The 144,179-nt window shown below is 36.9% G+C and overlaps 1 long non-coding RNA gene across 5 annotated transcripts; it reads right to left on the bottom strand.

The window, feature by feature from the left end:
* Positions 1–59,603: 59,603 nt before the first annotated feature.
* LOC102160880 (uncharacterized) lies at positions 59,604–143,116 on the bottom strand. Of its 5 annotated transcripts, none has more exons than XR_014843668.1 (4): positions 143,038–143,116; positions 136,446–136,500; positions 104,181–104,257; positions 59,604–61,955 (listed from the first exon to the last, which is right to left on the bottom strand). It is a non-coding gene; the product is annotated as an uncharacterized LOC102160880 (long non-coding RNA). The 5 variants fall into 5 exon arrangements; XR_014843669.1 differs by lacking the exon at positions 59,604–61,955 and adding an exon at positions 68,853–71,215; XR_014843670.1 differs by lacking the exon at positions 59,604–61,955 and adding an exon at positions 75,338–78,544.
* Positions 143,117–144,179: the final 1,063 nt, after the last annotated feature.

Raw genomic sequence — 144,179 nt, 5'->3', positions numbered from 1 at the left:
AACCTGAGCAAAGCCAGAGATCGAATCCGTGTCCTCATGGATACTAGTCAGGTTCATTAACCACTGAGCCATGACAGGAACTCCTATTCATAATCTCATTTATTTCTTTCCCCTATGAAGTTTTTGGGGCAGATATTGCCAGTCCTTTTGGACAGATAGGAAACTGTGCCTTAGTGATATTTAGAGTCTTGCCTCAGTGATCAAAACCACTTTTAAATGTGTTTTACCAATTCTCTGGGATTTTGTTATGTTTTCTTTTTAACAGTGGGAAGTGGTTAGTCTTTGGGGATGTCAGAACATTATTATGTGCCAGAGGAACCCAGGTAAAATGCGACCATATGACATTTCAATTCCTTACAAAGCAATTTTTGAAGTTGAGTATTTCTGTTCAGAAGCCTGATTATAGCCCCTTGGTTAGTGCTTTTTTTTTTTTTTTTGTCTTTTGTCTTTTGTTGTTGTTGTTGTTGTTGTTGTTGCTATTTCTTGGGCCGCTCCCGCGGCATATGGAGGTTCCCAGGCTAGGAGTTGAATCGGAGCTGTAGCCACCAGCCTACGCCAGAGCCACAGCAACGCGGGATCCGAGCCGTGTCTGCAACCTACACCACAGCTCACGGCAACGCCGGATCGTTAACCCACTGAGCAAGGGCAGGGACCGAACCCGCAACCTCATGGTTCCTAGTCGGATTCGTTAACCACTGCGCCACGACGGGAACTCCGGTTAGTGCTTCTGATTGCCATTTGTGTCCTGTTATTTCACAGTCGCAAATCAGTTTCGGTCTCCAAAGATGTTCTAGCTATAGACTTGCTGCTTCTTTACAATGAACCACCCATTACTTAAGGTAAACTTTCCACTGCACAGCCCAATTTCCACAGAGGTCCTAAGTGACTTCACTTTCTTTTTTTATTTTTGGTATTTACTTATTTATTTTTTATGGCTGCACATGTGGCATATGGAAGTTCCCAGGTTAGGGGTTGAATCAGAGCTGCAGCTGAGGCCTACACACCACTGCCATGGCAATGCCCCATCGAGCTGCATCTGCCATCTTCACCAAAGCTTATGGCCACACCACATCCTTAATCCACTGAGCGAAGCAAGGGTTGAATCCACATCCCCGTGGAGACAATGTCGGGTCCTTCACCTGCTGAGCTATGAGAACCTCTGACTTCACTGTCTTAAGCAAAGGGAAGCCAAGATGGCAAACAAACAGTGTTACACTGACCTGTGAATAGATAGGAACTGTTGGCTAGTGGGTTTTTCCCATAGCACATGGTCAAGCAGATCATGGCAGAAAGTAAGAATCGGTGCTAACAGTGCGGAGAGGGAAGGTCCAGGTGAGAGGATCTGAGAGGGTTTTTTGTTTGTCTCTAAACTCTCAGTATGTGCAGGTACAAGAACTCATCCAGGGACAAGGTATCATCTGTGCATCTTAAGAGAGGCAAGTACTGTGTCTCTTAGAAAGAAGACAGTCAACTGCAGAAGAATTCTAGAAAAAGTGGGATGTAAACAGTCGTGGGTACCAGGCCTCCCATGTCATGTGAAAAATGCAGTGACTGGAAATAAGTGGGAAGTCTCAAAGTTCCTCCTCAGACTCTGCTTACAGCTGTCTACTTTAACTTATTTTGAACATATCTACCTTAAAACATATTAAATTTGTCCTCAGAGTTTCAGAAAAGAAATGAAAAACATTTCCATATTATCTGGGAAATTATGTACAATATGGTGTTGGAGGTGATGTGCCAGTGATCCATAAATATAATATTTTTGTAATTATAACACAAATAGAAAATGATGGACAGACTTTATGAGAAATACTATTTTTCACTATCTTCACAATAATGGTGTTAAAAAGTGTTTACTTTGATAGGTTCTGGGCCTCCTACATCTTTTATTATAGAACTTAAAATTTGTTTCTCCTAAGTCTTTTGTAACAACTTCCTCTATTTAAATGAGAGAGAAATGGAATTCTGGCAGTGGCTCAGTGATTAACAAACCTGACTAGCAACCATGAGGATGCAGGTTTGATCCCTGGCCTCGCTCAGTAGGTTAAGGATCCGGCGTTGCCGTGAGCTGTGGTGTAGACGCAGACATAGCTCAGATCTGGCGTTGCTGTGGCTCCAATTCAACTCCTAGCCTGGTAACCTCCATATGCCACGGGTGCAGCCCTTACATAAATAGAGAGAAATGACTGAATGTTAGAACCACGAGGGACATACTAATCTATTTAGGCTCAATTCCTGTTTTTTTAGAGTGCAAACTGTGGGTCAGAGAAGTTACGTGATTTGCCCAAAGTCGCATATCTAGTTCGAGGGAGACCCAGGACTTAAACCAAGGAAAATATGCAGCAGATTCTTATTCCTGTTTTTTTCTTTTTTTGTTGAGAATTTCCAAATAAACATGTTGAGTGGAAACCATTCATAAAACAGGCAAAAAATAAAACAGCAAATGGTATTTGCAGTACAGGGTTTTCTCAGAATGGAACACTCAAAATCAGTAATGGCCACCTTTGGCTGACCTTGGTTTTCTCTAAATTTTCCTTTGGACAACTTTTATCATCCTGGCTGACATCTCCCTAATTTTTTGGTGTATTTTAATTGCTATTTTACAAATTTATGGGGTATCAATATTTAATCACACATTCTTTTCCAGTAAAATTAAAACAGGAAAAATAGGGATTTAAAAATTCTGTTATGCTTGTTTGTGTCTCGACTATTGTGTAAAGCTTCCTGAAGACAGAGTGAATTATTTTGTTCACTGTTGTAGGCCTGGTTCTTGGCACACAATAAGTGCTCAATAGATGTTGGTGCACTTTGCAGGACTTTAACTGCCTGCCTTGAAAGCCAGTGAATTCTTAGGCATGCGTTTAAAATATCTGACCACATAAAATGTTTTTCAGGTCTAGAATAAATATACTTTTAATAATCTCCCTAGAGAGGCTAGCAAAATAATTTCCTTTCCACATTTGTGTTAACAATTTGGGAGCAACTTTTTTAGTGGTGAGAAAAATGTTACTTGTAGGCATGGTTTCACCTAGGACATAGTTGTGTTTTTGCAATCATTCAGTAAACAATCGTTGGTTATGTTTTCCAAAGTGATTTTGCATATAACCTCTTTTGATTTTTATAAAATCCCTATGAAATAGGTGATACTGGTATTATTATCATCATTGTTAGTTTATGTAGGTGGGAGGCACAATGGCAGACCATTTCCTGCCTACGAAGATTAAAAAACAACAAAAAAACAAAGTCATTGGGACTGTGGATGTACACCTTCTGACTCTAAATCCCATATACTTCCCCAAACCCCACGCTTCCTTCCAGAGAGAAACTGTGGCTTACGGCTTTGATCAATTATACATGATAACGTGCCCTCTTATACATTCATTGGGGATTATGGCCCAACTTCTGTGCTTCTCAATAAAGAAGGTCAAGTTAGAGGCCTCACAGGAGTTTTGTCCTTCTCTATGCAATCTACTCCTTTAGCATAAAATTCGGTGGTCTCCATTATATGTCCTCATGTCAGTCTACTCATCCAAAATTTCAAAATCCTAAAAAGCGCTAGATAACAAGCTATCCATTGGTTTTGTGAAAAATTTGTTACAACCAAGTACTGAGATAACAAGAGAGTATGGACTCTTCCTTTGAGTTTAGAGTCATAAGATGTCAATTTAACAAATAACTGCTGAGTACTGCCTATGATTAAGGTAGATCTTGTGTTTACAAATATAAGTAAGGCACACTTTGTGTCTTTAGGAAAGATGCAATTTCATGGAAAAGAATGGCCTAAGTAACTAACTGTACAATTCAACACAGGTTAAATGGCAAAGGTAACCAAAGCACTGTGAGGTATAGAGAAGGGATTAATTTTACTTGGTCTAATTAGGTTCGTTTTATAGGTGACACATTATCTAGCCTTTAAAAGATGAACTGAATTTTGTCAAACAACAACCACCATCCCAGGTGAAGGATATAGTATGAGCAAAGGCCCAGTGGCATAATAATGCAAGATGGAAATGGTAGAAAGCTGTCATAGTTAGATTATAAAACTCTCAGGAGGAAATAATGGGAAATGAACAGGATAAAGCACACTGGAAGTGAGTTTGAGTCCTTGAATATCAGATTCTGTTTGTGCTTATGGCTCTTTTTTGGGAAGGGCTCGGGAGAAGGAAATCTGGTAGGCAGATGTAGGTGGTAGGACTAAAGCAGTTCACAAGCAATGATTATAAATTGCAGTTTCAGGCTTGTGGACCAAGTATGATTGAGATACACCCATGTCATATTGATAATGTGATTTTAGCAGACATCTGCAGGAGACCAATCTATGACACAACAACCAAGAGGACGCTTATTAAGCAGTATGTTTTGGGTATGGTCATACAAATGGTGTTCTGAAAGGTGTCATGAGTTGAATGTACATGCAAATCACCTGGGGAGCTTGGTAAAAATGCAGATTCTGATTCAGTAAGTCTGGGCTGAGCCTGAGGTTCTGCATTTCTAATAAGCCCCCAAGTCAAGTTTCTGGTCCATGGACTATGTTTTAAGTACCAAGGGTCTTCTGCGCTGAACAAAGGCCTAAGCTTTTATAAGTTTGCATTTGAGTCCTAAGGCTTTTTGAATTTTTTTGATACAGGGAAAATTATTTTACCTTACTGAATATCCTAGATTTTAGGCAATGTCATTTTAAGAACATTGACATTAGTACAAAAAGCTTCCTTAACTTTAGATGACTACGAAAACTAACTCTACCAAGATTTTCCAACAAATGATTATAAAGCACCAGATGAAATGTGAGACGAGTGACATCACTTAAAATTTGCTATTTTCTTTGGAAGTAAACTTTCAGACCCTAAAACAATGAAGGAACTTTGTTTTTAAGCTACGTCTTATGTAGACTGAGGCTACCTGCCTAGGTCTCATAAAGAGTCTGAAAATGGACACTTTCAGTCTAAGATATTTAGATATTGCCTGGGAAACCAGAGTGTTAATTTTATAATGGCTTTTAATTGTGTCATTATTGGAAAAAGGTGTGGAACATCCCAATCTGATCACATCACTTCAGTGTCTGTAAACACCTCACATTCTCTAGTATCACCAGCCAGCGAGTGTCCTCATACTCCCTGGATGTGTCCAACATATGTTCCCTAAATTAATTACAGGACAATGACTGGCTTTACTTATCCACACCGCCACAGTGCTTTGCTGTCCCACTTTTTGTTCTCTTCAAAGGGGTACACAATATTGCATTGTGGACTGAATGACTCAGAAAGATTGAGACTTTTGGAAATTCAAAAACAAGTCAAAGTTTTGTATCTGAAAAAAATACTTCTGGAAAAAAGATTCTCCATTGAATCTCACAAAAACAAGATAATTCTATCTTTAAGTATTTTCTTGCCACAGGATATCTGCTGGAGAAGATAGCTCCCTTTTGATTCTAATCACTGAACTAAGACTTTAAGGCCAGGTCATTTTGTTGTACTGTTGAAATTAATTTCTACTTTTTAACAGCTGTTATTTGGTTAGGCTGCCTCCTCCTAATGGATACTCTAAAAAGACCATAAAAAACAAAAACAAAACCCTAAAACAAAGCCTCCAGGTTATTTAGATCCTTTAAGGAATTTCAAGAAATAAAAAGACTGGTTATTTTCTCTAAAGAAAACTGTGTGTGTGTGTGTGAGATACAGATTAGGACAGAGTTTATATGATTAAGAGAGCAAGTATGAGATGACCTGGAAGTCAAATGATCATACAGACAAGATTAGAACTTGATTTAACCTTCCACAACATGAAAAATAAATACTAGTTTCCATTTTTTATTTTAGAAACACATCCTATATGTGCCAAGAACTTTATTATGGGTAAGGATTAGTCAGGAAATAAAACACTTCCAAGATTTTCCAACAACAACAACAAAAACGTAGAAAGTAATCATTTTAACCATAGAATACTTATTCCCAATTCAAGATCTTGATATTTCAGGAAGTTGGCAAATTTTATAAGGGTTTTGAGATATTTTTAAATTGTCCTAAAATTGTCCATGGGGGAATCATTCAATACTACTTACATAGGATAAGAACCACAAACATAGAAGTTTGCATGTGGAAAAACAGTGGATGGTTAAGTAAGGTCTGGACGAAAAATCATAATATGAAGATTAGATTCCAAGTTTGCCATTAACTGAATGATTGACTCCCTACCTACCCACCTCCCTACTTATGTATTGAAGTTATCCATTAATGTTTTTTCAACTTTTCTGATCTTCAATATCTTACGTTCAATATGGGAGTGAGACTATAGGCCCTGCCTTCTACCAAGGGTTGTTTGAGAGACCACACAGGAACATGAAAATGCTTTGAGGATGTTGAAATGCCATACAAAAACAAGATAAGATGGTGTTTATGCTACTGTTGTGCAATCTAGGGAATATGCAGCAGTTTTTACTTGCAAAAGTCAAGTACATTTATTTTGAGAGTTGTTGCAGGTTGGGCTCCAGGAGAGGCACATTCTTAGGGGATTAGAATGCAGGAATTTTGTTAGGGAGTGCTCTTGGATCCATACCTCAGGAGGGAAGGAAGCAGGATTGGGCTGAGAGAGGACCTGACCTGTGAATCAGCCTCCATGGAGGCCTCAGCTGACAAGATGAGAAGCTCTGAAGCTGGGGTGATCCTTTAGCATTGACTAAAGTGGGGCATAGGACTCCGTGTCAGTCATTGGATGTGGGCTCTCCTGGTAAAGAGGCATGACCTTGAACCAGGTGAACCAACAATGGAAGGCCACCTGCCAGCTGCATTTCCAATGAGGATCTAAGTTTATCAGTCCTAGCAGGGATTGTGTGTGTAAAATGTGCTTTGGCTAAAATACTAGAGCAATCAAATGTTCTTTTATTTAGCTGCATCATATTAATGTCTCAGAGTGTTTTGCCAGGTTTCTACTTAAATAGTTAGAATCATATTAAATTTTTCTCTCCTCACAAATATAGTTAGAATAACATTTCTTGGTAACTGATCTTCGTAATTCCAGTGTACAACTTTTTGTTCTAAATTTTATGATAAAAATTTATAAAAGTACTATTTTTGTCTAGCATTCATTTAGCATATTATGGTAGAAATATTTGAATTGATGATTTCAGAATCTTGCAGGACCCACAGCTGTTTTTCTGAAGAAAGGGTGAGCACACACATCACTGTATTATACAGGTCATGACAACACTGTCACCTTCCACACTTGGAGCATCTCACTTGATGTCCAGAATAAGCCATGATGTACCCAGGGCACTGCTGCCCTTCCCATTTTACAGGTAATGAAATATAGGGCTCAGAGAGCAGACATGATTTGTACAAAGGCACAATGATAGAAAGTGGCAAAAGCAGTGCAAAACACTCAGTTTTTTGACTCGAGAGGCAATAAGACCAATTATCTTTTCACTATCATACATTCTCTGATTAGGAGATATGCCTCCACATGCATGGATTTCACATGAGTTCTGAGCATGGCTTTATCTCACCAGGTTGGTGATGTTAGGCTATTTATCCTCCCCCAAATCTGAATTAAAGTGCAGTAATATTTATCTATCTGCTCAGTCATAAATATTTCCTGAGTATTCATAAGGGGGCAGGCTATGTAATAGGCCCTGGGGTATAAACATCGACGAGGTATAGCCCCTGGTCTTGAGAAGCTTAACATTTACTAATTCTGGTCTAACACATGTCTAGGGGAGTTTTTGGACATTGACAGAGTTCTCTTTTCATTTCATTGACAGACAGGGTTCTCTTTTCAAAGAGACACGGTTCTCTTTTCAAACGATTTTTGCTTTGAAATCTCAGATACACTTTCATTTGAGAATTGTGATAATGCATATACTATACAAACTGTCAGAGTACATAAACCTGGAGCCCCATCTTGCCAGGCTCTCTTAAGACATGGAAGACAGGAGAAAATAAAGATTTCTAGAATGTTCTAGTTTTTTCCCTGAAACTTAACCCCCCCCCAATAGCTACCTGCATATCTATTGTAATTCAGAGAGTGAATGTCTTCCATATTATTATCTTGAGAACATTTCTGCTTTTAAGTTTCAATGCATAGTTTAGGAAACTTTCTAACTTCTAGTACACTTCTGGTTGATGGAATGATGATCACATAAACCAAAATACAGGAAGTCTCTGGAGAGTGCCAAAATGTTGTTATTGATTAACTGAAATACTATCTCTAAATGGTTGTAAAAGTGAACACGTTCTCAATGTTTATTTATTTTGGAATTATATTTAGAAGTTGCCAAAAAAAAAAAAAAAACATGCCAAGTACAGCCACCTGTGCCAACTGTCATAGTTAGAGCTGGACAAGACTTTGACTAAGGTACAGATTGATGAGGGAGCCAGGCCTTCTAATAATTGAAATTCTGTCACCTTCATAGTGACAGAGCCCAGACACTGAAATATATTCATTTTCCTATTTGCTGCTTATACATCAGTAATCAGGAATTGGCTCTTCTGCTCCAGGGCTTTACATCAACCAGACCACCTAAGTGGTCTTACTTTGATCTAATGTTTTTATATTTGGCAGAACTGGCTTTGGACTGCTAACACATGGGGTATTAGTTTGTTTTTTTTAAGGACCAAGTATATTATTCATTAAAGATGTCACCCCCTTTTTTTTCTTTTCTTTTTTTTTTTTTTTTTTTTTTTGTCTTTTTGCCATTTCTTGGGCTGCTTTCGCAGCATATGAAGGTTCCCAGGCTAGGGGTCGAATCGGAGCCGTAGCTGCCAGCCACAGCCACAGCAATGCAGGATCTGAGCCACGTCTGCGACCTACACCACAGCTCATGGCAATGTCAGATCCTTAACCTACTGAGCAAGGGCAGGGATTGAACCTGCAACCTCATGGTTCCCAGTCGGATTCGTTAACCACTGCGCCACGACGGGAACTCCCCCTTTTTCTTTACTGCTTTTATTTTGATTGAATATACTTAGATGTCTTAAATTTTTGAGGTGAATAATAAAAGGCATACAGAAGATGCAAATATTTCCCAGATACAACTTGATTATCAGAATGAAGTTTAATACCACTTCATGTTCTAAAGTTATTACAAGATGATCTCATAAATTAAACAGTGTGATGGCTTCTAGTTTCAGGAGTAATCAGTAGATCTAAAATTACAGAAATCAATAAGCACTTTTTCTCATCAAATCTCTAAAAGCAGGTCGCATTGACTGAGCCACAGTTTATCACTTACATGCACAACTTCCTTTACGGTGACAATAGTTCTATTTGGAATAAAATTAACTTCTGTTATTATTGGCTTGAGTAACTCAGGCCTCAGACTAGTAAGTTACACTGATGTGACTATTTTAGTATGTGGATATGTACTGTTGGAGGAAAAAATAATGTTGAATGTATCTATCAAAAATATTATATTATTTAAAACTTTTCAAGTCCCTGAAATTAGATTTTAGATTATAGACAAATTCTACATTTGCTGGCTGTAAGTAAGCTTATATCTTAAACGTTCAGAAAAGATAGTATTAAGAAGAGTAAAACAATACTTTTCTTTTTTTGCAAGCAAATCTTTTGGAAGTTATTACTATTGGACTCCCTTATGGAGAAATTAGGTCATTTTTGGCCTATTTGGTTGTATTAAGAGAATACCCTGTTCTAGTTTTGTTTCTTCAAGGGGCTAGGTTTTCTCCAAAGAAGATTACACACTGTAAACAAGAAGCATAATTCTACCTGTTACACTAGCTTCAGATGTACGGAAAGATGATGAGGCCAGAGTTTGTATAAAATCTTTGAAGTTATTATTTAATTAACAACTTTTAAAAACATTTTGTGTTTTTAGAATAAATCTTTTTTTGAACACTACCATTACTCTCAAACTAAAATAATGTCAATTAGTCAACAGCTTAAAAATTAACTGATTATTTGATTAATAATGAACAAATAACTTATTATTAATTTTTTTGTCTTTTTAGGGCCACACCCACAGCATATGGAGGTTCCCAAGCTAGGGGTCAAATCGGGGCTGAAGCTGCTGGCCTACGCCACAGCCACAGCAATGCCAGATCTGAGCTGCGTCTGTGACCTATACCACAGCTCATGGCAATGCTGGATCCTTAACCCACTGAGTGAGGCCAGGGATCGAACCCACAACCTCATGGTTATTAGTCGGATTTGTTTCCACTGCACCACGATGGGAACTCCAAGAACTTATTTTCAGAGTCAAAGGAAATATCATGGGCTTCAATTTAAGTAAGCTGATTAAATAAATTTCTGCACTTCCCCTTTTATATTAGTCCCATGTTCCTGATAAGTATTTGCGAATTTATTTAACAGAATGAGATAATTGTAGATAATAGCACTAGCAAAAAGATAGTTTGGTTGCTCTATCCACCAACATTCATGACTGTAGATTGAACAGAGGTTCAAAATCAGGATGCTGGGTGGTGTTCAGAGTATTGGGTATGAGATCTTATTGCCTTCTGGGCTGATATAGCAGGGCAAAGAAACCAAATATCAGGGAGTTTTCAATGAAATATGCTAATTAATTTTATATTAGCAAAACGCTTGTATAAAATTCTTCAGTTATGTATGATGGGGGTGGGTAGGAAGAAGGGATGCAAAATCAATGCCCCTGGATCAAGAATTGGGTAGGGAGATGTTTTCTGATGCTAACTGGAATTGTTAAACCATAACTTCATGAGGCTAGGTTCATATATTCTTCTATTTTTTAACCAAGCCATCACCCCATACGATGCCTGACTCCTAGGCACTCAATAGATATTTACTGAGATATCATATATATGGAAGATATTAGGAAGAAAGAAAGGGAGAGAATGAAAGAAACAACATACTTTCTGAAGAGCCTGAAACCCATAGTTCTTAATTTCTCTGAATCAGCTGTCAAATAGGGTTGATAAGATCTATATCATAGGACAGTCATTAGGAATAATAAGATAATATGTAGCAAAGTTCTTTGCAAAACAGAAAGTGCTATTCAGACATAAGATATAATTGGTGTTACAAAAGTAATGGAAATTGGGAAAATCTCGGTAGATGCTTCCTTTCATAACACGCCTGAGAAAGAGCTGTTTTGGAGGATTTTTCAAAAACACTATTTAATGTAAATATCATATCAGACTGTATCAATTATGAATCTAGTTCTCTTAGGAAGAAATGTTCTCTGTATATTACCTCATTCACTTAAGCCAAGTTAGGTTGAACGAGATGTTTCTGCTAAACATTGGAGACTGTTTATTTGGTTTGCTGCCTACATGGATTAAATTCACTGTGTTCAGCTTCATTTTGATCTGTGCCAACCCCAAAACAATTCTGCTTTTCTCCCTGCTCCCAAATTTGGCTTATTTAGATAATAGATTATTAACTTGAGGTAATTCTTTGCCTTTTTATCTTCAGCTGGGTATCAAGAAATCCCCAAGACAGTAAACCCTGGACCGTACGAGCTGGTGGGGAGTTTGTAAGTGAACTAACCTTCCCTCTTGTTATGTGGATGAGAAAGCTCATTGTCGAGATGTCAAGTTACTTACACACATTTACATAGTTACTCAAGAGAGTTTGGAATAGAATCCAGGTGTACAGACTCCTAATTTATCATTTCATTAAACCAAGTTAATTCCCAAAAGGATAGAAACCTTGAAATCCTGTACTGGAAAAAATTAGGTAGTTTTTAGATATTTGGAAGAATGTAAGAGTATCACATTGATCCTTTTTTTGTTGTTGTTGTTTCAAAATGAGTGATGAAGCCCACACACATACACACAAAACCCCAAGACTTAACTATGCTTCCCTGGAAAGAGATGATGTACTAGCACCTTGATTTTATTTTGTATTATAAACATAATTTTACTCCTCTTTTACTACTAATTGTGGAACTAAATCTAAACCTGAAAGGTCCCCCCTGCCACTTAAGAGGGTAAGCATTAAGGTAATTGGGTATTTGGTTGATGCTGACACATAGTATATGCTCAAACTGCATTTTATTCTGTACTTTTCACCTAGAAGATTAAATACTTGTTTAACTTTGGGGTTTGAGGTCATCCATTGCCCTGATGTTAAAGTGTTTATCCAGTTAACAGATAAGCCAGACAACAGTATATTAGAAATAACTGGCAAGCAGATTGGGCACTGGGAACAGCAGAAAAAGAGTTGGAATTTGCTGGGGAAAGTATGTGCAAAGATCTAGCATCATGGTCTTGGCATCTATCGCTGGCCCAACATTTTGTGCTAGGTTGGGTTCTGCTATGAGAAAATCACTAGCAGGGTCCTCACTCCTTTTTTGAAAAGCTACTCCAGTCTGGAAAACATTAAAGAAGTAAGGTAATTCTGAGACCTGATCTTTATAAGCACGTTATAAAACATCAAAGCTAAAAGTGAATAAATGGTTATAGAAAAACTTTTCACATACGTGTAATGATATTCAACTATTGCTCTTTTTTGTAATAACTAATGTTATAATAAAATTAAGATTTTTATCAGTAGTCAAAATTAAGAAATAAATCCTGAATGATTTATAGGAAAAATCATTTATACAAGGTTGAAATTAATATATGGAATCATGTTATTTGATGTTTTAAGATGTTTGATCTGATCTAAGCAGAAGAAACCTATTTTTCTCTGGAAGGTAAGTTTAATGAGGATATAATGGTTTCGATTTCCCAATTAGGAAATCTGAGACTGATGTTGGATAGTTATTTAAGGAACTAGCAATTTATCATATCTTTTCAAAAGTGATAGATTTTTCAATTTGTACATTGTCTTATCTAATCCTCTTATAAGAATAAAGTTAGGCATCATTAGCATTTTTATATGAGGAAACTGAGTTTTGTAAAATGGCAAAACTTACAACTGGCAAAATCAAGATTCAAATCCAAGATCCCAAACTTTGGGTTTTCTCTTTTACTCCATTGTACAAATTCAATATAAACTTTCCTATGCAGAAAGTTATTATTTCTGTAATTTTTTTGAAATACAGCATCTTTGAATCTTATAGATGTGTTTACCAAAACCAAACTTCCACCTAGTACCTGACTTCCTTTCACAGTAGAGCTAAATGCATAACAATCTCAGTCAAGTTGTTTGCATGATAACCTATTCTATTAAACAGCTTTGCTTTTTAGAAAATTTTTTAATAATTCAATTTTTATTTACTTATTTTTTACTTAAAAATTTTTTTAGTTTTTATTTTTTGGCTGCCTGTGGCATATAGACTTCCCAGGCAGGGGGGCCAGGGGTTAGATCTGAGCTGGAAATGCAACCTACACCACAGCTGTGGCAATACTGGATCCTTAACCCACTGTGCCGAACCAGGGATCGAACATATGTCCCAGCACTCCAGAGACACTGCTGATCCCATTGTGCCATAGTGGGAACGGCTAGAAAGTTTTTCTCCAACAGAATAAATTGTACCTCTTAGTAATTCCTGCTAATTGCTTCTAGTTTTGCTTTCTGGGTCAATTTGAGCAAAGTTTATTTACTTTTCCACATTAACATCCTTAAAATCCTTTAAGACAATATTAAGTTCCTTACCCCTTTGAACCTTTTCTGGGCAAATATCCTCAGTTCTCTAACTCTTTTTAAATATGATATAGTTTTTCACACTCTTCATCCTTCTTGCTATTCTCTTTATATTGCTAATTTGCCAGTTTCCCTTTAAAATCTAATATCTAATACCTAAAATTCAGTAAACTACTCAGAAGTGTCCTGACCAGCAAAAAAGTATGATGGATTTTTTTCTGCCAAGATTTTGAAATTTAGCTTTCATAAATGTGGCCCAGGTTAACACATTGGCTTTTATTAAATTTAGGGTTCAATGAAAAACTCAGGTCTGTTTTCCATATGAAATATTCCCAAACCAACTTTCCAAACATTTATCATTTAACAATATCTCTTGGGCTTTTGTAATTTTCATTGTTTGAGATAATTTTGTTTTTTTAATTAAAAATTTTTTTTTGGTATTTTATCTTTTTAGGGCCACACCTGCAACTTATGGAGGTTCCCAGGCTAGGGGTCGAATCAGAGCTGCAGCTGCTGGACTACACTACAGCAATGCGGGATCTGAGCCATATCTGCAACCTATACCACAGCTCACAGCAATGCTGGATCCTTAACTCACCAAGTGAGGCCAGGGATCGAACCCACGTCCTCATGGATACTACTCAGGTTTGTTACTGCTGAGTCATGACGGGAACTCCATTTGAGATAATTTTGAATTCTGATTTTTTCAGCCCTATCACCCTACCAAACTAAGAAACTCCATATTTGTTCCATATTCACTAATTTGTTATCAGTACCTTTATCCTAGGCACTGAAAACAAAGCTGAACAGAAGGGAGTAGGGTTAGGGCATCTTGACACCAAGAGAAGACTGGACACTTAAGTAACACTGAGCCCTTCTCTGTTCTCTGGTACTTTTGTTCTCCAGATTTCCTTATGAAGATACCAATAATGATACAAATAAATGTTCATTCCTCTCAGCTCTCACCATCACCTTTAACAAGTATCATAAACATCAGCTTGTGTTAGTACCTAACAGAGGACAGACCATAGGGTAGGCATTAAACACTTGCAGCTTTGATTTTTCTTATTTTTCCTTATCTCCTACTGGAATAGGAGACGGTATACTAGTGAATCACTTAGCCTGTATCATACTATTTGTTTATTTACTTATTTATTTTTTATGTCTTTTTAGGGCTGCACCAGTGACATATGGAAATTCCCAGGCTAGGGGTCAAATTGAAGCTGTAGCTGCTGGTCTACAACACAGCCATAGCAATGTAAGATCTGAGCCACATCTGCAACCTCCTCCATAGCTCATGGCGATGCCAGATCCTTAACCCACTGAGCAAGGCCAAGGATCAAACCTGTATCCTCACAGATACTAATCAGGTTTGTTACTGCTGAGCCACAGTGGGAATTCCAGTCTTCATACTTTAAAATAAGAGTGTTCAAAACTGAACTCATTATTTTCCTTTTGATTCCTTTCTTCTGGGTCATGCTAGTTCATGGCTTCACATTATTCTAACCCTTGCTGTCATTTTAGGATACTTTCTATTTTCTCACATTTAACTAGCAGCTGAATTCCTCAAATTTATTTCTAAACATCTCCCATGCTAAACCCTTATTCTTTACTCTTACTGCCTTTATCCTGCTCAGGTCTTCACCTCCCTTCTCCTGGATCCTGGCAAAACTAACTCTTATCTACACCTGACATCTCTTCTACCTTATTCCCTATGGCCTTGTCCTGAAAGACTCTTCTGATAATGTCATATTATAATCACTACCCATGGTAATTGCCTACTGATATATTATACTCCCATGGCCCTTGTGATCTAAGTAGAATCTGCCTTTCTGGTGTCTTTCTCTATCATTCCCTCCATCTGCCTTTGTTCTGGTTATTATCTGTCATCTCTAGTGCATTCTCAGTTCTTTATTTGGCTTTTTCTTCTCTTCCTTCAGTGAATTTTCACTTTCATAAGGATTCATGCAGGACATGATATTTCATTTTGAAAATGAATTTGTGCAAGTGAAGATTTAATTTATATTAATCATGGCTTGAGGCAATGTGGCATAGGGCTTGAGAGCATGACCTGCAGTTATACCTGACTCCACTCAGGCAGGGAAACTAATTTGTAGTTCTGCCCATGAACAGGGAAACTAATTTGTGGTTCTGCCCTGAACAGGGAACTTAATCAGAGTACATGGAAACCTGTGTGTGCCCAATCCTACAGTCCCACAGTGTCACTGGGGCAGAGAAAAATTAAATGGCTCCCCCCATTTGCAGAACAAAAGTGGTGGCCCCATCAGGACAGGAAATTGAATGTGTTTTCAGTGTGCAGCTGTACCTGATTTGAGTTCACAAACATGAGCTCTTCTGGACCTGGGATGGTTCTACTGTTCATTCAGGAATAGCCATGCCTACTTCTGAGTATAATACCAGGCTTGATCATCTGTGAAGCCTGACCAGAGAATTTGGACAACTCTTGGGCCCTTCCCACAGCCTTGGTTAGGCAGAAAACTAAGCCAACAGTTCTGTACAACTGTTTTTGGCTAGTGGCACCTCATCCCATTTTAGAGCTCAGTCAGAGGCCTCACTCAAAAACAGACCCTGATAGGAGTTCCTCTTGTTGAAGGTTACTACCTACTGACTTTTAGAACCCTAAGCTTAAATGACTGGTAAAGGACTATCTCTGCCAAAGCAAGCCTGCAAGGTCTGGAAGAGGAAAGTGCTTGCTCAAATGCACAGATACCAATGTAAGGAATCAAGGATTATGAAAAATCAAGTAAACATGACACCACCAAAAAAACCAAAAAAAAAAAACAAAAAAAACCCACTAATAAATCTTTGATAATTGGCATTAAAGACATGGAGATATGTGAAATTTTAGGCAGATAATTCAGAATAATCATCTTAAAGAAGTTTAGTAAACTATAAGAACACACAGACAACAAAACAAAATTAGGAAAGCAATGAAGAATAAAACGAGAAGTTTAATAAAGAAATAGAAACCATCAAAAACAAACAGAGTTGGGAATCCTAAAGCTGAAGAATACAATGATCAAACTGAAGGATTCAGTAGATAATTTTAACAGCAGACTTGACCATTCAGAAAAAAAAAGAAATACATTAGTGATCTAGAAGACAAGAATTGAAGTTAACTAGTCAAAGGAGGAAAAAGAAAAAATGAATGAAAAACAGTGAATAAAGACTAGATATATGAGATGCCATCAAAGAATCATTATACAAATAATGGGACTACCAGAAAGCAAAGAGAAAGAGAAAAGGGCAGAAAGTCTATTTAGAGCAATAATGGCTAGAAACTTTCTAAGCCTGGGAAGGTAAATGGACATTCAGATCCATGAGACCAAATAAGGGTATACTGAGACACAAAATAATTGAGGTGTCAAAAGTCAAAGACAAGGAAACAATTTTGAAAGTAGCCAGTGAAAAGTAATATGCTACATATAAGGGAAACCTGCCCTCCCCCGTAAGACTATAGGCAGATTACCCAACAAAAAATTTTTAAGTCAAGAGAGAATGAAAAAACATATTGAAAGAAAAATCTAACAACCAAGAATACCACAGCCAGCAAAGCTGTTTTTCACTAATGATGGAGAGATAAGTACTTTCTTGAATAAATAATACCTGACATCAAAGCCACTGGACTTCCTTTACAGGCTGTGTGAAAGGGAGTTCTTCAAGCAGAAGTAAAAGGAAGCTAATTAACATAAAACATATGGAGGTAATATAAAAGTACCTAACATAAAAGTATAGTCAAAGTCAAATCCTCCTATATGGTAATGATTGTGTGTAATTCATTTACAACTCTAGTTTAAAAGTTAAAAATCAAGTATTTTTAAACAAAGCATAATGCTATGAAAGTCATCAAATCACAATGGAATACAGTATGAAAGGAAGCATGGATTTACAAAACAAACAAACAAAACAATGAACAAATGGAACAGTAATTCCTAATCTACCAGTAATTAATTTAAACCTAAATGGATCAAATTATCCAATCAAAAGACATAAAATAACAATTAAAAAAACAAACAAACCCTGGAGTTCCTGTCATGGCTCAGTGGTAACAAATCTCACCAGTATCCTGAGGACATGGGTTTGATCCCTGGCCTCGCTCAGTGGGTTAAGGATCTGGTATTGCCATGAACTGTGGTGTAGGTCACAGATGTGGCTCAGATCCTGTGTTGCTGTGGTGTATGCAAGCAGCTCCAGCTCCAATTTGAACCCCAGCGTGGAAACTTCCTTATGTCACAGGTGTGGCCCTAAAAAGCCAAAACAAAACAAAACAAAACAAAAACGAGGTCCAACAATGTTGCCTACAAGGGACTCAACTTAGCTTTAGGCACATAATAGACTGCGTGAAGAGATGGAAAAAGATATTTCAAACAGTAACCAAAAGAAAGCAGGCAATATAAGTATAGGCACTATACTTACATCAGAGAAAATAGAATTTAAGCTAAAAATGGTTATAAAGGACAGAGAAAATTATTATATAGTGATAAAGGAGTCAATCCATAAAGAAGATAAAACAATTATAAATATTTATGCACTCAACATCAGAGCACCTAAATATCCAAAGCAAATACTAGCAGAACTAAAAGGAGAAGAAAAAATACTATAATAGTTGGGAATTTTAATACCCTACCCACAAAAATGGATAGATTGTCCAGAAAAATCAATTAAAAAACAATGGATTTGAACACCCCTATAGACCAAGTGAGCCTAACACTCTATCTGACAATAGCAGAATACATATTTTTCTCAAGTGCATACAGAATACTTTCTAAGATAGATTATATATTAAGCCACAAAATAAGCTTAGCCCAAATTTAAGAAGATTGAAATCATACTGAGTATATTTACTGAATGCAATGGTATAAAACTAGAATTCAATGACAGGAGGAAATCTGGAAAATTCATAAATAACAAGAAATTAAAAAATATTCTCCTGAAAAAACAATAGATCAAAATAGAAATCCTTTTAATAAGAAATAAGAAAGTATCTTGAGACAAAGGAAAGTGGAAACACAACCTACTCAAACTTATGAAACACAGCAAAAGATATTCTAAGAGGGAGTTTTATAGCTTTAAATGCATGTATTAAGAAAATGGAAAGGCTAAAAAACCCAACTTTACATTTCAAGTTAGTATGAAAAAAAAAAAAAAAACACACAATAAACTAAGCCCAAATTTAGCAGAAGGAAGAAAATAATAAAGATTGGAGCCAGAAATAAATGAAATAGAAAGAAAATAATACAAAATATTAACAAAACTAAGAGTTGCTACTTTGAAAAGATAAACAATATTGACAATTAGCTGGACTAACAAAGAAAAAAAGAAGAAATCAAATCAATAAAACTACAAATGAAAGAGGAGACATTACAACTGATACCAACAGAAATAAAATATCATAAGAAGCTATCATGAACAACTATATGCCAATAAACTATAAGAAATAGATAAATTCTTAGAAACATACAATCTATCAAAATATATTCAGGTAAAATGGAATATCTGAACAGATTACTAGTAAGAAGTTTGAATTTCTGATAAAAAAATCTCCCCAAAATAGAAAATCCCAGGATCAGATAGATTCATTGGTAAATTTTACCAAACATTTAAAGATAAATCAATGCCAGTCTTTCTCAAATTCTTCCAAAAAAATCAAAGAGGAAAGAACATCCCCAAACTCATTTTACAATGATAACATTATCCTAAATAATAAAACCCGATCACAGCAAGAGAAGAAAATTAAAGACCATTATCCCTGATGAGTAATAGAAGTTAAAATTCTCAACAAAATACTAGCACAATGAATTCAGCAGCTTATTAAAAGGATCATACATCATGGAGAAACCCCTGTTCAACTCTGAGTAGTGTTTATTTCAGAAGGGACTAGTGGTGGCTGTGGTAGGATTATTGAAACTTTTAGCTTGGAAAGTATGTATATGTTTATACATACACATGTGCTTTTAAAGACTCAGAGTGTATTAAGTTTATAAACAGAAACAATTTCAACAAATGTTTAAACTCTGATGAAATAAAGAATTCTAATACAAGCATATCTGGTATTCAACAAGGGGCATAATGTAGAGATAATAACTGTAAATAGAGGAAAGGAAAGGTATTACTCTCATTACTGGATCTTTTTTGTTTCTTTATAAATTGCCATCTCTGGGTCTCTGTTCTGTTCTTCTCTTCCCCCATTTCTCCTTTGAAGTATTGCCTACAACTCTAGTTCCTTTAAGACAGGAGTTACATATTCCTCTCCCCTAAATCAATTGATATCCTGACTCTAAGCAAGTAGCTGAGGTCCTGTCACCTGTGTCCAGATAAAAGCTCCTACCAGAATCTCAGACTTGTGAGATCCTTAAATGCTAATTCCTGGTTTGGCCCTTTGTCAGGACCCTTACCTCTTCCCATGGACTGAAAACTCAGATACCATAACTTGCTCCAGGGTCTTCCCCTCTTCCTACTTCCTCAGTGGGTTTACTGTTCCAAATGCCTGAAGATGGGTCTACTCCTAACAGTTTGGTCCCATTCCAGTTGACTGATTATTAATTGATTGATTGGTTTCAACAATATGATACAGTGAAAAACAGCATGGGCTTTGGGACAGACAGACTTCACTTTGAATGGCAGAGCACTTTATGAGTCATGTGAACTTGGACATTTTTTTTTTTCTATTTTGTCACCCGTCATTGATTCTCTCTGCAAATATTATTAAGTGCATCACAATATATTAAATATATTATATTCTATAATAAAATAGAAAATTTTATAACATTTCTATTATAAAATAGAAATAACCTTTTCCCTTATAGAGCTCATGATCGAGTACAAGATACGGAAAAGTAAATACTGAAAATATAAACTGTGCCGTGATCATAGAAGTTTGGGATATTCTGGGAACACAGAAATGGACAACTGAATCCAGACTTGAGATAGTCAGAGAAAGTAAAGACCCAGATGAGATGGAAAGGCAGAGCAGGGGTTAACTATCAAGGGGGATGACTAGGGTAGGGTAGGAAGAAGATGGTATAGGCAGAGGGAATTATTTGGATTGTGATCTGGGGACAAAAGGAAGCATGGGGTTTTTAGTAACTGAGGGCCCCTGGACCCCCTGTACAAAGGCAGTGGGACCAATAAACAGGGGCCGTATAATCCAGGCCCTTGTCTATTTGAGGGGTTTAGAATTATCTTAAGGAGGCAAACAAACACAAACCAGGAAGTGTTTGAAGGGATTTAAATAAGGGAGTGAGATGGCCAGGTTTTCCTCTTAGAAATACTTCTCTGGTTGCAGTATAGAGAATGGAATAGAAGGTGCAAGACCAGAAAGAGCAAGAACATGTTGGCGGTGGCTGCAGTGGTCTAGGTAAGAGATGACAGTGGTTTGCATTAGGAAAGAGGTAGTGAGGACCAAAAAAAAAAAAAAAAAAAAAAAAAAAAAAAAAAAAGAGTGAATTCATTGAAGCAGAACCTCTAAGAACTTAGAGAAAGTAGAGAAAGTGTTAACTTCCATTCCTAGAGCTTTCATAGGTGTACTTGGAAATAATTGAACCAGTAGACTTGCTATTTCTTATTTTCAGGCATTTTTGAAGGTCCATTTGCATCAGGCTTAAGAATAACTAGTCAAAATCAATTGGAATTTAAAAAAATTGTTACATAAATGCATTAGGTTGATTCAATTCAGGACTCAGCACAGATATCAGAACTTTTATTGTAATTAGGTTATCTATAATTATGTGTGCCACTAAGCATGAAATGAAAATTTTGGTACATTAAAAAATAGAGGAATACAAACTAATGGTCCATATAAGGCTGGCAAAAATGATCTTCGGTCTAGATCTGCTTTAACAAGAGGACATTCAGAATTAGCACAGTGAGGAAATACCTCTCTTATGATGTTCTTTTGTTCTAATTAATGATCAATTCTCTTTCCTTTATATCTTTTTTGGTTAATTTGCATAAAGAACCCTCTCCCCCATCAGCTAACAAACAGAGTGAAGTTATATTCTTTAGGTACCCAGTATGTGCTTAAAGAGATGGGTGACCCTGTAAAAATTTCTTTCCTTTAGTTTATTCTGCTCACTGCAGGAATCTGAGATCTGAGGAAGGTGGTAGATATTTTCTGGTTTTAATTTTGATCAGCACCCTTAAACACAGATGGTGGAAAATTGCCATTAGAGAAGGAAGATGATTATGAGTTTTGATTTAAAAATATGAAATATTTAGGTAACAAAGGGATTTTTGAGGCTTGGGAGTAGATTTAGGGTTCTTACCACATGATTGAAATCTTGTCACATGATTAACTTTTTATCAGGGGTAGTAACTATTCATTGAAGTCAAAGGAGCAGAGTGTTTATTTATGATGTACCTAACAATCGTGTCTAATGAGGATATGACTTAAAAATTCCCTTTTATGGTAACTGTTTAAAAATTAAGTTATTCAACATGCATAGCTATTGTATCCTTGACCGTGTTTGCGTATACTCATTACAAATAGTTTGATCAATGTGGGTTGCTCCTCTAACCAAGCAAGGTATCCTTGTTGAGAACTATGATTGCCAGTCACTGTTCTAGGTGCTTAGGGTATTATCAGTGGACAAAGGAGACTAATTCTTCTGCTATAGTGTAGGAAGATTGACAGTAAAAGCAAAAAGTCTATTATACATTATATTTGAAGGTGATCAGTGCCTATGGAATAAAATAAAATAGGATTCCAGGGTTGGGGAGTGCAATTTTAAGTAGGATTGTGAGGTTGAGATTCAATTTTAAATAGGGTTGAGAAAATAACTTTTGAGCAGAAATTTGAAGTGGCATAGGAGTGGACTCCCAGCTACCTGGGGACAGAGTGGTCCAGGCAGATGAACTAGCCAGTGGAAAGTCTCCAGAACAAGACAGAGGCTAGTATGCTCACACCAGAAAATATGAAGGTCAAGGATGATAATAACATGTATAGCACAAAGAGCAGGGGTTTTGGAATCAGACTACCTGGTTTCAAAGCCTTGCTGTACCTGTTATTAACTTCAAGTAGAGTCTTAGTTTTTTGGGTTGTGATAAAAAACTACCACATATTGAGTGGCCTATAAACAGCAAACGTTTATTTCTCCCAGTTCTGGAATTTAGACGTCTGAGATCATGGTGCCAGCACACCCCTTTCCAAGTGTGACAGAAAGGGTGAGGGAGCTCTGTGGGGATCCCTTTTAAAAGGGCACTAATCCCATTCATGTGGACTCCACCCTCATGACCTTTATCACATCCCCAAAGCCCCACTCTCTAATACCATCATGGTGAGGGGGGCAGGATTTCAACATATAATAAATTTGGGGAGGGGGACACTAACATTCAGATCATAGCAAGCACTGTTTAGCTATGTGACTTCACCTCTGAACTTTAGCTTCTTTGTCCGAATTAGGAATAGAGGAGGTTTTGAAGTTCTGGACATGACAATGGGGGTTCTTTTCATGTAATAGAATTATTATCATGTAGTTAAAAAAAAATAGATTGATTTTGTATGGCACCAAGGAACAGACCTCGAAACCAGTATGGGAGTTAAGGCGAGTTAAGTGCTCCAGTGGATGGCAGTATAAGTCAACAATCATAGCAATCTGAGGCTATCTGGTGTAATGAAGGGTAATTGAGAAGTTGATAATATGGCATTTACAGTCTATATTACTTATTGAGTGCCTAATGTGTGCAAGAACCTGTGACTTCCACTTTCAATAGTTACACAGTTTCTTATTTAACTCAGAGTCAAAAAAGTCCATTTAACCTCTTCTCTTTTTGTCGTTTCCTCCCCACCTTGAGGTTTTCTTCAGAAGTTCAGTTCTCATCTGTCCTTTTGCAGACAGATCACACAATTGCTGCTTTCTTTACCTGTATAGTTGTCATCGTAGTTGTTTAGTTGTTGGAAGCAAAAATACATTTACATTTGTTCTTTTAATTCTATATTTTGTAAAGTCCTCTGGGGAAAACCGAAAATATGAAAAATTCATACTTCATTTTAACCCTCCCTAGTTCTTGGTGCAGTGAATTTTTAAATAGTTGTTGACTCCCTGAGTAAAACTAAATGGGCATCAAAAGAAAAGGGAACAGAAGATTCTTTTTCTTCCCATTTTTGTGCCCTGTTTTTTAAGCTAACATGTTTGACATCCCCTTTTCTGTCTCCCACCTCTTGTTTAAGAAAAAAGCTTTAGTCTTCTAGGCCTCCTTGAGTTGCAAAGAATAGACTCAAGGCAATAGGCAACATGCGATAAATGACTCTTCTCTGTTTTTACAAAGTGTCAGAGGCATTATTCCACTACATGTAAGATCCTATTATGAAAACAGACATTAATATTCTACTTTGTTTAGGGGTATAGACATGTTTTTGCTTCATTTTCTATGGTGTTAGATAATGGCCTGGTGGTATCTTTGCATTCTGACTCAGGTCCATTAGCTTGATGGCTTCAGAAGTTTTAATGTTAAATCACATAGACTTATCGAATAGCTACATCATGGATATTAAAGCCTATACATAGACATTACACTTCCCTCTTTTCTGTGTGACTTTACACTGTTAGTAACAGAGATAATCACCATATCACTAATAATTTATTTAGCTTAGTTTCAATACTTCCTGGCCCAGTATGTAGGTTAAAAACTCTTCATGGGGTAAAAATTCTTAGGGTTCAGAGAACAAGTAAAACTTGTATAGCCAAGGGTGAAAAAGGCCAAATTTTGGTGGAAGGGAAAGCATATCAGATCTAGTTCTCCCTTTTTGTGACACCAGTTGTCAACTGACTCCCCCATCCCCTTCATTCCATATAGTTTCTTAAGGCTCTTTTCTTGGACTAATTTAACAAAGAGGCAGATGGTTCATTACCGATGGCCCCAGAAGTTTTTGGCTCCAAGTTAGTTCTTCATTCATTTATTTATTTTCCAAGCAAGCTGTTTTCCTACTTTCAGGAGAGGGAAGAGCATGGCACTGAAAGAGTATGTATTCCTCTTTGTATTCTGAAGATGAAACCAAGCAGGACCCCATGGGACTCCCAGGAACATCCCCTTTTCTGTCTCCCACCTCTTGTTTAAGAAAAAAGCTTTAGTCTTCTAGGCCTCCTTGAGTTCCAAAGAATAGACTCAAGCCTGTTCATTTAATAATGGGCAAAAATGGGGAAAAAGAGGCAGTCAAATAAGGAAAGAGACAATGAGCAGTAAGTCAAACTGTGGGATGTGGTCATAAGACCCTATTTCTCCTTGAGAAAATGTCTGACATAGATTCTTAAGTTGTTTTTACAGGAACCAGACCCCCGCCAGGTAAAAACTGCTGACCTCCAACATGAGGACTGATTGGAGCCAGAAGACGTTGGTGATCAAGATTCCTGAAATGGCCCCTTGCAACCTCACCACCAACTAATCATAAACACCTCCGTGAGCTAATCACACATCCCATAATCCCCTCTCCTAACAGTGTCTTTAAGAACCCTTGTCTGAGGAATTCAGGTACTTTGAGCTTGAGCTGCCCATTCTCCTTGCTTGGCATCCAGCAATAAACATGTACTTTCCTTCAACACCACCTAGTGTTAGTAGATTGACTTTGCTGTATGTCAAGTGAGTGGACCTGAGCTCAGTCTGGTAACAAAGATTTCCTTCTTGTATTATTTTAATTCTAAAGGGAAATTATTCTCTTTTGAATGTGATAAACATGAATTTTAAAATTCTCCAACCCACAGAGAGCTTAGGGCATTCTATTCTAATTGAAAAAGTCTCCTGTGTTATTCTGTTTAGTTGATCCAAATTACAGAACAATAAATATAAACTTCCTAGGACATTTCTGCCAGTAGGTCCTAGGCTGCCCTTGTGTTGATGAGCCAGAAAGTTACTCTGGAGTTCTTTCCAAGATGTTTTTAGTTAATTTAGGAGAAAGAAAAACATTTAGAACAATAAATTCATGCTGACTGGGCTTCATAGCATAAGGCTCTAAGCCACTTAAATAATTTTTCATCACTGCCTGTACATTAAAAATGACAACTCTGCACAGCTCTATGGAAAGCTATAATATACTGATTAATCAAAGTAAACAAAGCAGAAGCTTTTCATCTGCAATAAAGAGCAGAGCCATTTGCTTACTTTTCTCTGTCCATTTGATGTGTGGTTCTTGTTAACAGGTCCCAAGATGCAACAATTATCAGACTGGTTCATGAGGAACGAATCAAGTGTACAAGCAGATTCAAAGTAATTTTTCAAATGTTATTGAAAATGTGTAGTTAAAAAAATGAATCCATTTGAAAGTAAAAGAGAAATGCTTTTTGGCTTAGACTAAACAAAGACTCATCGGAACTTGTAAAGAAATGCCACCATTTCATTGCATCTTGTCCTGTGCAACCACCACCATTTCCTGCTTCATATGAATGACTGCTTTGAAGATCCAATGTCTTATTTTTAAATTCAGACTGTACATTTCCTTTCCAACAATTCAGTATTTCAAAGGATACATATAGTTTTATTTTGCAGGGTAGGGTAAAGCAGACGTAAGAAACTAAAACATTCTTTTGTCACAGTTATAATCACAGGTATCTTCATTTGCATTTTATATCTAGCTCTTTAGAAGCTACTGTTCATCCATTCATTGCCAGTAAATGAATACGTATTAGTCTGCTATTAAAAAATACCATAGACTAGGGGTCTTAAACATCAGACAGTGATTTTTCACAATTCTAGAGGCTAAGAAATCCAAGACAAGGTACCAGCCAGCTAGAGTCTTAAGGAGGGCCTTTGTCCTGGCTAATAGGCATCTGTCTTCTTGCTGTGTCCTCAAATGGTGGAATGAGAGAGAAAAATGGTGAGGAAGAAGTGGGGAAGAGAACTGATGTCTTATATTCTTCATATAAGGGTGCTAATCCTACCATGAAGACCCTAAACTCATGACTTCATATAAACCTAAATTACATCCCAAAGGCCATGCCTCTAAATACCATTATTTAGGGTTAGGGTTTCAACATATGAATTTGGGGGGGACAGAAATATTTTCTGTAACATGTTTACTGAACACGCACTTGTTGTGGAATACTGTAAGTCTAGTGCTCAGTGATGAACAGGGCTCCCTGCTCAAGAGTTCAGTTGGAAACAAAATAAATAACAGAAGATATAGGATATGTGAAGTGTAAGTGGTTATAAAAATCTGCAGGAATAGGATAGTACCTAACCTACTTTGTGAATAACTTCATATATTATCTCTTATTTTAATTGTAAAAATATGATAGTTCCCAGAGTTCCCATCATGGCGCAGTGGTTAATGAATCCGACTAGGAACCATGAGGTTGCAGGTTTGATCCCTGGCCTTGCTCAGTGGGTGAAGGATCTGGAGTTGCTGTGAGCTGTGGTGTAGGTTGCAGATGTGGCTCGGATCCCTCATTGCTGTGGCTGTGGTGTAGGCTGGCAGTTACAGCTCCAATTAGACCCCTAGCCTGGGAACCTTCATATGCCGCGGGAGTGGCCCAAGAGATGGCAAAAAGACAAAAAAAAAAAAAAAAAGATAGTTCCCCAAAATAGTTTCCTCCACTTGTCTTTTGACTTTCAAACTAATTTATTTTCCAATCTTATCAGAGCAAGTGGCTCACAACATAAGATTTCACGTTATATCCAGGCCTTGTGTTCTAAATATTCTTACACTTTGTTGTTTGTTTATTTATCTTGACAATGCCTATGGCATGTGAAATTACCTGGGCCAGGGATTGAACCTAAGCCACAGCAGTGACAACGTCAAATCCTTAGCCACTAGGCCACCAGAGAACTCCGAAGCTTTGCGTTTTTTTTTTTTTTTTTGTCTTTTTGTTGTTTCTTGGGCTGCTCCAGTGGCATATGGAGGTTCCCAGGCTAGGGGTCAAATTGGAGCTGTAGCCTCCAGCCTATGCCAGAGCCACAGCAACGTGGGATCCGAGCCGCGTCTGCAACCTACACCACAGCTCATGGCAACGCCGGATCCTTAACCCACTGAGCAAGGGCAGGGACCAAACCCGCAACCTCATGGGTCCTAGTCGGATTCGTTAACCACTGCGCCACGACAGGAACTCCAACTTTGCGTTTTTGATTCCAACGGTGCAGGCATACATGACCTCCTTTCTGTGTAGAAATAAAATGTAACATTTCCCTAAATAAGAGTCTTTCTATATTTTCCTTTAGGAATCAGTAATCAAAGGCCTCTAAACAAACAAAAGGCCAGGACCAGACAACTTCAATGGTGAATTCTACCAAACATTAAAAAAATTAATAATATCTTTCTCAAGCCCTTCCAGAAACAGAAGAGAACTAGTCCAACTCATTTTATGAGGCTAGCATTACCCTGATACCAAAGCCAAACAAGCATGTTACAAAAAATAGAATTGCAAGCCAATATCCCTGATGAAAATGATGCAAAAATCCTCAACAAAATATTAACAAATCAAATTTAAAAATACATTAAAAGAATCATACACCATCATCACATGGGATTTCTTTCAGGTATGCAAGAATGGTTTAATAACTCCAAATTAGGCAATGTGCTAAACCACAATAACAAAATGAAGGATAAAAATCATATGATCATCTTAATAGATGCAGAAAAAGCATATGGCCAAATTCAACACCTATTGATAATATAAACTCTCAACAAAGCAGGTATAGAGGGGACCTAACTCAACATAATAAAGGCCATATATAATAGGCCCATAGCTAACATTATATTCCACAGTGAAAAGCTATTATTTTCCTCTAAAATCCAGAATAAGACAGGATGGCTACTCTTGTCACTTTTATTCAACATAGCATTGGAAATCCTAGTCAGAGTAATTAGGCAAGGAAAAGAAATAAAAGTCACCCTAATTGGAAAACTGTCACTGTTTGCAGATGACATGAAATTTTATATATGTAAATTATATATATACACACACACACACAGTTCAGCCATCAGAACAAATGAAATATTGCCACTTGCAACATCGTGAGTGGGCCTTAAAGGCATTATGCTAAGTGAAATAAATCAAACAGAAAAAGACAAAACCGCATGATCCTTCTCATAGATACAGAGAATGATGGGTGGTTGCCAAAGGGGAAGAGTGGTGAAGGGGTGAAAAATGGATGGAGGGGGTGAAAAAGCAAGAAGTGCAGCAACAGGAGTTCCCGTAGTGGTGCAGAGGTTAACGAATCCGACTAGGAACCATGAGGTTGCGGGTTCGGTCCCTGCCCTTGCTCAGTGGGTTAAGGATCTGGTGTTGCCGTGAGCTGTGGTGTAGGTTGCAGACGCGGCTCGGATCCTGTGTTGCTGTGGCTCTGGTGTAGGCCAGTGGCTACAGCTCCGATTCAACTCCTAGCCTGGGAACCTCCATATGCTGCGGGAATGGCCCAAGAAATAGCAAAAAGACAAAAAAAAAAAAAAAAGAAGTGCAGCAACAAAGAAGAAGTTTATAAAATGATGGATATAAAGTGCATTGAAAAAAGTGCCCAGCATATAGTAAATAATAAAAAAATATAGATTGTTTCCATGTATACATTCAAAAAATATATAATAAAAATATTCTTGGAATCTGTTTCCTTGTTCTTAGGTATGCCTGGTACCTGGCACAAAACAGGTATTCCATAAAAATTTAAAAATAATTCTTATTATGGATCATAATATTGTAATACTTTTTCTAGGACTGTTCTAGGATTTCATACGGTGTCAAATTTTGGGCTTCCATCCAAACAAAACACTCAGTTGTACCTGCTTCTCTCAACACATGGGATGAATCTCATAAAGAATGAGATAATAGAGTGAAGATTACTTGGGGTCTTCTTCACCACTCCTAGACATTCTTTGTTTTTTGTTTTTTTTTTAATTTTTATCTTTTTGCTTTTTAGGGCTACGTCCATGGCATATGGAAGTTCCCAGGCCAGGGATCAAATAGGAGCTGCAGCTGCTGGCCTACACCACAGCCACAGCAATGCAGGATCTAAGCTGCATCTGCAACCTACACCACAGCTCACAGCAACACTGGGTCCTTAAACCACCAAGCAAGGCCAGGGATGGAACCCACATCCTCATGGCTACTAGTTGGATTCATTTCCACTGTGCCACACTGGGAACTCCTAAATATTTTTTATTCTTATTTTTAAATTTTTATTTTTAAGATTTTCTGTTTTGTGAAGGCCAGTCTTAAGAGAGACTCCGAGATAGATGTTGAAGGAAAGCAATGTCCTTTGACTGTTTTAGGGGAGTTCCTGTCAGCATATCTGAGAGGCATACACTGCCCTGCTTCCAGCCCCCAGTCTGGTGATCTTAGTCCTGATAAGCAATATAGAAATATTTTGAATCTGAGGGATTAAAGTTATTTTGCTATAGGGATTATGATTTTTAGATAGTGCTGAGGTAAAGAAGTTATATAAATTTTAATTTCAAGAACACAGCAATAATGACTGGGTGCTATAATGAACACTGACAATTTATATATTTTGGCTGAAAAAAAACCCCATAGCTATTGGTTTCTCCTATTTCAGGATCCATGACATTCATTGATAGGACTCTGGATATAATCTGGATTCCCCACTATTAATATTTCTGAATACAGTGGGTTACCTTTGGCTCCAGAGAAGAAAAATCTATGCCATCTGGTACATCCACTGTTATTTTTAGCAAAGGGAATAATGTGAAAGTTGATGTAATGAGCAGAGGTGTGTCTTAGTTAAGTGGGCTCAGTGTTGATTCAGCCTTTCTGTAATTCAAATTCTGATTCCATTTGCCAGACATGTAAGCTACTTAACCCGAGTTCTCAGTTTTCTCACCTCTAAAATGGAGCTGGGAGTTCCCGTCGCGGCGCTGTGGTTAACGAATCCGACTAGGAACCATGAGGTTGAGGGTTTGATCCCTGCCCTTGTTCAGTGAGTTAATGATCCAGCGTTGCTGTGAGCTGTGGTGTAGGTTGCAGACGCAGCTCGGATCCCATGTTGCTGTGGCTCTGGCGTAGGCTGGCAGCTACAGCTCTGATTCGATCCCTAGCCTGGGAACCTCCCATATGCCACAGAAGCGGCCCAAGAAATGGCAAAAAGACAAAAAAAAAAAAAATAATAATAATAATAAAAAAATAAAATAAAAATTAAAAATAAAATGGAGCTATGACAGTACCTAGCCATTAGAATTGCTACGTACCTTAAGAGGATTTTTTGGGAGGGTTAAATGAGGTATTGCATGTAAAACATGCACAACAATGTTTAGCACGTGACATTCAATAAATATTAATTATTATTCAAAGCAATTCTAGAATCTCTATAAACACCAGGGAATTCAGCTAAGTCTGGTTTATTTATAACATAAGGATTTATCTGGGGCTCTAAGTTAACAGACTCTTGCCTAAGCCAGTGTATTAAGCAGGGAATATATCCAGAACTTCTTTATGCTACTTTCCAAAAAAAAACAAAAACAAACAAAAAAAAAAACACACCAAAACTCTGAAGTCTGGACATGCAGTACTATTTGAGGCAGCATTTAATCTCCGGGAGGATTGTGGACTGTCAGTTTGGAAGTACAGAAGCCATCAAGGGATATATTTTGTGTCCACGTGCCTCTGAGTGACCTCAGTGTATTCAAGCCCTGTGTTATCCACTTGGTACATCAGATCACAGATGAATTTGGGAGATATCACATTTTGTCATTCAAAGCACAGGGAGGTTTTCTATTCTGGCAGCAGCAACACTGAACAATATTGAACCTCAGGCTGCTGGACAGTAAGGAACGAAAGAAAACAAAGAAAGCTTTTGATAGAATTGCTTGAAAAAATTAGCTAACGATATAAATCACACTAAGAGATTTCATGTCACTGAAAAAGAAGAGTTCACTTCCCTGAGGATGATGCCTTTACATTTTCAAGCATTTGCCATCACTTGTAAGCAAAGCCTCAGGTGAGAAGTAGATAGTGGGGATCTCTAGACTGTCCTCCGCTCTAGAATTATCAGCAGAGAATGCATGCCAGTGAGAGACAGAGTTGTCTTATCTTTGAGGCTGAAATCCTGAATGTTCTCATGAGGACAATAATAGTGAAAAACAAGCTAGCAGCAAGTACATATCTGGCTCCCTGGGGTAACTCCTAAAAGCCTACTGATGAGGCAAGTTTACAGGATCCACTCTCCCAGAGCCAGCGTCTGACACCAACACCTCTGGCAGAGAGAAGCCTGGCTATCACAAGTGTAGGCTAAAAGGGCGAGTCAGGAAGATTGGATGTGGTTTATCTCATAAGGGAAATAGAAGAGAGTTATGACCTCATCCTTAGCTTGGAGGCTTTACAGTGTTTTGGCAGACAGACATTGGCCTTGGGGTTAGGACTGCAGAAAGCCCACGTCAACAAAGGGAAACTCTGTGGCCACCTGTGTACTTTGGCTGTAATAGTGTGTATGCAACAAGTGCATACAGAGGCCTGGGGAAAGCACAGAGAAGCAGAAGCTGGGGTAGGTGAGGCTGAATAAGATGAATTTTCCCATGATGCCTATGAGCATTTCTTAGCAACACCCTCATATATCTTGGCTAACCCGCTCAGGTTCACTCCAAAGTCTACTGTGAACCTAGAAAGAAAGCAGCTGCCAATTGGCTCGTGTGATGGAGAAATCCTGAGGTCAGAATTTCCCTGGACAGGTGATCTAGGGAAAAAATGGGGAAAAGAATCTGAAACACAAATTGAGGATGGGTTCCAAGGAGGCTTGAGGGTCAAGTTGAAAGTACTGAGCTTGAATCAGAGAGGTCCCAAAGGGGCTGATGGTTTCAGACTGATGCTGTGACTATACAAAATGCTTCTGATTCTAGTCCCTTCTGATGTGGGGGATGTTTATATGGTAAGTGTGGGACTGGGAAGCAGGGCTGGAAGCTTAAAGAAGGCGTGCAGGCAACATCAACTCAGAAACCAAAATTTTTCCTATCTGCAGAGTCAAGAGTATTATTACAAGTGACCTCAGTTAGGCAGTAAAGTATGGATTAGAAAAGTAATCACTCCATTACTATTCAATTCAGCTATACTGTGAAGAAGTGAAGGAAAATCTGACTTTAGAAGTTTTTCCACTGATGTGAAAAAACAGACTTGCACAGCCCTAATCACTTCAGTCTTGTGTTCTTGGTTTTACAGTCCTTGCCTTTTGACAGGTACACAGATTCCATTGCTTTTGGACTAACCCAATACTAATGCCATTAATTTGTACAGAGCTTCTCAGAAGATTAAAATGTTCTCACTTCTATGACCTCAGTTTCTCCTAATAAGAATGTGAGCTATTATTATCATTCTATTTTAACTGATGAGGTTTACTTTATGGATGAGATTATAGGGATAATAAGTAGCAGTAGATACAAGACTACGAGCTAGTACTTCATTTCAAATACAACAAAGAAAATGTATTGTTTTCTGAATTTTAATTTAAAACAACCTCTCTCATAATATTTTAGTTTGTCTTATATCCTTATTTTAGTTGATCCCCTCATTTGTTTAGTGTATTTATTTTTGTCTTTTTAGGGCTTCACCTGTGGCATATGGAAGTTCCCAGGGTAGGGGATGAATAGCAGCTGCAGCTGCCAGCCTACACCTCAGCCACAGCAATGCCAGATCTGAGCCATATCTGCAACCTACACTGCAGCTCATGGCAACACAGGATCCTTAACCCACTGAACAAAGCCAGGGACCAAATTTGCATCCTTATGGATACTAGTCAAGTTTGTTACCACTGAGCCACAAAAGGAACTTCCTCCTCCCTCCTTTTTAAACTTTTCATCAAAAAAGGTATTTGTTTATGTGAAAAACCTAAATATTATACTTTTCTACCGAGGACAGATGCTTTATCAATGTCTAAGGCCCACTTCCTACAGAATTGGAAACCTCTTAGACTCAGGTGGTCATTCAGAGTCCGTTAACTTTGAAAGCTTTTGGTTAACATTTAATTCACTGGGCAACATATTGTAATGTACCCAAGTGGTCATCAGTGGCTTTGAAAGAATGAATGTGCTCACACCATTATGTACATAGTTTGCTGATTTGGGTTCCTACACTTTTAATTCTATTTTCACAAATATTGGTTTCACTTGATTATGCTTCTTAAGGCACAGCCTTTACTTAAGATGTGCAGCCAGAGCCCAAGCACCCTGAGCCATTAAGAGGCCACTGTTAATGGGAGGATGTGCAATATATTCTTTTGGCAATATAGATGAGGATGTGGGCTGCACTGGTTGAAGGCCAGAAGAAACAGCAATTACTTCACTGCATTTGTCACTGGGGCATATCTGAGTCCTGAGCAAATAACCTGAACCACACATCAAGCCAAGTAATTTCTATTTAAATAAACTAGATATATGCTTTTAGGCTTGATATCAGAGAACAGAGATGTCCCTGGAACTGCAAATGGAAAAAATTATTTCAAACTTTTATTATCAGGTGGCAATAGAGATGAGCTTGGGTTTAACTCATCTGAGTTAGCATTCTTCATAGTGGTGGCAGCAGATTTAGAATGTCAGTTTAGATCCCTATCCTTAGGGAACTAAGGATGGAGCGATAGTTATTGGCATCTAAACATATCTGAAACACAGTTCCAAGCTGTGGTTTGCTTACTCTTGCTGGACTATTGCATAAGACAAGGTGTAAATGAATCACCGAAGTTCAATTTGAGGAAAACATACTGAAGATTGTCTCCCCAAATACATCTCTATTTTATGAAAAGTTAGCATCATTTTTCTTTCTTCAGGACTTTTATAGAAAGGCTGCATTTTCATTTGCTTAAGCTAATCTGGAAAATGGTAGCCAATTATTATTTTTAAAGAAATCTGTTCATCTGTTTCTCAGATACATAATAGTGACTAAGGACCTAAAGTTGAAGATACATCCTGGGAAAATTATTCTACGGAAATTTTGAGGTAGGCGATCATTTTGGGGTAAGAGCAGAACACGTTCTGAGGAAAAAGTAAGAATTATGAAAACTGGGAGTTTCCATTATGGCTCAGTAGTAATGAGCTCAACTAGTATCCATGAGAATTCGGGTTTGATCCTTGGCCTCTTTCAGTGGGTTAAGGTCTGGTGTTGCTGTGAACTATGGTACAGTCTGGCAGCTGCAGTTCTGATTCAACCTCTAGCCTGGGAAATTCCACATACCACAGGCGGAACTCTAAAAAGCAAAAATCATGAAAACATAGGAAATCCACAGGAGGGGGGCCAGGGAATGATATAAGATGAAGTAGTGTGGATGAGAGTGAAGCTTGATGTAGATGACAGAGACTTTTGTTTTGGGTATCTCGCATATAGTGTTTGAGCTGGGACATCATATATTTGTTTAAACTGCTAGCTGGAAAAGAGGATCCTGAATCCTACAGAGAATGATATGTTAGCTGGATAGCATAGGCATATAGATGGCAGCTAAGTTTGGGAAAGAAGTTGAGTCCATTCAAGGAATTTCTGTACAATGAGAAGGCTGAGGACTGAATAAAGTAACAGCAGCACTTACTGGGTGAGCAAGGGAAGTGGGGTCAAACACAAAGCCCTTCCACGGGCACTAGGCAATCCAAAAGGAAGAGAATTTTGAAGAGGAGAAAGTGATAAACAATGATAAATGCCATAGGGAACTTAAGATAATGGATAAAGAATATTATTTGGATTTGAAAATGAGTAAGATCCTATGTTTTCGCCACAGGAATTTCAGTAGTTTTGAGAGCAGAATCCAGTATCTGGTGGTATATGTGTAAATAAAATAATAACTGGAGAAGCAGAGAAGTGGAATATAATGGTTTCACATGTGAATTCAAAAGCCAGAATGCCTAGGTTTGAATCCCTGCTCTGTGGCCTTGGGCAAGTTATTAGCCTCTTTGGCCTTCAAATTTCACATCTAGAAAATGGAAATAGTCATGGTTGTGAGGACTAAATATGTCATTTTGCATGTAAAATATTTAGAATTGTTCCTGGCCTGTAGTAAGTGCTGTCTATAAAAATGTTAGCAGTTTTCATTATTATGTTTTGAAGAGAGAAAGTTGAGAGGTGTATTAGTTTTTAATTGCCTCATAACAAATTACCACTAATTTTGAGGCTTAAAATATTTGCCACACTTATATCTCACAGTCCTGAAGTTAAGGAGGCCAGGTAGAGCTTGATTCAGTTCTCTGCTGTTTCTCACAAGAGTGAAATCAGGGTATTTGCTGTGACACAGTTCTTTTTGGATGCTCTGTAGAATAACCTACTTCCAAGCTCATTCAGGTTGTTGTCAGAATTCAATTCATTGTGGTTGTAGACTGAGGTCCTTCTTTCCTTGCTGGCTTGAGAGAGGGCTATTCTCACCTCCTCGCCATGTAGCCTTTTCCATCTTCTGGACCAGCAATAGAGAATTCATGCATTAGATCTTTCTCACTTCCAATCTTCTTTTCACAGAAGAGCTCCATCCTTTTTAAGAGCTCACCTGATTAGGTCATGCCCACCAAAGATAATCTCCTTTTCTTACCACATAACGTAAGTGGATTACAGGAGTGATATTCTGTGAGACAGGTCTCTTCCATACTGAGATGGAAGATTATACAAAAGCATAGGTCATTGGAGTTCATCTTAGAAATTCTGCCTATCACAGTCCAGAAGTTTGTTTTCTATAAGTTAGATGCATCTGTGGCTCAGTTGGCCCAATCACATGAAAGTGTATTGACTCCGCTCCACACTTACCTCATTCCTTTTTCATGGTGACAGTAAAGGCACAGGGGCACAAACAGATGCACAAGCTCTAGTCAACTCCCACTTCTACATTATTCTATTGCCCCAAACTAGTCTCATGTCTAGCCCACTATCAGAGCACAAGTGTAGCACAGAGATATGGGGGCAGTGAAGAACTGACATCATCAATACTATCTATCACAAATGATAGGTAAGTTTGGAAGCAGACCTGTTAGATGGTGATGAAATCCACACTTAATGGCATCTAAGCTTTTTATGAGAAGATGATGGAATTTAATTGTAAAATTTTAATATAAGGAGAAAAGCCACAAAGAAAAATGCCTCTATGTTTAGAGAAGATAATTTGGCTTTATTAAAGTGTAAAGGGAATTTTTGGTAGATAAAGTAAAAAGGTCATTTGAGGCTAGAAAAGAAAGCCATTTAATATTAAGATAATACGCTGGATATTTTCCCTCCAGATCCACTTTCTACTTTTCTCTACTCTTTGCCACAGTGAGCTTCCCTGTATGAATTCTGAGTTTTATTGGGGTTCAGGCAACAGGGAGAACTGGGGGTGATCAGCATGGAGGAGAGGAGTGATGCTGGGTTCATTCCCTGCCAGTTGGGGCCCAACTGCAAAAGGCCCATATAAAGCGTCCATTTCCACATGTTATCATCTCTAAGTTCTGGTCATTTCTCCTTCCTCTTGCCTTTTCAGGATTAGTGACAATGAAGCTTTCCATTCTCACCAGGCTTAAGGGTTCAATGTAATACTTGGTTGGTTTCCTTATGTTCTTCTCACACTTTATAAAATTTTTCTAAACCCTCCTCCATGGTCCAGTGTGAGTGTGTCATCAGTTTCCTGCTGGTACTCTTATTAATACTGTTAATTATTTTGGACTTCATTTAGTAGGCAGCAAGAAAAAAGAAAGTGTTAGAGAGGGCAAAGAACCAAACTGTGTTGTGTGAAGACTAATATGGAAGCTACATGTAGATTGTAGTAAAGGATTCAGATGACCATACAGAAGACTCACAGCTGTCCAGGGGGAAGGGATGAGGGCCAAAGGTGGAGATTGGCTCTGGGAATGAAAAGGAGGAATGGGAGGAAAAGCAGCTGTAGATGTAGAATAGATTTCTGTCATGGTGTGTGGTAAGCATTAGATGGTCAGAATGAAAGAGCATGATATTTCCAAAATTTCCAGTCTTGGGAACTAGGAGATTAGTAACACAATTAAGAAGAACTGGGGATTACAAAAGAATAAAATGTTCTGTTTTTGACATTTAGAATTTTCCATGTGTTGTTCAATGTTCTGTTGACTCAGTCAAAGTTGAGCTTGGGAGACAGATCAGAGCTGGAGTGATTTGGAAATTGTCCATATAGACTGAGAAGTTGAAGCTATTAAGGTAGATAAGATTGCCTAGAACTAGACTACACAGAAAGAGAGTAATGGAAACCTCTCCACCTCAAAAAAAAAAAAAAAAAAAAAAAAAAGAAAAGAAAAAGAAAGAAAGAATAACACTGAGGAATGAAAAGAATAAGAGAAGCCAGAGATGAGAGTGCAATAGGATTTAGTGTTTTGGAAAGTTTCAAGATGGAGGGTATTGGTCATTTTTAAATGTAGTTATCACTTTAGAAAGGTTGTAAGTGGAAGCCAGGGCACAGTGTTGGAGATGGATGAGAAGTAAAGGATTGGAACAAATGTAGACTACTCTTTCAAGATTTTTGATTCCTAAGGTCTTACTTTAGGTGGTTTTTTTTTTTTTTTTTTTTTTGGTTTTTGTTTGTTTGTTTTTCTTCTTCTATGAAGGACCAGATAGAAAATATTTTAGGCTATATGGGCCACAAGATCTCTGTTGAAACTACTCAAATCTGCCATTGTTGTGAGACATCTGCCATTGATAATACATAAACAAATGGTCCAGGCTGTGTTACAGTAAAACTTTATTACAAGAAGAAATGGAAGGTCAAATTTAGGCTGCTGGTTATAATTTACTGATCTCTGCATAAAGGTTAGAAGAATGTTCAGCAAGTGTAAAAGAAAATGCAATAGTTATGAAGATAAAGCAGGGTTTAGGGAAAGGATTTATTATTTTGTACATGAGAAGTGGTAATTAGGTTGAAGTATGGGGGAAGAATCTGATAGAAAGACCAAGAGTGTAGGCTTCATTTGGAAATACAGTTTCTGAGACTGGAGCCAAAGGAGGGAGGAAAGAAGCAGATATACAAATTATTAAATTTATTAGAGTTTAATAGTATTCTTCCCTTCTTGAGAAATTTTTTTTGAGAAACTAAGGTTTTAAGGATAAGCAGGCTTTTGTTAATTCTTCTTTTTGTTTTATTTTAGGTGTATGATATATTTATTTATTTTTTGGTAGTTTCCAGTCTATTTTGTTGATGGTTCTTCAGCAATTAGTCATAATTTTGGTGTTTTTGTGAGAGAAGGTAAGCTTAAGTCCTTCTACTCTGCCATCTTATCCCAATCTATTTTTATTTTAAAAACATCCCAAAAAAAACAAAAGTTCAGGACATGATGGCTACACAAGTGAATTCTATCAAACATTCAGAGAAGAGTTAACACCTATTATTTTGCAACTCTTTCAAAAAATAGCAGAGGAAGGAACTTATACACTCAAACTCATTCTATGAGGACACCACCACCCACCCTGATAACAAAACCAGGCAAGAAACCACAAAAAAGAAAATTACAGACCATTATCACTGATGGACATAGATGTAAAATTCTTCAACAAAATACTAGCAAACAAAATCCAAATATATATTAAAAGGATCATACACCATGATCAAGTGTGATTTATGCCAGAGATGCAAGGAGTCTTCAATATCTGCAGATCAATCAATGTGATACACCACATTAACAAACCAAAAAAAAAAAAAACCATACGATTATCTCAATAGATGCAGATAAGGCTTTTGACACAATTTAATACCTGTTTCTGATAAAAAAAAAAAATCTCCAGGGAGTGGGCATACAGGGAACCCACCTCAACATAATAAAGTACATATATGAAAAACCCACAGCTAACATCATTCTCAATTGTGAAAAACTGAACATATTTCCACTAAGATCAGGAACAAGACAAGGATGTCCACCTTGACCACAATTATTTGACATGGTTTTGCAAGTCCTAGCCGTAGCAATCAGAGAAGAAAAAGAAATAAACAGAATCCAAACTGGAAAAGAAGAAGAAAAACTATCACTGTTTGCATATGACATGATACTATACCTAGAAAACCCTAAAGACAGCATCAGACAACTATTAGAACTTGTCAATGAAATTGGCAAAGTTGCAGGCTACAAAATTAATACACAGAAATCAACTGCATTTCTATATACTAACAATGAAAGATCAGAGAAACCATCTCATTTACCATCACATCTAAAAGAATAAAATACCTAGGAATAAACCTTCCTAGAGACAAAAGACCTACTATACTCTGAAAACTACAAGACACTGATGAAAGGAATCAAAGATGACACAAACAGATGGAAAGATATACCATGCTCTTAGATTGGAAGAATCAATATTGTCAAAATGACTGTACTACCCAAGGCAAGCTACAGATTTAATGCAATCCTTATCAAATTATCAAGGACATTTCTTCACAGAACTAGAGCAGAATATTTTAAAATTTGTACGGAAACACAGAGACCTTGAATAGCCAAAGAAATATTGAAAAAGAAAAACTAAAATGGAGGAATCAAGCTTCCTGACTTTAGATAATACCACAAAGCTACAGTTATCAAAACAATATGGTGCTGGCACAACAACAGAAATATAGATCAATGGAACAGGATAGAAAGTCCAGATATAAACCCAAGCACCTATGGTCAACTAGTCTATGATAAAGGAAGCAGAGCACACAGTGGAAGAAAGTATTTTCCAATAAATGGTGCTGGGAAGACTAGAAAGCTACATGTAAAAGAATGAAAAGAGAACACTAACATACACAAAAATAAGCTCAAGGGAGTTCCCGTCGTGGCGCAGTGGTTAACGAATCCGACTAGGAACCATGAGGTTGAGGGTTCGATCCCTGCCCTTGCTCAGTGGGTTAACGATCCAGCGTTGCCATGAGCTGTGGTGTAGGTCACAGACGTGGCTCGGATCCCACATTGCTGTGGCTCTGGCGTAGGCTGGTAGCTACAGCTCTGATTCGACCCCTAGCCTGGGAACCTCCATATGCCACAGGAGTGGCCCAAGAAATGGCAAAAAGAAAAAAAAAAAGCTCAAAATGATTAAAGAACTAAATATAAGGCCACATACTATAAAACTCCTAGAAGAAAACATAAGCAGAATGCTCTTTGTTTGGAAGACTTAGAGCAATGTCTTGTTTAATCCACTTCCTAGAATAATGACGATAAATTCTTCAGAAAATTCATCTGTAAAGTAAATTAAGCCCTCTAATTCACCTGTTTTGAATGCTTTTCTATATATAGACTTTTTAAAAATTACTTGTCCATATTTTAAAAAATGTTTTCTCTTTTCCATTATCATTTGCACATCTCAGGACAGGGGTTAAACAGACAAAACTTTTACAAAGAGAAAATAAGGAATGAGCCCATTCACACAAAATTTTTTCTCTTGTGCCTAAAAATAATTTTTAGCCTTGAATTTCCAACTAAATACTTTTGGTGACCTTGGCATGTTATCTGGGAACTGCCTTTAACACAAATCTACATTATATTCCTTGGATCAGCAAATCCAAGATTTGCTTTCTCTCTTTAGTTGATCCTCATGTGGCAAACTACACCAGGTTCCAAGGAGAGAAATGTATAAAGAACTTTTGCTAATGGTCCTCTCACTTATATGCCCAGCACAATCAGTAACAGCCACTGTGACACATGTTTGGCTGAAGCACAATTTAACTTCTACCTCTGTAATGAAATGGTTTTCATATGGGAAGATATTTCTTTTCTGAATTATCACTTGCTAAAACCAATCTTTATTATTTAAGACAAGGTCTTTGGTCAAAGCTTAAGCTCTGATTCATGGAACATAAATTCCTCTGTGTGTGTTTTTTTGTTTTTTTTTGTTTTTGCTTTTTAGGGCCACACCCACAGTATATTGTAGTTTCCAGGCTAATGGTCTAATAGGGGATGCAGCTGCCGGCCTACACAGCAGCCATAGAGACTTGAGATCCAAGCTGCATTTTCAACTTTTAACACAGCTCATGGCAATGCCGGATCCTTAACCTACTGAGTGAGGCCAGGGATCAAACCCAAGTCCTCATGGATACTAGTCAAGTTTGTTACTGCTGAGCCACAATGGGAACTCCCCCCTGTCACTTTGTATTGTGTCTATTAGTAAATCTGACCTCCACATCTTGGTATCACATTCTCTTATTTGGTACATGGAATTCAACTTAAAGTGGGACAAAGAAGCATTAAACCATCTGTTGAAAATTCCAAACAACCCAAAAGTCAAAACAAAATAGATGACGCATTTTGGGCTGCAGTGTACTTTCCTATGTGGAGATTAATTCAAGCTCATATATGTGCGTAGACACACACACACACACAAAACATGTATGGCGCACTGTGGTAGGATTAATAAGCTTAGCATAAACAAAGATAAATAATTTATCTACCTTTTATAAATTTGTTGTTTTATGTAGCCAGTGTGTGGGAGATAAACATGTAAAAAACAAACACAACCTATTGCAAATGTATGTGAAAAAGATACAGGAGAGGTTTCAAGTGGTCATTCAGGTGTGGGAGGCAGGAAAGCTTTTCTACAGGAAGTTATCCAAGTAGGTGTTATCCAACAAAGGGGAAATGCGGGTGGCACTGGTAGAGATTCTTTGAGGCAAGGCCAGTATAAACAAAAGTGTATGTGCATGAAATAACACTCTACTTGTCTCTCTACAAGTACAAAACCACACATACAGGTTTCCTGTTCTTGATTAATTTGTATCAGATACATAGATACAGTGATGATATTAAGCCAAATACCAATGAAACAAAGGGGTAATGGATTCTACATGAGCACACATAGAATATATTGACCTTTACAGTTTCTTCTCTGGATATATTTTACATGGCAACAAATAGTGCAAAAAGTGAGATTTGTAATGGATTTTGTAACATGGTAAGGAGTTATGGGTAGGGTCTTTAAGACTGCTATGGTATAAAAGATGTCATTTGTCATCTTGTATTGGGAGAGAAGATATATTTAGAAAAAATTTTAAATTATTTTTAAGGCATTCCTTTGTCACAGCTATATATGTGAAAAATTAAGGATTTTTCAGAATAAGTACATAAATTACAAAAAATAAATTTAACCCCTCTGATGTATGTTTTCTCCTTCTTATGTAGCTGCTTACCATGGCTCCCATGAAATAAAATAGTTCAAATAGAATATCTTTACTTGATGTCTGAAAAAAATGTCCTATGAAATATTGTTAAACTGCATCATGTGTCTATCAGGTGGCAGATACCTCTTCCGGTGCTGACTATTGCATTTCTCATTCTAATAATTTTTTCCCCCAGTTCTCAGGGGATTCTGTATATTAAGCCAGAGTTCATTTCTCAAAGAAACAGGACCATAGTGTCTACCATCTGTTTTTCTGATCTTCTCTTCCAGAAAAATATTAATTTTAATTTGTCCCCTGAGTTTGGAGTATTCTCCAAGAATTCTCCAGTCCCTTCTTATGACCACACATCCACCTACTTATGCTTCCATTCTATTACCACTAGCTCTCTAAGCTCATCTTCTCTGGTTCTTTCCCATGGCTTTCTACTTGTTTGGGTTATTGTCATGTGCCCCGTTTTCATCTAACTTGGACTTTACAATTGAGTCACTAAGTTACTTCCTTTCCTTAAATATCATATTAAAAACAGAACCATCATTGGAAAGAGCAGTTGAAAGAGGAAGTGTGTCATTTTCTAAACTAGTAAGGTCAAGTTCTCCCTTAGGGCTTAAAGTTCTTCAAATTTTATTTTGCTAATCTTTTAGAGATAAAGATAGAGGTAAAGTACACCTCAGAAATGAAAAGTTCGTTAAGTGGTAATTACAGTTTTTCTAATATTTTTATTAAGATTCCTTTCCAAATTAAGTTTTGAAAAATTATTTTGGAACATTTTGCCTATGTTATTAAAAAACCTATATCATTTTGATATATTTGCTGCGTTGAACTTCATTTGTAAATAACAAATTTATTCAGATTAGCTTAATTTTTACTTGAAGAGTGAGGCAGAGATTTATCCAAGAAAATTATTTCATCATACTCAAGAAAGACTCCCTCAGTTTCACAAAAGATTGGAATCAGGAACCAGAGAGCATTACTTTCTCTGTGTGACATGATTATTTGTAACTACTCCTCTCCGCTTTTTTTTAATCTCAATTTTCTTTCATCCTTCAGACTAGGTTACTTTATCTATGTAGATTACAAAAAAACGTCTGTTCCAGCCTTTCATGAGTTCCAATGCTTGGAGTACAACAGAAGCTAATTTTGTTATTTTATGAAAAATTCCAATAATAAAACATTGTAGATAATTTAGAATTTAGGTAAAAAAGATAAAACTAAAAAAGTAAGGGCATAGTTGAAAACAGACTGGGAAAACTTTTTTAACACAGGGGTATCTATAATTTGGCAGAAAATGCATTTATAAAAAGGACATGCTTCCAAGCGGTCATGAGATTATTAGAAACATTAGTCAATTTAGGCTTTGTGAGAATAGGGTTCACTTGAAATGTTAGTACTTTGATTACTTACAGCCCTGCTTATAGTGGCATGCATGTGAACAGAGATTCCGGCAGACCTCTGCCTGTCTGCAGAGCAGTTCATGAGCCAATTGGCCAGGGTACTCAGTATGCAATTCTGACTGACTCATGGCCCCCAGAAACAAGATGTACTGGCTTTGGGGCTTGATCTGCCACCTTGCCTGGGTACTGAAGTTAATTCACAGTCCTATCTACTGCTGAGGATAGTACCTAGTCTTAACCATCTAGGAAGCAGTCATTGAATCCAGGCAACCATGGAACTCAATGTATAACGTGTTTGGGCAGGAAACCAAGCCAGTGTTTCTTTTCAACTGTTCCTAGCAGATGACACTCCCTGTTTCAACCTTAGAGCTTGAACAGCGGCTTTACCTAAAATAGACTCCAATAGTAACCCCCACCCGGACCAAGGACACTACCTGCTGACATGTTCTAAATCCCAAGCTGCTGAGTGGACTAGAGAAGGACTGTCTCTGCCAAAGCAAACCTATAAAATCTGGAACCAACTTACTCAAGTATTACAAAAATGTGAAGATACCAACATACAGAATCAAAGATTCTTCCTTCTTTTCTATTTCTATTCCTTTTTCTGACAAATTGCCATCTTTGTACTTTCCTTCTGCTGTGCTCCAGCAAGTGGGCACCATCTTCACAATGTCCCTCTACTAAGCTCTAGACAGTAGTATCTTTTGGAAGGGGGCTGGCATACAGGGGGCTGGTGTTGCGGTTTTTATGTCTGGTGACCCAGTCTTTGTGACTGCCACTCAGGGGATACTCCTTGATTGCCTAGCTCTGGAGGCCAGGGGAGAGTTAATGAATGGGAGAAAATATTTGCAAATCAAGGGGTTAATAGCCAAATTATATAAAGAACTCATAGAATGCAATAACAGGAAAACGAACTTTCTGATTAAAAAATGGGCAGAGGATTTAAATAGATATTTTTCCCCAGAAGACATATAAATGGCCAATATGCACATGAAAAGACCCAACATCACCACTCATCAGGGAAATTCAAATCAAAACCACAATGAGCTATCACCTCATACCTCTCAGAATGGTTATTGTAAAAAAGACAATAAGCAACACGTGTTGCTGAGCATGTAGGAGGAAAGGACACTCTCAAGCACTGCTGGTGGTATAAAAAAATCAATAAAGAGAGTTTTTTTTTTCTTTTTACCACAGCACCTGATGCATGTGGAAGTTCCTGTGCTAGGGGTGAAATTGGAGTTGGAGCTGCTGGCCTACGCCACAGCCAAAGCCACACTATATCTGAGACATGTCTGCAACCTATGCCTGTGACTTATGCTGCAGTTTACTGCAACACTGGATCTTTGACCCAATGAGTGAGGCCAGGGATTGAGCCCACATCCTTATGGATATGAGTTGGGTTCTTAACTCACTGAGGCACAATGGGAACTCTGAGAAATCTTAATTAAATAGATTTGGGAGACCAGAAGGTGGATTTCTCACTCCCTGTGATAAAAGCAGATCCAACTGGAAAAAGGAAGTCTTCTCCTGGCAAGGACTTAGCCAATGAAAAGCCGTGGATTTTTCGTTTACTACAGCTTCCTAATAGCATTTTCCTCTCTATAAAGGTGCTCTCCTTCCCTTGCCATGTGGGGACTTGCATGTGGCTCACCATGTTTGGAGATCCTAAACTGTAATTCTCTGCTGGTCCTGAATAAATCCATCTTTGCTAGAGAAATACCTGACAGTCTATTTGTTTCAGGTCAACAGTGGAAATGTACACTGGTGCAGCCACTACTAAAAACAGTATTGTGGTCCCTCAAAAAATTAAGAATAAAACTATCACATGATTCAGCAATTCCACTGATGTATATCTATATGAAGAAAGTGAAAAGACAAATTTAAAGAGATATATGCCTTTATGCTCATTCAGCATTATTTACAATAGCCAAGATGTGGACAAATTCCAAAGTGTCAATCAATGGATGAAAGGATAAAGAAGATGTGATATATATTCTCACAGGATGTAATATACAGCATCTTAGGCCTAAAGGGAGAAATAAGCATAACAGCAGGGGGCTTTCATACTCCTCTTACATTTAGATAGATCATTTAGATAGAAAATCAATAGAAAACATTGGCCTTCAATGACATGTCAGATCGCAAAACAAGTCTTAACAAATTAAAAAAGTCTGAAATCATATCAAGCATCTTTTTCATGCACAATGGTATGAAACTAGAAGTTAATTAAAAGAAGAAAACTGGAAAATTCACCAATATATAGAGATTAAATAGTGTGCTACGAACAACCAGTAGATCGACAAAAAAGTCGAGAGAAATAAAAAAACACCTTGAGAAAAATGAAAATGGCAATAAAATACATCAAAAGTTATAGAATGTAGCAAAAGCTGTTCTAGGAGGGCAATACCTTTTATAGTGATAAATGCCTACCTCAGGAAACAAGAAAAATCTCAAGCAGCCTAATTTTACGTCTCAAGGAACTGAAAGAAAAAAAAAAAACAAAAAACAAATGAACCCCAAAGTTAATGGAAGGAAATAACAAAGGGCAGAGTAGAAATAAATGAAAGATTAAAGGCTTGAATGTAAGATCTGAAACCATGAAAATTTTAGAAGAAAACATATGCAGTAAGCTTGTTGACATCAGTTTTGGTGTGATGATGTTTGTGGATCTGACACCAAAAACAAAGGCAACAAAAGCAAAAATAAACAAGTAAAGCTACATCAAACTAAACAGCTTCACAGCAAACCATCAACAAAATAAAAGGCAACCTACTGACTTGGAGAAAATATTTGCAAAACATTTATCTGATAAGAGGTTAAGACCCAAAATATATAAAGAACCCATACAATTTAAAAACAAACCAACCCTCACCACCCATAATCCAAGTAAAAAATGGGCAGATGATTTGAGGAGACATTCTTCTATATAGATGTTCAACTATACATGAATAGATGCCTGATGTTATTAATCATCAGGGAAATGCAAATCAAAATCAAAATGAGTGAGCACCTAGGAAACTGGCTAGTATCCAAAGGACAAGAGGTACAAGTGTTGGGAAGGGTGTGGAGTAAAGGACACCCTTGTGCATTATTTTTCTATTTTCTGCTTTTTAGGGCCATACCTGTGGCATATGGAAGTTTCCAGGCTAGGGGTCAAATCAGAGCTAGAGGTGCTGGCCACAGCCACAGCAACGCCAGATTCAAGCCGCATCTGTGACCTACACCACAGCTCAAGGCAGCGCTGGATCCTTAACCCACTGAGCGAGGCCAGGGATCGAACCCCCATCCTCATGGATATTAGTCGGGCTCATTACCATGCAGCCACAATGGGGAACTTTCCCTTGTGCGTTATTGATGGGAATGCGAATTGGTATAGTCACCGTGGGAAACAGTATGGAAACTCCTCAAAAATTAAAATAGGAATATCATATAATCCAGCAATTCCACTATTTATCTAAAAAAACGAGAACACTAATGAGAAAAGATATCTACACTCCCATGTTCACTGCAGCATTATTTATAATAGCTAAGCCCTGGAAACAATCCAAATGTCTGCAGACAAATGAATGGGTAAAGAAAAGGTGGTGTATATACATACAATGGAATTTTCCTTAGTCATAAGAAGACAGAAATTATGTTGTGACAATATGCATAGACCCTGAGGGCACTATGCAAAGTGAAGTAAATCTGACTGAGAAAGGCAAATACAATAAAACTCATGAATGTGGAGTCAAAAGAAAAAAAGCTCATAAACACTGAGAAGAGACTGGTAGTTGCTAGAGGCAGAGGTGTGGTGTGGGTGAAATGTACAGGGAGCGTGAAGATACAGACTTTCAGTAATAAAAGAAGTCCTGATGATGTAATGTGCAGCATGGGACTATAGGTAAATATATTTTGCATATTGAGAGTTCCTAAGAGAGTAGGTCTTAAAAGTTCTCATCACAAGAAAAAGAAATTCCCTATGTATGGCAACAAATATTACTAGACTCATTTTGGTGATCATTTCACAATGTACGGATATAAAAAAATAAAATAAAAGTATGGAAGTAAAAAAAAAAAATTTCCAAGGTCACATAGTATAGAAACTGGAAGTAGAACTCAGGTTATCTCCTGTGTCCCCTGAAGTTTCATCTTTACTCAGTTGATTTTCAGTGCCAATCTGAATACTTGAAGGCGATATTATTACTTGGGCAGGTAGCCTCGACGTTTCGTCTTTAGTTTTCTGTAGGCATATTCTGGAGGTGCCTTGGTTCACTGATAATCAGAGATGGGAGCTCCAGGACAAACACAGCTCTGCTGTCTGGCCCCTTCCATGTTCAGAGTAGTAGAACCCTGTACTTGGGACGAGGACACGGTCCCACTGGAGGGGTGCACTGCATTTCCTCCAGAGTGGGAGGGCAAAATGCACTAATTTCATGTCCTAATCAGTAGAACAAATGACCCCCTGACCCCTACACCAGGATCCCCAGGATCCTTTCCCTGCATTTTCTGAACCCCTCCTCTTAAAACTAGCAGTTTGGCAGGGCAGTCCTTTCCTATGCTGGGAAAATGTTTAGCACTATTACTGGGAAATTTCTAACTTGGTGCTATTTCTGCCTCTTTTTCTTAGATTAAAGGCTAGACCTGATCAAAATAGCAGGATATCTGCTAAGGTGGGCTGCTATTCCTTTTATATAGAGACTCAAAACACTCCCAGGTCCTTCAGTCTCCATGGTAACAAGCCCAACCACAAGGTGTGGTGGTCCCAGGGCAATATCTCAAATGAAGGTCCATTTTTTTGTAACGTCTAAATAGTAAGAAGCAATAAAGCACACCAATAAATTGTTAAATAAAACATGTTCTAGCCTCCTACCTTGATAAATTTATCTAACAACAAAATTTTAAAATATGAGTAAAATATGATTTTTATATGACTCCAAGTCAACAAAATATCAAAGAAATAAATTTTATGATGTAGGACATATGTTTGGTTGATAGTCTGGCAATAACTAGGATGAGTAACAAAATAAAGACACATAATTCATAATTTATTACTCATATAATATTCATATTCATAATACATACATAATTCATAATTTATTTTAAAAAAACATTGCTAAGAGAGTAGATCTTAAAAGTTCTTTTCTGGAGTTCCCGTCGTGGTGCAGTGGTTAACGAATTCAACTGGGAACCATGAGGTTGTGGGTTCAATCCCTGTCCTTGCTCAGTGGGTTAAGGATCCGGTGTTGCTGTGAGCTCTGGTGTAGGTGGCAGATGCGGCTCGGATCCCACGTTGCTGTGGCTCTGGCGTAGGCTGGTGGCTAAGGCTCCGATTCGACCCCTAGCCTGGGAAAAAGACAAAAAACAAACAAGTTCTTTTCTCAGGAAAAAAATAAATTTGTGACCATATGAGGTGATGGATGTTAAATTTACTGCAGTCATCATTTTTATATCTCAAGAAAACTGGAAAAACATTTTAAAAAGAAAATAAGGCCACTGAATTTCAAAGACAGTGAAATCCAATTTAATAAATACATTAAAACTGTTAAAAAAATATACCAGCAGAGTGCACAGAAGAATTCCATGGAATTCTCTAGGGGAAAAAAAAAGGATTACTTCTTCAAGCAAATATGGAAATATAAGGTAGGATGTTGGATTAGATTAATATAATGGAGTGCAAGAATTGGCTAGTATTGCCTTGAGAGAGCTAATTGTTAAAGTTTTGAAAATTTTATTAGACAGCTGACACCATTTTGATAGCTTAAAATCAGCCATGATGGAAGGAATATTTACACCATGGAAACTGTCAAAGGCTGCAAATCAGAGCTGAAATTGTTTGGTCTGCAAAGCTGGTTGTTAAACATTCACCAGTATACCACTAGATCCTTCTGCCCCGAATACCAGCTGCTCAACATAATTCATTTCATGCTACTGGCTTTTGATATATGTTTTACCATTTTGAAGGAGAAACTTCTGGAAGAGAAAATAATTAGACACAAGCAAAAGTTAAATACAGAAAGTTGCTTGAAAATAGGAATATTTTATTAGGTGAGATAAAAGCTATAAAAGTGTCTCCTATTGCACAAAACACTTCCAAGGTTGAAAAGAGGTTAAGATTGGTGGTGTAGTACTTATTGACATGATAGAAAAATCTAACTAAATAGCATATATGAATATGACAGTTTTTAACCAGGGGCAAAGAGCAATAGCTATTGCCATTAAGTGAGCAGCTCATCATAAAACCCTTAGGTCTGCCAACACATGGTTCACTTTGCTGCTTGTCTAGGGGAAAGGGAACAAGCTACTGTTGTTTCTTCTGAAAGAACTGCCTGCATGGTGTTCTTACTCTCTAATGACTGGAGAAGGTAGAGGGTAACCTTGTGTATGATGTATTGCTCTCTCTCCCCACGGATTAGAGCTCTACTTAAAATGGAGCACAAATCACAAGACTAGAGCTTGAAAGAGTCCCTAGAAGCAAAGTGCTGTATTCCATAGATCATCTCCTATTCCTCCTGTCTGATGAGAAGGAATGCTTTCTTAATTTTTTTCTTTAGGAATGAGCCTGTTTACCAGAGAGGGAGACATTCTATGAATTGCTTACTTTGTGTGACATTCCAATTCCCATAAAATAAGCATGAAAAAGTTTTCTGAAATTTTAACATTTGGCTTCAGGGGTTCAGGCCTTTAGGAAACAAAAAGAACAAAAGAAGAATTGCTATCGCAATGCTGGAATCCAGGGTAAAGGTGTTTTTTTGTTTTGTTTTGTTTTGTTTTTAATTTTCCCACTGTACAGCAAGGGGATCAAATTATCCTTACATGTACACATTTTTTTCTCCCCACCCTTTGTTCTGTTGCATCATGAGTATCTAGACATAGTTCTCAATGCTACTCAGCAGGATCTCCTTGTAAATCTATTCTAAGTTGTGTCTGATAAGCCCAAGCTCCCAATCCCTCCTACTCCCTCCCCCTCCCATCAGGCAGCCACAAGTCTCTTCTCCAAGTCCATGATTTTCTTTTCTGAGGAGATGTTCACTTGTGCTGGATATTAGATTCCAGTTATAAGTGATATCATATGGTATTTGTCTTTGTCTTTCTGGCTCATTTCACTCAGGATGAGATTCTCTAGTTCCATCCATGTTGCTGCAAATGGCATTATGTCATCCTTTTTTATGGCTGAGTAGTATTCCATTGTGTATATATACCACTTCTTCCGAATCCAATCATCTGTTGATGGACATTTGGGTTGTTTCCATGTTCTGGCTATTGTGAATAGTGCTGCAATGAACATGCGGGTGCATGTGTCTCTTTTAAGTAGAGTTTTGTCCGGATATATACCCAAGAGTAGGATTGTGGGGTCACATCAAAACAGTGTGGTACTGGTATCAAAACAGACAGACAGACCAATGGAACAGAACAGAGAACCCAGAAATAAACCCTGACACCTATGGTCAATTAGTCTTTGACAAGGGAGGCAAGAACATAAAATGGGAAAAAGAAAGTCTATTCAGCAAGCATTGCTGAGAAAACTGGACAGCTGCACGCAAAGCAATGAAACTAGAACACACCCTCACACCATGCACAAAAATAAACTCAAAATGGCTGAGAGACTTAAATATAAGACAGGACACCATCAAACTCCTAGAAGAAAACACAGGCAAAACACTCTGTTTATATTTTCTCAGGTCAGTCTCCCAAAGCAATAGAAATAAGAGCAGTAGTTCCCGTCGTGGCGCAGTGGTTAACGAATCCAACTAGGAACCATGAGGTTGCGGGTTCGATCCCTGCCCTTGCTCAGTGGGTTGCGATCCGGCATTGTTGTGAGCTGTGGTGTAGGTCGCAGACGCGGCTTGGATCCCGTGTTGCTGTGGCTCTGGCGTAGGCTGGCGGCTGCAGCTCCGATTGGACCCCTAGCCTGGGAACCTCCATATGCTGTGGGAGCAGCCCAAGAAATGGCAAAGAGACAAAAAAAAAAAAAAAAAGCGAAAATAAACCCATGGGACCTAATCAAACTGAAAAGCTTTTGCACAGCAAAGGAAACCAAAAATAAAACAAAAATACAACTTACAGAATGGGAGAAAATAGTTTCAAATGATGCAATGGACAAGGGTAAAGGTTTGATTGGCACCACATAGGCTTTGGCGCACGAGTACCCCAGAAACACAGGCCAAGGAATGTTGTGTGTCCATGTGTTTTTCTTATAAGAAGATCCATAGTTTTTCTCAGATTCTCATCTAGATCTCTGCTGTCTAATCTTGTTTCCCATCCAATCTATCAATGTCCCTGACACCACCCAGAGATGGTTTGTCTCTCCTTGGAAACACTTGAATGGTTTTAGGAGATGGAGGAAGGGTCATTCTTTTTATCAAATAGAGGGTTGACTTATTCCCAACAGTTTATTTTTTAAGAAATCAGACACTAGGAAGGCTTTTACATGTTTTGAGGCACGCTGTATTTTCATAAATCTGTCTTTGGATGTTTATGAAATCAGTGAACAAGGCGTTATCACTTCTATTACCCTGAATTGAGAAATACAGAAGTTAGGGCTCACTGGCTCTTAAACTGGATTGTGTATTGCCTTGGAGCTTTTAAAAATATAATACACCCACCATTCTCAGTTTATTCCTATTTATTTGTATTTACACAAGCTTCTTTACAGTAGAGGCTCAACCTTTTAATCTTAAATTTATAGTCTACTCCTGCTCAGCTGTTATCAATCATTCGAGCTTAACTTCATTAGGTCTCAAAGTATTCCAACTGGGATTGCCCCATTCTTGTAAACTGTTCCTTCTGTTCTCATTATTATGTCTTTGTTCTTGCTATTCTATGCAAGAGAATGTGCCCACAACCAAGTGAGTAGGCTGTGACCAGTAAGCATTTCCATTTCTCATAAAGAGACTGAACTGCTACCTCATCTGTATACATCAAAATCATCCCTCATTTCAAGATCCTTCAGGAATTTTATTTCAGTGCTTTCAGTTGTAATAAATCTCTAATGGTTCTTTTTCCCTGCATTTCTTCTGATATAATATCAAACTTTATTTTGCACTAAATTTGACCAACGTTTTCAATAAATATTTAACTCCTACTATGTGTATAAAACTCTCCTTGTCTTATTCACTAAACTATATTTTAGGAGAGGAACAGGTATTACCAATTTTTGGGACATAGCAAAATGCTCAGGAAATCAAACATTTAATAAATATGTGATTTGGTAGTGAGCTAGCATTTAGCTGGCTATATGTACTCCCACCAGCTTCTGACTGACTTCTCTTGCATTATCAGCAGTATGATTAATCACATTTAAAAAAATAAATCTCAACATCTTCTCACCAAGAAGCATACTCCACTAACCCTGTGAAAAGCAGATTGATCACAAATTCAGACCTATATTTTGGAAGTTTTGCTTTGTAACTGTCACTGTATGCAGATGACATACTATATACATAGAAAACCCTAAGGACTCAACCCAAAAACTACTTGAACTGATCAACAAATTCAGCAAAGTAGCAGGATATAAAATTAACATTCAGAAATCAGTCGTGTTTCTGTATACTAACAATAAAATATTAGAAAAGGAATATGAAAATTCAATACCCTTTAAAATTGCACCTCACAAAATCAAATACCTGGGAATACACCTGACCAAGGAGGTAAACGATTTATATGCTGAGCACTATAAAACATTAATCAAGGAAATTAAAGAAGATGTAAAGAAATTCCATGTTCCTGGGTTGGAAAAATCAGTATTGTAAAAATGGCCATACTTCCCAAAGCAATCTACAGATTCAATGCAATCCTTATAAAATTACCCATGACATTTTTCACAGAACTAGAACAAACAATTCAAAAATGTATATGGAACCACAAAAGACCCAGAATTGCCAAAGCAATTCTGAACAAAAACCAAGCTGGAGGCATAACTCTCCCAGACTTCAGGCACTATTACAAAGCCTCAGTCATCAAGACAGTGTGGTACTGGTACCAAAACAGACATACAGACCAATAGAACAGAATAGAGAACCCAGAAATAAACCCAGACACCTATGGTCAATTAATCTTTGACAAAGGAGGCAAGAACATAAAATGGGAAAAAGTCTTTTCAGCAAGCATTGCTGGGAAACCTGGACAGCTGCATATAAATCGATGAAACTAGAACACACCGTCACACCATGTGAGAAAATAAACTCAAAATTGCTTTGGTATCATTTAATCAGTGCTCACATTTTAAACTACTCTTTGATTTGTTGTTGTTGTTGTTACTATGACTTAATACCCTCCTTAGACCTCTCTTGATCATAAAGTCACATGAAAGCCTTGTTGCATCCTAATTTTAACACTCTAGAGGACAGCTCTTCTTTTTGGGTTTCTTAGGACCCTTACTTCTCCACTCTCCAAAGTTACATAGTCTATATTTTAGGCTACCATGACTTAAATACAATTTTTAACTGACTGGGTACTATACAATCAGAAAGAATTTTAATTAGCTATGATACTACATAGACACAACAAAGTCTTCCCAGGGAGGAAATCTGTAATGTGACACAAGAATTTCACTTCAAAAACATGGCCAAGTACAGATCCAGAAGGGTGAGAATTAATCTGGAGCTAAGCAGGGGAACACATAACGTCACTGCTTACTGATTTGATTCCTTAGGGCATTTTACAATGAATCATTGAAAAGTTTCCTATTTGCTGTGGTCTTGTGACATTTAGAGGGAACCGGAAATAGGTTTGTGAGTTTCCTATTTGAGCGTTCCCCTCTAGTTTTATGAGTATGATTCCTCTCGCAAATTTTATAAGGAAATCTAAAGTAGGGCCAGACACTTTGTAAATAATGTCTGTGTTTTGGGGGGCCAGGATGAGGAAAACACCTGCAACATGACTTTAGAAGAAAACATTTTAGCACTTTGTAAATAATTAAGTAATTTGTACTAAAAACGAATTCCAAAATGAAAAAAGAAATGTTTTTAACAGTCAAAAACTCAGATTTGAATGAATCACAACTGGACTCACACACAAAAAAATGAAGGGTTCTGGAAACGTAACAGCAAGGGTAAATATAAAAATGATTATACCTTTAAAAATAACCAACTGTTTAAATAAACCATACCAGTGTATTCTGACATTTATAACATATGTATCGAATATGTGACAACAAAAATCATAGAGGTCAAAAGGGGAGCAATGAAAGAATGCTATAAGGTTCTTATGTGAATTCATATAATACAACTTGAAGGTAGGCTGTCATAAATTAAAAATTTATACCGTAAATCCTAAAAGAACCATTAAACTTACACAACAAAGAATAAAGCTAGTTAAGAACAAAAAAAAAGAGATTAAATCATTAAAAAGAAAAGCTTCATTTTAAGAAAGAGGAAAAATTGAAAATTAATTACAGATGGGACAATTAGAAAACAATGAGATGGTAGATTTAAACTCAACCATATCAATAATCATATTAAATGTAAATTGCTGAAAAAATTCCAATTAAGGGCAAAAATGCAGATAGGATAAAAAAGTAAAATCTAATTATATACAAGCTATCATGATCACTTTAAATATCATGATTCAAAGAAATTAAAAGGGAAAAATGAGGAAAGGTTTATCATGCTAACATTAGTAAAAGGAAAGCAGGGCTGGCTATATTAATATTAGACAAAGACTTAGAACATAAAAATAATACTGAGGATATGATCGCTATAGTGCAATGACAAAGAGAGTGAATTCTTCAGAGGGCATATTAATCCTAAATGGTTATGCACCTAATAACAGAACTTCAAAATATACAAAACCAAACTGACAAAATAGCAAGGAGCTATTGGCAAATTCAAAATTTTATTCAGGGATTCAATTCTCTTCTTTTCCTTCATAGAATAAAGAGACAAAAGAAAATTTGTAAGAATAATGAAGTCAATAACACATAAGAAGTTTATTATCATGGAAAGAATTGTATGTGAAAGTTCATAGCAGCTTTACTTGTAAGAGCAAAAAGCTATAAACCATTAACTGGTCTATTGCTAAACACATGCAATTTATCTGTATAATGGAATGTTCCTCAGAAATAGACTTTTTTTTGTATGCAATAACATGGATCATTTTGAAAATAATTACGTTGAGTGGAAGAAACCACACCCCCTCAAATTACATACTGTATGATTACATTTGTATAAAATTATAGAAAATACAAACTTTTATATAATGATAAAAATCAGATTCGTGGTTGCCTGGGAAGACAGTGGCAGTAGAAACGCCCTGGGCAAAAAGGGGCAGGAAGAAGAGATTATAAAAAGTTACTAGGAAAATTTTGGAGATAAATGATACATTCAAGAAACGTTCATTCTCTTGATTGTATGTTTATTACCTTGATTACAGTTACGATTTCATGGATATATACCCACATATAATTATATATATGTATACATATGTGTGTATATCTATACATATATAGGTATAATTGCACACTTTTTTATTAAATCATAATTGATTTACAATGTTGTGCCAATTTCTAATGTACAGCAAAATGACCCAGGCATGCATACATATACACACACACATTCATATATACACATATATATACATAACATACATAAACACACACACATATATACATACATGTATATAAACACATATACATATATACATATACACATTCCTATATACACACACATATATATACACTCACACACACACATTCTTTTTCTCACATTGTCTTCCAACATGTTCTATCCCAAGAGACTGGACATAGGTCCATGTGCTATACAGTAGGGTCTCATTGCTTATCCTTTCTAAATGTAATGGACCAAGCCCACACTCTTAGTCCATCCTACTCCCTCCCCCACCCTTGGCATCCACAAGTCTGTTCTCTATGTCTATGAGTCTGTATAAACACATCAATATACTGTTTATCAATTATACCTCCTTAGAAGTGTTAAAAAAAAAAACACCAAAAGAATCCTTCTGGATAATTCTGATGCCTGATAAAATGTGAGTCAAAATCAGTTCACCAGTCTTAGGTTTCTCAAATCAGTAAAATTCAAAAGTATATATTCATAGTCTCATCCCTGCTACTTTGAGAATCATCACAAATCAGGACTAAAATTTAGGAAGTGATTGATGGGACTTTCAACTATTTTTGAAAGCTAGTAGGAGAAATATTTTGAGGTGTTTATTTCAGTACTTCTCATATTATTACATTTTAGGGCCTGTGGCTCTGCTGTTACTATTTAAGCTCACTTTGAAGTGAGTGTGCCAGGGATTTAATGGAGAGTTGACACAGCTTAGCTTGGGCTGGGACGATAGCTATGTAGGTAGATGAATACTCTTCTCTAATTAACTTTTGCTTCGACACAGGCCATGCTCACTACTAGTTAATTTACATACTATATACAATCGGAAAAAACAAGATACAACTGTAAGCATGAATGATGCTCTGGCTAGCCATAGAAAGAAAAAGCATTTCTTCTAACTTCCTTGCCCTTTAGAAAGTTTGAAAATAAGCTATTTTTCTAAATGACCTAATTACTAGTTCTACTTAAGTCTTAAGAGTCATTTTATGGTATTAAAACATATTTCTGAAGTTCCCATCACGGCTCAGTGGTTAACAAATCTGACTAAGAACAATGAGGTTGCGGGTTTGATCCCTGGCCTTGCTCAGTGGGTTAAGGATCCAGCGTTGCCTGTGAGCTGTGGTGTAGGTTGCAGACGTGGCTCGGATCCCGTGTTGCTGTGTCTCTGGCTTAGGCCGGTGGCTACAGCTCTGATTGGACCCCTAGCCTGGGAACCTCTATATGCCACGGGAGCGGCCCTAGAAAAGGCAAAAAGACAAAAAAATTTCTTTTGATATGTTTCAGTTATTTTTTTCCTCATGTGATGGAATAAAAGAAGCAGGAAAATAATGTAAGACGTATCTATTAAAAATAAAATGTTTCCCTCCATTTCCTCTGAGAACTCAAGCTCCAAAGACACAGGTGCAGACTTTGGAGCAAGTGGAAAGCCAAGAGAAAGATTCAAAGCTAGGGCAGAAGGTTGGAAAGATCTGGGAGTGCAGCTGAGCTGTGTGGGAAGGAAAGTCTCATAAAGGACAAACAGCTGTTTGAATCAGACAGTGAAACCTCGAAAAAGGGAGCAAAAGGAAACCATTGTTGATGAAAGAGGCTGATGTCTAATTTCTTGGGTAAAAGTTCAGTTCTGAGGGCTGTGAACACTTGGATTGAAATATCTCATTTGAAACTCGAAGGACTGGAGACTAGAACTGCGAATCTAACAACTATGTTTCTCCTCATTCTCTAAATATACTTAAGCAACTTCATCGTGACTGGTACTATCTGAATACTACACAGTATTGCAGAGAGCCATTAAACTCAGTTTGGCATTAGAGAGTGGTAAGGAATAAAGTCATGACTAATTATATTTTATAAAGGATATTCACTTATTTTATTTGTCTTTTTGCCTTTTCTAGGGCCGCTCCCACGGCACATGGAGGTTCCCAGGCCAGGGATCGAATCGGAGCTGCAGCCACTGGCCTATGCCAGAGCCACAGCAACGCGGTATCTGAGCCGCGTCTGCAACCTACATCATAGCTCACGGCAATGCAGGATCCTTAACCCACTGAGCAAGGCCAGGGATCGAATCTGCAACCCCATGGTTCCCAGTTGGATTCGTTAACCACTATGCCACGATGGCAACTCCAATATTCACTTATTTTAAACGCATAGTAATTACATACCATTTGTGAAGACAAAGTACATGTTAGTTTAGGCTAGTAGCAACAGCTCTGTTTCTCCCCTCTGTATAGGACCCTAGGCTGAGTGGCAAGAGATAGGGGACAATCTAAGGGCTTGACAGCAAGGATCTGATTTTCAAGTCATCAACAGGACTTGTTCATCTAGTTATGAAGATTTAAATATATATATATATATATATATATATATATATATATATATATCAGATCAAATCAGAGAACTTACAGCTGTGAATTAGATTTGTATGATCATTCATTGAATTTTAGATATTTACATGGTTTTTGCTTATATAGACAGTAGTTTCAGGTATTTAATTGGTCCTAGAAATCTTTTTTTTTTTTTTTTTTGTCTTTTTAGGGCTGCACCTGCAGCATAAGTTCCCAGGCTAGGGGTCTAATTAGAGCTATAGCTGCTGGCCTACACCAGAGCCACAGCAACACCAGATCAGAGCTGCATCTGTGATCCACACCCCAGGTCACAGCAATGCTGGATCCTTAATCCACTGAGCAAGGCCAGGGATCAAACCTGCAACCTCATGGTTCCTAGTCAGATTCATTTCCACTGTGCCACAACAGGAACTCCAGTCCTAGAAATCTTTATTAGGGATTTTTTCTTCTAACTCGAGATTTGAGTTTCTCTTCCTCAAAGTAAAATAGAGGAATGAAAGAGTTGTTCAGAGAATTTAAATGTTGTGCTTTTACTGAACTTCCAAACCTTTTAAATGATTATTGTTTTCTCTACTTTGGCTTCAAAACTGGCACATATAATTTTAAGAGAACTGTATATTACTGAATCTTTTCTTTTACCCAACCACTATGCTCTACACGGTAACAACATCAACTATACTGTCAGATAATCTTTGTTGGCATTTTATATCTATCATTTTTCTCTAATTAGTTTGGTCATTTTGTGTTTTTTTTTTCTGTGCATTCACAATTATCATCTTACACCTGTCCTCTAAGGCAATAGTTTTGAGTTTTGACTGGATATCCTGTTCTTTGTTTTTCTAGTTGATTTACTTGGTATATAATGATGCTATTGGATGCTTAATTTATCACCTTATCGTTTTAAAAATAGTATTTTTGAGTTCAGTTTCATTATATTTACTCTCATTGAGTTTATTTACAGCTTGAACTTCTCAAAGGTAGGTTATCTTCTATTCCTTGTGTAATTTTTCTTCACATTGGGTTCTTACTATAGTATTTTCTTTTATTTCTATTTCTTTTCTTTAGCACTATTCAGATTCCTATTTATTTCCATTCTTTTCTGCTAAAAATATGTACCACCTAAAAAAATCTGGCACATTTTAATAACAGGAATTCTCCAGACCAACTACTTGTTTCAACATGGTGTGGGTGACCATTTCTTGACATTGTCATCACTAGGGGAAATATTGAACAGATTTAACTGAATACAAGCACAACAAGGAGTAAAGACCAAATCTTGGCCCCCAAAGAAATCAAGGTATACCAGGGACAGAGACTGAAACCACTAACACTGGAGGAGGGACCACTGTAAAGTCTCTTGTCTTATTTCCTTTAAATATCTTATATTCTAAAAAGAAAAAATAAACCAATGGGACCTAATCAAGCTGACAAGTTTTGCACAAAAAAGTAAACCATAAAAAAAAAAACCAAACTTTTTGTTGGAATGGGAGAAAATAGTTTCAAACAATGCAACTGATAAGGTCTTAATCTCTAAAATATACAAACAACTTATACAACTCAACAGCAAAAAACCTCAACAACCCAATGGAAAAATAGGCAAAAGACCTGAACAGACATTTCTCCGAAGAAGATACACAGACGGCCAACAAGCAGATGAAAAAATGCTCAACATCACTGATTATTAGAGAAATGCAAATCAAAACTACTATGAGGTACCACCCTAACCCTGTCAGAATGGCTATCATTAACAACTCAACAAACAACAAATGCTGGAGAGGGTGCCGAGAAAAGGGAACCCTCTTACAATGTTGGTGGGAATGTAAATTGTTAAACCACTATAGAAAGCAGCATGTAGGTACCTCACAAAACTAAATATAGAACTACCATATGATCCAGAAATCCCACTCTTGGGCATGTATCCAGACAAATATTTCCTTGAAAAAGATACATGCACCTGTATGTTCACTGCAACATTATTCACAATAGCCAAGACATGGAAACAACCTAAAAATCCACTGACGAATGGATTAAGAAGATATGGTATAGGAGTTTCCATCCTGGCTCAGTGGTAACAAATCTGACTAGTAACCATGAGAATGTGGGTTTGATCCCTGGCCTCGCTCACTGGGTTAAGGATCTGGCATTGCTGTGAGCTGTGTTGTAGGCCAGCAGCTGTAGCTCCGATTTGACCCCTAGCCTGGGATCCACCATATGCTGTAGATTTGGCCCTAAAAAGACCAAAAAGAAAAAGAAAAAAAAAGAAAAAAAAGAAGATGTATATATACACAATGGAAAGCTACTCATCTATAAAAAAGAACAAAATAATGCCATTTGCAGCAACATGTATGGAACTAGAGACTCTCATACTAAGTGAAGTCAAGTCAGAAAGAGAAAGACAAATACCCTATGATATCACTTATATCTGGAATCTAATATATGGCACAAATGAACTTTTTCACAGAAAAGAAACTCATGGACTGGGAGGACAGACTTGTGGTTGCCAAGGGGGAGGAGGAGGGAGTGGGAAGAACTGAAAGTCTGGGGTTAATAGATGTAAACTATAGCATTTGGAATGGATAAACAATGAGATCCTGCTGTTATAGCACAAGGAACTATATCCAGTCACTTGTGGTGGAACATGATGGAGGATAATGTGAGAAAATGTATGTGTGTGTGTGTATGTATATATATATATATATATATATATATATATATATATATATAAAACTAGGTCACTTTGCTGCACAGTAGAAATTGACAGAAAACTGTAAATCAACTATAATGGAAAAAACAAAAATCCTAAAAAAATCATATATTATAGATCACTCCATGCAGGCAGGGTCCAACCCATTGCCTTTGGCTTTGATGAATTCTCTCAGCTAAATATAGGGCATTGAAAAATGAAACTGAGGCATTGGTACCCATCCAGCTTCAGCTGAGATTCCGGAATGATTTATAGATTTTTCTACTCTCCTGATTCTTCCAGTATTTCTCCCCCACACTCCTGCTGTCTACCCAAACCATTAGTCTTCTTTCGTTTCAAATCAAGGCTATTGGTAAAAATTCTCATGATCTTGTAAAGGCATTTTCCGCCACATTTCTTCCAAGTGATAGGAGTGGCTGGGTAAGGAGCTGGCATCTTCTCTCTCTTTGAAGGCTATGGATACATATATATGTGCCATCTGTAAAAACAGGACATTAAAATATATTTTCAGTGAATAGTAACAATTACCTATCAGCTGACTGTATTGTTATCTTATATACATAATTACTAATGGAATGCAGTGAATTGGAGAACAGGAATTGTCAGGAATTGTGTAACGCAGGCAATTCTCAGTATGCTAGCACTGTACTCTAAATTTCCCCTCTTTTCTCTCCTTGTTACTGTCCTCATTTCTTTTGGTCACTTTGCTGCTCACTTTACTTACTAGCTGGGTTTTAATTACGGATGGAAGACCAGGCTGCTGCAACCTGAAAACTTTTCCAATCTATGTTTGTGCTAACCAAATACCAACATAAATTCTTGGAGTTCCTGCTGTGGAACAGTGGGTTAAGAATCTGACGGCCCAGCTCTCAGGTCAATCCTCAGCCTGGTGCAGTGGGTTAAAGATCTGGCACTGCTGCAGCTGTGGCTCGGATTCAGTCCCTGGCCTGGGAACGTCCATATGCTGGGGATGCGGCCATAAACAAGCAAATGAAGAAACCAAACACCCTCTCCCTCAAAAAAACCCCAAAATGAATTATTTTTAGTCACGGAAAAGTACATAAAAGTTAAATCCAGAAAACACTCTCTACAATAGAAAAGTCTATGTGTACTCTCTACATAGAAAATTCTATGGATTGCTCAATAACACATGTACAGAAAAGATGTTTTCATATTTTTTTCATATTTTTGGGGAATAGATTGAAAATGATTTTTGCCATGAGGCTAAATACTCTTATTAAGTTCTCATGAGTGTGTAGAAATTCCTCTATAGTTCAAAGCATTCAAAGGAGAGCCATTTTCATTTCACTTCTTTTTAGGTGTAGCATCCATTTCCCTATTCCCTTGTTTTCTCTAGTCAGTGACTGTGGTCTCCCCACCCCTCCTGAGAACAGCTGCTCTCTGATTGTGGGCTTCCTCACTGTCAGCTCTGGCCAAGTGCATCAGTCAGAGAACTGTGGGAAGGAAGCCAAGGGTGTGGTTAGATCCTCATGTGGAGCCAGTGAATGACACAGGGAGCTCAATCCTCCATCCAAACACAATCTCTGAAATCCAGCTATTACCTTCCTGATAATTCTACCCACATTTACAACTCTAGCACTAACTTGGCCTGAGAGTAGATCAATTTAACATACAAACTTTTTTTTTCATAGACTCAAAGATTATTGCAGCTAGAAGAAGTTGAGTCTACAGTGCCTCATCCCATCTTAAAGACAGTGAACACTGAGATCTGGCTGAATATATGTCCTAAAGTCACACAGCTCGTTAATGACAGAGCTGGGCATAGAATCCAGGCCTCTCCCTTTCCAGTCCCATATTCTTTTAATCACATCATAGTGCATTCACCCTTTAAACTCAGTGGTTCAAAACAGAATTTATATTTTCCCTAGTAACCAGCTCATTTAAAATTTTTGTATTATTGACATCTTAATTCTATATATTCTATTTTTCTTTTCATATGTATAATTATCTACCACGCCTGCTATATTTTCACTTATCCCATATTTCATCTTCCTTTCTTTTTCAATATCACCTTCCTGTATGCTCTGAGTACTTCACGTTATATAACTGTAGAACTGTCCTTTTTTTCTGTCCCTGTTTCTGATTTTTGAATTTTATTCATATAAATTATTATTTAAGGTTTATTACACACCAGGCACTCTGAATATATGGCAAGCTTTCATGTAATTAAGAAACATGCATTAAAGAACACATAATTTCTCTGCTTTCTCCCCTCCCACAGTGTCTAACTCACTGCACTCAGGCCTTTGACCCTATCACACAACCCAAACTGCTCTTGACCTGGTCATCCATGACCTGACCTCCAAACTGCTAAATCCAGTGGCCAAGTCTTTGTCCTCATCCTATTGACCCATTATCATTCAACAAATGTTATTGAGCAAATCCCATGTGCAAGCTCTGTTTTAGTTACTGAGGCTGTACAAAGTAAATGAAGGAAAATTAAATACCTGCCCTTATAGCGTTTTTATTTTCTAAAGATCACTTGATTTTACTCTCTTTTTAAATGCTTCCCTGTTTTCAGTAGCTGCTGGGATATGACTTTGTTTCTCTTACTTTTCTATTTCTTGTCAATCTCATTCGCTGCCCAAGACTCATCTTGTCAAGTTCTAAGCAGTGGTGGACCATATTTTTCATTCCTTGAGCCTTTTCTCTGTTCCTCCATCTGCCTCTATGTCCCAAGCGATGTAACACAGTCCCATGGCTTTAAGGACTGTCTAGAACCTTCCTTCCAAGTTCTCTTCTCTCAACTTTATCAGCAGGTATTCCTTGACTACTCCATCCAAAAGTGCTCTTGTCCGTCAGTTTACATCCTCTGGCCCTATTTTTTCATGGCATTTATTACTATCTGTTCTTATACAATGATTTGCCCCCTTATTGCTTTCTTCCTCCTAACAGAATAAAAGCTCTATGAGAACAGGGACTTTGTTTTGTTCACTGTTATATTGCAAGCGCCCATAATTGTATATGGAACACAGTAGGCACTCTGTAAAGATTTGTTGAATGAATGAATAATAATAAGGGCCAGAAGGGAGAGGCTTCTGGCACAATAAGAATATATTTGAATTAGTCCAAAAGGTCAGTAAAATTTCCTTGAGGGGTTAACAATTAATTTGAAGATAGGCAATCATCAGGCAAATTGGGACATTCTACACAGAGGGAAGATGTAAAAAGGTTATATGGCAAAAAGTGGACTGATCAATATGAATAACAGAAGGCAGGCTCTTGTAGCTGGAGCATACGGAGTGTGGGGGTGAGGAGTACAAGATGAGGCCGAAGATACAGGTAAGAACATATACTCTCAGGACTTTGTAGATGATGTTAAAATTTGTTTTTTAATTTTAGGATGTTTTCCAAAGGAAATGCAGAGCTATTTAAATAATTTAAGTATCTGAGTTAACACAATTAGGTCTGGATTTCATAATCACCCTGGCTGATGTATGCAGACCATAGAAATGGATAGAAATGAACATGGGGAAACCAAGTGTATACTGAGATAGTCTAGATGAAAAATTATAACCATATAGCTGGGATATGTGATGAAGGAGAGAAATAGATGGATATGAGAGCTATTTAGGAGGTATACTTGCAATGAGGTCCTGTACAGCACAGGGAACCATATCTAGTCACTAGTGATGGAACATCATGGAGGATAATGTGAGAAAAATAATGTGTGTATATATATATACGTATGAAAGTTTCGCTTTGCTATACAGCAAATTCAACAGAACAACTGTAAGTCAACTAACTATAATAAAAAAAGAGGTACACTTGACAGTAAAGAATTAGATATGTGGAGCGAAAGAGGGAGAAATGCCAATGATGACTTCTAAGTTTCTGGCTTGCCTTTCATTGAGAGAAAAAATTCTATAAAAGGACAAGGCTAGGAGTTCCCGTCATGGTGCAATAGGAACGTGGAATCTGACTAGGAACCATGAGGTTGCAGGTTTGATCCCTGGCCTCTCTCAGTAGGTTAAGGATTCGGTTTTGCTGTGAGCTGTGGTGTAGGTCACAGATGTGGCTCGGATCTGGCATTGCTGTTGCTGTGGTATAGGCCGGTGGCTGTAGCTCCAATTCGAACCCTAGCTTGGGAACCTCCATGTGCTGTCGGTGTGGCCCTAAAAGGACAAAAGACAAAAAAAAAAAAAAAAAAAAGAACAAGGCTAGTGATGGAGGGAATCACTCATGAATTCGACATTGGATATTCCCGTCTCTATTTTTTTGTGTGTGTGGGGGGGTATGTGATAAAATATCTCCCAATCCCTATTTTTTCTCTTCCTCCAAAAAAATCACTCCAAAATGTTCCACTTACCTGTCACCTCCTCAAACATTGCCTTGTCTTTATTTCCCCGCTTTTCCAAACTTCTGGAAGAAGAAGTTTGTATCTGGGAGTTCATTACTCTCTGATACACACCTAAGTTTAGTCCCATACTGTCTGGCTTCCTTACTGCTCAAGCCATGGCCTCTTAAGTTAGAAGTGCTGCTACAATTAATTCTGCTTCTTTTTCTGGCTTTTTTGATCACAGTTTTTTTTGTAATGTTCTATAGCTCTAACTCTTCCTGATTCAATAGGTGTTTTTCACCATTGTGTCCTTCAGAGATCCCTTCCACTTCGAAGCAACAATCATCACCTTAAGGTAGCAGAATCACTTTTCTGAGCTGTAGGTATAACTTCCTAAGTATACACTAAGCACCTTCATAGAGCATCAACACCTTCAACTTAGAATCTCGAAAAGTCATCATCTTATATCCCAAACCAGACCCCTTGATACTCCTTTATTAATGATTTTACCAACTTCTCAGCTACTTTGATTGTAGACCTATCATGCTTTATTCTTTATATCTTAATCTTATTCAGTTAGTTGCTACATCTTGTTGATTTTCTTACTTCAAATCTCTTTTGCATCCAACATCGGTTCTCTAGTGTTTACACAGCTCTAATTTAGGCTTTCATTATATCACATTAGAATTTTTAAAGAACACATTCTAACTTACATTGTTGCTTCTAGCTTATCCTTTTATCCACCCTACATACTTCTGCCAGATCAACCTTTTAAAGTATAATTTGATCATTGCTATTTTTCTGTGTAAAAATATTTGATGGTCTGTCATAGCCTAGGGAATGAGGATAAGCAATGAGATCCTGCTGTATAGCACTGAGAACTGTATCTAGTCACTTATGATGGAGCATGGTAATGTGAAAAAAAAGAATGTGTACATCTATGTGTAACTGGGTCACCTTGCTGTACAGTAGAAAATTGAAAGAACACTGTAAACCAGCTATAACAGAAAAGATAAAAATAATTATAAAAAATTCCTCAGTGTGGTAATTTCAGATCCTGGTTCCATATAACTTTATCCTAATTTTCTAGCTTCACTTCTTAATTTTGCCTTTGTGAAAACAAAGCCTTCTCTTCTGATTCAACAAAAGACTACTGATTCTCTTTTCACAATCTATGTTCATAAGTTTCAAAACTTACTCCTTTCTTTGAGAATAGATTTCATCTATATCTCTGCACATCAGACTCTTCTTCATCTTTTTGGATCTTTTAAACATCACATCCTTCATGAAGTCAGGTACCAACATAAGTCTTATCTCTCTAGGATTGTGATCAACAAACTCTTAACACATTAAGTAATCAAAAATTGAGGGGAGGTTAGGGATTATTTTTTCAACATCATAAAAATGTGAAAAGAAATTAGGTCTGTGACTCATTTCTCTTGGGTCTCAGAATAGAGTTCTTTATATTAAGCATTTATCTTAACTGCTAAATGCACTGCCGTGGTTATCTGCATGATCTATGTGAACATTAATCAAGCCAGGGAAAGAGAAATCTTATTGAGGTTGCTTGAGTTATCAAAATCAGAAAAATAAAATTTCTAATCATAAAATTAGAAAAGCACTTCCTTTTACCCATCTCAGAAGCCTTGGAGCCAAGCATTGCCTACTCTGGTTATACTCCCCATTATGTTTGGCACTCTGGCTGTATTATCTTTCCAAAAACTATTTACAGCACTACCAAAAGGAGCCAGCTTGTGACTAATTGGCAATGTTTTGTAGCGACCTAATATATGTTTGAACTTTGGCAAAGATAAAAATCATGAACATTTTGGTCCAACTGATTTTCCATTTTGTTCTGGGAACGATTAGCCACAAACATGTTATATAGTTTCTAGGGCACAATCCAATGGTCAAATGTTTCTCTTCAAATTGAAAGCATATCATTCTTTTCAACATCATTGTTGCCACAGCCAAATTCCTGGGCTTATGTCATTTTGCCCAAAGTTCCAAGAGAGGCTGATTTCACTTCAAGCACGTTCTTAATCTTTCTCTCAAGCAAACAGTGTGGGTGACTGGATTGGCTCACTTTATATACACTGGAGGGCTTTTGTGGAACCTGCTATTGAAATGAAGTATTTGCTACTAATCAGCTGTGTACTACACAACCGGCATTTCACTTATTCATCTTTTTAAATCCAGATCCTCAACTATTTTCTACCTGAACTTTGGCCAGAGTGATGAATTTTCTGGAGTTTATACACCTGACAGACTCCGATATATTGAAACCACTATTTGCCCATTCACAAAAATGCTTGTAAATGCATCTGATCAATCTGTTAATATTTCTACTTTTAGACTCCCATTTATAAGTCATTTTCCCTGAATACTTCCTTATAGACATTATGAAACTTGTATTTGGGATGCATTTGCATTATGTATTCCTGACTTAAATACTTTGAGGCTTGTTCTTTCTAATCATAGCTGTCAGTGGGATTCCATACACTTTTCTCAGTCGCTAAAATCATTTGATCAGAAATGTGAAAGAAGAAGGAAACATAATTTGGTAGCTTAAGCTGCCAAGGACCAATGGAAGGAGATCAAGGAAAATTGGGTGGGTGCAGATGAAAGTAGCAGAAGACAAATGCACGTATTCTCAAACTATGTGGGTCCAGGAGTAAACGGCGTTTTGTTTTGTTTAACCTTACCATCTGCCATTATGGAATCTGAACAACCTTTTGGAAGTTTACAAAGAGCATGTTGAGGTAAGCTAAAAGAGACTGGAGGGCATCTATATAGCGTTTGGTGGCATATAATTATCAACATAAATTATACAATTTTAAGGAGAACATGGATATTGGATTTTAATAAAATGTCACAAATTTTAGAATAAAGCGATTTTTCTTCTGTTTATATTTTAGATAGTTTACATGTAAATCCAGTTTCAATGACTATCTCTCCAGTAATTACATGGAAAGATTACCTCTTAGTGGTTACACCATCATTGAGAAACAGTTTGCATAAGCAGTTCATAAAGTTTTTTCTTGAAATCATTTAAAAATTGTAAACAACTGAGGCTATATTTTACATTTTATTATAATGTCTTTTTCTTTCAATGATGAGTACAATGTTATAGATTTTTTTTTTTTTTTTAGCCACAGAATGTGGATGTTCTTGGGGCAGGGATCAAACCTGTGCCACAGCTATAACCAGAGCCACAGCAGTGGCAATGCCAGATCCTTAACCCACTGTGCCAACAGGGAATCACAAAGATTCTTGTCATAATACAAATGAACTTATTTTCAGAACAGAAACAGACTTGCAGACTTTGAAAACAACTTATAGTTACCAAAGGGGACAAACAGGTGGGCAGGCAGTGTACTGGGGGTTTGAGATTGGCATATGCACACTGAGGTATATGGGATGATTGGCCAATGGGGACCTACTGTATAGCACAGAGAACTCTACCCAATATTCTGTGATAATCTATGTGGGAAAGGAATCTGAAATAGAATGGGTATGTGTACATGTATAACTGAGTCATTTTATAGCAGAAAATACCAACCTTGTAAGTCAACTATACTTCAATAAAACTTAAAAAAAAAAAAGAAAAAACAAAAACAACCCAGAAACAGGAGTTCCTGTCATGGCTCAGTGGTAACAAACCTAACTAGTATCCATAAGGGTACAGGTTTGATCCCTGGCTTCACTCAGTGAGTTAAGGGCTGGCGTTATCATGAGCTGTGATGTAGGGGCAAGATGTAGCTCAGATCCTGTGTTGCTGTGGTGTAGGCTGGCAGCTACAGCTCTGATTCAACATTTAGCCTGGGAACTTCCAATGCCATGGGGTGCAGCCCTAAAAAAACCAAAAAAGATGAAAGAACCCCCAAAAACAGAAAAAACCAAATATTCTTGTAATAAGACAAATTAATTTTGGATCCAACTGATTTTTTCATCAAGCATTTCAATTTAGTGATGACTTTAATTAGCCAAAATGCAAAGGTAAGTATTTGAGCCCACCTCCTATAAAGTATTATTACAGGAGGCCAAAAAAGGTTTCCTTTCCCCCCTCAACCCCAGACTACCACTCCTTGGGCTGTATGCATCCTCCTTGAGCACCTGTAATAGGAACTTCTTTGGCAGCTCCTTGACTCCTTGTAACAATGGCAGTGCTGGGCAGCTGGCTGATGAAATGGGTGCCTAAGTGGAACAGCACGTCCTTGGCTCACTTAGAACCTCAATACAAAGCAACAAGTGCTGAATTTTGCCTGTACTTTGCTGTTAGCAGGACTCATTAGAGCCCACTCTTCAGATGAGGCTACTGGCAGGAACAAGATTTTGCCCTTACTCCCCGCCTTCCTAGATGCAGGCTTGGCCAGTAAAGGCTGAGTGGATCATTCCCGTGCAGCAACCTGTAACTCATTAGTGTGCAGGATTACAAAGCCTGGGCCATTCTCAATCAGGAACATTCTCTCTGTGGATGGAAATAAGAGGGTTCCTGGGCAAGATGCCTACAAAGCTATACCAGTTTCTTGAGAGTGCAGAGAACATTCTTAGGTTAATTCATGGAAAATTGGAGGCAGATCTATTACAAATATTTCAGGATGTAAGTTTAAATATTGGGGCTCTACGCAATGAGGTGCTTTACCTTCTATCTACCACTAATACACCACTATCTACCAATGACAGGAAAGGCCTTGTCACCACCTGGACACATCCCCTTCCATATTTTTTTTCCACTTTTTCATGGTTGAAAATAATCAAAAGATATTTTTGGTAGGTCCCTTCCATATTTTTTGAGCCATCACTATTTTCAGGTCTTGTAAATGAGGCCAAGGTCACCATTATTTCACAACTGGACAGCCCTGCATTCTGCCTTCCAGCCTGATATATTCTCTATATTGCAGCCAGCCTGATCTTTTACCAATGTTAATAAGGCTTTAAGGCCTTTATGTTTTGGCTTCTGCTTAGAATATTTCACTCTTCTTTATCTTTGCTCTACAGCCACAGAGGGCTCTGTAAGGTCTTTGAACATGGCCTGGAATCCTTTTGCCTCTTAACCTACCTACAGTCTCCCTAAAGCTCATTCATCTTTTAGAGCTCAGAACATATGCCCTCTTAGAAAAACCCCCAGTTTAGTCAGGTTCCTCTGTTTTATATTTTCAAGGAAGTGTATGCCGTTTCTTCAAGAAACACCTTGGCTGACAAGTATACATTCCTTGGTGTGATCATGGACTTAGTATTTGTCTTCCACTCTCTACAGTAAGCTGCACGAGAACAAGGACATTGCTTCTTTTTGTTCACCATTCTATCTCTGGAACTGGCGCTTACAAAGAACCTGACCAGTGGCTGATGAATGTTGTTGAATAACTGAAAATACTGGTTCATGAAATTTCCAAACTAAATAATTATATGAATACTTTGGGTATTATAGAAGCATCCTGAAAAAAAAAAAAAAGAATGTCAGTGGAATAAAGTGTGTTCAGTGTCTATTTGAAAACTTCAGGCAACACCTTTCTATTTTCAGTCTAGATTAAAAGAGATTGAAAATTGAAGCTATTATCTAGGTAGTTCAGATCACAGATTTGGAAAAAAAGCCATGTTCCACTTTTACATGAGAGATAATGACAGGGAGAGGCAAAAGTCAACTTGTTCTGTACTATCTGGACAATGTAGCCAATATCCATTAACACTGTGGGTGTCCATATGTGTGTTTTTGTGTTTGTTGTTTTAGACATGCTTAAGTACGTTGGAAATCCACCATGGCATCTGAATGTAATTAAAGAATGGAATAAGCATTTTAAAAAATTTTAGTAAAACTACTAAATCTTCACTTTCTCAATGATCTATTTACATGTTTACATGATTACAATCAGGGATCTGCAGGTTTTGAAAAGCCTTTAAGTTCAAATCTATCACGCACAATAGCCATGGAACTTTACTGAAAGGCTGAGTTGATTGCTGGCTTAAATTTCAACATGGTGGTAAGGACTGCTCCCTCCCTTTCCATCAGTGCTACATTTGTATGACTCTCAGTAAAAGGAAGGGTAATGCCTGCAGATTGCCTTGTTCTTCTCATTGTTGACAGTCAAGAGGAAGAGAGAGTAACTCATGTTTGAATTAAATACCAGTTAAAAATTAGAATGAATATCTTTTACAAAAGATTTAGCCCTGGGGCATTGGAAAAGAAGAGATGAAGGATGCTTAAAGCCAAAGGAAATAAGGCATCTGGAGAACCAAAAACCCTTTTGACAATGGCTTTTGTATGAAAGCTAAAACTAAGCATTTGCTTAAGGGCTCCAATGGTCCAAAGCAATAAAACCTAACTATCTTGAGAAATGAGAAGAGAAACACATTATGCCCTGAATTAAGGTTAAACTATAAAGCTATGTTCATGGGGCTTAGATGAAAGTCAAAACTGAAAAATATTTTGTCAAAAGCTGGTAGATGTGAAAGGTTGAAATGGGAGTGGGTCCCACCTATCAATCTAGCTCTGTGAACTGTTTATGTCAGTGAAAGCAGTGCTTGGGGAAAAGCCTGTGTTTAGTTATTTCTATTTTTGTGGATCTCAAATGTGAAAGGTTTTTGGTATTTGCAAACTAGAGAAGGAGGCATTTGCTGGGAGACTTCTCATTGCTTTGGATCTCTGCAATTCAGGCTCTAAACTGCTTAGGAAATGTGTTTGAGTCTCGGGTGATGGCAAAGGATTATCAATGCTATGAGAATTGGTTTACTTTCTAAGAGTTCAGCAGTGGGATAAACAAAGTCCTGACTATGGTTATAGTTAGAGAAATATTATAAGACACAATTCAGGGAAGGTGACATTGTATAAGTCCAAAGGGATCCTAGGTGATGATTCTCCCTGAAAATTGTCTCAATTATTGGGTCACTTTGCTCTACAACAGAAATTGAAGAAACACTGTAAATCAACTATAATCAAAAAAAGAAAAAAGAGAAAATGAGAAAAAGAAGAGAAAAAGAAAATTGTCTCAGAAGGTAGAGTAGACTATGGTAGTCCAGAAGCAGAGAGCTAGTGGGAGTGAAAAAAAGTTGTTTTTTTTTTTTCTTTTTAGGGCCACATTTGTGGCATATGAAGTTCTCAGGGTAGGGGTTGAATCAGAGCTGTAGCTGCCAGCCTATGTCACAGCCACAGCAACACTGGATTTGAGCCAGGTCTACAACCTACACCACAGCTCATGACATGTCTGGATCCCTAACCCACTGAGCAAGGCCAAGGATCAAACCCGTGTCCTCATGGATACTAGTCAGGTTTGTTTCCATTAGGCCACAACGGGAACTCCCAAAAGTGGTATCTTGCTTGATGGTATTGGAAGGAGCTACTTGGTTTTCCAATATTCTTGTGGGTATTTTATGTGAAAAAAATCTGTGAAAGTTTTTATTGGGAATCACCTCAGTTCACTGATTTTTCAAAAATAAGGAAAATGGAGTTTTTTATTTGGTGCAAATAATAGATGTTTCCAGTGATCAATTCTAGTTTTCATAGTTCCTTGCAAACTTTCTGTTGATCTATTTGAATACCTTTCTCAGATGAATGTCAAAAACTAGATAGCTTATATATGGGAAGGTAATAGAATTATTTCAGTCATTCCTAATAATATCTTGAATGGAATTCAAAACATAAGGTCCAAGCCAAGTCAATTATAGACTTGAACTAATGTATGGGTGAGCCTTCAACGAATTTGAGGAGATTGTGTGGTAAGAGGCTGGAACACTGAATGGAGATCATATACAGCCATATGGAAACTATGTGTTCATCTTACCCACTGGCTTTTTCAAAGTCCCCCATGTTGACAAGTCCTCCCTCTTTCTCTCTATAGGCACTTAGCTGACAATCATCATTCTTCAAATTTCAGTTCAGAGATTTCATTATCAAAGATGGTTTTTCTATACAAACAGCCTTCACTCTGCCCAGATGCCTTTGTTACCTGTGAGCTCCCTGCAGGTGGAGAATGTTTCCTTTCTCTCTAAAACTCAAGGTTCTAGGAGTTCCCATTGCAGCTTAGTGGTAAAAAACCCGACTAGTATCCACAAGGACACGGGTTGGATCCCTGGCCTCACTCAGTGGGTTGAGGATCCAACTCTGTGAGCTGCGGCGTAGGTCACAGATGTGGCTCAGATCCCTCATGGCTGTGGCTATGGCATAGGCTGGTGGTCACAGCTCTGATTCCATCCCTAGCCTGGGAACTTAAAAAAAAATACAAAAAACAAAACAAAACCTCAAGGTTCTAGCATTGACACATAGCAGGCAACAGACTCATCTTGGCCAATCTAAACTGAAACTCTGTGAGGCACTGGTAAAATGCCAAACATTGATTCCTTCTTATTAGAGAATTGTATTCTATTTTACCAATATTTCCCTTTGTGATTTTTTTTCTTTCTCTATTATCCTCTCCTTGCTTTCTATTCATTTTATTCTTCCAAGCATCAGAAGTAAATTTGACTCAAACCAAGTATGTGTAAGATATGTTCCCTTGTTAAAAAAATAAAATAGTTATCCATTTAATTACGTCTTCCCTCTGCTTATTGTACCTCCATTATGAACCAACAAATTTAACCAAAGTACTTCTATCTCCAAAGTTTGCTCCATCAACTTATTAAATTAAATTCACTAATTTAAATTTACCTTCAAATAGATGTGCAATGAGTACCTATAGGGGAAATGTACAGCAGCCATGTGTAGTTGGGGAACCAGTTCACTGATTTATTGCAATGATACTTACTGAGTTCTCCTTATGTCAGTCAGTGTCTTCTCTGTTTTTACATGCATTTTTTCCTCATTAATTTACTGACCTAGCAAGTTCTTCCATTTAAATATCACATAATGGTTAAAAAATTAAGATACTGGTAATTACCTTATTGGATGACAGACTCTATTTTAGGCCAAGGTCAACTATTAAATACATAAGCAGCACTTTAGCAGAGACTCGCTTATTTCTTCATTCCTTGAGCCAGCAATTTTATTAAAAAATTGAGGTAAAATTGACTTATAATACTAGTTTCAGGTATAAAACATAGTGATTTGATATTTTTATACATTAAAAAATGATCACCATAAGTCTAGTTTTCATCTGTCACCACATGAAGTTGTTACAATATTACTCTCTATATTCCCTATGCTATATATTCCATCCCCATCACTCATTTATTTTATAACTGGAAGTTTGTACCTCTTAATGTCCCTTGACTATTTCATTCATCCCCTGACCTCCTCCCCTGTGGTAACCACTGGTTTCTTTCCTGCATAAGTCTGTTTCTCTTTCATTATGTTCATTAACTTGTTTTGTCTTCTAGATTCCACACATAAATGAAATTATAAAGTATTTGTCTTTCTCTGCCTGACTTCTTTCACTTAGCATAATACCCTCTAGTTCCACCTATGATGCAAATGGCAAAATTTGATCCTTTTTTTATGGCTGAGAAATACGTATATCTGTATACATATATACATACAGATATACGTATATCTGTATACATATATACATCTATATACCCATACACCCATATATATGTGTATAGCACATCCTCTTTATCCATTCATCTACTTTTTTTTTGTCTTTTTAGGGCTGCACCCACAGCATATGGAAATTCCCAGGCTATGGGTCAAATCAGAGCTGCAGCTGCTGGCCACAGCCACAGCCATGTGAGATCCAAGCCATGTCTGCAACCTATACCACAGCTCATGGCAACGCTGGATCCTTAACCCACTGAGAAAGGCCAGGGATCAAACCTGCATCCTCGTGGATACTAGTAGAGTTCATACTGCTGAGTCATGATGGGAACTCCTAATTTTAATTATTATTATTGACTCAATCTCATTACTGATAATTTTTCTGTTTATATTTCCTGTTTCATCCTGATTCAGTCTTGGACGAGCGTATATTTCTAGGAATTTCCCATTTCTTCTAGGTTGTCCATTTTATTGGTGAATAATTATTCATATAATCCCGTATGATTCTTTGTATTTTTATAGTGTTTCTGTAGTGTTGGTTTTGACTTCTCTTTCATTTCTGACTTTATTGATTTGGGCTATTTTTCTTGATGAATCTTGCTAAAGGTTTATCGATTTTGTTTTTATTTTCAAAGAATGAGCTCTTAGTTTCATTGATATTTTCTATTGTGTTTTAAATCTCTGTTTAGTTGACTTCTGCTAAGGTCTTTATTATTTCCTTCCTTTGACCAACTTTGGGTTTTGCCTGTTTTTCATTACCTTGAACTCTTTATCGGGTAGATTGCATATCTACACTTCCCTTGGTTCTTTCTCTGGGGTTTTGCCTTGCTCATTCATTTGGAACAAAATCCTGTGCATTCCAATTTTGCCTAATTTTGTACATTATTTATACACATTAGGGAAGTTAGTTACATTTCCTGATTTTGGAGAAGTGGCATTATGTAGCAAACATCCTATGGGGCCTAGAACACACTCCGCTCTGGTCGATAGAGCTGTATGCGCTGGCAGTATCTCTATGTAGACTGAAAGGGCCCTTGCTGTGTGTGGGGCAACTACTGAGTATGCTGGTAGGAAGGTCTGGCCCCTAGCCTGGTTGTCTAGTAGATAGACCCTACCTTTGGTGATGGCTGCTGGCGGGTGAGGCGGGGTCCTGATGTGGTTGGCTGCCTGGCCCCTAAAGACTTGGGTCTGGTACTGGCCTGCTGTTGCATAGAGCTTGGTCCTAGGGCAGCTGGCTATGGGAGCCCAGGGTGGGGCACCTCAGGGCTGCTGCCATTAGCAAAATGTTATTAGACAGATGTCATGAACCATGAAGTATTCCTGATTTAGGAATTCTAGGTGAATCAGACATTTCTGCCCTCAAGGAACATCCTGGCTAGTGTATAAACAAACTCACAATTAGGCAATTGCAGCATAGTAAAGTGAGAACTAAGAAGAGAGTGGCAAGGAGCATAGCAGAGGGCACTTAGCCTGGCTGGGTGAGTTTATTTTCAGGAAGGTTTTTTTTTAGAAGTTAGTGTTGGGAAATAGTGAAGGTGGTCTAAGAGGATGAGAGAGTCAAAAACAGGCTGGAAGCATGAACAAGTGAGGGAACCACACTTTTGTCCTCCCATGTAGTGTCAGTCATAGGATGTGGACCTCTCCTTGAGGGTGTCCATTTAAGCCCCAGAGAGCAAAGTGACTCCTTTCAGCTGAGGGCGATTCTTTGGAGAAAGGGAGCAGCTGTGAGCTTTCAGAGGCCAACACACACAGGAGCCAGGGATGGTGCATTGCCCTGGTGGAGGCAGCCTGGTGCAACAAATGAGCATCAGTCACCCACAAGGGTGCTGGAAAAAGAGTAATAGAGATATCAAATGTTGATCTCCCTTTCAAGAAGCTTGAGTATGGGTGTTTCCCAGGAAACATCCTTGGTCTCAATCTCACAGTTGATGTTTCTCTCGAGGCAGTGTCTTCTACTCTCATCAGTTACCTTCTATGACTCCCACACCCACACGTCCAGCCAGGCATTTCCCTGAATAAATGCTTGTTGAGAAGAATACATGTACTAGGATTTCTCCAGCTGAAGAAGAAGGAAAAGTACATCCTAGGAGGAGAAAAAAGTTCTTTAGGGGCATGGAGAATTGGAGGATATGCTAGGACAATGAATTTATAGTGGCAGTTCAGATCTGACCAGGATGATGAACAAGTGAAATAGTCTGGTTGTACTGACGATCATAACCATAAACGTATTTTTTGCATTGAAATCCAAACAGTTATTTTTTCAGTGAAGCGCAAAATAGACACCATGGATACACTCCCAAGAACCCTCTCCTCCTTACCCCTGTTATATTCAAGAGAGAAAATCTGACAAAATTGGTTGACTGCAAATCAAGTTCCTCTTTGTTCCCCAGGCAGTAGGCTACCACTGGCTCTGGATGGTGGGTGGCAGGGACAAGGGTCAGTGTTCTGACATCTGCAAATGTCCATCTTTCTGACCAAGCACAGAGTATGGGAGGAGCCAAGAGGAGATAGTTAAGGAGAACTGGGTGAGCCTGTACTTCAAAAAAGAGGAAGGAATCCTTAGAGAAAGGATAAAAAGTGTAAAAAAATTTCTTAGGAATTAAAAAGAGGACATTTCAGCTTATAAACCTTTGATGATAAGGCATTCTCTAGGGATAGATAGCTAGAAAAAACATGCAACTTAACTTTCAGAAACAAGCTGTCTGGAAATGGAAGAAGAAAATGTTGGCTGGAAATTCCTGGCAATGAGCTCCAGAGAACATATCATAGCATCTGCATCTTCTTAGCAATCTGCTCTATTTTGTCTTACCCTAACATGTGACAAATAATAAGGGCGGAAAGTGTTGAGGTATTACTATTTGGGGATTCTTTCAAGTCAGCCACTGTGTGAGGTGTTTTATATACACCCCCTCATTTTATCCTTAGACCAACCATCTTGCTATCTTTGTTATAAAGATGAGGAAATGGGCTGAGAGACTCAGCAATTTTCCTCAGTTCATAGTTACTCAATGACATCGTCTTTCATCCATATTTAGCAGTCAAGTATACCTAAAGAAAAATATATTCCATTTCCCCATGGATCTAAGATTTCAGGTAAGATAAGATTTTTCTGAATTGTAACTGGTAATGAAAAAGAAATTTTCATATTAGGGTAATATGAGGATAGTACTATGATCATATATGGTACACAGATCACAGCCCATGCCTACCTCAATCAGGGCAACCTCAAAATAAATACAGATCTTTGGTGCCCAGGGTGGGGGATTAGTCAGTTTACAGTCTGTCCTCTTCATTTGGTCATCTGTAGAGTAGAAGGAAAATTGAAGATGCATCTGCCTCTTTGTTTCCTAACAATAAATCCTGGGAGAACATTACTGGTTATAGCAACAATGTTTTTTTTGGTAGAATAGATGGAAAACAATGTTTGATATATTTGAGCACAGATTTTCCTCCACTTACAATGGGATTGTGTCCTGATAAACACATTGTAAGTTGAAAATATCACATCAAAGGTACATTTAATACATCTAACCTATCAAACATCATAGTTTAGCCTACCGTTAAATATGTTTAGAACACTTCTATTAGCTTACAGTTAGGTAAAATCATCTAACGCAAAGCCTATTTTATAATAAAATGTAAAATATCTCCTGGAATTTATTAAACATTGCACTGAAAGCAGAAACAAGAATGGTTGTGTGGGTACAGAAAGTTTGTAAGTATATCAGTTGTTTACCCTCATGATTACATGGTTGACTGGGACCAGTTTATATATATATTTAAACTGAATCACTGTGCTGTACATCTGAAACACGACTTTGTGAATCAACTATACTTCAATAAAAAAAAAAAAACAGTCATAACACATATCACTAGCCCAGGAAAAACCAAAGTCAAAAGTATGAAGTATTGTCTCTAATGAATATATATTGCTTTTGCACCACTGAAATTCAAAAAGTTATAAATCAAATCATAATAAGTTGGGGACTATAGTTCTGTTTTTTTCTGAAAGTTTTACTTTGAGAGTTAATAGATTTTTTTTATTCTTTTGACACAAATTAGAGAGATTTATACTTCTTTTGACTTTTAAATATCTAAAATCCTTAGATCTTCTCTTACACAGAAGGCTCAACATATCATAATCAAATTAACTAATCACATATTTGCCTGTTTGGGATACTTCAACAGCTGTTGCTGTAAAACAAACAAACAAAAAATATAAAAGTAACTATAACTACAATAAACTGTTTTAAGGGATAAACATGAAAATGTAAAATATGATATCAAAACCACAAAATATATGGGAGGAAAGTAAAAAAATGTATATCTTTTAGAATGTGTTTGAATATAAAAAACTAACAGTTTAAAACAGGTAGATATAGTTATAAGTCAACAAATATGGACTACATGGTAACCACAAATAAAAAACCTACAATAGACAAATAAAAACTAAAAAGAAGGTAACACAAGCACACTATTAAGAAAATCATCAAACCCCAAAGAAGAAACAAAAAGAAGAAATGAAGAACTACAAAACAACTGGAAAAGAAGTAATAAAGTGGTGATAAGTACATACCTATCAATAATTACTTTAATGTCAATGGACTAAATGCTTCAATAAGCAATAAGGTAGTTGATCAGACTGCATTAAAAAAAACACCACTCTATATGCTGCCAACAAGAGACTCAGAGCTAAAGACATGCACAGATAAAAGTAAGGGGATGGGAAAAGATACTTAATGGAAACAGACTTTAAAAAAAAAAGGCAGTAACAAAAGACAAAGAAGGGTATTATGTAATGACAAAGAGATTGATACAAGAGGGTATTATATTCTTTGACATATATGGACCCAATACAGAAGTACCTAAACAAATAAAGATTAAGACATAAAGGGAAAAACTGATGATAATATACTAGGTACTTTTAACACTGCTCTGACATCAAGAAACAGATCTTCCAGACAGAAAATAAACAAGGCAACAGCAATCTTAAATGAGACAATAGACCAGTTAGACTTACAAGTACACATGAAATACTCTCCAAGATAAATCACATGCTAGGCCACAAGAGAGTCTTAAATTTAAGTGAATAGAAATTATATAAAGTATTTTTTTTCAGAATGGTGTGAATTTAAAAAATAAATTACAGAAAGAAAAAAAGGGAAAACCACAAACAGATGGAGAGTAAATTAGACGCTACTAAAAAATAAACAGGTCAATGATGAAATCAAAGAGGAAATCATAAAGTGCTTTGAGACAAAGGAAAATGGAAACACAACTGCAAAATTTATAAGATGTAGCAAAAGCAATTCTAAGAGGAAAGTTTACAGTGATAGAAGCCTACCTCAAGAAATTAAAAAAAAATCTAACTATACAACCTAACCTACCACCTAAAGGAATCATAAAAAGTACAAACAGAGAGTTCCCATTGTGGCACAGCGGAAACAAATCCAGCTACTATCCATGAGAACGCAGGTTCGAACCCTGACCTTGTTCAATGGGGATCCAGCATTGCTGTTAACTGTGGTGTAGGTCACAGAAGTGGCTTGGATCCCTTGTTGGTGTGGCTGTGGCATAGGCCAGCAGCTGTAGCTCCAATTTGACCCCTAGCCTGGGAACTTCCACATGCCGCAGGTATGACTCTAAAAAGCAAAAAGAAAAGAAAAGGAAAACAAGCACAAAGCCCAAAGTCAGCAGAAGGAAGGAAATAATAAAGACCCTAGAGGAAATAGACCTTCAAAAAAAAAAAAATCAATGAACCCAAAGGCTGGCTCTTTGTAAAAGATAAAATTAATAAACCTTTAGCCAGGTTCACCAAGAAAAAAAAGAGAGGGCCTAGATAAATAAGAAATGAAAGAGGAAAAATAACAACCAATACCATGGAGATACAAAAAATCATAAGAGAACATTACAGCTATTTGCCAACAAATTGAACTCTGTAGAAGAAATAGACAAGTTTATAGAAACGTGCAACCTGTAAAGCCTGAATCAAAAAGAAACAGACAATTGGAACAGACTGATCACTAGTACTGAAACTGAATTTGTAATTAAAAATACTCCCAGTATGCAAAAGTCCAGAACCAGAAGTATTAACAGGGGAATTCTACCAAACATGTAAAGAAGAGCTAATATCTGTCCTTCTTGAACTATTTGAAAATATTGAAGAGTGAACACTCCCAAATTCATTTGAATCCAACGTTATCCTGATACCAAAGGCAGCAAAGACACAAAAATCCTCAACAAAATACAGACAAAAGAAAATCCAACAATATATAAAATGGATCATACACCATGATCAAGTGAGATCTAGTTCAAGGATGCAGGGATGTTTCAATATTTGCAAATCAATAAAGATACAGTACATTAACAAAAGAATAAAAATCACACTACTTCAACAGATGCAGAAAAAGCATCTGATGAAATCCAATATCCATTCATTTCTAAAAACTCTCATCAAAATATGTAAAGAGGAAATATAATAAAAGTCATTTATGACAAACCCACAGCTAATGTCATTCTCAACCATGAAAAGGGAAAAGCCTTTCTTCTAAATTCAGGAACAAGACAAGGATGCCCACTTTCACCACTTCTGTTTAACACAGTATTGGAGGTCCTACCCATAGCAATTTGAAAAGAAAAAGGAATAATAGGCATCCAAATTGGAAAGGAAGAATTAAAACTGTCACTATTTGCAGATGACATGATCCTATATAGAAAACCCTAAAGTTTTTATCAAAAAGCTATTAGAATAAAATAATTCACTAGAGTTTTAGAATACAAGATTAATATACAGAAGTCAATTGCTTATCTACGTACTAATAATGAATTGTCAGAAAGAGAAATCAAAAAACCCCAAATCTCTTAAAATTACATTAAGAATAAAATACCTAGGAATAAACTTAACCATGGAGAGGAAAGACTTATACTCTGGAAACTATAGAACACTTATAAAGGAATGGAAAGATATCCTGTCTTTCTGCATTAGAAAAATTAGTATTAAAATGGTCATATTACCCAAAACAGTCTACAGATTTAATGCAATCCCTATGAAAATATCCATGATGTTTTTCATATAACTAGAACAAATAATCTTAAAATATATATGGAATCATAAAACAACTCTTATTGTCAACAAAATATTGAGAAAAAAATCTGGATATATCACAGATAAGATTATATTACAAAACTACAATAATCAGAATGACATAGTATTGGAAAAAAAAAAACCACACACACAGATAAAGAGCCCAGAAATAAAACCAAGAACATGTGGTCAATTAATCTTTGACAAAGGAGGCAATACAATGGAGAAAAGACAGTCTCTTCAATAAGTGGTGATGGGAAATCCAGACAACTACATGTAAAATATTGAGATTAGAATATTACCTCAATAGTATAATAAAGAAATAAACTCAAAACAGATTAAAGAACTAAATGTAAGAACTGAAACCATAAAACTCCTAGAAGAGAATATAGGGAGAACACTCTGACATAGATTGTGGCAATATTTTCACGATATGTTTCCTAAGGCAAAAGAAACAAAAGCAAAAATAAACAAATGAGATTTAATTAAACATAAAAGATTTTACACAGCAAACCATTGACAAAAAGAAAACCTATTGAATGGGAGAAAAAATTTGCAAATGATAGAACCAAGAAGAGGTTAATATCCAAAATATATAAACAGTTTCATACAACTCAATATCCAAAAAACAACCCAATCAAAAATAGGCAGAAGCCTAAATAGGCACTTTTCCAAAGAAGATATACATATGACGAATAGGCACATGAAAAGACACTCAACATTACTAATTATTAGAGAAATGCAAATCAAAACCAAAATGAGGTATCACCTCACATCTCTCAGAATGGCTAACATCCAAAAGTCTACAAATAGCAAATGTTGTGTACTGTCAGTTAGAATATAAATTGTTGCAGCCACTAGGGAAAACAGTACAGAAGTTCCTCAAAAAATTAAAAATACAACAACCATATGATCCAGCAATTCTACTTCTGAGTATTTAGCTGGAAAAAGTGAAAACACTAATTCAAAAGATACATTTACTCCAATGTTCACATAGCAGCAGTATTTACAATAGCCAAGATATATAACCCAAGATATGGAAGTAACCAAGTGTCCATCAACAGATGAATGGATAAAGAAGATGTGACACATGTGTGTATGTGTGTGTAATGGAATATTACTGAACCATAAAATAATGAAATCGTGCCATTTGCAGCAACATGAATAAACCTAGATATTATGTTTTGAAATAAGCCAGAGAAAGAAAATAATGTATATCACTTATTTATGAAGTCTAAAACATAAAACAGTCTACTGCATATATCAAAATAGAAACAGATTCATAGAGAAAACAAACTAATGATTAACAGTGGAGATCGGGAAGGGGGAACAAGATAGATGTATGTGCTTAAGAGATATGAATTACTATACAGAAAATAGATATGCAACAAGGCTATAGTGTACAGCATAGGGAATTATAGCTACTATTTGATAGTAACTTCAGAGTATAATCTATAAAAACACTGAATCACTATGATGTGCCCCTGAAACTAATTATTATACTCAATCAACTATAATTAAAAAATACCATATGTAGTAGCTTCAAAATCCATAAAATACTTAGGAATAAATTTTACTGAGTAGGGGGAAGATTTGTACACCAAAAACTATAAGATATTAATGAAATAAATTGAAGACAAAGAAACATGAGAGGGAAAATCTCTCATGTTTATTTATTGGGAGAATTAATATTGTTAAAGTGCTCATAATACTTAAAGCCAATTATAGACTCAGTGCAATCCCTATCAAAATTCCAGTGGCATTTTCTACAGAAATAGAAAAATCATAATAAGATTCCCACCAAAAACCCTGAATAGTCAAAGCAATCCCGAGAAAGAAGAAAGCTTAAGTAGCACCCCGCTAGATTTACAACTATATTATAAAGCTACAGTAATTAAAACAGTATGGCATTAGCATACATACATGCATATAGATTAATGAAACAGAATCAATGGCCCAGAATTAAACCCATGAATATATGGTTAACTAATATTTGACAAAAGAGCCAAGAATACTAAATGATGAAAGAATAGTCTCTTCAATATATGGGCTGAAAAACTGGCTTACTGCATGAAGAAGAATAAAATTAGACCCTTATCTTATGCCACATGCAAAAATTAACTAAAAATAAATACCTAAATTTAAGCCCTGAAAGCACAAAACTCTTAGAGGAAAACAAAAGGGAAAAGCCCTTCAGCATTGGTCTTGGTAATGATTTTATGGACATGACACCAAAAGTACATGCAGCAAAAAATTATAAGTGGGTATAAATCACATCAAGTTATATTAAACAATATATACATGTATATATACACACACGCACATATATACACACATATACACTTACAATGAAATACTTCAGCCTTAAAAAAGAATGAAATCTGGGAGTTCTCATTGTGACTCAGCAGTGATTAACCCGACCAGTATCCATGAGGGACACAGGTTTGATCCCTGGCCTCGCTCAGTGGGTTAAGGACCTGGCATTGTCGTGAACTGTGGTGTAGGCCACAGATGCAGCTTGGATCCTTTGTTGCTGTGGCTGTGGTATAGGCTGGCAGCTGTAGTTCAGTTTTGACTCCTAGCCTGGGAACTTTCATATGCTGCAGGTGTGGCCCTAAAAAGACAGCAAATAAAAAAAATTAAAAAATGAAAGAATGAAATTTTGCCATCTGGAATAACATGGACACTGTTGAGGTGCAAAAGACTCAGTAAAATAAGTCAGACAGAGAAACCTGGATACTGTATCATTTCGCTTATATATGGAATCTACAAAAAACCAAACTCAGAAACACAAAGTAGAAACATGGTTTTCAGGGGATGGGGGTAGGGAGAAGTTGAAAGATATTGGTTAAAGAGTAAAATTCCCAGTTATGAGATGATGTTCTGAGGATCTAATATACAACATGGTCACTATAGATAACCATATCATATTATATACTTATAAATGGCTAAGAGAGTAGATATTAAATGCTCTTTAGAGGCAAAAAAATAACATTTATAGTAAATAACCTTATTTTGGTAATCTTTTAATCAATATATATGTATCAAATCATGTTGTACACCTTAAACCTACAAAATGTTTTATGTCAACTATATCTTAACAAAGCTGGGAGGAAATAAAAAAGACCGATTGGTATTATATGGAGATGCTGCCTACTTCCCAGGAGCCATGAGGGAGAAATGGCTAACAAAATCCCAAAGTGGCTCCATAACCTTATGCTAGTCATGCTAAACTTTCTGATGTTTTGGTAGGACAATCAATTAATTAATTCATTCAAATATTTATTGAATTCAGGTTCTGGTATTGTCATTGTGCAGGAATATAGTCTAATTTTATTCAAAGGAAGGGAATTATACTTTCATTAGTTCAGTTTCACCTAAGAATTCCATGAAGAACGAGACAAGTTATAGTGATAATGACTGACTCTTAAAACAATGCAGGGGTTTAAGGTGTACCAGTCCTTTGTACAGTGGGACATTTGAGTATAATTTATAGTCTGTCTTCCTTGTACTGGGTTCCTCTGTATACGCAGTTCCATATCTGAGGATTCAACCTACTGTGGATCCTGTGGTACCATCGTATGTGTTAATGAAAAAAAATCTGTGTGTATAAATGGACCCAGGCCCTTCAAAACTCATGTTGGTCAAGGGTCAACTGTATTAGCATTTTGGAAAACTTGGGGGATAGACAGTTAAGTGAGAATAAGGGAGAATGACACACTAAAAGGTTGTTATTGTCTCATCATTTGACTAATTACTTAAATTATTCCATATGCGCAAATGACCATCAGGTACAAAGAAGAACACAAAGATGGATAATTTCCCACTGTCAGGAAATTTTCAGCCTAGTGAGTTACATGCAACATGCACGTAAATAAATATATTGTGATATGCTTACAGAGTTTGAGATATTTGAAAGAATGCAATTTCAGCTGTTGGGGAGCTCTGGAGTCTCATTTGGTATCATTTGCCCTGGGTCTTAACCACTGGGTAGGTTTTTGGATCAAGAGTTATGGGGAAAAAGAATTGTAAGTGAAAAGAGTTCTAAGCAAAATTACAGAAACAGTGAATTAAGGGATGTATATGGAACACAATTTGTTTACTTGGCTAGAGTGTAGGGACATGGTAGAAAGAAGATTGGAAATTCAAACTGGGGCCACATTATAAAGGTCCTCAATGCTGTGTTGGGGATTTGGTCTTTATTTCAGAGGCAATGAAGAGTCTTTCCCATCAGTGCTGACACATAATTTATGGCTAAAATATGTAGCTAGATTTTTTTATCCATCTGTGTCATTGTAACTTTTGGAATTAAACCTTTTGTCAGGAGTATATAATTGATGTCTAAGGACTTCAGGATAAACTTCCCAAGGAAAATCTATAGTAAAGCTTCGGATTTGATTCTTTTTGAGTATTTGCCTTTGAGAGAATATAAAAGTCTGATGTATTGTGTGTTGACTACCAATTTTAAAATAAATGGTGGAATGCTTTATGTTTGCCAGCTGCTGAAAAGTGAAATAATGACACATTAAGTAATGGAAATGAGGGAATTAAAACTCACAGAAAAAGAAAACAAACTCATCATTTCTTTCCTTATCTCTTTTTCTGTGACAGGCCCTGTTGCTTTTTCATGTCTTGTCTTTTGAGATGTCCTCAGTTGCCTCTATTTCAGAGCCTTTTGATTTCCGTGAGGAATGAGACACCATTCTGGAACTTCAGTAAAACTCTCTTGGCTTCAGCGACTGAAAATAATTGAAGTAATTTTATTGTTTTCTAGAGGAAAAATCTGGAAAGTTTACAGGTTGACTTCTGTTCTTCTACCTTTCTGTAGTCCTTACGTTATTCCAAGTCCTGCTGGGGTTACAGCTCTGTGTTTCTGACTGTGTGGTGCCCCAATAAATTCAACAATCCTGCAAATTCTTATCCTTGAATGTAGTATACTTTAACATTTTCTCTGAAGACAGTTTTACCAGCTGGCAGTCTGAGTTAACTAAGTTCTATATATAAATTTATGCAGGAAGGAAAGTCAGAAGAAAATATGCAGGAATGAAAACAAATATTTGAACACAATGAACTAGTTTTAATCCAAAATATGTCAAGGTATAGTGATTTTTAGAAAGATTTTCAGAATACCTTATAACATTCTCTGCCAAAAACTCCAGGTATGCATCAGTGCCTTTTATCATTTTATGGCCCTTAGTGATAATTTGTGGCACATAAAGTTAATCTATTACCCAGGTTATCTATTGTGTACCCAGAGAAAAATTCCTAATCCACATCTGAGAGCACATGAAATGCCTCTTTGACTTTTTATGCTTTATCCATTTATCAAGAAAGCCTGAACTGAACATCTTTTGTGTATTAACCATATTAGATATTCCATGGCAGGACTTTCAGATCTTTACTGTGATAAAGACGAACTGGTTATGTGCTACGATGCAGATTCAGAAGTCTGGGTAGGGGTCTGGATGTCTGCATTTTCAATGAGCTCATAGGTATGCTGGTCAGGGAACCACATTTTGAATAGCAAAGCTCTTTGGGATTCCCTTTACTAAAGTAATTCATGATAAGATGGGGACACTACTAGGAGGATTAAAAAGCAAACATAAAGCAACTTGAATATAGTGAAACATACATTTCACTGAGAACATAGAGAAGGGGTGATTCATTTTGTGGAGAGTAGACGTGAAGGAAGGTTTCAAAGAAGAAACTTAATTAAACAGGGTGTGGGAAGATGTGACAGATTGTAGCAGACATGAAGGATATTCTAGACAGAAGGGACATGTATCAGAATTCATAGGATTCCATAAACTCATGTGGCTGGGACATAGATTGCACATTGAAAAGAGGTTGGAGATAGAACTGGAACAAGCAAGATGAGTTAGTTTAGTTCACATATGCTTGTACATTCAGGTATGTTGTAGGCTAAGAGATAGGGAATAAAAATTAAACACACAACACACACACATACATATATAAATGAATGGTCCTGATCAAAATTGCCATTTTGCTTGCTCACAAATCACTTTTATCTTCAGAAGAGACAGTAGATTTTAACAATGAATTTTTGTCCCTAAGCCACGTTTTAACTTTATAATTTGGAGTCTATAAGGGAAATATAAAGAGTGCCCTTTGAAGAACTTTCATGAATATCACTTTGTAAAACATAAACTTTTGGATATTCTTCTAGGTAGAGTGACACAAATCTGTCACATTCTCTTGCTTCATTAGAATTTAGTTTCTTTGTGAGTAGGTTAAGATCTACATTTTTCAGTATGGCATTAGTGATCCTTTATGATTTGGTTCCAACTTATCTTTCTAGCATATCTCAATGTATTTTCCCCTGATTCTCTACTTAACATCTAACTGAAATATATATCCTTTGTTATTGAACAAGAAATGCTTGGAATGCCTGATCTGTGCTAGAACATGTGCTAGACTCTGAGGATACGGTTTTGAACAAAGTAGAACAATAATTGGACTTAAAGCAACTTAGTATAGGGCTGACTGATATTTACAAGTAAATGTAGTACACTGTCATGACTGTTATAAAATAATTTAACATCACAGGGATCTTACTTATTCTAGGAATAAGCATAGACATTCCTAAAGAAGTGATGCTTGAGCACAGACCTAGAGAAAAAAATTAACCAGAGTGTGTGTGTGGTGGGAGTAGGAAGGGACAGAGGAAGATGGAGAGAGAACAGCATATACAAAATGGAACATAATAGACCAGTAAGAAAGTACAGAGTCTTCAAGACACTTTTGGAAATTCAACAGGCTTGATCTTAGAATATGAGAGGGAAAATGGGGAGAAAAGAGACCTAGGCAGGGGCCAACTGCAGAAAGCTTTGTATCTTCCATTAATGAACATAAACATGCTACATGAAGGCATTTACACAGGGAAATGATATGAATGACTTTAACTTTTGCATTTTAATGTTACCTTACTGCTGCAAAATGAAGGATGACTTAAAGGTGGTGAAACTAGAGGTAAGAGACCAGCTCTTGAAATTGCTCAGGTGAAATAGGGTGGTGCTTTAAATGGGATTGGTGGCAGTGGAAACAGAAGATAATTTCACCTTTGAGGATTTCTTGGGGGTAATGGGAATATGGGAGACAGAGAAGTCGATAAATACCAATATTTCAGTTTTAGGAAGATACTATATATTAAAATTGGGAACATTGGAGAAACAGTACGGACTTTGAGGGAGGAAGATACTTCACAATTGGATATGTGTTTGAGGGGTTTCTGAAATATTTAAATAGAGACGTAGAGTAAGGCATATATGTTTGGAGCTCAGCGGGGAGATCTGGCTTAATTTACAAAGAAGAGGTTTCACTGTATGGATGTAATGAAAATCGTGGTAAATGATGACATTGCTTCAGAAGAGTAGGTAGAGAGAGAAGACTGAAGCGCTGAGGACAAAGTTAGGAAGAACATCAACATTAGGATGTGAACATAGGGGAGAAAAATCCCATAAAGTAATCTGAGGATGAGCCACCAGTGCTAAGAGGAAAATTAGAAGAGAGTGATGCCTTGAAAGATGAGAGAGAGTATTTCAAGAAGAAGGTATTTCTATGAGTCAAGTTTGAGAGTCCCTGAAATACACATCTGTTCTCTTGAGGGCTCTGTCTGGAAGGAGTGACCTTGGTCAGTGTTACAAGACTGCTTTTCTTGCTCTCCAGCCATGTTTCTATTGCATTCTCCACTCTGCCACAGAATTTCATCCATTTTTAAAGAATTTAAATAGAATCTGTCTCATAAAAATCTCTATCTTTCAGTTGGAGATGTTCTCTCATTTTGTTGTATACCATAATTTAATATTCCTTCTGTGGTCTTGTAACAGGCTCTCTTTCCTTTCTAGCACTTAGGCATATACTTCCCAATCATCTGGACAGTTCACTGAGGACAGGAGCTCTGCCCTTGAATGAGAGGATGTTAGTTCAAATGATCAGGATTGTACACTAGGTGCAGAGAATTTTTACTAATCTTTGCAGGATTTTCATATAGCCATCCTGATGTAGTCTCAGGGCTCTGAGAAGGCAGGAATTATGTTTCATTTCTGTGAAGGGTTTTATCTTCAATATTTAGCTCATGATATGTAAAAAAATACTCCTTGAAGTGTTGTGCATTTTCTTTCATTATTTTTCTCTCTTGAAAAAGTGATTTTTAATTATGGTCCTATGTGAAGTTTCAATATTTTTGATGAATTCTAAGTTGCATGATGGCATGCATCTTCCTTTATCTTTACCACTTTTTTGTTTCTCTTTACAGCCACACTACGGCATATGGAAGTTCCCAGGCTAGGGGTCAAATCAGAGCTATAACTGCCGGCCTACACCACAGCCACAGCAGTTCGGGATCTGAGCCACGTCTACAACCTACACCACAGCTCATGGCAACACCGGATCCCCAACCCACTGAGAGAGGCCAGAGATTGAACCCGTACCTCCATGGATACTAGTTAGATTAGTTTCCACTGCACCACAATGGGAACTCCCTATCTTTACCATTTTAAATGGCAAAACTTTCCCAGGATTTCCACTGAGATATTTAAGAGCCAATCTGAGCATTTGTATCTGTTGTACCGTCTGGAGGTGGGGTGGCATTAGGAGGTGTATGGGGATATTCCCACTTTCCAGAAGCACTTTGAATGGGAACCGTTGGAGCCATGGTAGCATTTATGTGGGTTTTTCTTGTCTCAGTCCCATCATGGTTTCTGATGTTGCAGGGAGCTCCTTTAATGCCTTAACTTATTATGTCCTATCACTTAAGCACCATTCTATTCTTGCTTCTTTAATCCACAGTTTGAAAACTAAGAATATTTTAATTATTCCTTTTTGCAAGTAGACATTCTCACATTAGGGGCTAGGGGTAGGCAAGGATTTTCTGTCTGCACTTCTAGCTTCTGAAAGCAATCCAAGGAGAAAGAGAGAGAGAGAGAGAGATCATCGGCTTTCCAGAAGTTACACGCTACCCCCATCACGCATCCACTTGCTCTTCATGTTCTTATAAGGACTTAGGTACAAATTAGGGAACAGAAATGCCAGCTGAGGACTCTTTCCTTTGCAACATATCCAGGGAAAGAGATCTGACGGTATCCCCAGGCAAAACTCTTTATAAACACTTTTTTTTTTTTTAAACCCAGCGTAAAGAGTTACATGCAGAAAAATAACCACTTGAAACCCTTTGCCCTCATGTTCAGATGGCTGCCAAAGCTTTTCCCTTAGCTTGCCTCAACAAGAATAAACTGTACAAAAGCTCTGGAGTTCTCAGGCCATGTGACTGCCCGCCCTGTTTGTTTAAGGTCATTAAAATCCTGGGCTTTGCCAAAAGACTTAGAGCAGAGTCAGCCTGTTCTGGGAGTGAATTGTAATTTTACTTAGGTCACAGACTTTTTAGTGGCCAACAGCATTGAAATGGGTTCTTTTTAACAGTGTTAAGTATAAAATAGATGCAAAGGATGAGTGTGATAATTATAAAGCTGTGTTTATAATGAAGATAATCTGTGTAAGAAATTGCTAATACATTCACACTCATGAATTATGGAAAATAAAAACACCCTTCCTATTATCCTTTCAGATAAAAGAGGGACTTTATATTCCAAATGTCATTACTTGAGAGATTATATTTTCTTTATTGAGTCCTAAAAGGCCTTCACATTTACCCTGGGTGCATTTGTGGCTGTGCCATATAGCCAAAAAGACATGAAGAGACGCATAATTATCTGGTGAATTCAAGGCTGTCAGAACAACCTGCTAAGGCAGTAAGAGGAAGATCATATTCAAGTCATTATCGGTTGATTATTTTGAACTGAAATGTCCAATAAGTCTTCCATTTGCTTTGATTAAAGACAAAAGCAGCTCATTTTTATCTTGTTACATTATTTTTCTCTCTGGTGAACTACAAAAATTGTGCTGTTTTTCCTTGAATATTTCTTGTATTATGACTGGTTAGAAAGCAAAATTAGAACAGATTGGGGTTTAATTTTCTTTTCAGTTTAAAAACAGTTAGAAAAATTGAGAAAACACTTCATGGTTTGTTCTTTAAGCAAAAGACAAGCCAATATAACATCTGCTTGTGAATAATTCTGCACCAAGGTACCTGAGCCTATTCATCTTTACCCCTTTGAAACAGATTGTTAACAGAGAAAGAAGATACTGGTAGGTTATATCCAAATGCCTAAAGTATCTCTTTTAATCAAAAGTACATTAAGAAAGTTTAGAGCATGAAAGCATTTAGGCATTCCTTGTGGTGCTCACTGGCCCAATGTATTGTCTCAGTAAACTTTCTAGAAGGACAGCAGCCTGGTTGGAGGGGCTGGGGGCTAGGGAATGAGGGATGCTGATGAATCAGTGCCAGGGACAGGAAAGGCAGTGACGGATGGTGATGGAGTGAGTGATTGGTATTGTAACATATGCCAAGGGCTTTTCAAATGTTATGTTAGTTAACCCTCTCTTTGATAAATGGGAGAGATTTTATTATCTCCATTTAAAATCTAAAGAAACAAGAGTTCAAAAAACTTTTTCGGGTTCTCCAATTGGTAAGGTGAAGTTGCGGGTCTGAACACTATTTTTCCTGACTTTAAAGTTCAAATTTATTCTCTTGGATTTATTCTCCACAGTTGATTATTGTGTGGCATTTGGCTGCTTCCAAAGATTAGGGTACTTTAAAAAGAGGGAATTTTGTCGAAGTCTTTTTTAAGTCTGGAGGAACTTCAGGAAGGTTTTGGGAAGTTTGATTTACATGTGTAGTTAATCTATTTGTACATACATGCAAGTAGTGACTTTTTTCTCTGAAACAGGTGCCGTGTAGAAAAACTGCTTGTCTTTGAGTCTAATGCCTTCATTTTGGATGTTCTGCATATAGAAGTAACACACAGGAGTTGATTAACCTGAACAGTTATTTAATAAGTTTTTTTTTTCCCAGAAGCATCTAGACTTGCATTTTCAAGACCTCTTATCATTATTTTGCTAAGAAAGGGGAAATATACCATGGGGTAAACATACAGATGGATTTCCCACTCAAGATATCAGAATAGAGTTGCAACCTCAGTTCTAAAGTTGGGAATAAAGATGAACCCAGTAAATAAGACCGTTCCAAGCAAGGATGCACTACTGAGTACATAGGAAAATAAACCCTAATGAGACAAAATCTTACCTTGAACATAGTGAAAACCTACCAGTAGACACCTCAGTGTGAGCCAGAGCAGAGGTAAGAGCTTGGCACTTAAAGACCAAATGGGCTTACTGCTTGGACAATTATCTAGAATGACTGGATTATGATTATGTTCCATTAATCAGACCCCCTGCTACAGTTCCATGTGAGAAAACATGTCCCATCCAAATTAATCTGTGGTACCAAAATGAGCCATTTAATGGTCAGCTTTCTCCATCTGATTTGCCTGAGGAAAAAATTCCTTTGAGTCTTGAATGTGCTACATGCTCTGAACCCAGGGTGCTTATGGTTTAAGTTTTGTTTTTTTCTGCCTTCTATCATATTTATTCATCAATGATCTTCAATGAAAAAATCTATTTGTTCATTTAGTCACCTAATGTTTAATGTGATCCTATTATGTGTAAAGCTTTGTACTAATCACCAGGGATACAAAAGTTATCAAGAATGGTTGAGTCTTTGCCCTTGCAACTCATAGTCTAGTGGGGTGTACAGATAAATATACCATTCAAGAAATACAGTGAGATTAGTGTCATGATCAGGGAAGTAAAAGATACCAAAAGTACATGGAAGAGGGGACCTAACGCAGATAGGAGGATTCAAGGAAGATACACTGGAGGAGGTAAGATGCTCACATTTAAGGCTTTAAACACTTAATTACTCCAGCTAGAATGTGAAGAGTGGGTTAGTGTGGGGAAGCAGAAGCAGGAAGATCATTTAGAATGCCAAAGTAGTAATCTAGATAGGACATGATGATCTGCATAGGGAAGTAGAGAAAAGAGATTGGAGTTACAATCTATGTGAGTCTTTGGTTGGATCTAACCACCAAGGGAGAAGGTATTTTAGGAAATGTTGCTCAGATTTTGGATTTGGGCAACTGAGTAGATACTGAAGCCAATTATAGAGAGAGCAAATACAGGGTAGTGAAAGTGAGATGATTAGTTTGGTTTGGGACAGGGTAAATTTGAGTTACCTATGGGATAACAAAAAAGATCTGTTCTGTAGGTTGCTGGGCGTTCATGTATGATGTTGGAGAGTCAAATGTTACTATCACCATTAAATAAACCAAAATGAAATCACAGAAATCAATAATGTCCATTCTCAGAGTCCTACCAGCTATTGGGCTTCTATGTTGACGACAGGGACATCACCAATTTTCAAGAAAGAAAATTGAAATACATATGAAAAATACAGATGAAAAATCTTATGCATAATCCAAGACACTCATGCAGGTTTCTTTTTTTCCCCAGAGTTCTGAGTATGTGGCCTGGAAAATTTTATAGAAATAACACTTTGAGTACACTTTGACAGTTCCTTAAAATATTAAAAATAGTGAATTCCTATTGTGGCTCAGTGGTAATGAACCTGATCAGTTATCCATGGTGTTTTGGGTCCCTGGATCTACTCAGTGGGTTAAGGATTCAGAATTGCCATGAGCTGCAGTATAGGTCACAGATGCAGCTTGGATCTGGCGTTGCTGTGGCGTAGGCCAACAGCTGCAGCTCCAATTTGACCCCTAGCCTGGGAACTTCCATATGCCATGAATGCAGCCCTAACAAAAAGAAAATAAAAAATAGACCTACCATACAACCCAGCAATTCTACTTCTGAGTATTTAACTAGAGAAAATGAAAACAGTAATTTGGAAATATATCTGCACCCCCATGTTCAATGCAGCATTATTTACAATAGTCAAGTGTCAGATGAAGAGATAAGGTGTGATCTGTGTGTATACACTGACACACACAGACAATGGAATACAACTCAGTCATAAAAAATTAAAGTCCTATCTCTTGTGACAATATGGATAAACATTGAGGGTATTATGCTAAGTGAAGTAAGTCAGATAGAGAAAGACAAACATTACATGATTTCATTTACATGTGGCATCTAAAAAAATAAAACAAGCGAACAAACATAAAACAGAAACAGACTCAGATATAGAGAGCAAATTGGTGGTTTCCAGAGAGGGGGTAGGGAGGTGGGTGAAACAACCGAAAGAGATTAAGAGAGACAAACTTCCAGTTATATAATAAATAAATCATGGGGATGTGATGTAAGCCTAGAGAAAACAGTCAGCAATACTCTAATAACTTCGCATGGTGATAGATGGTAACTAGATTTTTCATGGTGATCATTTTGTGTCATATAAAAATATCAAATCACTACATTGTACACGGGAAATTAATATAACATTGTAGGTCAATTATACTTCAATGAAAGTAAGATATCTTCTAAACAAAAAAAAGAAATGTATGTTTTATGCATTTTGTTTTCAAAATATTTCCATTCTGCAATTTTTTTAAACATTTTATGTATACAAAAATATACATGTGTTATGAATCTACACTTTTACCTAATTAATGCTTCTGTGAATTAATCACTATTAGGTAAGTTTCCCATGGGGAGTTTTGGGGATGAATGTAGGCAGTTCAGAGAAACACAAATGTTAGCCTTACAGAAGAGTAATTTTAGGTTCAAGTGATTGCTGTGTTCTGGTAAGTTTATATAATCCTTCACACTTTTTTCCAAAGGATGCTATATATCTAGACATTCACCAATATTTGACTCTACTCTTCATTATCCTTGGTTTTTATCATTTCCATTAAATACCCCCATATTGAACATATTTGGAAATATGATTTACATTTTTGTATGATTAATGTGATGATCTTAATTAGCAATTAGTCACATTATTTAAAATATTTATAGTGTAGATTATATTTATACATTTAATTTTGTTAGTGAAGTTTCTATAAGTTATATGCAAGAAAATTCATCCATTAAGTGTACGGGCTGATGAACGTTTACAGTTGTATGCAATTATATAACTACCACTACAATCAAGATATAGAAAATACAGAAAATTTTCACCACTGTAGTCCATCCCTTTCAGACTATAATTTGCCTTTTCTAAAATGTCATATAGATGAAATTATATAGTATGTGTGGTTCTTTGTGCACTTTTTCCATTTAGCATACCATTTTTGAGTTTCATTCATGCTGTGTACAATGGTAATCTATTTTTATTAGAGAGTAAGATTCTAATAGAACAGATATCCCACCTATTCTATTTGTTCATACAGTCATCAGTTCATGGACATTTAATGCTTTTATTCCCAATTGTTCGCTATTTTGAATGACACTGCAGTGTATATTTATAATACACATATTTTTGCAAACATTTTTTCATCTCTCTGCTGTAAAAACTGAGGAGTGGAATTTCTGGGTTGCATGACAGGTGTGTAAGGTGTACAGTGTGGTAGGAAAGACTTTGCTAAACAGTTTTCTAAAGTGGCTCTACCACTCTGCATTCCACCAGCAATGAGTTCCATATCCTCCACAACACTTGGCATTGTCAGATGTTTTAATTTTAGTTATACTGGTAGGTATTTATGAAGCTTTCAGTTATACATTAGTACGTGACTTAAAAAGTTTCTCTACTGAAGAGATCACCAGGAGTTCCCCTCGTGGCGCAGTGGTTAACGAATCCGACTAGGAACCATGAGGTTGCGGGTTCGAGCCCTGCCCTTGCTCAGTGGGTTAACGATCCGGCGTTGCTGTGAGCTGTGGTGTAGGTTGCAGACGCTGCTCGGATCCCGAGTTGCTGTGGCTCTGGCATAGGCTGGCAGCTACAGCTCTGATTAGACCCCTAGCCTGGGAAACTCCGTATGTTGCAGGAGAGGCCCAAGAAATGGCAAAAAAAAAAAAAAGAGATCACCAAAAAGGTAAATTTTACTTGAGTTCTCAGTCTCGTCAGCTACCAGCACATACATGGAATATATGAACCCTGATTTTATTGTACTAAAACACTTTCCTTTTCATCCAGTAAAATAGTAAAGTGTGGTGGTTTCAGTTTGATAATTCAAATACTGCCATTTTAATGTGTCATCATAAATCTGTTTTATTGCACTATGTCATCCCTCACGTCTTGGATAAAAACACTTTTGTTTCCTTCTAACTTGGAAATTGTGAATGTGTTTTTTTTTTTTTTTATCTTTTTTTCTTTCCTTAGCATGCTTTCAGCTCCATATCATATAAGGTCTCCAGAGTTGTTAGGAAGTGATTGTTTTTAATGATGGATAACATTTTCAGAAAGCTTCTATTCTCTTCAAGAATATTTTACTTTTAAAAACAGAGTTACACTAAGTTATGCGATGAATAACTGTTTTACAGATAATGGTAAGAAGCTTATATAGAATTCTTCTGTGAGTAAAGGTAATTACCACCACTCAATAAGAATATTTGATTTTGAAGTGATTGTTTTTGCTTGCTTTGTCATAAGATAGTATGACACTTAAAATATATTTTTTTCCTTTTTTTTTTTAAGCCTGCACCTGTGGCATATGAAGTTTCTAGGCTGGGGTCATGTCAAAGCTGCAACTGCTGGCCTACACCACAGCCACAGCAATGTATGATCCAGGCCACATCTGTAACCAACTCTGCAGCTTGCAGCAATGCCAGACCCTTAACCCACTGAGTGAGGCCAGGGATCGAACCGGCATCCTCATGGGACACTATGTCACATTCTTAACCTGCTAAGCCACAACAAGAACTCCTCTGGCTTCTTTTATTATGGAGTCTTAAAACTCTGAAAGATACTAGTTCTATAACGAGCCTACAATTTACTAGGGGAGAAAATAAAACTGGAAAAAAAAAAAAACAACTAGTAATTCAAGTTGAGAGGAATTATTTCTCCACTCATTTTTCTTTTGTATGAAAATAACTCAATATTCCTGGAAGCCTTCTTGTTTCTACTTGGCAAAGAGGCAGAGTGAGTACCTAGCTGGTGGGTATTTACCATTAGTTCACACTTCTTTTTTAGATGGAATGAAAATGCCACAGGGCTTGAGTGGGGGGATTATGGTTTTTCTGCTCTTTCTGGGCCAGTGGGAAGCAGAGGTCTTGGTAAGGATACTCAGAGGGTGGAGTGAAAGTTTCCTTTGAGTTGGTGTCCCAAATTGATTGGAGGGGAGGAAGGCAGCAAGCCTATCTGGGTTTTTTTAATGAGACAAAAATGAGGCTTCTATCTAGTCTCATTATTAATGATGGTGATATTTTGGTTTCAGTTGCTGGCTCTTTTGCCTTATTTCTAAGCTGACTCAAAAGCCATCTGGGAAACAGAGTACCATTTATTCAAATTCCTCAAAGACTCCAACTTATGGTAGATATCAGGACTACATTAACTTAGGCTGTGGTCTAAGGGTCATCTCATTAGTTTCTAAAATACTCCCTTTTGCAGACTGTCCTCTGTACTGCATTGCTAGCAAGGAAAGCTGTCTTATTCTTGCTCAAACTACTTGGGGCCCCTACCTGTGGTAGCACTCTATATTCTGCATTTTGGGGTTTAGTTGTGGCCATGTGACTCACTTTGCCAAAGAAATGTGAATGGAAGTGAGTATTAAAGACCTTCTGCAATCATGAAAGTGTGTATTAAAAGGGAACCTCAATCCCCTGAGGTCCTGGAGTGCAGATCACGTGGAACAAAGCCCCTTGCTAATCTGCATCGAACATGCAACATGTGAGAATCAATTTATTGCTGTAAGTGGCTGAGATTTGTCAGGTTATATATACTATGCTGCCTCATCCACAGTTTCTTACTCCTTGAAAAAGGATTGACTCATCAAATATATTATGATTTGTGGTATAAATGTGAGCTCTCACCATCTTAAGCGTAGATTTCTGTGGCGTCGGCAGGGATAAGAAGGCACTCTGCATTGACTATGAACACCTAATTCTGAAAATCAAATTGGCCATTCATACTCTTGCATATCAGGTTACCCAGTAGAGATCTGCATTTATGCAAATTGCCTCCAGGCAAGTGTGTTTTGATGAAGCAGTGGGAAAGAATTAAAGCTGGGGAGGGAGAAGGCAGGTGAGTACTGCATAGCCACTAGCCAAATTTAAATCTGATCGCTTCTGGGTGAGTTCAAAACAATAAACTGTCAGGAATCTAGTGAGCAAGGCTAGACACATTCCATTTGGTCAGTAGCCTTTGCAATTCACTGCCCACATTGATCTTTACCTTGCTCTGTTTCTTTAGCTACACCTGACTTCTTTCTTCCCCATTTTCTTGCATTTCTTTTTACAAACACAAGTAGCAGCTACATTAGAGAATACCAGTGTCAGCTGAAAACAGTATCAATAGAGTGAAATCTTTCTCTGCCCGGAGGCATTGCATCGGCTAAGTAGGAGGGAGAAGCTCATATACCTTGGTGCTCATCTATGAGGGGCTGTAAAGATGCAAATCTACAAAATCTGGTCCAGGCACTATAGCACGTAGGGAAGGGGCTAGTTACCCCAGTGCCTTTTATCCCTTCCATGCTGCTGCTTTTATCTCATTTTCAGAGTGAAGAGAAAAAAAAGCCAACCTCATCTCCTTCCCCAATTGCAAGCTTCCCATGGCACCAGGCAGGTGGGTGAGAAGGGTAATCTTGTAAACCAAGTTGAGCATTTTCCTTAGTGTGCTATATCATTTCACATCACTCCTCACTGGTAACTCTTCAGTGGTTTTTCATCCCTGTCACAGTAAAAGCCAACATTTTTCATGGACTACAACCCTGCCACTCAAAGTAAGGTCCATGGATTGACAGCATCGGCACCGCCTGGGAACCCATTAGAACTGTTAAGTCTCAAGCCCCATCTCAGACCTGCTAAGTGAGTCTGCAGTTTAACAAGTTCCCCAGGTAATTCACATGTTCATTAAAGTCTGAGAAGCACTGACCTATAAACCCTTCCCCCTAGCTGCCTCTTAGAGGTCACCTACCAATATCTCTCCATTTTTCCTCTCCTGTCATAGTGGTTCTTCAGCACACCCGGCTCATTGTTGTCTCAGAGCTTTATCATTAACTATTCCTGATTCTTTGAACGCCCTTCCCCAAATCTCTATATATTCTTTCTCTCCTTCTTTGCCTTGATTCCTCTTAATGAGGGCACCTTATATTGAGGCCTACATTTAAAATGACATCTTCACTTGCCAGCACTCGCAATGTCATTCATACTGCGGCTTTTTTCCTCTAATGTTTAGTACTTTTTAAAAACATTGCAGAATTTACCTGCATGTTTATTGTCTAACTCCTGAGAATATAATCCCCAATGGCAGATATTTTTGTCTGTTTTGCTTAATGACATTTCCTGAGTTCATAGAATTATACCTGTCATATAATAGGTGCTTAATCTATATTAAATGAATGTGTTGAATGAAGTATTTAAAATTTTTTAAAATTTGTCAATTTCTCTGAGTGCTTCATATGATTAAGGCAGGCAAAATTACTGTAAAGTATATTTTTTTATTGACATTTATGTTTTCACCAAGAAGACCACTGAACAAAATATGCAGGTTATTCTAACTAAAGAATATGAGTTTTTACTCATTTCTGCAATGCCAATGAAGGAAGTTTTATTTAAAACAATTTAATTCTTTCATACTTTCTTAAATGAGCTTCTCTCCTGAGACCCTAAGGAAACACAAAGAGATTCGTCTGATAATTTTATTAATACTTGTGTCTGAAGTTACGTGTACTGCCCTTTCCCCCAAAGAAACTAACCTGATCTTCTATTTTGTGTTTCCATCCAAATTTGAATGTTTTGTTGTACGAGCTCACTTGCTCTTGGCGAACAGACCTGTTTCTAAGAAAGGCTAAATATGCTCATAAAGGAGACTCAAAGGGCTTCTTGGACAACAACTAATTTTTACAAAACAGCATTTCAATGAGTTAAGTGCAGGAAAATCAGAAACAGATGGATTATACAGCCATTGAGACCCACACGTTTGCAAAACAAGTGAAACACTTTTGTGTTTTGTATCGTCAAACATCAAAATAACATGCACAGTGTAAAACAAAACTTTTCTCATTTTTACCATTTTTTTTTACTCAAAGGTCATGTGTCTTATGTGCCTTTTTCATGGGAAATGCTTCCTATCTATAAAATTCCTCTTCATAACCTTTGCAGGGTAATCAAGCTGCTCTAATCTAATCTCTTAATTTTGAACCAAGGTAAATATTTTAATAATGTAATCAGGATAGTCTAAAGTTATTTGTATTTTCTTCTATTTTAATGTAAGGGATAGCAGAGCATTTGTTTTGTTTTAGTGTTTTGCTTAGTATTCTTTTGGTTACAAGGAGCAGAGCTGCACATGCACTACTTGAAGAAATAGTCATTCTGCATCAATACAGAGACAGGGAAAAAAATCCCTGTATTTGGGCATGGCGGCATGTATGAGCATCATGGCAAGTGGAATCTGAAAACTAGCAATGGCTGGCTAATGGCTGATCTGTCTCATGAAATTTTACTAAATAGCTCCTCTCTGCTCATCTGAACCATTTTCCCCTCACTTTGCTGATTACTGACCTCAAAAATTCAGCTTCAAATGACTCAGAGTGGATCTGGGTTACTTTGTAATCTGTCAGCTCAGCTGCTACAACTGTCGCTATAGTTTCAGATTCCTGAAAGAGTGTTCTGAGTGGCCCAGCTCAAATTTTGCAGCAGGTTACAGATCTCAATGTTATGGCTGGGCTGTCTGGTGCAATCAGCTGTGGCTGAGAAAACCAGGTTCCCTCTATGGGAGACAACGGGTGTTGAGATTGGTGGCACTAAATTCAGACTCCAGGATTCACCAGTGGGAAGATAATTTCCAGGAAAATATTTTGGCTAAACGTATTCTTTCGGAAATAAAAATTACATGTTTCTCTTTTCAAGAATTGAAATATTTTAGGAGTTCCCGTCGTGGCGCAGTGGTTAACGAATCCGACTAGGAACCATGAGGTTGCGGGTTCGGTCCCTGCCCTTGCTCAGTGGGTTAACGATCCGGCGTTGCCGTGAGCTGTGGTGTAGGTCGCAGACGCGGCTCGGATCCCGAGTTGCTGTGGCTCTGGCGTAGGCCGGTGGCTACAGCTCCAATTCAACCCCTAGCCTGGGAACCTCCATATGCCGCGGGAGCGGCCCAAGAAATAGCAACAACAACAACAAAAAGACAAAAGACCAAAAAAAAAAAAAAAAAAAAAAAAAAAAGAATTGAAATATTTTAGATTTTAAGCTTAGGAGGCCAAAATTGGAAAGGGTGTGGATGTCTTTCGAAGTTACAGAATTCTATCTAATCTTGTCTGGATTTTAAGAAAACAACAATAACATCAATTACATGACCACTTAGGGGATGTGTCTTTGGAGACAGTTTCTTGTACTATTTTAAATATAGTCACTTGCCTTATTTTTCCATGATCCCTGAAATATTCCCTAAAATGTAATCTTTGATTTGGTACATGCTAATCTTATAACAGGCTTTACATTAAAAAAAAAAAAAAAAAAAAGACAGACTTGGGAAACTTGAAGGTGATCCAATGAAAACCTGATAACAATTGGAGTAGGTTTTATTTTCCCTGGATAAAGCAGAAGAGAGAAGAAACAATAATTTTAAAAAATACATAATTCTGATGTAGGATTTAGGCAAAAATCTGTTGTGTCAGTGACTGGAGTTCAGAAAAATCCATAAAAGAAAGATAATAACCAGCATGAGAAACCACACCAAATGCAACTGACAGGTAGACCTGAGTTCTGGCTTTGGCTTTGTCAGTTACTAGCTGGGCTCCCTGGTTCCCTGGTAACATGAACAAGCTTGGACTGGATGCAAACTTAGGTGCTTCCCAACACTAAAGAGAAGTCTAAAGAAGGGACATCCAGGGCCACTGAGCATGGTTGTACAAGTGGTTCATGGCACACTGCTACAAAGTAACACTGAGGATTCTTCCCTTTCCCTCTGCTCCACAGAGAAAAATACATTCATGTAGAGTTTTATAAAGAACAAGGATTGCTCCTTCATTTTATATCACGTTCAACCCCAGAATTTAAACTTCTATCACTTATGTAGTGGCTTCAATCCATACTTTGAAAAAGTGGAAAATCTGATTCAGGTGACAAAGTTGGAGCTTGTAATGGAGAAACAGAGCTAGGTACATTTTTAGGCCCTTTGAAAGAAAAATAGAACTAAAAGCATCCCTAAGTTGAATAGGAACTATTACCCAAAATGAGATCCAAACTCACTCTAATTGGATGATTATTAATTAATGAAAACAAACACACCTAGGCTTGAGACTAACTGCAAGGGATAAAAGGCAAATATTTCCTATGACAAAAATCAGGGTTCATCCATCATAGCATTAAGTGGATATAAACCTTAAAAAATATAGATTAAAAACTTCTCCCTCCCTTTGGGCATAATTACTCCAACTCATTCAAAGAAACAGGATGTTTCCTCACAGCAAATCAAGCATTGTAAGATAGTATCACGGTTTTGAAACAGGAATTCCCTAAAAGCAGTCACTAACATCGGCATCTATTCCTGGCTCCCAGGATCAAGGTTATATTATTAGAGCCTTTTTCAGCTTCTTAGTAGTTGACCTGAGTAGTCATTTGCTCTCCCACAATAATGTCAACCACAGGCATCAGTGCACTTCTGTAAACATATCCATTGAATATTTGCCTACTTAGATATTCCAAGGACATTGTAAAATCTCCGTCTCTGGAAGGAACAGTGGTTCCCTAACAGAATAAGCCTTCTCTATAAGAGGCACTGCTCTGCAAGGTATAATTTGAGGGCCTAAGAAAGGCCAAACTATTTCTATTTCCAAGGATCACTGTTACTTAGGTTAAGAAAAGATACTTACAGAATGGAAAACCTTACCTCTTAGTAAGGATGAGCTTATTGCAATAGTTTCTTTCATGATGGGGGGTTCAGAGCAGTCTGAGCACTTTCAGCCTCTAAAAGGGGGTATAAAATGTATGAAAGACAGTTTTTTTCCCTAGAAGTGACCCATTTTTTCTTTGACATAATTTTATCAACTATATGGTATTTTAAAAAACAAATACTTGTTTCAGATGTCTAATAGTACCATATACTTTTATTATGCTAGTCTCCAACGTGACAACCAAGATTATAAAGTAACACAAAGTTACATCTATTTTAATCCTGAATTAATAAACCATAGAATGTGATACTCTAAGTTTACTGACCATAAAAGCCAGGAGTTCTTTAGTGTTATTTATCCATAATAACTTTTTTTTTTTGTCTTTTTGCTATTTCTTTGGGCCGCACCCACGGCATATGGAGGTTCCCAGGCTAGGGGTCGAATAGGAACTGTAGCCACTGGCCTACGCCAGAGCCACAGCAACACCAGATCCGAGCTGCATCTGCAACCTACACCACAGCTCACGGCAACACCGGATCGTTAACCCACTGAGCAAGGGCAGGGCTCGAACCCGCAACCTCATGGTTCCTAGTCGGATTCGTTAACCACTGCGCCACGACGGGAACTCCCCATAATAACTGTTGATAATGTGGAAGTAGCAATATCATAAATACATGCTTAGAGAAAATGAAAGGAATCAGAAGATGTAAATGACACTGCCTTATTTTGCCTAAGGGAAAAAAAAAATAACATCATACCACAACTAGGGTAATGACAAAATTTACTGGATTTACAGTGGCATACTGATTCTTTGATTCTTTGATGTATGTGCCAGAAAGATTTAAAGGGGATCTGTAACCTGTTTAAGAATGCCATGTTTTGAACTGCTTGCTGTAGTTTTACCTATCCAAATCTATAAACCGACTGATATTAAAATAGAATTCATAGTGTCTCTCTTAGGAAATATTTGCTGAGCCAAGATGAAATGAAAGTTTGGATGTGCCTGAGATAGTTTCTAAACTAAGTGAAAGAGTAGCTACTAGTAGGTCTGAGTTCGTCTTGTCTCTAATAAGTATTTGTTCAAAGATAAATCCCACATTACCCATTTACTAATATTGTTAATGGGGTTTCTTTAATTTTATGAAGTACATCATTGTAGTTTTACAAAAAGTTGCGGGATCTCAGGGGCTAAAAGTGATTCAATGAACTTGATCTCATTTAATCAAATAAAAATTTTTATTTGATGTTCTTTGGGAATTTGGAAAACACATGGGGGAAAAAAAACACAAAACTCCAATAGTATTTACTGCCAAGTGTTAGTAATGGAGATTTTGTGTTTTCCTAAGTTTGGATGCCCTCACTGCACTGCCTCTCTGCGAGCCAGAACTCAGATAGTACCGGGTACTCATGAACAAAGGTAATGGTGATTAAACCAAACCCTGAGGATTTCAGGGAGTTCTCTAATATGCAAGGTAAAAAAGATTTCCTTTTCCATATTCCACCATGAAATACTGGCAAGCTATACTGGTGATGGGAAAGGAAACATCCTTTCAAGGGACTGTGGTGGAGGCTTAAGGCATAACTGATTTAAGGATTTAGCAGTTTCACTCAGCTGGAAGGGCTCTAATACCAATTACCGATTCAAAGATACAGAATAAAAAGTATCCAGGATGCATATTTATTTGAATTTCTCTTCCTTCAGTTTGTCTTTTCCATCCTATACTTTCTCAAATCTCCTTCCTTTCCCTCCTTCCACCTCCAAAGCTTTTGTGATTTTGCACTGTAATTTGATAGATTCACTATGAGGCTTTCTTGAAGATTCCTGGTAGAATCCTAGTAACCAGAATCATAGTCACTCCTCCAAACACCTCTCATTTTTCTCAAGAAATAAAATTCACCTCTCTCCTCTTATTCTCAGTGGATTTCCTGCTCTTTTTCAAATTACTTCTTTTCTATTATTTTTATTTTTTTAATAAAACACTCTCTCTGCTTTTCTTGTTTCCTCTTCTTAATAGATTTTCAATCTCAATACTTAGTACCTTCTCTAGGATATTACTAGTTTCTCAATTTGCTTTTCTTGTTGTCTTCTCCCTAATTTCCTAATATGTTACTCTCCTATATGCTTAAACCCCAAAGTTACAACAGCAACTACATCAATAACCACACAACTTGCCTTGCTGTGCTTGGCCCTCAAGTGAATGACCCATTCTTTTCTTCCTTTCATCAACTGGCAGATACTTGGAGTACTCAGACCTTGCGGGCCCCTGGTAGTCACTTCCATGTTACTCTAGCTCTTTGCCAATCTCCACTTTCTCAGAACTCTATGAAGCTCTTGTTTTGAAGGTCACCATCAAAATCAGCATCCCTTCCTCTAAGATGATGCTTCAGTCCGCTGTGGTATACAGCACCGATAGCGATCACTTCACCTCTCGTTACTTACTTGTCTCTAATCTTTCTAACCACTTTCTCACCTTTATCATCTTCTCCATGTCTCTTCAAAGTCATTTCAGATTTACCCCTCTATTTTGACCACATTTCTAATTTTTTATTTTCACTTCTACTATGATATTTCAGGCCATATTGCCATAGTGTACAGCTTACTTTCCCAGTAACTTCTGAATTCATGCAGCTGTTCCTATATCTCCTCTACCATCACCTGAGAATAAGTCACTATTATTTTTCACCTGGACTCCTCATCAAGCCTCCTGACCACTATCCTTGCTTACTCATCTCTCTCCATTATCCATACTTGACACAGCATCTAGAGATACCTTTTAAAGAATAGATCATCCTAACATGAAAAAATGCTCAACATCACTAATTATTAGACAAATGCCAATTAAAATAAAGATGAGGTATACCAGTCAAAATGCCCATCATTAATGAGTTCACAAGTAATAAATGCTGGCGAGGGTATGGATAAAAGGGAACTTTCCTTCACTGTTGATGAGAATGTAAATTGGTACAATCACTATGGAAAACAGTATGGAGGTTCCTCAGAAAACTACATATAAAACTACCATGTGATTTAGCAATCCCACTCCTGGGCATATATCTGGACAAAACTTTCATTCAAAAAGATACATGCACCCCTACGTTCATAGCACAACTATTTCCAATAGCCGAGACATGGAAGCAACCTAAATATCCACCAAGAGATGAATGGATTAAGATGTGGTACCTATATACAATGGAATACTACCAGCCATAAAAAAAGGACAAAATAATGCCATTTGCAGCATCATGGATGCAATTAGAGATTCTCATACTAAGTAAATCAGAAAGACAAATACCATATCACTTATGTGTGGAATCTAAAATATCTACAGAACCAATGAACCCATCTACAGAACCAAAAAAGACTCTCAGACAGGAAGAACAGACTTGTGGTTGCCGAGGAGGACAGGGTAGAGAGTGGGATGGACTTAAGAGTTCAGTGTTGGTAGATGCAAACTATTACTTTTAGAATTGGTAAGCAATGAGGTCCTACTGTACAACACAGGGAACTATATCCAGTCTCTTGGGATAGAACATGATGGAGGATGATAAGAGACTCTGTGTGTGTGTGTGTGAGAGAGAGAGAGAGAGAGAGAGAGAGACACTGAGTCACTATGCTGTACAGCAGAAATTGGCACAACACTGTAATTCAACTATACGTTAATAAAATAGAATAGATTAAACCATATCATTTTCACTTTATTTGAAAGTTTACAATGGATTCTTACAGCACTGGAAAATAAAAGCTTCTTACACTGACTTCAAAGCCCTATGTCTCTTAACCTCTGTTAACTTGTGCAAATTCTCCTGTTCTCCACCTTTTTTTTTTTTTTTAAACCCATAAGCCTCAGCAACTTTGGGCCCCCCTCGCAGCCCTCCTTTCTCAAATATTTCAAGTTTTTTCTCCTGGACTTTGAACCAACTATTCCTCCTGTTCAACAAGCATGGATGACTTTTCTTGTCATTCATATCACTGCTCAGGTTTCACCCCCTCAGAGAGCCCTGTTTAGACCATCCATCTAAAATAACCACCTGTCAATTAGTTTCACATCTCTGTTTTTAGGAGAGTACTTATCCTGATTTGATTTTTTTTGTTCCAGTTAATGTGTTTCAATATAGACTTTATTATTTTTTTTTATAGTCTTGCTTCTCCTTACTAGGTTATATTCTCCCTGAGAGTAGCCTCCTTCTCCTTTAAAAAAAATCTTATATCCATTGGACCTGGAACATTGCTTAGTACATGATAGCTTCCATATATATTGACTGAATGAATATCTTGAAGTTTTGAGAATGCAATCATTATAGAAAATAGTAGAGAGGTTCCTCAAAAAGTTAAAACTAGAACCATCATATGATTTGACAATCCCACTTCTGGGCATTTATCCAAAATAATTGGAATCAGGATTTCAAAGATATTAGCACTTCCATGTTCATTGCAGGACCATTTATGATAGCTAAAATGTGGAAACACCCCATATGCCCATTGATGGATGAATGTGTAACAAAAATGTAGTATACATGTTAAAAAGGAATATTATTCAGTAATAAAAAGAGGAAAAGTCTGCAATATCCTGCAACATGAATGAACTTTGAGGACATTCTGCTCAGCGAAACAGGCCAGTCAGAGAAGGACATATACCGCATAATTATACGGTATAATTTGAATAATGACAGAGTAGAATGGTGGGTGCCAGAGGATGGAGGGAGTGGGAAATGGAGAATTGCTAATCAACAGGCATAAAGTTTCATTTAAGCAAGATGAATAAGTTTGAGAGATCTCTACAATGTTGTACTTAAGAGTTAACAATCCTATATTATACACTTAAAATTGGTGGAGAGTGGATCTCATGTTAAGTGTTCTGCCTGCACTCCCCAGAAGAGAATGCATCTTTAGAGAAAATTCCTAGCATTCTGTGATTGCTCAGAGTTATATTTGTTTAAAATTTACAGATTACCATCCATGAAAATGGCATAGATTTGGCATAGATTTACTCTCCCTTCAGTGTTATAAGGGTGACAACTGATCACATTTTGCTCACATTGGATATAATCAAACTATAAAAACCTCTGTATTGTCTCTTCTGGTTCTGTGTGTTGACTGACTGGACTTACCCTGGCAGTTATTCATCTAGTCTTGCTTGAAGTTTCTCATGAGGTTGTAGTCAGTAGGACGCCAGAGTTATCTGGAGACTCCCCTAAGACCCACTCTTCTTGGACTCATCTCAGGGCCTTTCCTCTCTATGCCCTTTATGTGATCTCCCCAGCAGGGGAGCTGGACCTCTTCTCTGACTACTGAGGATCCCCAAAAATACTCATGGAAAAGGGAAAAATTGCCAGGGATTCTTATTACCTGGCCTCAGAACTTTATAATGTCACTGCCTCTGCCTTCTCTTGGTTAAAGCAGTCAGAACTCAGCCCAGATTCAAAGAAGTGTCATGAAAATGGATGGAAGGGCAGGATTGTTTGTGGACATCTTTGGAGCGTAGGTACCACAGGCAGGCTCAAGTGAAATAGCAGGACCAGGGGGTAAGGGATAAGAGCCAAAGATAACACCTTGGTTTTGAACCAGAATTCCCAGTTCCATGGTAGAACATAAAAAAGTACAAAGTCACGAAAGAAACTTGTTTGAAAAAAGACAATGAAGAGAATTAACATGAAAATAGATCTCTTGAAATTTATCTGGCCCCTAGAATTTAGGAGTTCTGTTTATTATTTAAAGAGAATGTAAATGTATATGACATTTTTTAAAGTTTATTTTAATAATAAGACCCAAATCCTATCATTATTTTAGAGTTTTATTTTAACTAGGTATATTAAATTCCATTTTAAAAGTATCCTCCATCTCCGGCGTGCTACTGCAGGAATCCACAAGCACGGATGGAATCCTCTTCGCGGTCTGTTTCTGACATTGGTTTTTCTGAAGTAGTCCTTTTAAAACTGGTGAAATAATACTGAAACCCGCAAGGGATAATCTGCCCTCCTGTGTTTATTACCAAGTACCCAAGGCCTAAGCTTTAACCACTGCAGTACTCCATTAATTGTGGACATGGAATGATCAAGAGAACCACCTCCCCTTTCATTGTGGTTTGAAACCCTCTGGGACAGGCCTGGAATTGACCATCTGACCTCCAAAAGGGGAGTGATGGTGGCATTAAGGTTTCACATAATGTTGGGTTTGGTTTATGTTATGACTGCTGTGACACATTATTGGGGCAACAAGTCTAGATGCTGTCTGGCATAAAACCAGAAAATCTGGAAAGGGATAAAAATGAAATGTAGGTGTGCAAAGAGAAACGACTGAAATGGAAAAAAAAAAAAAAAAAAAAAAGAAGAAAAATTCAGTGATGCCCTTTGTAGGAGTAGCGGCATGGTCTCAGATGAGAGTTACTGAGATTATAGAAAAAGTCTTTCCTATCAGGTATCAATAATGGAAAAAAGAGGGGTGTTGCTGATGTAGAATTGAGTGCTGTCAGATGCTGACACATTGCTTTTGTCAATTTTTCCTCTTATGGTTTCTTTGAAAATGATACCAATTAATATTAGATAAGAAATAGAAAGGTTAAATTTTTTAAGTATTTTTTTTCAAACTACACATATCAAGACCAAGAGGATACCTTTTCCCTCTCTTTTAAATTCTTTGTTGAAGGACTCCAGGATTGATTATTGGTTTGCCATGAACTTAGAAAACTCAAGGACCCACCAGGAGGCAGTACCTCTGTTCTTTCTGTGATTATAGAATGTGGGTGAATGGGAGCAGTTGTTCTGCAGGTTGAATAGTGGTAGGATATGGTCTGTGGCCTTTGTCCTCAGGTTTCTCCGCCTCTCTATTCATACTTTCTCAAGGTTAATTTCACTCAGCTTCCTGTCCTGCAACATCAGTTAAAGCTGATAACTCTCTAAGTGGGTAGGTGGGTGGGGGGGAATTCAGGAATGAAGGGCTATTATGGCATCTGCTGGCAGCACTGCTTCCAGAGCAGCATCAGGTTGTCAGCTATCTTCAGGGATGGCCTCACCTTCAGAGAGCCCCCTCCATCAAAGTGACAGTCCTTTTGTACGTCACCTGGCAGTCAATGACTTAACTCAGGTGGTGGCCTTTGCGGGCATGCTATTTACCTCCATTCAGAAGTGTTCTGGAGGCCCATTCTTTCTTTAGGACTCCTCTGATCCTCTTAAATTTTAGCTTAACCTCTCCTCTTGCTCAAGACTTCTTTCTTCTCTTCCCTTTTCTAGGGGTTGATCGGAAAACACTCATGATAACCTTGTTCACATTAAATCTGTCTTAGAATCTGCTTCCCTGAGAACCCAACAAGTGACACTTTTAAATGGACAACTTTCTAGGGACTTACAGCCCTCCAAAACTGAATCAAGAAGAAACAAATCAATGGACCAATCAATAGAAATGAAATTGAATATGTAATAAAAACATTCCTTGCAAACAAAAGTCCAGGGCAAGATGGCTTCACAGGTGAAACCTACCAAACATACAAAGAACTTATACCCATCCTTCTTAAATTTTTCCAAAAGAATGAAAAAAGAGGGAACACTCCCAATAGTATTCTATGAAGTCACCATCACCCTAATACCACAACCAAAGATACTACCAAAAAAGAAAATTATAGGCCAATATCTTCAATGAACATATATGCAAAAATTCTCAATAAAATTTTAGCCAACTGAATACAATAACATATAAAAAAGATCATACACCACAACCAAGTAGGTTTCATCCCAAGTTTACAAGGATGGTTCAATACACACAAATCATTCCACATTATATACCACATTAACAAAAGAAAAGTAAAAAACCACGATTGTCTCAATAGACAGCACAAAAATGCATTTGACAAAATCCAACAGCCATTCATGATAATAACTCTTATCCAAGTGTGTATAGAAGGAACATATCTTAACATAATAAAAGCCATTTATGACAAACCCACAGCCAGTATAATACTCGGAGAAAAGCTGAAAGCCTTCCTGCTAAAATCTGGAACAAGGCAAGGATGCCCACTCTCACCACTTTTATTCAAAATAGTATTGGAATTCCTAGCTACAGCAATCAAACAAAAGAAATAAAAGGTATCCAAATTGGAAGAGAAGAAGTAAAATTGTCACTCTACGCAGATGACATGATAGAATACATAGAAAACCCTGAAGGACTCCATACAAAAACTGCTTGAACTGATCAATGAATTTAGCAAAGTAGCAAGATTAACATTCAGAAATCAGTTGCATTTCTATGTACTAACAATGAAGTAGTAGAAAAGGAATATAAAAATACCTTTTAAAATCACCCCCCCCCAATTAAATAGCTAGGAATAAACCTGACTAAAGAGATAAAAGACATATGCAGAGAACCATAAAACATTAATCAAGACATTAAAGAGGATTAAAAGAAATGGAAAGATATTTGATGCTCCTGAATTGGAAGAATATCATTAAAATGGCCACACTACCCAAAGCAATCTACAGATTTAGTGCAATCCCTATCAAATTACCCACGACATTTTTCACAGAACTAGAACAATCCAAAAATTTATATGGAACTATAAAAGACCCAGAATTGCCAAAGCAATCCTGAGGGGTGGGAAAAAAAAACAAGCAGGAGGTATAACTCTCCCAGACTTCAGACAATGTAATAAAGCTACAGTAATCAAGACAGTATGGTACTGGTACAAAAACATAGAGATAAATGGAACAAAATAGAGAACACAGAAATATACCCAGAAACCTTGGTCAATTAATATTCAACAAAGGAGGCAAGAATATAAAACAGGAAAAAGACAGTCTCTTCAGCAAATGGTGCTAGGAAACCTGGACAGCTGCATGTAAATCAAGGAAACTGGAACACAACCTCACACCATGCACAAAAGGTAACTCAAAATGGCTTAAAGACTTAAACATGAGACAAGACACCATAAAACTCCTAGAAGAGAACTTATGCAAAACATTCTCTGACATCAACCTTACAAATGTTTTCTTAGGTCAGTCTCCCAAGGAAACAGAAATAAAAACAAAAATAAACCAATGGGGTCTAATCAAATTCACAAGCTTTAGCACAGCAAAGGAAAGCATAAAAAAAAAAGACAATCTATGGAATGGGAGAAAATAGTTCAAACCATGCACTGACAAACACATAATCTCTAAAATATACAAAGAACTTATACAACAACAAAAAATCCAAACAACCCAATTGAAAAATGGGCAGAAGACCTGAATAGACATTTCTCTAAAAAAGATATACAGATGACCAATAGGCACATGAAAAAATGCTCAACCTCTCCTAATTATTAGACAAATGCAAATCAAAACTACAATGAGGTACCACCTCACACCAGTCAGAATGGCCATCATTAACGTGTCAACAAACAACAGATGCTGGAGAGGGTGTGGAGAAAAGGGAACCCTCCTACAATGTTGGTGGAAATGTAAGCTGGTACAACCACTATGGAGAACAGAATGGCAGTACCTTAGAAATCTATACATAGAACTACAAATGATCCAGCAATCCCACTCTTCTGCAAAACTTTCATTCAAAAAGGTACATGTCCCCCTATGTTCACTGCAGCACTATTCACAGTAGCCAAGACATGGACACAACATAAATGTCCATTGAGTTGAATGGGTTAAGATGATGTGGTATATATACCCAATGGAATACTACTCAGCCATACAAAAGAACAAAATAATGCCATTTGCGGCAACATGGATGGAACTAGAGACTCTCGTACTAAGTGAAGTAAGTCAGAAAAAAATACCATATGATTTCATTTATATCTAGAATCTAATATATGGCACAACTGAACCTTTTTATAGAGAGAAATAAACTCATGGACTTGGAGAACAGACTTGTGGTTACCAAGGGGGAGAGGGAAGGAGTGTATGGACTGGGAGTTTGGGGGTAGTAGATGCAAACTATTGCATTTGGAGTGGATAAGCAATGAGATCCTGCTACATAGCCCAGTGAACTATATCTAGTCCTTGTGATGGAACATGATGGAGGATAATGTGAGAGAAAAGATGTGTATATGTATGACTGGACTTTACAGCAGAAATCGACAGCACATTGTAAATAAAAATAGAAAAAATAAAAATCCTAAAATAACTCACATCTCTAACCTTATCTTTCCTTGAGATTCAGATTCATAAATCAAACTGATAAACCAACATTTCTGCTTGAGTTTCTGAAAGTCATCTCAAACTTAACATTTCAGAATTGCATTCCTAAAAACTCCTCCTATCTGAATTACTCTGATTGGTGAATGTCACTGCTAGGCACTTGGATATTTCCACTTCATACCTATCATCCTTGATTCTTGTCTATTCCTCAAAACTGACATCCTATTCATCAACATCTTCTCAGTCCTACCTCCTCAATGCATCCCAAATCCAATCACCTCCACCGTGTCCACTTGCTGTGCTATGATCAGCTCTAACCAGGCACATGCCCATAGTCTCTTAACCATATCTCTGTCTTCTCTGTAGACTCTCTGGATGTGTCTTCCACTAGAGTCAGAGAGATTTTATCCAAAACTTAAATGATACCTTGTCATTCTCCTAACTCTAATGGTTTCCCCCTGCAAGAATCAAATCCAAATTTCTCAGCAAAGCTCCACATGATGACCCCCTGCATACTATCTCAGGATATACTGATAGTTCACTACTTCCCAGCCCTGCCAGACTTTCTCTCCATCTGTTGCACAGACTATTTTTTTTGTCCCAGAGCATTTACATTAGCAATTTCTGCTGCTTGAAAGGCTCTTCTCTAATATCTCTAAGATATACCTTCTCTACTTTCTTCTCCCTTGGATGTCAAATATCACTTCTTCGGAGAGGTCATCCTGACCAACCTGCTTAAAATAATTACCAGGCTCTTTTATCATTCGATTATTTTAATCCTCTTGACAGCATCAGTTAGTCCTGACAGTTGTTGCTATGGACTAAATCATATCCTTAAATTATGTCAAAGCCCTACTCGAGGTGACTGTACCTGGAGCTAGCATCTTTAGGAGGTAATCAAGGTTAAATGAGGTCATAAGGTGAGTTCCTAATCCAAAGGGACTGTGGCCTCTTGAGAAGAAGCTTCCTCTACCCCTATGTGAGCACACAGCAAGAAGGCAGCTGTCTACAGGTTAGGAAGAGCAACTTCACCAGAAACCAGCCATGCTGGAACTCTGATATTGGCCTTTTAACCTCTGGGATTGTGAGAAAATAACTTTCCATTGTTTAAACCATTCAGTCTCTGGTATTTTGTATGGCAGCCTGGAAGACTAGTGAATTTCCTTACTGGTTTTTGTGTTTGCAGTTGGTATCCTACAAAAAGAAAGCAAATTTCTTGAAGTCATGGATATTATCTGTCTTGCTCATTGCCAAAATTCCAGTGCAAGGAAGAATCTCTGGTGTGTTGCAGATATTTAATAAGAATATGTTAACTTGCTGGTTGACCTCTGCCTCAAAAAAATAAAAATGGGGGAAAAGACAGATGCATGAGTTGTATGATAAATTTAAATGCTGCTATTTCTAGCAGTGTGGCAGGCTATATATTCAGAGAAACTTTCCTAAGTCTAGATCATTAAGAGATATGGATCAAGTATTAAATGTCTCTTTAAATGTATAAATTATGAGAGAAACACTCAAGGTCTAAAGAGAATGAAAACTACAAATCACTGGAGTTCAGAAGAGAGAGAGAGAAATTGTGTTCATTCTGTTGAAAAAGATAGGTTAAATACTTGAACAAAATATAAGGACTTCTAATAGCCATACAAGCTAAGAGAAGAATATTTCAAGAAGTTGGTATAAGTTTATCCCATTTTGATTAAGACAAACAAACTAGAGAAAGGTTTTGAAAAATTTCTAAGTGCAAGGTTAAGTTGGAGGGGGTGGAGAGATTTCATATGACTTGAATGCAAGAAAAAGAAGTTTGGATTGAACATTAAAGGAAATAATTATTTCTTATTTTTCTTCTTCCTCTTCTTCCCCCTTTCTTCCTCTTTCTTTTCTCTCATTTTGCTTTAGCATTTGTTTGTGATTCTTTCACTCATCAGAAGAATTTTTACAGAACCTGTGCCATATGGACTACTCTCCAGAGGAGATGAATGCAAATGACTGACCCCACCTGCAAGGAGCTTGGGGTCAAGTCAGGTTTGTGTCTACGTGTATTTGTAATAATGATACACATTTGTGGGAGGAGTATGTAGGGAAGAGAAGCAGGTAAAGGAAGAAAGAAGGTCTTTAAGAGAGAAGGTCTATAAGTTTAAAGTTTATCACTTCCTTTTGCTGTTAGTTATCTATGGGATCTCTAGAAAAGACTCCTATGCATTTGGCTTGCTATGATTTAAGTAGATCACTTAAAGGAAATCTGTCATTTCTGGTTGACCAGAACTGATTCTGCTATTTGAGGTATTTTTATACATGTTCTAAGTATAGCTCCTCTTGCTTTGTAGTTCTTGCAAGTCTAATTCTGATCTTAATAGATAGGTTTTTGTCCAGTGAAGTGGTAGATTTGAGTTTAGTAAACAACTACTTTAGGTACTTTCGTTCTCATTTAAAAAGCCAAGGAACTAAAAGTAGAATTTATACTCTTTCTCATCTGGAGATATAAAAATGCTGTTAAGATCCAACTGGTCTCCAAACCCAAAGCTAGAACATAGGGCTGTTTGAAGAGGAATTTGCTGGTAACAATGAGTGGACTGAAAACGAGAGAACTATTTGAGTTGTACACTTCGTGGTGGTTGAGGTTTACTTAATCATGGTCTTTCACGGTCAAAGATAACAAAGATTTAGTACTGCTCTGCACAGTATCAACTCTTTGTATTTTCTGATCTGCTCACTAAGGTTGAATTTTATCATTTTCTTGCTCAAAGATTAAATCCCCATTAACAAAAACCCACTAAGAGACATGCACTTTATGGCTTAAGTGGCCTACCAAACCAAATTATTTGCAGGTCAACTCAGGAGAAGAAAACATGATCTCTTTCAAGATGGCTATTACTGCATAAGCAGAAAAATATCATAAGCAGGGTATCTTTTTATAGATGAACTTTAAGCCAATAGCACCATCAATCTTCTTCTATAGTCTCCGCTAATTTTAAATTCCAAATTGCACTGGCAGTATGTGACTTCATAGCTAAGATTACCACTTTATCCACATGTTAATATACAATAGTTATTAAACAGCATACTTGTCTTTTTTCTTCTGTTTCTTGGCCTTCTGTGCATCACATTTTCTCAAAGATATTAGAAAATAGAAAATGTCACAGAGGTTATTTAAGAGTATTCTTCTCTGGGTTTTGCAAGTCTAGCACCACTGAACTCAGAGAATGTATAGTATATTCACATTTAAGATTATAAAGCACAGAAATGCATTTTGTTGGCCTGGTGAATCTCAGTGTATAAGGAAGACTTAGAGGTGAATGGGAGCAATAGGACATCAAAGTGATGGTGATGGGATGGACACTTAGGCTGTTTTAGAAGTGAAAGGTAAATAGTAGTGAAAGGGACTACTGGTCATGATTGTTAAGTGGGTTTTCAGGGACCTTTCCAATCGACGGTTCCTTAGATCTGTGATGGACTTGTAACACAGGAAAATGAAATCTCCCTGTATAAGTTAGGGAGAGTGGAAAGAACTATGACAATCAGCAAGGTACAAACATCATTCCAGAATTGGTGAAGTCATGAAAATGTCATCTTAATATCGTGGAGGTCCTTTTAAACAGAATGTTTTACGGTTTTAATACATGCTGAATACTGCTCATATCCTGAAACATTGCTTTAAAGTATAATTGAATGAAACCAGTCCGTTACCTTACACTATTCACAAAACTTAAAATGTCTTAATTATTCAAATGTCAAACCAAAAGTCATAAATTCCTAGAAGAAAACATAGAAATAAAGCTCCTTACCATGAGTCTTGGCAACGATTTTTTCGATATGCCACCTAAAGCACAAGCAACAAAGTGAAAAACAGGTGGGACTACATCAAACTAAAAACTTATTTCTGCATAGCAGGGACAAAACCAAAGCAAAAAAAAAAAATGAGAAGATACCCTGCATTATGGGAAAACATTTACAAACTATTTATCTAATAAGACGTTAATATCCAACATATATAAAGAACTCAACTCAATAGTTTAAAAAAAAAAAACGGGCAAAGGACATGAACATTTTTACAAAAAAGACATACAAATGTACCAACAGGTACAGTACACAAAAAGGTGCTCAAAATCACAAATCATAGGGAAATGCAAATCAAAAACCACAATGAGCTATCACCTCAGGACAGAGTGGCCATAATTATAAAGACAGGATAACAAGTGTTGGTGAGGATGTGGAGAAAAGGGAAGCCTGTGTATTGTTGGTGGGAATGTAAACTGGTACATCCACTATGGAAAACAGTACGGAGATTCTTAAAAAAAAAAATTAAAATAGAATTACCATATGTTCTAGCAATTCCATTTCTGAGAATATATCCAAAGGAAATGAAAATTCTATGTTGAAAAGATATCTGCCACCCCCATGTTTATAGCAGCATTCTTTTTTTTTTTTTTGTCTTTTTGTTATTTCTTTGGGCCGCTCCCACGGCATATGGAGGTTCCCAGGCTAGGGGTCCATTCGGAGCTGTAGCCACTGGCCTACGCCAGAGCCACAGCAACGCGGGATCCGAGCCGCGTCTGCAACCTACACCACAGCTCACAGCAATGCTGGATACTTAATCCACTGAGCAAGGGCAGGGGCCAAACCCGCAACCTCATGGTTTCTAGTCGGATTCGTTAACCACTGCGCCACGATGGGAACTCCATATAGCAGCATTCTTTTTTTTTTTTTTTTATAGTCTTTTTTTTTTTTTTTTTTTTGTCTTTTGTCTTTTTGTTGTTGTTGCTATTTCTTGGGCCGCTCCCGCGGCATATGGAGGTTCCCAGGCTAGGGGTCAAATCGGAGCTGTAGCCACCGGCCTATGCCAGAGCCACAGCAACGTGGGATCCGAGGCGTCTGCAACCTACACCACAGCTCACGGCAACGCCGGATCGTTAACCCACTGAGCAAGGGCAGGGACCGAACCCGCAACCTCATGGTTCCTAGTCAGATTCATTAACCACTGCGCCACGACGGGAACTCCAGCATTCTTGATAATAGTCAAGGTATAGAAACAACTTAAGTGACCACTGACAGATAAGTGGATGAAGAAGTTGTGGTGTAAGTGTATGTATGTGTGTATGTGTGTGTGTATATATATGTATGTATGTATGTAAAATGTACATATATGTAAATTTTATATATGTGATAGATTATTATTCAGCCATTGAAGAGAATAAAATCCTGCTGTTTGTAAAAACATGGATGGACTTAAGGTATTATAAGTGAAATAAGTCAGAAAGAGAAAGACACACTGTATAATCTCACATATGTGGAATCTAAAAAAATGTACAAAAAAATCCCCCAAACTGATAGAAAAAAAGATCAGAAGATCAGATTTATGGTTATTAGAGGTAGGAATTGGAGGAAGGGGAGAATTGGATAAAAGGGGTCAAATGCTACAAACTTCCAGCTACAAGTACGTACTAGGGATAGAACAAGATGACTACAGTTTGAACAGTCTTCCAATATACCATACAGTGGTAGTAAGAGAAGATCCCAACAATTCTCAACCATAGCGAAAAAACTCTTTTTTGCTATCGAGATCATGGATATTAACTACATTTATTGTGGCAATTATTTCACAACCTACATAAATTAAATCACTATACTTTACACCTTAAACTTATGCAGTTGTGCATGTCAATGATATCTCAATAAAACTGGGAAAAGTTTAATTTAGGTTTATCATATTAATAAAGAATTATCTTTTCCAAAAATCAAAGTTGAATAGTTCAGAGTTTAGTGAAATAAGTTCTGTGGTCTGTAGGCCTGCCCTCTTGGTTAACAACCATCCATGAGAACAGAGATAATGCACACAGCTGCAGGATGGATGAAGCCTTTTTTTCGTGCACTAGTGATGCTTCTCATCAATAATGAGACAATTAGTAAAGGAAGAAGAGACACAAAACAAGTGTGGCTTTTATTGAGGAAGGAACTCCAGCTGTTTGAATCATTATGTATTATTAAAAGAGTAGATGTTCTTAAAACATGAATGTAACAGCTATTTGCCAAGGCCTCCCAGCCTGAAGGAAAAATAGGGTCACAAAGACCAGAAGGAAGTGGCAGAATCTGTGGAATCCATTTCTCTTTCAAATCCGCCTCTGCTGGTTTAGTAAGTCCCTGGGGTACTCTCTCATGAGCACTTAGAGGGCTACAACTGCTCTTTTCCTCCTGCGTTGAGTAATCGCCTTCTCAGCTGATTCTGATGCTCATCAGATAGATATGATTTGCTGCAGGTGATTTTGTGATGTGATTTTCTTCCAGCCCAAATGCTGGCTGCCACGGTGAGCTATCAAAATGAGCTCCATATCTCAGTGGTCACTTCAGTGATATCTTTTATTATGCTACATGAGTATTTATGCTCTGAAGTGGAGGTAAATATCCCTTTAGCTTGTGTTACACTTTATTTCTAGCCTCAAAGAAGGGTAGTTTTATACATAAAGTTTTTCAGTTATCTCCATGTCACTGCAAAAAATTTCTATCCTGCAGGCCTTGGTCTTGGGCAAGAAGAAAGTTTTATGTACTGTAGTTCACTTCTATTTGTCCCTCCTTTACATCTCTAATATGTATTCATAAAATATATATCTGTAAAAGTCAATTTTCCTTACCCTCAAGATGGCTTATTTTCTATTTGGTACAGGGTCTGATAGGTTAAAGGGTATTCATTTTCCCTAAATTTTTGTATCAGTTTTGGGGGTGGGATTAATGATTATAATTAATACTTTTCAGGAAAAAATGAAGTCTTTACCAATATAATCAGGATCAGTCTAATATGTTAACTCCTTATACACATGGCTAACCTGCCTGAAGTTACAGTGATACGGTTTAGATTTAACAGACATGACAAGTAGAATTTGTCTCTGGTGCCATTATCCATTGCATTGTGAAAAACTGCTCAGAATGGAGTGCCTAATTGATTAGTTATGACTCCATGGGTAGCAGTGGTAGTAACACTAACATATTTGCTACCCTCAAGCTAGAGTAATGGTTTCTAGCACTGGTTCGCTTCTCATTTGCCACACATCCCACCTCTGAGAATTAATGATTTAGTATAGTGATAAAGTAACTAAGTATTAAATAAAAATTATTAGCTGTATTTAAAGAATTAGAGCACTTTAAGTATCTATTGTATTTAAAGAACTAGAGCAACTATAATGATAAATACTGTGAGAAATTAGGAGACAGAATTCTATATAAAATTAAAAGGTGTGAACTTCTAGTTTCCGAACAACTTGTGCTCAGCAAGGCTTTATTTTCCTAGCAAAGATTAAAGATTCATGAGAGGAATCTGGGTAAGTTTTGTCTTTAGTTTTTCCCACTTTGTGATCTTCCATTTATTCATTGGTGTTGTTTATATTTTCCTATCTTTTTCACCTTCTGGCTGCTAAAACTTATCTTAGACCATAATTAAAGGGTTCATTCATTTTGATGAACAAATTATTAACAGGTACTAATTGTGGTAGATAAGTATTATATATTTCAAGAATATATACACATTTTTACATGTATATTATTCAGTAATTTAACACATTTGTTGACAACTCATGTCCCTAACCTTCCTAAACTATGGGGCTGCAGTGATCAATAACAGATTTTGCCCTCATGGGTCATATGTTTTAGTGTGAAAAAGACAGATAGCAGGAGTTCCCTTGTGGCTCAGTGAGTTAAGAATCTGGAGTTGTCATTGCTATGGTGCAGATTTGATCACTGGTGGGAACTTCCATATGCCACAAGAATGGCAAAAAAAAAAAAAAAAAGCAAACATAGAAAATATCAAGTAGTAGTGAGTACTATACAGAGAATTAAATTAAGGTGATATGGTGATGAATGATCAATGAATAATTTTTCCAGATGGAGCAGTTAGGAAAGGCCTTTTTGAACAATGACATTCAAGGTATCTGAATGAAAATAAAGATTCAGCTACACAAAATTATGTGGAAAACACAACTTAAATAGAATTTTAGCCACAGGAAAATAGACTGTTTCCATCCTCCCCAAATGCTTAAGGACCCTGTCAACACATCATTTTATGACCCTCCCACATATACAACATACCTCGATAAATTCTCGTGTCATTAGTATTTGAGAGATTTTATAATGTTCTAATTTATTAAATTATGAGTTCCTACCGTGGCTTAGCAGTAATGAACCAGGCTAGTATTCATGAGGATGTGGGTCCAATCCCTAGCATCGCTCAGTAGGTTAAGGCTGGCAGCTACAGCTCTGATTTGAACCCTTACCTGAGAACTTCCATATGTCCTGGGTGTGCCCACCCAAAAAAAGAAAATAATATCCTCAAATATAGGATCTACTTTTAGCAGCCAAAAGGAGTGGGGAATCACCTCAGAGGGAACAATTATTCAGGCACCAGATGTCTCAAGAGCAATATTAAAATCAGAAGACTGTAGAACAGTATCTTCAATGTGCTGAGAAAAATGACCTTCAACTTAGAGCTGTGAATGCAAGGAAATGTCTTCCAAAATGTTTTTTTTTTTTCATAAAGTAATTTTATTTATTTTTATTTATTTATTTTTTTGCCATTTCTTGGGCTGCTCCCACGGCATATGGAGATTCCCAGGCTAGGTGTTGAATTGGAGCTGTAGCCACAGGCCTATGCCAGAGCCACAGCAATGCCAGATCCGAACTGCGTCTGCAACCTACATCGCAGCTCACGGCCACGCCAAATCCTTAACCCACTGAGCAAGGCCAGGGATTGAACCCGTAACCTCATGGTTCCTAGTCGGATTCGTTAACCACTGAGCCACGAAAGGAACTCCAAGAAAGTAATTTTAAATAGAAATTGTACATGCACAAAGAAACAGCAAAGGAATTAACAAATATTTTACAAAATAATGAAAATGTCAAGCTGTTTGAGATTAAAATGGAAAAGAACTGAAATATGAGCAAGTAGGTTGGAATTAGTTTTATTGAAATGGTATATTGTTCTTATATTATTCATGTGGCAGGTTAAAATATTAAACTTTTACATGGTAATATTTCAAAAATAACCATCAAAAAATAGAAAATACAACTTCCAAAACAGTAGAACAAAATATGAAAAGAAAGTACTCAATCAGTTCAAAAAAGGCAAGAGAGAAGAAATAGCATAGAAAATATATGACAGTATACAAAGACAGCAATAAATGTATCCAATAATCACAATAAATAGAGTTATGAGACAGGTTTAAAAGTTAAATCCAAGAATAAGCAGCTAAGAGAACCATCTAAAATGTAAATTGGGAAAGTGAGAAATGAAAGCATGTTAAGAAATGATGCAATTATATAATAAACATGAAATATACTTAAAAGTCAAAAGCATAAGTAGAGGTAGAAAAGGCGATAACATAACATTAAAAAAGCTTAATTTACATGTAGAAAAAAATTGTATTGGGAAATAACTATTAAAAAAGAAACTAAATATACATGGATAGCAAATGAAGAAAAAAAAAAGCTTAATTTACAAAAACCTCACAAATCAGAACTACAATGTGGTACCACCTCACACTGGTCAGAATGGCTATCATTAATAAGTCTACAAATAGCAAATGCTGGAGAGGGTGTGGAGAAAAGGGATCCCTCCTACACTGTTGGTAGAAATGTAAATTGGTACAACTACTATGGAAAACAGTATGGAGTTCCTCAGAAAACTAAATACAGAACTACCATATGACTCAGAAATCCCACTCCTGGGCATATATCCACACAAAACTTTCACTCAAAAAGATACAGGCACCCATATATTCACTGCAGCACTGTTCACCATAGCCAAGACATGGAAGCAACATAAATGTCCATTGACAAATGAATGGATTAAGATGTAGTACATATATACAAGAGAATACTACTAAGACAAAAAAAGAACAAAATAATGCCATTTGCAACAACATGGATGGAACTAGAGATTCTCATACAAAATGAAGTCAGAAAGACAAGTACCATATGATATCATTTATATGTGGAATCTAAAATATGGCACAAATGAATCCTATCTACCAAAATAAAAACAGACTCACAGACAGGGAGACAGACTTGTGATTGCCAAGGGGGATAGGGGAGAGAGTGGGATGAACTGGAGTTTGGGGTTGATAGATGTAAACTATTACATTTAGAATGGATAAGCAATGAAGTCCTACTGTACAGTACAGAAAACTATATCCAATCTCTTGGGGATAGAGTATGAGGAAGCTAGTATGAGAGAGAATGTATAACTGGGTCACTATGCTGAATAGCAGAAATTGACACAACACTGTAAATCAACTAAATTCTAGTAATAATAAAAAAAACTCATTCAACAGGAAGATATGATAATTCTAAACCAACATGCACCTGATAAGTTTGTCAATATATTTGCAAGAAATTTATGGAGGGATAAATTAAGAAACACATCACGATTATGAAGAGTTTCAATATTCTTTATTGTCAAAGGTCAGACAAAATAATAACTTTTAAGAATTAAGCCACATAAGAACTAAAATCAACAGATATGTGTGGAATCATTTACTCATTATTAGAGAACATACATTCTTCTAAAACACAAAAAGCATTCAAATAACCTACCATGCATGTTATTAATTAACCCATAAACCAAGTCTCAACAAACTTCAAAAACCTGTTATCTCTGTGGGAGAATAGGAGCTTAAGTCCTGCAGGCATCCTGCTCCAAGCTAAAAATCTATATCCCATCATAAAGATCTAACAAACTTAATTTTTCTATGTATAAAGGCAATTAGCTAACAAGGACTGTTATTCTAGTTACCTGGTTAATTTATGGTGAAATATGCATTTAATTAGTATTATGAAGTACTATTTTAGGACTAGTTACTGTTCTGAGAACATATATATAATGTGTTTATCAGCTTAATTATATAAAATGGTGGGACTTTTTTCTGTATCTGTAATTTATTTAGCAGATTGCCTGTGATTTTTATCACGTTCTTGTTTAATGCCTACTCAATAATAAAACTTTTCCTTCTCTCCTAAAAACAAAAACAAAAAACCCCTGATATCATGCAAACCACATCACATTGTTGTCACACAGCCAATCTTAGTCCAATTAGGTTATAATAAATTGCAATAAGATAAATTGACAGATTAAAATTTGGAAATTAAAAATTATACTTCTAAAAACTCAGATATAAGAAAAATAAAATATGAAGAACTGGATGATAGGTTATCACATATTAACACCTGTGGTATACAAGAAAAACATATTGAGAGGAATATAGTGTAAATATGCTAATATTTGTAAAGAAGGCTAGAAGTGAATGAGTGAGACATCGAAACAAGAAAAAGAACAATAAAATAAAGCCAAGAAAAGAATGATGGCTGTAGTAAAGAAAAATGGAAAAATTAACAAGGACAAAAGTGATTTCTTTCTTTTTTTTTGCTTTTTGGGGGCCAGGCCCACGGCATATGGAGGTTTCCAGGCTAGGGGTCTAATCTGAGCTACAGCTGCCGGCCTACCACAGTTACAGCCATGCCAGATCCGAGCTGCATCTGCAATCTACACAGCTCACAGCAACGCTTATCCTTAACCCACTGAGCAAGGCCAGGGATGGAACCTGCAACCTTATGGTTCCTAGTTGGAGTCATTTACACTGCGCCACAATGGGAACTCCAAAAGTGATTTCTTTAAAAGACTATTGAGCAAATCTTTGATGGGATTGGGATTGAGGTAAAAAGAAAGATGTTGTGAATAATATGCATTTTAAAAAGCTTATAACTGAAGACAATAAAAATTGGAAAAATTAGATTTCTACAGGAAAATTAGTAGAAAGTGATAGCACTAACAAAATAGATGAATTCCCAGAAAACATACAATACTGAAAACAAATGAAGGGTAAATAGTTTAAATAGCTTAAATTTTCTTATAATAAATAATCAAATCTTTCCACAAAGAAAACAACCGGTAAATGTTTTATAGACCATTTTTACTAAAGTTTCAAAGAAGAGGAATTAATTCTCATTTTTCCAGAGACTAGAAAGAATGGTAATTCCCAAGACATTTAATGAAGTCAGTATAACCTTGATACCAAAATTACAAAAGGACATTATGAGAAAGGAGAGTACATTCCAATCTCATTTAAGAATATAGAAATAAGTCTTTTATAAAAACCTACCAATAATCTACATCAAATACATATCTTAATGGTTAAATGTCAGAAGCATTATCTCTGAAGTTGGGAGCAAGACAAGAGTATTTATTATAACTTCTTTTCAGGGTTTTAATGTAGATCCTAGCTGGCAGAGTAAGATATGAAATAGATGTGAAATTACAGGTCAATAGCCGTCATGAACATAGATGCAAAAGTCCTCAACAAAATACAAGTTAAATTCAATACATTTAAAAGGTCATACACCATGATCAAGTGGGATTTATTCCAGGGGTACAGGGATGGTTCAACATCTCCAAATCTGTCAGTGTGATATACTACATTAATGAAATTAAGTATAAAAATCATGTGATTATCTCAATGCATGCAAGAAAAGCTTTTGACAAATATGATAAAAACTCTTAAAGTAGTATAGAGGGAATGCACTTCCACATAATAAAGGCTGTGTATGACAAGCCCGTAACTAACATCATTCTCAATGGTGAAAGTTAAAAGCTTTTCCTCCAAGATCCAGGACAAGACATAACTTTTATCCAACATACTATTTAAAGTCATAGCCAGAGCAAATAGACATCCAGTGCTTGCTTCAGCAACACATATAATAAAAAGACATCCAAATTGGACAGGAAGAAGTAAAACTGTTACTATTTGCAGATGACATGATTTACATGTAGAAAACTCTAAAGATTCCATCAAAAACTGTTAGAATTGGTAAGAGAATTCAGTAAATTTGCAGGCTACAAAGACAATACACAAAAAAACTGTCATGTTTCTAGACTAGTAACAAGCTATCAGAAAGAAAAATTAAGAAAAACAATCCCATTTACATTTGTAACAAAATACCTGTAAAAAACTTGATGGAGGAGGTCAAAGACCTGTATATTGAATTGAAACCCATAAGATATTAATGATGAAAATTAAATGTGACACAAATGAAAGATATTCCATGTTCATAGACTAAAGATTTATTCATTGTTAAAATGACCATACTACCCATGGAGTTCCCGTCATGGCGCAGTGGTTAACGAATCCGACTAGGAACCATGAGGTTGCGGGTTCGGTCCCTGCCCTTGCTCAGTGGGTTAAGGGTCCGGCGTTGCCGTGAGCTGTGGTGTAGCTCTCAGACGCGGCTCGGATCCCTCGTTGCTGTGGGTCTGGTGTAGGCCGGTGGCTACAGCTCCGATTAGACCCCTAGCCTGGGAACCTCCATATGCCGCGGGAGTGGCCCAAGAAATAGCAAAAAGACAAAAAAAAAAAAAAAAAAAAATGACCATACGACCCAAATCAATCTACCAATTCAATGCAACCCCTATCAAACTTCCAATGGCATTTTTCACAGAAATAGAACAATCCCCATATTTGTATAGAACTACAAAGACCCCAAATAGCTAAGACAACCTTCACAAAGAAGAACAAAGCTAGAAGGATAATACTCTAATTTCAAACTAAATTAAAAAGCAATAGTAATTAAGACTGCATATATTAGCATAAAAACACACACAGATCAATGGAACAAATTAGAGAGCAAAGAAATAAACCTATACTTATATGATCAATTAATTTATGACAAAGGGGTCAAGAATACACAATGAGGCGAGGACAATTTCTTCAAAAATTATGTTGGGAAAATTGGAGTCCACATGCAAAAGAATGAAATTGGACCATCTCACACCATACATAAATATTAACTCAAAGTTAATTTTAAAAAGCCTTGAATGAAAAGAAAGACCTGAAACCATAAAACTCTTTGAAGAAAAGTTTCTTGACATAGGTCTTAGCAATGATTTTTGAATCTAACACCAAAACAAAAGGAAAAATAAACAAGTCTGATTACATCAAACTAAAAAGCTCCTGCATGGCAAAGGAAACCACCAACAAAATGAAAAGGTAACTGACAGAACTGGGAGAAAATATTTCTACATAATATATCTGATAAGGGGCTAATATCCAATATATATAAAGAACTCATATAACTCAATAGAAAAGCAAACAATCTGATTATAACATGGGCAGAAGCTCTGAATAAACATTTTTCAAAAAAAGATGTACAGATGGCCAACAGAAACATGAAAAGATGATCAAGACCATTCATCATCAGGGATATACAAATAAAAACTACAGTGAGGTATCCTCTCACACCTGTCAGAATGGCTATTATCTAAGAGACAAGGAATAAAGTGTGGGTGAGGATATAGAGAAGAGGAGACACTTGCGGACTGTTGATGGGAATATAAATTGGTGCAGCCACTATGGAAAACTGTAGGGAGGTTCCTCAAAAGAATTAAAACTAGAAGTACCCAAATTGATCTAGCAATTCCACTTCTGGGTATTTTTCCAAAGAAAATGAAAACACTAACTCAAAAATATATATGTTCCCCCATATTCATTGCAATATTAAAATAGCCAAGATACGGAAAGCAGCTTAAGTGTCCATCAATGGATGAGTGGATAAAGATGCTGTGATAGATATACTCACAATGAAATATCATTCAGTTGTAAAAAAATGAAATCTTGCCACAGTATGGATGAAGCTTGAGGGCATTATGCTAAGTGAAATAAGTCAAGCAGAGAAAAACAAATACTGTATGACCTCTTTTATGTATAATCTATAAAACACACACACAAAAAAACAAGCTTATAGATACAGAGAATAGATTGGTAATTGATGGAAATGGAAGGTGGGAGAAATGGGAAATGAGTGAACTGGTTTTTGTTTTTCAGTTTAAATGAAAGAATTACTTATCCCTAGGCCCCACTACCAGAGTTGTTTTTTGTTTTTGTTTGTCTTTTTAGTGCCACACCCATGGCATATGGAGATTCCCAAACTAGGGGTCCAATTGGAGCTGCTGCTGGCCTACGCCAGAGCCACAACCATGTGGGATCCAAGCCATGTCTGCGACTACAACACAGCCCTTGGCAATGCTTGGATTGTCGGATTCATTAATCACTGAGCCACAACAGCAATTTCTACCAGAGGTTTTGGGGTTTTTTTGGGGGGAGACACACCCACGGAACATGGAGGGTCCCAGGCTAAGAGTCGAATCTGAGCTGTAGCCACTAGCCTACACTACAGCTCACAGCAACGCTGGATCTTTAACCCACTGAGCAAGGCCAGGGATCGAAGAACCTGTGTCCTTATGCATACTAGTCAGATTTGTTTCCACTGAGCCATGATGGGAGCTGCATACCATAGGATTTAATTTTTCTAAGATAATGCCCCTAGAATTAGTGTTTTAAAGAGCTTCTGTATAAGACTTCAGGGAAGGCATGGCTGAGAATTACCACTGTAGATCTTTGGAGATTTTCCTAGAGCTCGTTCTTCTAATTGCAAACATCTAGATGAGATCCAGGCCCCTCTGGAAGGTTTCTGTCCTATAATGAAATAGGCCATCCAGCTCCCAAGCAGATTTGTATGCTTAGAGTCAAATACAAAAATGGATATACCCTTCTGTCTAAACCTGACTCTTGATACTATGCCCCTAGGATGGCCTCTCAAGATGTGGATAGCCTGCCCACTTGCAATTATGGGTACATCACGAACTTTGCCATTTGGTAAAGAAAAGAAAAAGGTATAAATATATATATTGAACAAAGAAACAAAACTATCATCCCCAGATCATGTAATTGCCCACTTGAAAAACCTAATGGAATTCTATTAGAATTTATTTTTTATTTTTTTTTCTCTTTTTTATTTTCCCACTGTACAGCAAGGGGATCAGGTTATCCTTACATGTATACATTGCAATTACAGTTTTGAGTTTAAAATGCTGCTTACATACAGTAAGATCTACGTGCAAAGGTAAATTGGATTTCTAAAAAATAGAAAATTAATTTACAGAAGTATATTATTTGTCATAGAATTAAAAATATATTCAGGGATAAGCCTATAAATGGATAGTTCTGGCTTTTGTGGAGACATTTATAAACTTTTGTGACAGGCATTAAAGAGATCTAAACCAAAGGAGAGATAAAGCCACTAACAGAAAGACCAAGGTCAAAGTCAAAGTGTCAATTTTCTGAAAATTTATCTTTAGGTACAATGCAATGCCATAAAAACGTTTAAAAATTTTTAAGAACACTGTATTTATTGGAAATATATATAGAAGAGCAGGATCAAATATTAGTCAAGGTATTTCTGATGACAGCAATTGTAGATTTGTTCAACAAAAAGGCATTTTCAAAGTAATGATAATTAAGAGAATCTGGTATTAATACAATGATAGGAACACTGAGCAATGGAACAGTGTAAAGAGACTAGAAACAGACTCAGCAATTTGTAGAAAATTGATATCTGACAGAGTTGTTATAGATCACTGAGAAAAGTGAAGTATATTCTGTACATGGTGCTGAGATGTATGTAGGGGAACTGATTACTTTGTATACATCAAACCATTTATAAATAGATTAAAAACTTAAGTAGGAAAGGTAATCTTTAAAATGTTTAGTGGATAATCTAAGGTTGACTATTGCTATGAGTTCAGAATATGAAAGGCTTTTTTTTTTTCCCCCAACACCCATGGCATATGGAAGTTCCCAGACAAGGGGCTGAAACAGAGCTGTAGCTGCCAGCCTATACCACAGCCACAGCAACACCAGATATGAGCCTCATCTATGACCTATACCATGTCTGCAGAGCAACACTGGATCCTTAACCCACTGAGCAAGGCCAGGGATCAAACCCATGTCCTCAAGGATACTAGGCAGGTTCATTACTACTGAGCCATGATGGGAACTCCTGGAAGGATTTTTAAATATGCAAAATCTCTAAAAAAGGAAAGTGATAAATTTAACTTCTTTAAGATTAATTAACTCCTTTTCATCAAACCACATCATGAAGAGAATGAAAGCAAGTCGAAAACTAAAGAATATATTTTCAGGGAATATAACTGAAAATGAATTTGCATCAGGAATAAAGATCCTTGTTCTCTTGATCCTTTCTTGCCATCTGTCTCTAGAGCTGGGGGAAAAGAGTACTGATAAAGAAATGCTACAGATTACCAATAATTTACAAAATCCCAATAGTAAAATGGTCAAAAGATATCAAGACATTTCACAGAAGAAAAGCATTTCCATTTCACAAAGGAAAACAGAAAAACTTTCAAAAGTATATTGTCTTACTAGAAATCAGGAAAATGCCAATAAATCCACATCAGATACAACTTAACACCCACACATTGCCAAAAACCTAAGCCAGAGGATTTCAGGTGTTTTGAATTCTCACATGTTGCTGTGGTGCAACCACTTGGAACATACTTTTTTGCATGTTCTACAACTTGGCAAATCTTATATATATAAACATGAGAAACTCATTTGTGTTCCTCAAGAGAAGTGTACAGTAATTTTTTATAGAAAAGCTATTTGTAACAGAACATAACTGGAAACAACCAAACTATCCACAGAGAGAATTAGTAAGTTATAATGCATTCACATAATAGTATACAGTGGTTAAAATGAAGGAACCACATACACACATAGAATATGGTTGAATATATCCATTTTGAAATAGAAAAGGAGTTGTAGAAAATTGGATACAGTATAATACCACTTTTGTGGAGTTCAAAGGCAAGCACTATGAAGTAGATGTTCAGATATACAAACACACATGTAATAAAAGCATAAAAAACAAGGCATGATAAAACACAAAATCCAGAATAACAGAGAGGTTGAGAAGAAGCCTCATTGGGCTTCCTGATATATGAATACGAATTCTTATGTATATATCAAATATTACAAAATATAATCATCTAAAATATTTGTTATTCAGGATAACAGTTTAAGAGTTGAGAATGAAGAATTTAGTAATGTACTTAATGATTTTGAAGATTGCAGATATGCTCCTCGCTCAGTCGGCCTGAATTTCATTAATATCCATTGGAAACTGAATTCACTAACATGATATTTAACAGAACACAAACTCTAAGTTACATGATATGAAGAATTGTGATGTTCTTGTAATACAGTACCACCTACTTGCTTGTGAGTACCAACAGGAGAACTGGACTGGGTAGTCAGCCGAGTAGGTTCTCAATCTATCTTTGTGTCAGGATTCTGAACATATTCGGACAACTTGCCTACCTTCCTTGAATTCATTTTGCCCATCTATGACATTAGCATATGGATCTCTAAGGTTCCCTTTAAAAACAATGCTGGGGCCAGTCTCTGTACCTTCAGGTGTCTTTTCATATTCTAGGTGTATTTCTTCTTTCTCTGGCCACAGCAACCAGAGAAAACACCTAAGGGGCGTCATATAATCAGAGCCATAATTTTTTCATTACCTAGATTATTAGAGGACTCTAATTGTAGCTTGTGCAGTTCTCTATCATAGCTTGTGGCTTCTTCCACCCTCCTCTTTTATATAGTACCTACAGTTTCTTGTTTTATTTTAGTGATTCTGCTGTGACTCCAGCCCCCTGACAATTCACTCCTATCTGGCCTTCAAAGTACCCTCTAAACCATCACCTGTCATCTCTTTATGTGCAAGCCTTCATTTCTCTTTAGTTGTCTAGAGTAAGAAAATCAGTTATTTCCAAAACTTTAACATTTTTTAATCCCATGGCTCCTTATATAAATAGCACTACTGATGTCTTACCCAGAGGTACCAGTTTGTTTTTTTTTTTTTTTGTCATTTTTGCCTTTTCTAGGGCCGCTCCCATGGCATATGGAGGGTCCCAGGCTGTAGCTGCCGGCCTATGCCACAGCCACAGCCACGCAGAATCCAAGCCGCATCTGCAACCTATACCACAGCTCACAGCAACACTGGATCCTTAACCCACTGAGCGAGGCCAGGGATCGAACCTGCAACCTCACAGTTCCTAGTCGGATTCGTTAATCACTGAGCCACGACGGGAACTCTGTGCCAGTGTCTTTGAGCTTTTCAACCAGCTAGAATATACCATGAACACATTGGTTAGCCACTGACACAATAATGCTGTGTAAAAGCCTGAAAATTCAGTGTCTTCACAACATTGTATTTTATTATTTGCTTTAGGTTGTGGATCTACCGATCTTAGCCCTACATGTCTTCAAAATCTTCTTGGAAGAAGTTACCTTGGTCCTTTCCTTTTCATGGCATATCACAGGAGTACAAGGAGCCAAATCAAACCAAACACATTTTTGACTTTTACTACAGTCATGGCCATTTACAGTCCACTGGATAAAGCAAGTCACACAGCAAGGCCCAACACTGATGGGGTTTATGTACAGTTGTGTGTGGGGGGTGGATATCCTCCAACCACTATGGAAAACAGTATGGATGTTCCTCAGAAAAATAAATCTAGAACTACCGTATGATCTAGCAATCCCACTCTTGGGCTATATCTGAACAAAACTTTCATTCAAAAAGATACATGTATCCCTATGGTCATAGCACCACTATTCACAGTAGCTAAGACATGGAAGCAACCTAAATGCCCATCAGCAGGTGAATGGATTAAAATGTGGTACATATATGCAATGGAATACTACTTAGCCATAAAAAGACAATATAATGCCATTTGCAGCAACATAGATGCAGCTAGAGATTCTCATACTAAGTGAAGTAAGTCATAAGAGAAAAATAACATATGGTATTACTTAAATGTGGAATCTAAAATATGGTACAAATGAACCTATCTACAAAATAGAAACAGACCCGAGGACATGGAGAGCAGACTTGTGGTTTCCAAGGGAGAGAAGGGAAAGAGTGGGATGGACTGGGAGTTTGGGGTTGGTAGATGCAAACTATTACATTTAGAATGGATAAGCAATGAGGTCCTACTGTACAGCACAGGAAAGTATATATATGAATACAGTTATCTATTGGATATAGATAGTATGAGATTGGATATAGTTATTTGATATAGATATATTCTCTTTCTCATACTATTTGTTTGACTGGATCACTATGCTATACAGCAGAAATTGATGCAACACTAAATTAGCAATACTGTAATTAAAAGAAAATCTACACTCCTCCCAAAAAAGAAATGAGAATAATCCAATTCACCAAAACACTCAATATATAAAACAAAAAAAAGATTAAAAAGAAACAGTAACTATGAAAAATTTTTATCTTTTTCTACACAATTAAAACTTCTCAACCTCATCTTACATTACTACAGTTAGAAACCATCATTATTACAGACAGCAAGAAATTCTCTCAATCCGCATACACTTCAGAGGGTATGTATGTTCAAATGAGATTATGTTATTATCCAATCTCCAATATAGACAGTGACAAACAAAATATATTTTCTCCTGCCATTTTGTGGATTGGAGAGAATAATCTAAAATGTGGTATGATGAATTTGGGGTCTACCTAATGAATGACAATCACTGGAAATGTGGTGGGAAAAGCTCCAACTTGGAAACCAGACATAACTGGTTTGGAATTCTGGCCCCTGGTAATTGCCAAGTTTGAGCAGGCAAATTACTTAGACCCTCTAAAACTTATATCCCAGTCTGCAAAATGGTGATAATATCATCCTTGAGTTACTGTTGCACAGGTATGAGAATGCCTAACATAATCCATGATAGTTGACACTCAAGAACTTGCAGTTATCATCCTGGAAACATTTAGAGTATACTTATAAAGGAGTATTTTATACTTTCCTGGATGTCTTTTAAGACAGAATTTCTTTCCTCTAAAATGGCTGAAGTGTAATTTCACTTGAAAATAGGATGATACCCTCCTAAGAACTCTTCAAAAATCTATGATTCAATGATTCCAAAAAGGACCGTATTTATTCATTTCAGAAAACCATTTGCCACACTGCTGCATACTTTCAGATGTGCAAATAAAGGGATCCCAGCTGGTTGCTTTATTTTCAAACAACTACAAAGGAAACAGTAGAATTTTGGCTTCTTGGAATTTTCCTTTGAAAATTTTCACAACCATGTGTGGTTGGAATCTGGCATTTATCTTTTGCTTCCACTCTGGAAATTTATACAGCTCTCTAGCTGTTGGTTTGGGCCACATAACTTTTCAATTCTTGGTCACAGACTTCCACTTGTATAATTTCCTTCCAGTGTGAAAAACCCATATACCATGATGTGTCTACACAGCAAGACTTTAAACACAGTAACTGACCATAACTTAGAAGAAGTCACTCAGCCAGATCACTCATGAATAATAAGGAAACAACAAACTAAAAAAAAGTGGTTCTCTTACACAAATGAGAACATGGGATATAATTAGCCAAATTAATTTTATAACTCTTTGACTTCATGAGCATAATAAAATATGTATTATTCAGCTCATATTTAAGAAAAACATACCAGTTTCTAAATGATGAGATGAGATGAGACTTACCAATTTTTAAATTCTTTTAAATTTTTGTTTTAAGGACCTGTAAAATCAGCTCTTTAAGATCATGTAGGTGAAGTAAGTTGACTTTAGACATCTATTTCCTTGCCCTGTCTGTTCTTTATTGCATCCAGGTTAACTGCTCTGCCTATGGTTTGAGGGAAAAAAAAGGGTGATCCTAGAAAGACATATCTAAAAAACTTATAAATCTCAGACAGATTTTCCTTTCTTGGTTTAAAAAACAAACAAACAAACAAAAAACCCACCTTATTGGTACATTTATCTGGTTCTTTTGCCTATATCTTGACTACAACTTATTCAAAGCTGAATTTTACATTTGTTTCATTGTAAGACCTTTTGTGGATGTTTCAATCTACAGTCTACTGGTCTAACTCTGATCCTTACTGTCTTTCTTTGATATTGACAACTTCCCTGCCTTTGACTAACTTATAATTTTGTGAATCAAAATACTATTTTGTGAATCCAAAGTCATATTTATTAACTTGACAGAGAGCATGCTTTATAGAACTTTCTAGTTTATACACCTGCCATCAAAACTTCCTTCTATCGATCCATTCATCCATCTTTTTTTCCAGCCACTGAGTGTCGACTATGTGCCAGACATTCTGCTAAGCCCCAGAATATAAAATGGAAAAAAAAAAAACAACAAAAAACAGACCAGAAAACCAGCAATGAAAGCCTGTCAGCACTTGGATCCAGGCTCTGCTACTTACCGGTTGTGTTGCCTTGGCCAAGTTCCTTGAACTTTCTGTCCTTCCATTTTCTCATCTGTAAAATGAGAACAATAATAGTGCCCTACATCATAGAATTGTTTTGAGGGTTAAAGAATGATGGAGTTCCCGTCATGGCTCAGTGGTTGGCAAACCTGAGTAGTAACCACGAGGTTTTGGGTTCAATCCCTGGCCTCACTAAATGGGTTAAGGATCCAGCATTGCCGTGAGCTGTAGTGTAGGTCGCAGATGCAGCTTGGACCCTATGTTGCTGTGGCTCTGGCATAGGCTGGCAGCAATAGCTCGGATTAGACCCCTAGCCTGGGAACCTCCATATGCCATGGGTTTGGGAAAAAAAAATGTATCCATGCATGTTGCTTAGAGAATTCATAGATTATTCCGTAAACAATGCTAGTCCTCTGCCCTCAGACCTCTCTAGTCACCATTCCTATCCTAGTCCTCAGTCTTAACTAAACTGACCACCCAAGAGGGTCAGTTCCTATTGAAAAAGTCACAAACATCACAAAACCCATTAAAACATAGATTAATAATAATCTGGTTCTTATTTGTAGAATCTCTTTTTTGAATGACTTTAAAATTCAGAAACAGATATTATAGTTCTGATTTACATGGGGTCACTATTAGAGTATATTCTGTATCAGAGCTAAAAATGTCATGGACTTGTACAGCCTTAAAATTTTCTGCACTTGATAACAAGGACTCTTCACAAAGGCTGACTATAGCTTTGGGGGCTGAGAGGACACTTTGGGCTAAGACCTGCATACTGGGTCTTTATGTACTTAGTCTTCATATATTTATACTTCTTTGCCTTATGTGTATGTAATTTTACAACATAATATTATTTTAATAGTGATGGCCTAGGAGTATTCAGCCGTGAGTGCTTTAGCAGAATTAAAATGGATTAAGTTACTAATTAAGGTCTGTCCTCATGATCTAAATGTTGTAATATACTATAGAACTTATTTTACTAATTTATTAAATTAACAAGTAATTTATAGCAATACAATCTTATCTCATGGAACAAGAAAAATCTCTAATAACCTAACCTTACACCTAAAGTGACTAAAGGAAGAACAAAGCCCAAAGTTTAGTAGAAGAAAATAAGTCATAAAGATCAGAGCAGAAATACATGAAATAGAGACAAACACCACGATGGAGAAGATCAATGATATCAAAACTTGGTTCTTCAAGAAGATCAACAAAATCGATAAACCTTTAGCCAGACTCATCAAGAAAGAAGTGGGGAGGGCCCAAATCAATAAGATTAGAAAAGAAGTTACAACTGACACCAGAGAAATACAAAGGATCATAAGAGACTATGATAAGCAACTATATTCAAATAAAATGGACAACCCAGAAGAAACGGACATATTCTTATAAAGGTACAACCTTCCAAGACCAGACCAGGAAGAAATAGAAAATATGAATAGAGCAATCACAAGTACTGAAATTGAAACTGATTAAAAAAACCTCCCCCAAAGTCCAGGGCCAGATAGAATTTGCTATCAAAAGTTCAGAGAAGGGGAAACATCTATTTTCTTCTGAAAATCTTCCCAAAAATTGCAGAGGAGTCAACACTCCCAAGCTTATCCTTTGAGTCCACCATCATTCTCACACTAAACCAAAGATACCACAAAAAAAGAAAATTGCAGACAAATACCACTGATGAACATAGATGCAAAATCCTCAACAAAGTATTAGCAAACTGAATCCAACTGTATATTAAAAGGATAATACACCATGATCAAGTGGGGTTTATGCCAGCAATGCAAGGATTCATTAACATACACAAATCAATCATTGTGATACACATCAACAAACTGAATAAAAACCACATGATCATCTCAATAGATGCAGAAAAAGCTTTTGACAAAATTCAACACCAATTTCTGTTAAAAACTCCCCAGAAAGTGGGCATAGAGGGAACCTACCTCAAAATAATAAAAGCTAAATGTGACAAACACACAGCTAACATTCTCAATGGTGAAAAGCTGAATGCATTTCTGCTAAGATCAGGAACAAACAAGGATGTCCACTATCACCACTGACCAACATAGTTTTGGAAGTCCTAGCAAAGGCAATTAAAGAAGGAAAAGAAATAAAATGAATCCAAATTGTTAAATAAGTAAAATCATCACTGTTTGCAGATAACATGATGCTATACATAGCAAATCCTAAAGGCACTACCAGAAAATTAAGAGCTCATCAACAAATTTGGCAAAGTTGCAGGATACAAAATTAGTACACAGAAATAGATTACATTTCTATATACTAACAATGAAAGATCAGAAAGAGGAATCAGGGAAACAATCCCATTTAAAACAATTAAAAACAAACAAACAAAAAACCCCCCCAAAAAACACCTAGGAATAAACCTAAAGACAAAAGACCTGTACTCTGAAAACTGTAAGATGCTGATGAAAGAAATCAAAGATGACACAAACAGAAGGAAAGATTACAAGAATCAGTATTGTAAAAATGACTATACTACTCAAGGCAATCTATAGATTCAATGAAATCCCTATCAAGCAAGTATCCAGCAATATTCTTCACAGAACAAGAACAAAGTATTTTAAAATTTGCTTGGAAACACAAAAGACCATGAATAGCCAAAGTAATATTGAAAAAGAAAAACAGAAACATAGGAATCAGGCTTCCTGACTTCAGACTATATTACAAAGCTATAGTCATCAAAACAGTATGGTACTCACACAGAAGTGGAACAGAATAGAAAGCCTAGAAATAAACTCAAGCACCTATGATGGCCAAATAATCTGTGACAAAGGAGGCAAATACAGTGGAAGGAAAGACAATATTCAAATAACTGGTGCTTGGAAAAATGAATAGCTACATGTAAAAGAATGAAATTAGAACATTATCTAACACCATACACAAAAGTAAACTCAAAATGGATTAAGACCAGACACTACACAACTCCTAGAGGAAAACATAGGCAGAACACACTTTGACACAAGTTGCAGCAATATCTTGTTTGATCCACCTCCTATAATGAAAATATAAACAAAAATAAACCAGTGGGGCCTAATTAAACGTAAAAGCTTTTGCATAGCAAAGGAAATCATTAAAAAACTAAAAGTACAACCCACAGAATGGGAGAAAATCTTTGCAAATAAGACAGCCAAAAAGGGATTAATATCCAACATACACAAATATCTCATGGAGCTTTTATATATAAAAAAATAATTAAAAATGGGAAGAAGAAATAGGCATTTCTTCAAATAAGACACATGGCCAATAAACACAGGGAATGATGTTCTGTATTACTAATTATTAGAGAAACGCAAGTCAAAATGACAATGAAGTATCATTTCACACTGGTCAGAATGGCCATCATCAAAAAGTCAGCAGGAAGAGGGTGTGGAGAAAAGGGAACTGACCTACACTATCAGTAGGAATATGTACTGGTGCAACCACTATGGAGAACTGTATGGAGATTGCTTAAAATACTAAATATAGGCCTACCACATTATCCAGCAATCCCACCCCTGGGCATCTCGCTGAAGAAAAATCATAATTCAAAAAATACATGCATCCAAATGTTTATTGCAGCACTATTTATAACAGCCAAGACATGGAAGCAACTTAAATGTTCATCAATAGTGGAATGGATAAATAAGATGTGGTACGTACTTACAATGGAATATTAAACATACATTGGAATATTACTCAACCATAAAAAGAATGAAATAATGCCATTTGCAGCAACATGGAGGAACCTAGAGATTATCATGAGTGAAGTCAGACAAAGACAAATATCATATGATACTTACAGGTGGAATCTAATAAAATGGTACAACTGAACTTATTTATAAAACAAATTCACAGATTTCAAAACCAATCTTATGGTTACAATAGGTGAAATTGTTGAGGGGAGGGAAGAATTGGGAGGATGGGAATAACATATACACATTACTGTATAAGATAGATTATTAAAGAGAACCTGCTGTATAAGCACAGGAAAATCTACTCAGTAGTTTGTAAGAATGTATATGGGAATAAAGAATGGAGATATTTATATGTATGACTGATTTGCTTTGCTGAATCCTGAAACTAATTACACCATTCTAAGTCAACTCTATTTCAATTAAATTAAATTTAAAAATCCAATAGTTATTATCATAGACTAGGCACTCAGAAAACACATATAAAAACATAAATGTAGAAGACAGTTCATGTCTTCAAGGAACTGGTCATCTAATGGAAAAGAGATAAACATTTACTAAAATTATGAAAATTATGGTAACACTAGTAGAGCTATGTACAGAGCATTAAAGAACTGAGGAAAGGCCAAGATAATGTGCACCCTTTGTGATGTTTTATGGTCATCGAATTTTCCTCTTTGATGTAGTAGATGCTAAATGCAAACATGAAATTTTCTAGTACAGCTAAGTACATAACTTTGGGCCTTGTTTTCCAAAATGAGAGGACTAATAAGGGCTGGTTCCTCACATTATCAAAACTTTTTGAAAAAAAAAATATATTGTAAATGGGTTATTATCTCTAATCTGTATCAAATTTCAGAATTTTCCCAAATTAACTGAATTATTGGCTTGCTTGTTTCATTCTTTTGATGTAGACAACCACAGATATTTGCATAGTCTTTTTGAGATGATATATGGTTGCGATGTCTCATAGGAAGAGGGTTTGCCACAAGCAGGGAGAAAAGAGGCCAGTATAACGGGAAGAGTCACCTCTTATTTGCAATTTTATGAGAAATCAGAGTTCTTAAGTCATTAAAAAAAACCCCAAGTAATTAGAAGAAGAAAAATACGATTTTCATTATACCATGAATTGTGTGATTCTCCTCTATTTTTCCCTTCTTGCCAGTTTAGTTTGGTATGATTGTGAAACTTATTAATAAGCATTAAAATGTCTCATTTCAGAAAGTTGTTTTGGTTACCTATTAACTGCTTCATGTAGGACTAAGTGATAATATTTAAGAGTTTCTTTTTCTCTGCCCAAAACTATTATTTTGCTAAGTCTTAAAATCTTATCAGAATTTAATTCTTTCTATTTAAGATTTTATACTATTGATACTTATTTTATATAGAAAAAAATCAACTCTTTAATTAAACACTTTTGTATTAAAAGCCCACAAAATTGGTATTCAGGATAGGAAATTTTAAGAAGAATGAGTCATAATTCCTGCACTTAAGTAATTTCCATCTAAAAAAGAAAAAACTGAATGTGAATACCTAAAATAAGGTAATTGACAAATGATATGCTTTACTTATCCCTTAGACAAAAACGTGTTGCGTGTCTATGTTCTGAGCATTAAGTGAGAGTCGGGGGATACAACTGTGAAGAAAGCAGGCACATGATGTGGGCTCACAGTGTGGTAGAGCTGACAGATATTTACCAGGAAATCATGAGCCTTCACTATGGGCCAGACACTCTAAAACCAAAGATAGAAGATCCTGCCTCATGTGCTGACAGTTTAATGAAGAAGATGGACCATAAATTAAGCAATGACTAAGCTTCATGATAAGAGCACTAATAGAAGTATAGGAAGAACATCACAGAAGGACCAAGGAAAGGCCAAGAAAAGTGCAGCCATCATCCCATTTACTAATCATAAAACTCCCCTGAGTTTTATTACGTGTCATATAAATGTGGGCAACATTTTGCAGCACAGCTAACATGTGCTTGGTGAGCAATTTACTCTATGTTGAAAGCCACAAAGAAAATGGGAATACAGGAAGAAATTCCCTTTGGTATCACAAGGATAGCTTCATGAAAGAGATGCCATTTGAACTGAGTTCTTCACAGAGGATTCCTAATCTTGGAAGAGAGGATTCCAGATTGAGGATCAGTATGAACTAATCTGCAGAGATAGAAAAGTATAGGCATTTAACATCTAGTGAATAATCCTATGTGATTAGATTTTCAGGTTAAAGAGTATTAAGTCAAGAAAAAACATTTACAAATTGCTTTTTCAGGTCTTGAAAGGCCTTGTATACCTTTAATAAAAAATTTCAGCCTTATCTTGAAAGGAAACTTCTCTATGAGAGAAAATAAAGGGAAGATACCTGGTTCCTATGCCAAGGTGTCAGAAAGAGCCACAGAAAGAAGTGATAAAGGCAGAGCACAAGGAAACTGGTATAAAGTCTACTTCCAGCAGTTTCAATATTTGCTTAAACCAAAGTTTAGTCATTGAATCCCTAACCATCTGTTGAGAAATAAAATACCACATACCCTGTTATTAGGCAATGAGAAATAAATAGGTATTGGGCATAACCACAAGAAAGGCAGATATATTAACAACTCACAGTAATCCAAGCAATTCTTTATAAAGTGCCAAGATGGAGGACATACCATGTGTGCAGAAAGAAGTAACTAATTCTGAATAGAATCATTTAGAAAGGATTCATGCATCGGCAGGCTGACTCTACAGCCTGAGGTCCATGACTGCCTTTCACTAAAATCATGGCTCTTTGCACCTTGTCTTAAATGAAATTCCCTGGAAACAGGCTCTGAGATAGAAAGTTGCATGCAAAAGATTTACAGGGTGGTTCTTTGGAAAGAAAAAGAGGGGAAAGAAACAGAAACTAACCTGTGATGCGGCTTCACTGAGACCTTGGTCGATTCTACAGAAAGCTGCTGGATCTGGGAAGATCACACTCAAGTGGGCTAAACTGAGGCAATTGGGACAGACCTTTATATTGTGGCATCAGTCAATCATTGGCAGCTGAGAATCCCCTGGATGAGGCATGAACTTGGGCGAGGCAATTGCCTGCAGCTGAGATGATTTCCAGTTATGGATACAAGCTGGGAGCTGTCAGCAACTTTTCATCCCAGATGAGGCCAAGATGGTAGGTGGAAACCTGACTCCAGGCTGAAGAGTTTCCTTGTAGTTTTTCCATTGTAGGTTGTGGACTGTGATAGAGGGTTTTTAAGAGGATAAGGTGGCATAAGTTGATTTTGGTTTTAGAACGCTATTTCTGCAGCAATGTAATGGGTAATTTGGCAAGATAACAGATGCTGGCAACTACTAGTTGGGAGCCTACTGTAATAGTTAAGGCCCCATTCAAAATAATTAAGGTCTGATTCAAACCTGTGTGAAGTTTTTTCTAAATTTTTCCAAGCAGAATGGCCATTTTCTCTACCATTTTTCCATAGCTCTTGTTATATTTTTATTTTATTTTATATTTTAGTATATTTTTATACTGACTTTATAGCATCAGTAGTTGATTCTAGTTCTATTGACTGAATTCTTTTGAGGCTGTAGCCATCTGTTTTTGTTTGTTTTGTGTGTATGAGGGGGGTTGTCCATGGAAGTTCCAAGGCCAGGGTAGAACCTGAGTCACAGCAGTGACAACAATGAATCCTTAACTGCTAGAGAACCTGGGTAGCCATCTGCTCTTATCTGTAGCTCCCAGGGGACCATCATTGAGCCATGAGTAGAATTTGATAAAAGTGTTTCGAATTCAACAGTTCAGGGAAAAGAGGATGAGCTCCTAAAATGGAGTCAGTAGTAATAGGGAAGAAGGGAATGGTATTAACAAGGGATGTCTCCATGCCAAGGTAGAAATGTGTGGAACAGCTTTTGAGACTATGACATAACTTCCATATCATAGATATTATTTGCACATCAAATACACTGAAACACAACAACTGGAGTTCATTTGTATTTATATATTTATTTGGCACATTTTTCTGGGCCATTTCTTAAAACATTTTCCTTTATGAAGTTTC

Source organism: Sus scrofa, chromosome 4 (genome assembly GCF_054392235.1).
Source record: "Sus scrofa isolate SSC_HxYL_T2T_F1_AM1 chromosome 4, Sscrofa_HxYL_maternal_Yorkshire_Landrace_v2.0, whole genome shotgun sequence".
Taxonomy (NCBI): Eukaryota; Metazoa; Chordata; class Mammalia; order Artiodactyla; family Suidae; genus Sus; species Sus scrofa.
This window is presented reverse-complemented; position numbering and strand designations above follow the sequence as displayed.